This window comes from Rana temporaria, chromosome 6 (assembly GCF_905171775.1).
Source record: "Rana temporaria chromosome 6, aRanTem1.1, whole genome shotgun sequence".
Classification (NCBI taxonomy): Eukaryota; Metazoa; Chordata; class Amphibia; order Anura; family Ranidae; genus Rana; species Rana temporaria.
Genome location: NC_053494.1, coordinates 126,763,948 through 126,883,106, shown reverse-complemented (window position 1 = coordinate 126,883,106; position 119,159 = coordinate 126,763,948). Strand labels below are relative to the sequence as shown.

Genomic DNA, 119,159 nt, shown 5'->3' with positions numbered 1-119,159 from the left:
AGTGGCTGTACTTATACACCTTGGGGTAGATCCACGTACCTGGGCGCATCTTCCCGCCGGGCGTAGCGTATCTAAGATACACTACGCCGCCGCCACTTTTTTTTTCGAATCCACAAAGAATTTGCGCCATAAGTTACGGCAGCGTAGTGTATCTCTGGCGACGTAAGGGCGCGGAATTCAAATGGATGTAATGGGGGCGTGTTTTATGTTAATACGTCGTGACCCGACGTAAACGACGTTTTTTTTAACTGCGCATGCGCCGTCCTTGGTGGTATCCCAGTGCGCATGCTCGAAATGTACCCGGAACAAGCCAATGCTTACGACGGTGACGTCATTCTACGCAAATCCCTATTCGCGAACGACTTACGCAAACGACGTTCAAAATTGTACGCGGGAACGACGGCCATACTTAACATTGAGTACGCCACCATATAGCAGCTTTAACTATACGCCGGAAAAAGCCGAACGAAAACGACATAAATAGTTAATTTGCATACTCAACGCGGATTTTGACGGAAACGCCACCTATCGGCCGCCGAAAAATTGCATCTAAGATCTGACGGCGTACTAAGACGTACGCCTGTCGGATCGATCCCAGATGCCGTTGTATCTTGTTTTGTGGATACAAAACAAAGATACGACGCAGGAAATTTAAAATTACGCCGGCGTATCAATAGATACGCCGGCGTAATCCTTTTGTGGATCTGCCCCATAGTATACACCTGTAGTTATTCCCAGCCAGTTTCTTCCTTCCTTGGACTGTGGAAAGGGCATGCATATCCTTTGAAATTTATATGCATGTTTGCTCGTCTTTCACCCTTCAGGTCTACAGTACTGATCAAACATGAACTTTCAAAAGCTCTTCGGACATTTGCAAATTGCACACAAACAGTGTGGTGCAGAGTTCTGTTTGCTTTAGATATACAGAAGAAAAGGAGCTTGGTTCTGTAGATTGAGGTTTTATGCCATTAGCAAATATAGATTTGGTCAATGGTTTCTAATGTGGATTTCTCTTTTCTACAGATCCCCTCAAGCCCCTCAAGCCGCTGCCTCAGTGGCCTGATCACCCAGAAGTTGGAGCAGGTACATACCTGTCAAAAACAGGTACCTGCTCCCCCCCCAAAAAAATTGCTAAATGTGGGACCGGAGAGGGGAAGGAGGTACATAAGCAGATCATTCATTTTTGAGTAGAACTCCGCTTTAAGAAGTGGGGCAGCTATATAAACACAATCCAAAGCACGCTAGCATTTTTTTTCTATTGAAAAGCCTGTGGTGTGCATAACACAGCCCAAAAACTTCACCCGGTGCAGGAAAAAATGTGCACACACATAAAGAGTGAAACACAAAAAACTGTGACGGGTGCATCGTCGAATGGTCCTCCGAAGAGGACCCAACCCTGATCCCCCGGAGCGTTAGGCTCCTGGCAGGGACTGAGGTAATCTGTGGTCCGTGCAGCCGAAGCCGACACAGACCCAACTTCCTTGGAGGGTCTGCCGAAACAGAACCCTCTTCGGTGAGGCTCCCCCGAAGGGAGACCCCATGAGAGCAGGCGAACTAAGCCAGAGGGCCATGTCCACCTACTCCCAAGATGTTCAGGGCAGGCCCGAGGACCAGCATCCTACTAATTACACACAAAGGTGTACAAAAAGTGCACCAACAGAAAAAGACATAAAAGTGACAAAGAAGGGGGTAAAATAAAAAAGAAAGTGGGGGAGAAGGAAGGTGAGAGAAGTGAGTGGAAAGTGACCATCGTGCAATACGATGGCCAGCCCTCCGGCCAGGAAACAAAAATTCCCCTGGTCCTAGCCAAAAGGCTCGGCCCTAGAGGCAGGTGTTAAAAACTGTGTTGTGGAGATCGTGACTAAAGTGCCATATGGTAAGTGCCCCTCAAACACTTGTGCAATGTAAACAGACCCTGACCCCCGGCCTGAACCAGCAGCACCCTTCCCAGCCAGGAAGGTAAGAGTTCAGAGAGATCGGGGAGAGCCCACCTCAGCAGGCTACTCCCACAACCCCCATCGCTCCCACCTAATCACGTTCGACGAAAAGAGGAGCAAGGGTTCTCTCCCAAACAACTGACTGGGGTAGGCACCACCAAATCCAGGCCAGAGGCCAGGGCCCCAGCCCTCCAGCTTCAACCTCATGCCTCTCGGTCCAAATCAGAAGGCTTCCACCTCCACGCCAACAGGTTTAGCATCCACTGACTGCCATCCCTTTCCACCTCGCGGTGTACTGGAGACTGTCAGCATAGCACCACCTACTGGCAACTGATAAGAACAGATACTACACTTGATCTTAGCCAAACGGGCGGGAAGCGAGTGTGTTAAATGGACTCTTCAAAGCACGCTAGCATTAATGCAGGCTATAGTATAGTTATTCTGCACTCACAGCTATTACCATCTGCACTCCCCGCCGTTACACTGGGAACCAGCTGCCTTGTGGAGATGTTGCTTACAGGGTTACCATGACAAAGCATTTAACACAAGGAAATATGATATACTTTCCTATCTATTTACTAATGCTAGCTGTATAAGGATTCAAATTACTCAATATTGCTTGGGACAGTAATGTTCCACTTTAATGTCAGGATCCATCCAGATGCCTGACCAGCTAATTTAGCTTGTCAGCACGCTGCTGAGAGCCTGAACCAGCCACTCCCAACCTCTCCACAACTCGCCGCTCCAGTGAGCACTGGAGAGGCAGAGCAGATAGCCAGTGACTTACAGTCACCATACTCTGATCAGCGAAAACCGAGAACTGAGTGATCAGTGGTCAAGTAATCACTCGGGTATAGGTCTTAGTGCTGGCAGGGGACAGCTGCAGCATTAGATCAATGCTGCATCCACATACTGTAGGTGAGTAAATGTGTTTGTTTTTTCTCTTTTAAGCATACTACAACTTAAGCCTTTGTCAAGGCCTATTTGTTGCAACGTGGGTCAACGGTAGCTGGTAAGAGTATTTTATTCATCTATTTGCCAAGGAAGGTCCATCTGGAGATGTGTTATTACCAACAGAAGGGACTATTTGTATACATTCATGAGATCTAAAGAACCACCCTTATATGTGCATGGGACTATTCACGTGTTCTTATTTTTTGCTTTGTTGATATCTGTAGCCATACAGATTCACCTGAATTGGTTGTTTGTTTTGCAACGATATTTCAAGTTTATTCATATGTAACCTTGAGTGGCTTATCAGTATAACTCTAGGCATATATGATCTTTTTCACTGTGTAGTAAGGTTAGGGAATCAGTGCCTTATCACTCCCTAGCGTGATCACTATTCACTCACAGGTTCACCTGGTGGGTGATATTCTTTAATGGTTGTGGACACAAAAGTGTAGCGCTCTGATACAAAAACAGGTGTGAAAGTGAAAATCCAAACCATATGTAGTTAATATGCAGTAGTGTGGACTGCACATATATATAAGGACACAATTAGCAATAACAAAAAAAAGTCCAAGACTGAACAAAAAAATAAAAAATTAAATGAAGCAATGTTCAAAAATTGAAGAAAGAGATTGAATCTTCCAAAGATGAGTGAATAAATGTGAATCTCCAAAAGAAGAAATATCCCATCACCAGTGTGAATGCAGGCTTACCGGAACGTATGGACTCTGTGAAATGTATATTTCCAGAGCCAATCAGGTTTGGTATAACTGGAAACCACGGTGTGGAGTTACTTCAGGCAGGGCTCAGCGAATGATCTTAAAGCGATAACCTAGGGAGAACTGGAAGGTCTCTCACTCGGGGAATGCAGGAGATGGTCATCCGTGTTTAAAATTCACATAAAAACGTGGAAAAAGAAAAGAGGGGACGCCATAGTGTAATACCGTCAAAAAATCAGTTTTAGGTTTAATTAAAAGTTGCACTTACATGTCATATGAGAATATAGCGCACTTCAATAAAATGATGGCAACATTGGAGTCTTCCCTGACGCGTTTCGTGTAAGTACACGTTGTCAAAAGGGTATCATACCCTTTTGACAACGTGTACTTACACGAAACGCGTCAGGGAAGACTCCAATGTTGCCATCATTTTATTGAAGTGCGCTATATTCTCATATGACATGTAAGTGCAACTTTTAATTAAACCTAAAACTGATTTTTTGACGGTATTACACTATGGCGTCCCCTCTTTTCTTTTTCCACGTTTTTATGTGAATTTTAAACACGGATGACCATCTCCTGCATTCCCCGAGTGAGAGACCTTCCAGTTCTCCCTAGGTTATCGCTTTAAGATCATTCGCTGAGCCCTGCCTGAAGTAACTCCACACCGTGGTTTCCAGTTATACCAAACCTGATTGGCTCTGGAAATATACATTTCACAGAGTCCATACGTTCCGGTAAGCCTGCATTCACACTGGTGATGGGATATTTCTTCTTTTGGAGATTCACATTTATTCACTCATCTTTGGAAGATTCAATCTCTTTCTTCAATTTTTGAACATTGCTTCATTTAATTTTTTATTTTTTTGTTCAGTCTTGGACTTTTTTTTGTTATTGCTAATTGTGTCCTTATATATATGTGCAGTCCACACTACTGCATATTAACTACATATGGTTTGGATTTTCACTTTCACACCTGTTTTTGTATCAGAGCGCTACACTTTTGTGTCCACATTTTGTTTTTTGCTTCTTGTTTTTCAGTAGCTGTGTTTAGCAGCTTGATACATGTATACCTAGCAGCGCAGTAATTCACACTTTATGATATTCTTTAATGGTTGGCGCTACATTTTTTCTTTCACTTTTCTAACGCTGTGATAAAGCTGGGCACATAGGGACCCATATGTTTCTTTCAGTAAAAAAAATATATAACTCAACCAGACTTGTATCTCCATCCCAAGTCCCACTGAAGATGGAATAGAGGGTACCCAGGGACAGGAGAAACGTGAGTGTGGGTTTATAGTAATGCTTGCAGCAGGAGATGCAGACATTGGCATGGTGGCAGAACATCAAATCAGGAACAGTAGCTGTGCATGAGATCCAACCAAAGTTAAAGGGGCACTCCACACAGGCTGCGGGTTACAGATGCCAGGCTTATCAGAGCTCCCAGCAGGCTTGGAAACATGAACTCACTGTGATGAGCAGAGCTGATACAGAGCTGATACAGATGACAGCCGGATTGGCACTTGGCAGCATGATCACAGGAAAAGCCAAGGTCAGCAGCAGGCAGGCAACGAGGTACTGAGTCATAAGACAAATAAATTCACTTACCAAAAAACAAACAAAAAGTAACAATTTCTGCACTACATGCTAGATTAAAGCAAGACCACTAGCAGTGTGACAAAAAATGGAGCCATTGATGGCTGATATGTATCTGAATATAGTCCGAAGTCTTTGTCAAGGACTGAAGCTGTTCCTAAACTCACCATGCACAAGAATATGATCTGAGCAAAAGACAAAGAAGAGAAAAACAGGGATGCACACACCTTTCGCAGTTAAACCTTTAATGATCAAAGTATTAAATTCAACAATGATTGCACTCACATATTTTATGAACTAAAAGCACCTTGAATGGAGCCTCATCTTGCTAAAGTTGTAGAACCGCTCCTATCATGGCCAGTTATTTTCAGTTGTTACTCAGCAAGAAGTCTGAATATCTCACTGGAGGCATAGAGGCTGAAGGAAGGCAAACATTCACACTGGGCTCAGATGCACGGCAGATCCTACTAAAAAAATATGTGTAGCACTACCCCAGAAGGAGCTGCTGGTTTGTTTTGGGTGGCATGTTACCTCATGGCTCCTCCGCCATCTAAGGGTGTATGGTGGATGTAGCATTAACGGAATGTCCACGACAGGTGTCTTTTTCTGTGCTCTTTATTACCCAGCCGGGTAAAAACAAAACTTTGTGGTGATAGAAGAGTTGAAGGAGAAATAGCAGATTCAGGCGTATCAAAAGGGAAACAGTCCTGCTTCCAACAACACTTAGTCTTCTTCGCCACTCCAGCCGGAGTGGATATAGCGTACCTGGACAGGCCTCTCTCACTGACCTGGCAGCCAGAGTATCACTCGGAAATTAGAGGAAAAATCTCTGCCACAGACCCTCCTTAGGATTGAGGTAGCGGAGGTAATCCTCCTTGAAAGACTTTGGCCCGAATCTCCTTCAGGTAGTTTACAGGTGACCGACTGACAGGTGACCAACGTCCATCCTTTCAGAATTCGGTTCCCTTGATCCCCAGTGGATTGTCGAGACCCTATTGGATTGCCAGCCTCTCTTGGCTCTCCTCAGATGGACTCCCCACCGAACAGCTATCTCGCTTGGGATCTTCTCAGGATTGGGGACCCAGTCGATTACTGGGGCCCCACCACAGCTTTAAATGTTCCGGGCCAACATGGTCCTGGAACCAGGAACACCCCGTGGCACGCGCACCACGGCATGGTAGGCAATTTCGCTGGGGCGCCGTGATGCAGTCACCCTAAAGGTGGGTGCCGCACTCGAAGAAGAACCCAGACCAATGGTGTCTGTCTCATAAATACACTCCTCCAGCATGCACACCGAGGAGAAACCCTCCTGATAGGCTGCTGTGGAAAAAAACTCCAAACCTTGGCTCAACTGCCGCCACCTATCGTGATAGCTGAGATAGAGACCCAATTTGAATAGATTAACTGGATCAGAGCTACCTAACTCTCTGATCCCCCTCTAAATTTAACAAAGCATCGGTACTTGGAAGTAACCAGGCGCTACATATGTACTGTATCAAATAAATAATATAAATTGCCTACAAAGTATATATAGTATATATATATACATATATAATGGTTTGATTTGCATGGTTTTGATACACAAAATAAAAAACACAGTATTGAATATTTATGTTAATTGATATACATGTGATGGTTCATTTAATTGTGAATAGTCATGGGACACTTCCTTACATTGTATAGACTTTAAATGTGACTGACAACACATGTTCATAACATGCTCTATCTCAAAAAAGTGAGTACACCCCTCACATTTTTGTATATATTTTACTAGGGCTGTGGAAATTAACTATTAATTCATCGATTAATCTTAAAATTTTTTGATCCATCAAATTTTTTTTGATCGATCAAAATTATTTTGATTGGTACTCACCTCTCCGCAGGCTTTTTTGGTCTTCAGGGAGTTCCGTCGGAGATCCAGTGACGTCACGGACACTGGCGGGGCTTGCCCATCTGAAGGGTTCCTTTGCTGTGCCTTCATATCTGCATGCCGGTGGGACCTTACTACAGTATCTGCACAAGCAAGGGCTGTTGCTCTTCCCTCTATCAACCTGGGATCTACAACCATACACTGGGAGTCTACATGCCAACGGACTGATGTTAACCTCTCCTCATCTGGATTCAGCAGTGGCTACGTTGTACACATTTTTATACCAGTATCATACTTAGCTACATGTTTTTATGACTGCTTTTGCTACCACTTGGTATTACTCGCACCATTTTTACAGTTTATGTAGCTACATCGATTTTATCTCCAGTAAAATATTTATTGTGTTACCTACTTGAAGACAATAAAAGTTTTAATGCTATTCCCATCGAGCGCTGCCTTTGTGTGTTTTTTGTATCCTGCTATCCATTTTTCCAGTGGTTGGTAGCTGCACTGGGAATCAGCCTGCAAGGAGGAGATCAGCTAAAAGTAGTTGGATCTGTAGGTGCGTTATAATTTATCGAAATTAGTCGATTAATCGATTTAAAAAAATTTTGATCAGTAACAGCCCTATATTTTACTATATCTTTTCATGTGACCACACTGAAGAAATGACACATTGCTACAATGTAAAGTAGCGAGTGTAAAGCTTGTATAAATTTGCTGTCCCCTCAAAATAACTCAACACACAGCCATTAATCTCTAAGCCACTAGCAATAAAAGTGAGTACACCCCTGAGTGAAAATGTCCAAATTAGGACCAATCAGCTATTTTCCCTCCCCGATGTCATGTGACTTGTTAGTGTTACAAGGTCTGAGGTGTGAATGATGAGCAATTGTTTTAGATTTGTTTGATTTTTTTTACATAAAGATGGCCTAGGCTATAAGAAGATTGCCAGGACCCTGAAATTAAACTGCAGCATTGTGGCCAAGACCATACGGCAGTTTAACAAGACAGGTTTCACTCAGAACAGGCCTTGCCATGCTCAACCAAAGGAATTGAGTGCACATGCTCAGCGTCATATCCAAAGGTTGTCCTTGGGAAATAGATGTAAAAGTGCGGCCAGCATTGCTGCAGAGGTTGAAGGGGTGGGGGATCAGCTCATCAGTGCTCACACCATATGCTGCACACTGCATTAAATTGGTCTGCATGGCTGTCGTCCCAGAAGTAAGCCTCATCTAAAGATGATCACATGAAAGCCCGCAAACAGTTTGCTGAAGACAAGCAGACTAAGAACATGGAATACTGGAACCATGCCCTGTTGTCTGATGAGACCAAGGTAAACTTATTTGGTTTAGATGGTGTCAACCATGGGTGGTGACAATCAGGTGAGGAGTATAAAGACAAGGGTGTCTTGCTTACAGTCAATCATGGTGGTGGGAGTGTCATGGTCTGGGGCTGCATGAGTGCTGCCGGCACTGGGGAACTACAGTTTATTGAGGGAACCATGAATTCCAACATGTACTGTGACATACTGAATCAGAGCATGATCCCCTCCCTTTGGAGACTGGGCCGCAGGGTAGTATTTGAACATGATAACAACCCAACACACATCTCCAAGGCGACCACTGCCTTGTTAAAGAAGCTGAGGGTAAAGGTGGTGGGCTGGCCAAGCATGTCTCCAGACCTAAACCCTATTAAGAATCTGTTGGTCATCCTCAAATGGAAGATGAAGGAGCGCAAGGTCTCTAACATCCACCAACTCCGTGATGGTCATCATAGAGGAGTGGAAGAGGACTCCAGTGGCAACCTGTGAAGCTCTGGTGAACTCCATGCCCAAGAGGGTTAAGTCAGTGCTGTAAAATAATGGTGGCCACACACAATTCTGACACTTTAGGCCCAATTTGGACATTTTAGGGGTGTACTAATTTTTGTTGCCAGCGGTTTAGACTGTGTGTTAAGTTAATTGAGGGGACAGCAAATTTACACTGTTATACAAGCTGTACACTCACTACTTTACATTGTAGCAAAGTATAATTTCTTTAGTGTTGTTACATGAAAGGATATAATATTTACAAATACGTGAGGGGTGTACTCACTTTTGTGAGATACTGTATATATATATATATACTGAGTGTAATTCAAGATTTTCCTAGCTTGTGACGGAAAATATTAATTATATGAAGACAGGAGGCGAGTATCTTATGCATTATCTTTCTTTAATAATGCCCATAGCAGAAATACAGTAAACATTTATTGTAACTTAAAAAATTCAAAGAACTACCCTTCCCAGCAGTCCCTGGGCCAGTGTAGCCCCTCCCAGACCGTAGCCTATATAAGGGACTGTCTGAGGTAACCTATTCCTCTTTCTTCATGCGAATTAGTGTAAACAGGAACCGAAAGTCCAATTAGACATCTCCGCGGCTGCCGGGAACCTTCCGACCGGAACACAACATCCGAATCTGGAGGAAACGAAAGGACAAGGCCAACACGGACCAACTTCATCCGGACCAACTTCATCCCAACGGGGACTATAGGAAACCCAAACCATTCGGAGCCGACCAGTCAGTTGTCCTCAGGAACATGGACCAACGGATTCAGTCAACGGCATCCCGACTCCGGATCTGGAACGCAGTAGGAACCTCCATCTGCGGTGAACTAAACCCATGGATCGAAACGGACAGCAATCCCAACGGGGATAGTGAAAACGAACTCCCGGGGCGTACCAGCCTCCGACTTGCAGGGTGCGTGGTTCATCAGTCTAGAACGAGAGAGAGACAACCTCGTGACAGGGTTGGGTTGGGAGGGAAGATACTCACCTCCTGTCTTCATATAATTAATATTTTCCGTCACAAGCTAGGAAAATCTCGAATTATACATCAAACAGGAGGCTCATATCTTATGCAAGTTCAAAGCTATAACAATGCATATGACCAATAACAATCAAAATAATCCACAACACTGACATAGATATGTGTACCTCCTGTTCAAAGCGGGATTGGCGGAAAAACGGTCGCTGACAACAGTCCACCGCTATAGTAAGTCACAGAGGAAACCGGGGAGAGAGGATTAACGTAGGAAACGAGGAGTTGAAAGATCGCAGCGAGGCTGTCAAGGACATATAAGTCTGTAGACAGCGGACCACATACAGTTGTGGATGTGCGGGGAAGAACGGGTAGAAAAACCGATCGAAGTACCGTCTGGTCCAACGCACGATGGAAAAAAACTTGAGTCTCTGAGGCGAGGAATGACGCCTGGATATGTCCAAAGCCTTGACGTCTGACCCACGATGATGGAAATCAGACACAAGAAGACAGTAAGCTCGAAAGACAGTAACCTCAAAACAGAGTGTCAACGTCCCCCAGCCCGAGAACATGATCATGACCTTGGAAAAATCCCAAGTGTGCTGGTACATTGGGCGATTTAAACTTAACGCCTTCAAAATTGACACACCAACGGATCCAAAGAGTCCGCCAGATAATTGGCTATTACAGACCCTGGCGCTTGAACGGGGTCGACCCGTCGTTGATCACACCAAGTAACCCAGAGTCCCCAGGTAGATCGAGATGCCGAGTCCAAGGCAGGGAATCCCTAGCTGTTCCCGAAAGGTCGTAGTCTGCGACCGGAACCCCGATACTAACCATGTGAGGAGAGGTAGGATGTGTTTCGTGAGTAGAGGGTGCAGATCCCCGTTCGGACCAGCGAGGAGGTGGGGGAATGAGGAAACAACCTGGGGAGTTCCACCGTCATCCTCAGAAGGAGGGGAAACCATGGCTGCATCGGCCACCACGGAGTGAACCGCACGACCGATGCCCTCCGGCTCGCTAAGTGAAGGAGGACCCTGAGGGTCACCGGGAACAGGGGAACGCGTAATGTGTCCCCTGTGACCACGTTTGGTGGAGGGCGTCCACATGGTGCGCCTCCGGATCCGGCCTCCGGTTGTAAGAGCGCGGAAACTGGTGGTTGATACGGGGAACGAACAGGTCCAAAGAGAAGGATCCGCGAAGTGAGCGAGGATCAGGGACCCTGACCGGTGCGGTCGCCAATCATTGGAATCGGTCAGGTAACGAGAATCCAATCTGCCACCCTATAGGGATAGTCTGTGGCATATCCCGCACTCGGGACGATGTTGCATTCCAGGCAGAAGTGCCCGAAGTCTTACTAGATCCGCTAGGATTCTGGATCAGGGGCCCACCAAGCGATCGACGTACCGGACTGCGGGTACGTTGTCCGAACGCAATAGCACACAGCAGATGGACGTGCGTGGCAACAGACTTCCGATGGCAAAAAAAAAGGCCGTCAGGGGTGTACGTGTTGATGTGCAGCCGAGGGTTCTCTGCGGACCACGTCCTACCGGAGGACGAGGGACTGCACCGAGCACCCCAGCCGAGGCGGCTGGTATCCGACCCTATGACGAAATCCGGTGAGGAGTTGAAAATGTCTCGCCGTTCCGTTTGACGGCATGACGTAACCACTACCGTAGGTCCACCATGGCTTCACTTAGTTTGTATAGCGAAGCCCCTAGCGAAGATGTAGAGTCTCGAGTCTCTGGAGGGTTCGACAGTGAAGAGGGGCTGGAGAGTGGCCTGGATTGACACCGGGAACAGGCCGACTAAGCGAGTCAGTCCGCGTAAGGACACCCGCTGCTGCCCAGAATGATACTGATGTCTTTGCGGATGGCGGCTGATTGGGTATGGGTAGCCGAAGGATCGCTCGGTTGGTGTCCACCAAGAACCCCAAAAACTCTATCTCCTGAAATGGGGAGATAATAGGTGTTCGTGATCTATGAGGAGTCCCAGATCGCGAAGCGATCCGACCATCCAGGAGGCGTGTTCGCTCGCTAGGCGAGGGGAACCAGCCATTAGAAGTAGGTCGTTCAAGTAGATGTTCAACCTCACCCTTGTTCCACAGGGCAGTAAGTTGGTGAGATTTCTCAAGCTCCCACCGGACGAAAAACCGCCTTTCTTCTTCCTGATCGGGAAGATGTTGTTGAGGAAGTTCAAAGAGAGCGGGTCCATCTCTACTATCGGCTGTTTGGTCCAAGGTCTAGCAACCTGTTGTCCATTAGGACGGTGTTTAGGTTTGAAAAACTGAATGGGATGGTGAACCAGGTATACGCCTGGTAATATAACTCCATTTGTCCTACCGTCCTAAAGATATCACCAATTAGCGTGATCCCATTGTGCTAGGTCAACCGGCTTACAGAGGCGGTAGCCTGCTCACTAAGGCGTAGGGTTAGGTGATAGGTCCAGAGATCTAAGACCCAGTACTGTGAGGTCCCAAAGGCCCTCTCTATTCCCTTCCTGGAATACTGAATGATTATGGGATCCACCTCTGGAGTGAGCACCACCGTATTTGGTAATGGAAGGGTGAGTATTCCACCCTCAACTTGTCCGGTTAGCGTACCGATCGATCTCCGGGTCCAGCATTCGATCTATTGGATCACCTCAGGTAGAGGTGCCCAGTCACCGGAGTGTGGGTGGCCAATCACCTCCTGATCGAAAAATGGTACTCCACAAGAGTCCAATAAGGTTTTACCCTGGGACCTAGGGTTGGCGTCGTCATGGAGCGCCATGTGCCCACTGCTCACATAATCATCATCATTATCATCATCATTTTCATCCTCAGACTCAAAGGTGTTAGCCGCCTCGTACTCCGCGGAAGACTCTGGAAGAGTCCACGAGGAGTCTGGCTCAGTCCGTCTAGCGGATCGCTGCCTCTGCATGTGCATCTCCCCGAGGCTCGGGGGTCGATTGGAGTCTGGGAAGGCAGTGGGTCGGCAGGCCCGGGAGGGTACTGCCTGGGGCATGTTATTTACTTCCCCTGCCGGGGAGTCCGTGGGTCGGCAGTCCTGGGAAGGTACTGCCTGGGGCATGTTATGTACTTCCCCTGCCGGGGAGTCAGAGGGTCGGCAGTCCTGGGAGGGTACTGCCTGGGGCATGTTATTTACTTGCCCTGTCGGGGAGTCAATGGGTCGGCAGTCCTGGGAGGGTACTGCCTGGGGCATGTTAATTACTTCCCCTGCCGGGGAGACGGAGGCCACATTAATGTGACGGCGCATACGGGACGCCATGCCCTACTCAGGGACGTTATATCCTTGCCGGGAGATCCAGACATAGGGGTGCATGTGGGTTGGAACAACCGATGCCCTGGTAGTCTGGACGGACCTACCGACTAGCTCAGGAACCAGTGCAGCACTGAGGTAGGTAGGGCCTTCCAGGGCTGCGTCCACCACTTCAGTGGCACCAGTAGGGAGTAAAGAATCTGTCGCCAGCCACAGAAGAGGAGTCAGCTGTCTGCGGACAGCACGGCCGTGCAGCACAGGAAGATACGGAAGTTATGTACTATAACTTGTATAGTAATTTCTATAATTCATTCAATTATTGTTATAATTTGTTTATTTATTTATATATATATATATATATATGTATTTATTTATTCAATTATATATAAAGTATAGTTTAATAGTTTATATTTTAAAATTTGTTTATTATATATATTTATATATTTATTTATTCAATCATATAGATTGTATAAATTATTTATTTATAGACATTTATGTTCATTGATTTATTTATATTTATTTAATAAGTCAATAATTTATTCATTCGTATAATTATTTAAATTTATTATTTATTTACATGTATTAATATATACATTATATGTAGAATAGACTACAGGGGAATAAATTCCCAGAACAAGAACTGATGTTAATGTAACTGAAGGTGAAGGAGTGACAGAAGCAGGGGAGGGGAGGAATTCCCCACCAGCTAAGTGTGAGTGACAGAAGTTAGATGAGGGGAGATATTCCCCACCACAAGGGGAGCTAGACGTGAGGCTCGGGGCCGTAGTCTCGCGAGACTACGGCCTAACGTGGTTCGCATAGATCAGTGAGATCTACACAGAGTTCCAACCATACAGCTGCCCGCACCCTGGCGTGGCGGCGATGGGGAGAGACGGCCTAGCACACGGAGGATGGGGTCCCCAGGACAGGTCCGCAACAATGGCGCCGTCGATTCGCGACAATAGCGCGATTGGTGCAGGGAGATCCTCACCGCCACGCCCCCCTCAGAGATGAGACGCTCTGAGGAGAAGGAGAAGAAGGAAGGTAGGAAAAAGGGCGCCGAGATGTTAAAATGGCGCCGTCCTACCTCCAGTCAGAAAACGAGCAGTGTGCAGAGCGCACCGGGGGGAAACAAAAGAAGCAAAGCAGCGGTATATTGTAAAATAAACAAATAAAGAAGCCCAATGCCTGTAAGATGTACACATCAGAGGAAACCGCGTTCTCTACAAAACGGGTGGCACAGATAGCAAAGTGGGAAAAGCATACAGCAAAAACTAAATGTTTATCATTTTTAGAAATATCAGTTGTGCTTCATAAGACAGAAGGTTGATAGAACAACACACAGATGAAGGTCTGAGGGGATCAGAGGGTATATACAGATACAGGTGGAAGTTGAAGGGAATAGCGGAGGAGGGAAAAACCTCCGTAGCTGTAATAAAAGCCGGGGTGGGAGGGGGGGGGATCCCCAGCACCCTGTGGAAAGACGATGTGACATTAGGATCTACACAAATTAAAAAGGCTGCTGATAACAAGCAAGCCTACATAAAAATTATAAACATAGAGTAATGTACTTATCTGAGTTCTGGCTATGAGCAGAAAGAAAGAGGAATAGGTTACCTCAGACAGTCCCTTATATAGGCTACGGTCTGGGAGGGGCACACTGGCCCAGGGACTGCTGGGAAGGGTAGTTCTTTGAATTTTTTAAGTTACAATAAATGTTTACTGTATTTCTGCAATGGGCATTATTAAAGAAAGATAATGCATAAGATATGAGCCTCCTGTCTGATGTATAATCAGTGGTTGCCACTGCACATACAGTATATCAGAGAGAAAATGGGCCTGGGTGTCCAGCTCTCCTAGAGTAACTGCCTGTCTCCTCGAATCTCCTCCATGCTCTTGAGACTGTGCTGGGAGACAAGGAAAACCTTCTGGCAATGACACGTATTGATGTGCCATCCTGGAGCAGTTGGACTGCCTTTGCAACCTTTATAGGGTCCAAGTATCGCCTTGTGCTACCAGCAGTGACACTGACTTTAGCCAAATGCAAAACTAGTGAAAAACAGTCAGAAAAGATGAGTAGGGAAAAAAAATGTCAGACACCTCCACCTGAAAAAACATTCCTGTTTTGGAGGTCGTCTCATTGTTGCCCATCTAGTGCACCTGTTGTTAATATCAACTTCAAAGCAGCTGAAACTGATTAACAACCCCCTCTGTATACACCCCTCCCCCTCTGCTACTTGACTGACCAGATCAATATCCCAGGAGTTCTGATTCAAAAGTGTTCTTTTTTTTGAGCAGTGTATACAGGGGGAGAGAGAAGCACAACTTTTCTCAGTCTCTCTCCATCCTTCTTTGTTCTTATACAGCTACACAGCACACCCCTGCAGGAACGAAGCAGTTCTTCCAGAGTTAGATTAGAAATCCATTGTATAGCACTCTGGGCGACCCGGACCATCTAGCGCCTGATTTTATATTGATCTACATTGTTTCATATTGTTTTATATTGTTCTACACTGTTTCTATTTCAATGTTTGTTTTTTTGTTTTTACCTTGTCCACCAGGGCATTTACGTTTTTAGGGGGCATATTCAGTTTATACCTATATAATCCCTATAACCTTTTTGGTTTCCTTATCAACCAGACCACTGCAAATGGGGTTGATGCACTTTGATCATTAACACTCTTCATCTTCCTTATCAATAACTATTGAATTGGAATAATTATAATAGCATAAACGTAATAATATAGATTACATACGTAAGTATATAAAATTGATAGTATATTACTTTGTAGCTTACACATTGATACATTTAAAAGTAAATGTAAAATGCAAGAAAAGAAACAGAACATTTATAACAGAAAACAACTAAACTACTAAATAACCCTATAGAATTACATAGTATGCTGCCTAATTCTAAATCTTCATTTAGACCCCCTGGAGGGGTTGACGAGGTTGACCTCTCCAGCCCAGTCCCCACTGAAGGTGGAACAGATGGTGCCGAAGGACAGAAGTAACATGAGTGCTGGCAGGTGTTGGTAGTAGACGTGCAAAATGGAAAGATTTGCTTTGTTTTGTTTTTTTAAGCCCCGGTCGATGATGTCACAAGAGGGCAGGGCTACCCAGTGCCATCATTGGGTCACTATGTCCCTTAGTTATTTAAGGCAGTGGAGCAGGCAGACTGCAAGAGCCTTCGACAAAACCAGAGTCTTTTTTTTTTCTTTTTCCGGTTCTGGCAGTGAAGCAGGAACATGTTTGTTTTATTTTTTAATAAGGGACTGGTCAAAAACTTGTGTTGTGTCTTTTCTCACTTTTTACTTTTTTTGATGAATGGGTAGGGGGGTGACTTTTTTTTTCTGAATTTTTCATTGCCAGCATTCTTTTGTTTGCCTTTCATTTGCCAGTGGGGACCACTTTTATCTGAAAACTGCCTGCTATTGAAGAGGATACCGGGGTTATGGCAGCTAGCTGATACCTGATATTGTAATGCCGCGTACAGACGGTCGTTTTTTGTGATGAAAAAAAAACGACGTTTTTCAAACTTCATTTTCAAAAACAACGTAGCATACACACCATCGTTTTTTCCAAAAGCTCTAGCAAAGCGCGGTTACGTTCAGCACGTACGACGGCACTCTGTTCCATTAAAACTTGCGTCCTAACTTGCTTCCGAGCATGCGCGGGTTTAAAAACGTTGTTTTAAACGTCGTTTTAGCTACACACGGTCATTTTTTGTGACACAATAAAAAAAAATGACATAAAAAATTGAAGCATGCTCGAATTTTTTTTTTTGTTGTTTTTCAGAAGACATAAAACAAAGTTTTCCCCACACACGGTCATTTTAAATGACGTTTTTAAAAAAAAACAAAAAACGACCGTCTGTACGCGGCATAAGGATTGGCATTGCAGTATGACACAAAATCAAATATACTTTCAATGGACCCAAAGCAAATCATATATAATGTTGTCAATGTAACAGCCATAAGAAATGGGATGTGCTGCAAATGGGTTGTTTGACCAAATGTACTGAACTTCCAAAAATTCTATAAATAAGCTTGCATAACTGAGCACAATATTGTGTACCCATAGCTGTGCCAACTCACTGGATGTAATAGTTGTCCAAGAACTGAAAATAACTATGTTCTGGTGCAAACTGGAAGTGCATTTTGATGGTAATGAGTTAATATTCTCATCATTAGACAGAAAATAATCAAGGGCGCTCAGTTTGGCTGCATGAGGGATGCAAATATATAATGAAGTCACATCTAGGGATAACCAAAAATAGCCCGGCTTCCAATAGTAGTTTTTAGATGGGTCTCTAAAATGTGTTGGTAGTTCAACCAATGGTCTTGAACTACCAACATAAAAAAAACTTTACTCACTAAAGGAGTCAAAAATAAAATCATAGCCCTGTTATGTCAGTCAATGCCTTTAATGGGATTCATGAGGTATGTCACAAACATTAGCCCTAGGAACCAATAGCAAAGCAAGAAAGAAGAGCTTGACTTATCATAAAGTAAACGCTAGTAAAGTTCAAACAGCTGCAAGGTAAATGGATGCAAAACAATCAAAATGAAGCATCCAAAAAATAATGATAGTGTCCACATAGCTCCCAGTCATTAGAAAATGCTATATGAATTTAAAATGAGTACCCCTGGTTGTTGTGGCACCCCCTAATGATGTCACTGCTCCAGCACATGCTCACATTCAACCAAGACGATAGGTGCCCTCTTTGAAAAGGCAAACCAGCTGCCTTTTCCCAGAGAACACAGGAGACAGAACGGAAACAAGCCACAGAGTGTTGGCAGTGAACAAATGACTTCCAGCAGACAGAGATACCATAGACAATGCTGCAATATGTACACAGGATTATTCAAAGCCTTTCTTGAGAACAGAATGCTCCACAGAGCACCAGAATGGGGCTCCCCTCATAAAGCTATGTTAGAGGCTGTACAAAGAGGACATCCACCCAGGAGAGGCTGAACCTGGCTGGGACTATGCAGTTGTAAGGAAGTTTACATGCTGATCTATTGATGGGGACAGAGAAAAGAATGGTGTGCGTTCTTTGTGTCTCTTAATGTATAGATAGCTGGTCCTATGGGGTTATGGGGGTGGATCCTTAACCCATCAGAATTTATTTGATTCGGGCAAGAATCTATCGGGTGTTTCCCTCCTATTCTTAAAATGTATAGAGAAGTTCTGTTTCCTCAGCAAATTTATTTCATGTATTTTGGACTGGTCACAAAAGTCTGGATTATTGTAATTATGTTACAGATTTCTTAACAGAAATTACTTTTATTGCACTGCAACCCATGCCATACTTAATCATTAACCCTCTCGATGGTAGCTTGTACATTATTAGGTCTTCTACTTTATTACGTTTGTAAAGCCATAATACTACACTGGACAAACTTTATCCTCCTACATTGCATTTTTATTAAAAAAAACATATTAAACTCCATGCTGGGATTTTACAAAACAAATTATAGGGTATGTCTTAAGAAAGTTCAAAAAGTTTGGTAATTGTAAACTGAATGATCCTGAGACTACCACATCTTTATTAGCACTGTACATATTTCATCTAATACTAGAGGACTCTGAAGAAGAGCGTAAGCCTTTGAATGCATTTGAGACAACAATTACATTCTATTTCAAGGGTTCGATAGTTTGAATTCTGTGCCAGTTGCTTTGAGAGAGCTTGTGTTTTAATATATTTCATGTTATACGTGCTTACATCGAATCTTTGTGAGTACGAGATATCTTTTTTTTTTATTAAAAATATATTCAGGATTTTTCATAATGCCAGGTCACTTTCTGTCTGTTTTCTAGCATTGGTCAATGATTGTATTCAGCAATTTTATCAGAGATATTGAGTGAACTTTGGATGGAATTTATACAACTAAGTTTGTATCCTTTCAACACTTGCGTGCTGATGCTGAAGGTTGTGTTCTACATTTCATCTGATAATACATATGCATAGCTGTTTTGAACCTGGGTTGCTGGGAGGGGTTTTGCTCTGTGTAACTTCATTTTTTTATATTTTTATTTTTCATTTTCTAAATGGTACAATATCACGAAATATCCGCAACTTACATTCCAATTGCTCTTGCATTATGATAGTTAACCATTCTAGAAAAACGATGATTAGAATACACTTAGTATCTTACAGATATCAAAAATTATAATTTCAACAAAAAAATCTACTAAAAAATGTAACCAATAATCTTTATCCACATCTGACAGCAACCCTCAATAATCCCATTACGGTATATATTAAAGCAGACCTAAACCCAACAATTCCACAGTTTGAAAAGAGACACATTTCTGGCATGCCCACGCTCTTAACCAAACTGTCAAACCATCAAATTGCTGGTGCCACAACTGACCACACATGCAGCACCACAGGAGCCACGGGCCAAGCAGAGGCCGAGATGGTAGCCTCCCTGGCTGAACTGGAGGGTCCAGCTCCACTTCAAATAATAAGGTAATAAACAATTAATAAATAAATAAAAGTATATTTTTACTATGAGCTACGTTTAAGATTACCCAAACTATTAATACTATAAGCTTTGCTATACCATTCTGTATATTTTAATGTGATCATAAATTGTTGTATCTCCACCAGTTCTAGAGTGCAGTATATAAATTGTTTCCACCTCTTAAGAATTTTTTAACTTGGGTCTGATTTGAGAGTGCCACACTTAATTTTTCAATATATAGCAGTTTTTCATATCTGTTATTAATTCTCCTATTAACACTATAGGAGAGGCACTAGTTATCCAGTGACTCATAATTGCTCTCCGAGTCTATGTCCACCTATTTATTATACATAAATGTCCACCTATTTATTATACATATTGCCTCAGCCTGATCACAGCTAAACAGTAACATCAAAGGATCTTTGTGAATAGTGATACCTGTAACCAAATGTATATATCCCATCACCTGCTCCCAAAAATAGTGATACCTGTAACCAAATTTATATATCCCATCACCTGCTCCCAAAAATAGTGATACCTGTAACCAAATTAATATATACCATCACCTGCTCCCAAAAATAGTGATACCTGTAACCAAATTTATATATCCCATCACCCGCTCCCACCAGTGTCAAAAACAATGTGCCAACATGGTTCTATATAGATTACATTTTGAACATATTCCTGCAGTGATGAGACATTTACTATAAATGTGATGTATACTCCGAACCTTGTTGTATCCCTCCACTAATTTTTCCACCAGATTTTTATGGGAAAAATGAGCTCGCCAATTGTTTACTATTGTATTTTTCACTGATTTGGAGAAGATATAATTCGAAGGATGGTATAGATTAGATATAGTGTAGATACATTTTCCTATTAAACCTTTTCAAGAAGGCTGACTTGCATGCGCAGAGCTTATCATTGCACCAGGCCCCTAGGTTAACTAGATATTTGCAATGCTGACTGAATATTACATTCCATAGAGATTGTTTAAAAAGACTTAAATGAGTAAGAATTAGTATGGTTCAATTGGTATGCTATAATCAACCCATTCTACCTCCAGGTTTGAAAAGCTGCATAATCTCTAGTCCGTGGAAACAATAGATTACCATGAATTAGCAGGAACTTTGATACATTGGGAGATATTCCTTGTTTTTTCATAAATTTTCTTAAAGCTGCCATTGTATCCCTGTAAAGTAAGTTGGTCTGCAAACTTAGAGGGAGACTTTCTCATCTTAGGGGCAGATCCACGTACCTGCGCGTAAGAATCCGCCGGGCGCAGCGTATCTAAGATACACTACGCCGCCGCAACTTATTTATTTTATTTAGAATCCTGAAAGAATTTGCGCCGTAAGTTACTGCGGCGTAGTGTATCTCTGGTGGCGTAAGGGCGCGGAATTCAAATGGATGTAATGGGGGCGTGTTTTATGTTAATACGTTGTGACCCAACGTAAACGATGTTTTTTTTGCACTGTGCATGCGTCGTCCATGGGGGTATCCCAGTGTGCATGCTCAAAATTAACCCGGAACAAGCCAATGCTTCCGACGGTGACGTCATTCTACGCACATCCCTATTCGCGAACGACTTACGCAAACAACGTAAAAATTACAAATTTCTACGCGGGAAGGACGGCCATACTTAACATTGAGTACGCCACCATATAGCAGCTTTAACTATACGCCGGAAAAAGCGGAACGAAAACAACGTAAAAAAATGCGCCGGCCAGACGTACGTTCGTGGATCGCCGTAAATAGCTCATTTGCATACTCGACGTAGAATTCTACGGGAATGCCACCTAGCGGCCACCAAAATATTGCACCTTAAGATCCGACAGCGTACGAAGACGTACGCCTGTCGGATCCCTCCGAGATGCCGTCGTATCTTGTTTTGTAGATACAAAACAAAGATACGACGCGGCAATTTTTAAATGACGCCGGCGTATCAATAGATAATTCTTTTGTGGATCTGCCCCAAAGTGTGTAATAAATTAGAGAGAACCCAGGAAAAGGCCTGTTCAATCTTTGTATAAAAGTTTGAATACCTGTTAGCCAGTCAAAGGTATGTCTCCATAAACAAGCTAAATAGTAAATTCTAAAGCTGGGAAGACCAAGATCACTTTTATTTTTAGGCAGGGAAAGAGTACATGTTGATACTCTTTGGTACATTGTACCCCTATCATTTCACAACAAAAAGAGTTAAATTGTTAAAAACCACACAGACACAGCTTTATAAGTCCTTTATTAAAAATAAAAAAATAAAAAATAAAAAAAAGATTCCAGCGAACCCTCAATCACCACTCCAGCGATGGAATCCATTCTTGGTATCCAGCGATGGGTGATCTCCACGCTCCAGCAATGATATCCAGCGAGGAACACACACACGATCCTTACTCCCCCGGAGACACCCCGGGAATGACCGTGGCCAGCCTGACAGCTCTTATGTAGCCACCCATCACATGACCCTACCCCCTCTGACGCAAGGGGAAACGCCAGGCTTTCCCATTGACATTGGTGAGTTGTTTCCGTTGCATTAGAGGGGGCGGGGTCACCCATCCACATCACTGGGAAAGCCTGGCGTTTCCCCTTGCGTCAGAGGGGGCGGGGTCACGTGACGGGCCATTTTTAAAACTTTTTTTTGCGTTGATACATGTCCCCTGGGGCAGGACCCAGGTCCCCAAACACTTTTTAGAACAATAACTTGCATATTAACCTTTAACCACTTAAGCCCCGGACCAAAATTCAGCTAAAGGACCAGGCCCCTTTTTGCAAATCGGGACTGCGTCGCTTTAACTGACAATTGCGCAGTCGTGCGACATGGCTCTCAAACAAAATTGGCGTCCTTTTTTTCCCACAAATAGAGCTTTCTTTTGGTGGTATTTGATCACCTCTGCGGTTTTTATTTTTTGCGCTATAAACAAAAATAGAGCAACAATTTAGAAAAAAAATCAATATTTTTTACTTTTTGCTATAATAAATATCCCCCAAAAATACATAAAAAACTTTTTTTTCCTCAGTTTAGGCCGATACGTATTCTTCTACCTATTTTTGAAAAAAAAAATCGCAATAAGCGTTTATCGATTGGTTTGCACAAAATGTATAGCGTTTACAAAATAGGGGATAGTTTTATTGCATTTTTATAAAAAAAAAATTTTTACTACTAATGGCGGCGATCAGTGATTTTTTCGTGACTGCGACATTATGGCGGACACTTCGGACAATTTTGACACATTTTTGGGACCATTGTCATTTTCACAGCAAAAAATGCATTTAAAATGCACTGTTTACTGTGGAAATGACAGTTGCCGTTTGGGAGTTAACCACAGGGGGCGCTGATGGGGTTATGTGTGACCTGAAGTGTGTTTACAACTGTAGGGGGGTGTGGCTGTAGGTGTGACGTCATTGATTGTGTCCCCCTATAAAAAGGGATCACACGATCGATGACACCGCCACAGTGAAGAGCTGTGTTTATATACAGCTCTCCCCGTTATTCAGCTCCGGGGACCGATCGCGGGACAACAGCGGCGATCGGGTCCGCAGGTCCCACGGTCACGGAGCTTCGGACCGGACCCCACGCCATTCTGTCGTTGTATATCGTCGTGCAGCGGCCCTTAAGTGGTTAAAATTAGCACTTTTGATTTTTCATGTTCGTGTCCCATAGACTTTAACGGTGTTCGCGTGTTCAAACACATTTTTTGCCTGTTCGCATTGTTTTGGTGTGACCCGAACTGGGGGCTGTTCGGCTCATCCCTACTTTTAATCTCTCCTGCTGTTATTTTACTATTTAAAGCGTTACTAATGGATTTTTTTTTGTTCAAATAACAAACATGTCATACTTACCTCTACTGTGCAGTTCGTTTTGCACAGAGTGGCCCCTATCCATGTCTTCTGGGGTCCCTCGGCGGCTGTCTCTGGTCCTCCCCGCAATTAGTCACCACAGTCATGCGAGAGCTCGTATGGTGGTCACTAATTGCGGGCGCGCTCCCGTGATACAACGAGCAGCCATAGCCGCTCACTGTATCACTCGGCCCCGCCTCAAAGGCGCGCCGTGTCACTGGATGTAATTGATAGCAGCACCAGCCAATGGCTGCGCTGCTCTCAATCCATCCACTCTAGCCAATCAGCAGCCAGGCTGAGCGGCGAAGAGGATCACGGGACCGCGTGTAGGACTTTCGAGGGGTCAGGTAAGTGTAGGGGGGGTAAGGGGGGGCAGGAGTATCAGATGTTTTTTCACCTTAATGCATAGATTTCATGCATAGATTGTGAAAAAACATTTTCCTTTACAACTCCTTTAACCTTTGCAAGTTAGAGGGATGAACAGTCAACAATGGCATTTTTGTCAAAAATAGTTTCCCCATTTTATGTTCTAATCCACCTTCTGAAAATACACAATTAATCTTTGTGCAATGCTGGGGTCACCTACTCACTATTAATCACAAGCTGCTTTATTGAATTGGATCACATTGCCCTGAGAAGGGAAGTTGTTTAAGAAGATTTTATCTTTTTTTTGTAGAACCTGTTTCATGTCGGGATCTAAGGCAGGCCATAGATGGTGTGAATTGCAGAGAAAATACAGTGATTATTGCTAGTGGCTATAGAAGACGCTAATGATAATCATAGGTAAATCCGTCAGGCTGGTTGTACCCAAGTTGATCGAACGATCAACTTGGTACATTCAGCCTACCCGCGCATGACTCAAACCTTGGGGCGGTTCCTGCTGAACCGCCCAAAATTTTAACAGTCTATGGCCGGCCTTACTCATTGTGTATGGACATGCTAGTCATCTTGTGTAAACCATAGCCTGTTTAGTCATACACCTGTGTTTTTTTCCCTCTGCTTAATTTGCGTGCAGTGTTTATTAATAGAACTTGAGGACTCATGTTGCAAGAGTAACCAATCATTGGCGTCATATCTAGTGTTTTTGTGTCATCTCTATACATGGGCTTCTGAGATTAGTATACTGTAGGTTAGTATGAGATCAGTCTGTGCTTTGTTTACAGTGTATTCCACCATACAACTCAATGGGATCTCATGGTAAACACATGGTAAATTCATGACAAGCATGTGGAAAATAAATAATTAAGGCATTTCAAAAGCCTGTATACTCTATCTATAAACGTGATGCTGATAATAATTTCATTCGGGAGGCAGCAGTGTCAGCAGAATTGTCCAGGTTGCTTGCATGTCTAGATAAAATATATGACAGTGGTAAATATTTATAACGCCAGGGTTTGGGTGGAGCATATATAATTGTGTTGCCCGTATGCAATCCTCATTGCAGGGTGCTAAAGTAAACATCTATATGAAAGGGTTTAGCCAGGTCACAAATCTACCGTATGCAGATAACTAACAGAGGTTTAGTAAAGGCTTTCATCACACAACACAACAGCAATTACCGGAAAAAGATGAAGCTTATTTTCTGGATAGTGTGCCTGCTGGGAACCTTTTTATATGGGGGGTCATGTTTAAAGGTGCAATATAATGGGTGAGTATTGCAACAAATCATTTTTTTTTATCATATTTACAGAACATAAAAGAGTATTGTATGTGATATGTTCCAGCGTAAGAAAGCAATCAACCTAAAAAATATGAATAATATACTTTTGTTTAGTTTTGTTCTAAAGTAACCATATGATACAAAAAGCAGAAGACACACAGTTATATCTTTGGAGGAAAATTTTCACTGTTTGTGTTATCTATCAATGTCTTTCTACAGAATGAGCTCTACGTTTTACTTATTGGTATACACTTAGGCTGGATTCACACCTATGCATTTTTTGTGCTTTTTTGCATTTTGCAGATTTGCACTACAGTCCATTTAACATGGTTCCCTATGGTACACGTTCTGTAGAGCAAATAGGGATAATGCAAAAAGCACTAAAAATGCATAGGTGTGAATCCAGCCTTACAGCTTGCTATTAGATAGCTTTGCAGTGTTTGAAACATTTGCTTATTGATCATTTCCCCTTGGCTTAATCATTAAAGTTTGCTGCTAGTTAAAACAGTGTATGTTTCAGAAGTAATACTTTGTACCAGTCCCTAAAAAAATGACATTATACTGTATACAGTATGGTAAACAAATAGGAAGAAAGATGTACCCTAGCTGCAAACAATGAATTTAACTTTGAAACTGCAAGAGAAGCGTTTTAACCTTAAGCTGTGTAAGGGGTTTTTCACTGTCAGGGTGGTAGGGATGTGGAACGCTCTTCCACAATCGGTGGTGTCGGCAGGAAGTATAGATAGTTTTAAAAGACTCTTGGACATACATCTTAGAGAAACCAATATATGGACATATGGGAAATTATTTTTCTACACATACACACACCTAGACAGGTTGAACTGGATGGAATGTTGTCTTTATTCAACTTACCAACTATGTAACTATGTAACTATGAAAAAATGTGAATCTCGCGCCAACTGATTAGATTAACCACTTGCCGCCTGCCAATGACAGATTGACGTTGGCAAAGTGGTTTCAATATCCTGAGTGGACGTCATTTGACGTCCTCAGGATATTAAGGCGCTGCGCGCCCCGGCGATCGTTGTTGCAGGGTGTCAGTCTGACACCGATCTAGGTAAAGAGTCTCTCATGGAGAGTCTTTAGCACGTGATCAGCCATGTTCAATCAGCTGGTAATCAGCTTTTCCTCACTTGCGTCTGTCAGACGCGAGTAGAGGAGAGGCGATCGGCTGCTCCTCTGACAGGGGGGGTTTGTGCTGATCGATTATCAGCACAGCCCCCCCGAGGATGCCCACTGGACCACCAGGGATGCAAAACAAAAAACACAATTATGCCACCAGGGATGACAATGACACAAATAATGGATGCCAATCAGTGCTCGCAATGGATGCCAATCAGTGCCCACAATGGGCCTCACTGATTGGCAGGCATTGTTTGGCACTGATTGGCATCCATTACTACAACACATACGATAGTGCCACCTATCAGTGCCCATCTATGCCCATCCGTGCCACCTATCAGTGCCCATCCATGCCGCCTATCAGTGTCCATCCATGCCGCCTATCAGTGCCCATCCATGCCGCCTATCCGTGCCCATCCGTGCCGCCTATCCGTGCCCATCCGTGCCGCCTATTCGTGCCCATCTGTGCCACCTATCTGTGCCCATCCGTGCCGCCTATCCATGCCCATCCATGCCGCCTATCAGTGCTGCATATTAGTGCCCATCAATGCCACCACATCAGTGCCACCTCATTGGTACCCATCAGTGCTGCCTTATCAGTGCCCATCAGTGGAGTACCATCAGTGCCTATCAGTGAAGGAGAAAACATACTTATTTAAAATGTTTAATAACAGAAACAAAAAAAACGTTTTTTTTTCTAAACTTTCGGTCATTTTTTGGCAGAAAATAAAAATCCCAGAGGTGATCAAATACCACCAAAAGAAAGCTCTATTTGTGGGTACAAAATGAGAAAAATTTAGTTTGAGTACAGTGTAGCATGACCGCGCAATTGTCATTCAAAGTGCAACAGCACTGAAAGCTAAAAATTGGTCTGGGCGGGAAGGTGTATAAGTGCCCGGTATGGAAGTGGTTAATATAGTGTGAACCATATAATTATTGATTAATTAATAAGCTGCTCCCCAGTGAACTGAATCAGATAATGTGAACAAAGTGAAAGGTAGGGGGCGCTAGAATGTGACATTAGAATAATAATAAATTGATAGATATAAAAATATAAATAATAAATGATAAACCAACATTAAGTGAACAAATGATTGTAGAATCAATTAATAAAGTACAATTACGATGATAGACCAGTGATAGAGGTAGTGGATATCACTACCAATAGACAAATAAGTAAATAAATAAAATAAAGTCCATTCACATATATCCGTGTTCAATAGTGCTTGAGCTCAAAAGAAGTGCTTGAGGTTCAATAATAGGGGTTTCCACCTCCACCAAGACCAGAATTCACCCCAAATGTGCACAAATAGGATGGCTCCTTACCACAAGATGTTGACCTTTTTTAGTTAAAAAGAGGTCAAAAGAGCTTTAGGTCATAAGACCGGTATTTCAGAATTCCATGAGCGGCTCTGATTCCCTTGATACAGCCAGACTCCAAATGTCACAAAATGTTGTTGGTGCCGGCACTGAGGCTAAAGAGCGTTGCAATGTTGCAGAGAGTATTCCACGCTGGGGAGGCTGGCGTGCGTTCCAACTCTCGGATCCAGAGAGCCAGCGAGACCGGAAGTGCGTGATTGTGCGTAACCAGGCACCTTGACGTACGTTTCGTGTTGCCACGTCATCAGGAAGCGTGGAAGCGTGGATGCTGGAACGAGGTCGCAATTCCATTAAGTAGGCCTAGTTGTGCTGGCTGGGGCCTCCGATGCAAAAGGGGATCCCAAGCTGTCCATCCAAGTGGGGGAAGCTGCTTAGCAGAGGAAACCAGGGGAGGACTTGCCCTGGAGGAGACCAAGCAAAGCAGGCTGATGTCTCAGGATAGGCCTGGTGACTTTGTTATAGAGGGATCCACTACTCTATTTGTCTTGCAGTTCGCGGGTTTGGCTGGAAGGCTCTTTTACTGCAAGGCTGGAAGTTCGGGACTTAAATCCTGTGGCAGAGGATCCCTGACTATCCATCTTTTGTTCTCAGACGGTCTGTGGCAGAGGCTGTTCTCATACTGTTCGTGCATCGTCCCGGCTGCTAGGCCATGTGGGGGGGGTCTATCTGGGTGAGCAATACCCACTCAAGAGAAAGTGTTGAATACTGGAACTTTAGACATTTTTCTGCATGCTCTGTACCGTGTACCTGAACCTTCCCCTTCTCTCCTTCTACCTTCTACTTTCTCCATGAGTTTTATGCAGCAAAAAATAAAACCTAACAGTTGAAGATTTTACATCTTGTGTGGACATTGCAATTTCTATAGACTTTCTTCCCTGGACAACGAACTTACAGGTATCGTGCAAAACCCAAAATCTAACCAGCAGCTACTACGGGGGTAGTGCTACACTTGTTTTATTGCAGAAGAGACATAGAAGGCCTACCTGCTCACAATTTTTTTTTTGCAAGTTCTGCTTTAACACAAAGTATGTCTAAATCCAGGATAAGTATCAGGAGAGCTGTTAGCATAGCCAATACACTACAAGGTATCAGAGATGTGGAAAGAAGTTGTCAGGGGAGAAGGAGCATCATTGCATCACTATTTGATTTTACATGTATAATCTCTGGATTATGCTGCAATGAACTATAGTGTGTGTGTTTTTTTTTTAAATGAAAAGGCTAAATACACCGCTACTGTGTGGTCATGTGATTCCCCCTCTGTTTGTCTTCCCCAATCTATGGAGGGAAGCGGGAGGAGCCAAGATTCCCCTGTGAAGTCAGCCGGCCAGCACAAGGTGATTAGCTTCTTCATTTTAAATACACAATGGCAGATGGCATCTGGTGGCAGGCAAGCAACATTCCGCAACTTTTGGCAAGTGACAATCCGCAACATGTGGCAGGTGATGTGACAATCCGCAACTTGTAGCAGGTGACGTGGCAAGTGACAATCTGCAACATGTGTCAGGTGATGTGGCAAGTGACAATCGGCAACTTGTGGCAGGTGACGTGGCAAGTGACAATCTGTATCTGGTGGCAGGCAATTGACAATCCGCAACATGTGGCAGGTGATGTGGCAAGTGACAATCCGCAACTTGTGGCAGGTGACACGGCAAATGACAATCTGCAACATGTGGCAGGTGATGTGGCAAGTGACAATCTGCATCTGGTGGCAGGCAAGCGACATTCCGCAACTTGTGGCAAGTGACAATCCGCAACATGTGGCAGGTTATGTGACAATCCGCAACTTGTGGCAGGTGACGTGGCAAGTGACAATCTGCATCTGGTGGCAGGCAAGTGACATTCCGCAACTTGTGGCAGGTGATGTGGCAAGTGACAATCTGCAACGTGTGGCAGGTGACGTGGCAAGTGACAAGCTGCATCTGGCGGCAGGTGACGTGGCAAGTGACACACTCGGGGCTCCCACTGATATTGCATTATGGTGAGTTGAACCATTTAATTTTATATTACTATGTAATAATATAAATAATGCGATTTAATCATCCTGACACCATAACAACCATGTTGCCGTGATCATTGAAGTGCTAACATTAGTAATTTCCCTGATAAATTGCCCCCCCAAAAAAATTCTGGTAGACTAGACTCTGCATCCGCCCCTGCATTGATGGCATGTCACTGCTGGTCCAACCTCTGCATCATGGCCAAAGTTGAGTTCCAGTACATTCAGATGTCACATATGAGGCGGTTGGCAGGCAGGACAACTCAGGAGCAGGTTTGACAAACATCACAGACTGGCTGAGCAAGGAAGCCTGGATCATAGTGTCCCATGACATTTAAATTTATAACATAAATCATCAACAGAGGTCCTTAGTGTCAGTTCACACCAGACGCAGTTCTGTTCAGTGCCTAAAAATGCATGCACAGTGTTTTCCATGTATTCCAATGGCTCTAGTTCACGCCAGTGCAGTCACTTCCAGTCAGTTTCTGGTGCAGAAACTGACCGAAAATGACTGTATTGGTGCAGAAAAAACAGAACTGCACGGAACTCCATCTGGTGTGAACTGACCCTTAAAGTCTGCATCAATCTGTTCCCCCTTTGTAGCTTGGCAAGCAGAGAGAGAAAATTATTTAATGATGGTTTCTATGATTTTTACATGTATTGATATTTCCTACATGTTTGATATGTTTCTATTTTGTGTATTTTTGTACACCTTTTTTCTTAATATGTGCTGAAAATAGACATACAATTTTCTATTAATAATCAATATTTTTTTTTACAAAGGTTAGTGACAGTTTTGCCTTCTTTTGACAAACATATAACCATTGCTTTAGCTGTTATGAGTCTTCACATTGGTAATTGTTACTTTATCAAATACAAAAAAAAAATTGTTACGTTGTATATATATCTACAACGTAGTACCAAACACTGTTAGGTAGATTCAGAGAGATGGGATTAAATTTAGGACGGCGCAGCCTAGCCTGTTTAGGCTACACCGCCGTAAATTAACTAGGCTAGTAGTGATTCACAATCTACTTACCTGCTAATTTACGGCGGTGTAGCCTCAAACGAGCGGGCGTAAGGGCGCCTAATTCAAATTGGTTGTGGGGGGGCGTGTTGTATGGAAATGAGGCTTGACCTCACGTTTTTTGACATTTTTTGACACTGCGCATGCGCCGGGCGACTACATTTCCCAGTGCGCATTGTGGCTAAGTACGCCGTACGGGCCTATTGATTTCGACGTGGACATAAACGACGTAAATCCTGATTCGCGGACGACTTACGCAAACAACGTTTAAATTTCGAATTTCGTGGCGGGAACGGCGGCCATACTTAACATTGGCTAGGCCACTAGAGCATAGCTCTAACTTTAGGCGGCCTATCCCTTACGGAAACGACGTAATTCGACGGCGTAGGCCTGTCGTACGTTCGTGAATCAGCTATCCCCTCATTTACATAATCTACGCCGGCCGCAATGGAAGCGCCATCTAGCGGCCATCAGAAACATTGCAAGCTAAGATAGAACGCGCAAGCCGGCCTATCTTAGCTTTGTTTAAGCGTATCTCTGTTTAAGCATACGCTTAAACAAACGCCGGCGTAGACTCAGAGTTAGGTCGGCTTATCTACTGATAAGCCGGCCTAATTCTTTTTGAATCTACCTATGTGTTCCTATTATCCTCTGCTGGCCATTTATACACACTACAAGGTTTAGGCCCCGTACACACGGACGGACAATCCGCTGAAAACGGTTCGCCGGACTGTTTTCAGCGGACATGCCGCCCGGAGATTTCTGTCTGATGGTTGTACACACCATCAGACAGAAATCCGCGCGTAAACAATACGCGGGGCGTGGCCGCGCCGTCGCCGCGATGAGTACGAATCAGTACGACGCATGCGAGGGATGGCGGTCGGTCGCACGTGTCCGGTGAGTCTGTACAGACGACCGAACACGTCCGACGGACAGGTTTCCAGTGGATAGATTTCTTAGCATGCTAAGAAATTTTGATCCGCTGGAAACTGTCCGATCCGCTGGACAATTGTCTGCTCGGGCCTACACACGACCGGATCTGTTCGCTGAAACTGGTCCGTCGGACCAGTTTCAGCGGATAGATCCGGTCGTGTGTACGGGGCCCTAGACTTTTTTTTCATTTATAATGTAATATGAACTGTTTTTTTTTGTATTATTATTATTATTATTATTATAGATTAATCGCATCATTTAAGGATTTTTTATATCATTTTTATTTTTGTGTAATTTTCAATTCTGAGATTCTGTATTTTTCTTTTACTATTTTCTGAGTTTAAATACATTTTATTAAAGATACTTTACTCCCACCAATCCACTTTATGATATCTATGTATATATACTGTATATACAGTACTGTGAAAAACTTTTAGGCAGGTGTGCTGTAAATTAAGAATACTTTAAAAAATGGAAGTGTTCATTTTTTTTTTTTTTTGTCAATTAACAAAGTGGAAAGTAAATACAAATGTCATTAAGAACTATCTTCGGTGTAAAGAAGAACAAGGAGTGATGAAAATGATGGTTTGGCCCCCACAGAGCCCTGATCTCAACATTATGGAGTCTGTCTGTGATTATATGAAGAGACGGAAGGATTTGAGGTGGCCTTCACCTACACAAGATATGTGGTTAATTCTTAACTGCTTGCTGACCAGCCGTCCCTGACGAGCCAGGTCGGCTCTGCTGGGCGAGATCACCTAGCTATACGTTATCTCGCCGAGCAGCCAATAGGGGCGTGCGCGCACCCCCCGCTCGCCCCTGACGCCGACGCGCGTGCCCGGCAGGCGCAATCATCGCCGGGCACCTGCGATCGCTCGTTACAGAGCGAGAACCGGGAGCTGTGTGTGTAAACACACAGCTCCCGATCCTGTCAGGGGGAGAAATGCCTGATTGTCTGTTCATACAATGTATGAACAGCGATCAGTAATTTCCCCAAGTCAGTTCACCCCCCCTTCAGTTAGAACACACCCAGGGAACATACTTAACCCCTTCCTCGCCCCCTAGTGTTAACCCCTTCCCTGCCAGTGGCATTTTTATAGTAATCAATGCATTTTTATAGCCCTGATCGCTATAAAAATGCCAATGGTCCCAAAAATGTGTCAAAAGTGTCTAAAGTGTCCGCCATAATGTCGCAGTACCAATAAAAATATTTATAAAAATGCCATAAAACTATCCCCTATTTTGTAAATGCTATAACTTTTGCGCAAACCAACCAACGCTTATTGCGATTTTTTTTTTACGAAAAATATGTAGAAGTATACGTATCGGCCTAGACTGAGGGAAAACATTTTTTTTACATATTTTTGGGGGATATTTATTATAGCAAAAAGTAAAAAATATTGTTTTTTTTCAAAACTGTTGCTCTATTTTTGTTTATAGCGGAAAAACTAAAAACCGCAGAGTTGATCCAATACCACCAAAAGAAAGCTCTATTTGTGGGGAAAAACGCACGCCAATTTTGTTTGGGAGCCACGTCGCATGACCGTGCAATTGTTAGTTAAAGCGAAACACAGTGCCGAATCGCAAAAAGTGGCCTGGTCTTTGACCAGCAATATGGTCCGGGGCTTAAGTGGTTAAAGATGTTTGGAACAACCTACCTATAGCGCAACACTATTTCTTTATCTGTTTAGAACAACCTACCTGCCGAGTTCCTTCAAAAACTGAGTGCAAGTATAACTAGAAGAATTGATGCTGTTTTGAATTCAATGGGTGGTTACAATAAATAAATAAATACATATATATATATATATATATATTGACATGGAAATTTATAGATAGGTAACTCCTATCCTCATATTGATTAGTGGTTCCAATTTAATAATAACTACTGCAGTAGGGAACAGACACTCTGCATCTTATCATATAACTTTTCTGCTTTATTATGACGCAATTGAAGGTTTTTATACACATGATTACATAGGTATCACATTATTATTACAATTGTACGTTTATGGTAACAAGGGGTATAACATAGGCAGACTGATTCTAATCGATGGACTCGAAAGAATGCAAACATGTAATGAAAGCATTATTAGTGCCGTGTGTACAGTGTATAAATAAATATATATATGTATATATATATATATATATATATATATATATATATATATATATATATATACACAGGGGCGGACTGACAACTCATGGGGCCCCCTGGGCAACAAGAGATCATGGGGCCCCCTGTATCCCTGCCCACACTCAAGCTACACCCACACACATCATGGGGGCACACAGCAGGGCCTAGGGGCATGTAGCAGGGCCTAGGGGCAGATAGCTGGGCATGGGGCACAGAGCAGGGTGTGGGGCCGACATCAGGACATGGGGGCACAGAGCAGTGCATAGGGTAGACAGCAGGACATGGGGGCAAAGAGCAGGGCATGGGGCAGACATAAGGGCATGGGGGCTCAGGACACATCACAGGGCCAAAAGGAGGGAATGCGGCACACAGTTGGACATATAGTAGGGCATTGGGCACACAGTAGGACACATCATGGGGCACACCATAGAGCATATCATGGGGCACACAGGGCATATCACGGGGTACACAGTAGGGCATATCACGGGGCACATCATGAGGGCACGCATCAGGGCATGGGGGCACACATCAGGGCATGGGGCACAGAGCAGGGCATGGGGCACAGAGCAGGGCAAGGGGCACAGAGCAGGGCAAGGGGGCACAGAGCAGGGCATGGGGGCACACATCAGAGTATGAGGCAAAGAGCAGGGCATGGGGGCACAGAGCAGGGCATGGGGCATATATCAGGGCATGTGGCAGAGAGCAAGGTATTGACAGATATGAGGGCATGGGACAGACCGAGAGCAGGGTATGGGGCAGAGAGAGAGAGCAGGGTATGGGCAGATAGCAGGGCATGGGGCAGAGAGAGAGCAGGGTATAGGGCAGAGAGAGAGCAGGGTATGGGGCAGAGAGAGAGAGAGAGAGAGCAGGGTATGGGGCAGAGAGAGAGAGAGCAGGGTATGGGGCAGAGAGAGAGAGAGCAGGGTATGGGGGCAGAGAGAGAGCAGGGTATGGGGGCAGAGAGAAAGCAGGGTATGGGGGCAGAGAGAGAGATCAGGGTATGGGGGCAGAGAGAAAGCAGGGTATGGGGGCAGAGAGAGAGATCAGGGTATGGGGGCAGAGAGAGAGATCAGGGTATGGGGGCAGAGAGAGAGAGATCAGGGTATGGGGGCAGAGAGAGAGAGAGAGCAGGGTATGGGGGCAGAGAGAGAGCAGGGTATGGACGCAGAGAGAGAGAGCAGGGTATGGGGGCAGAGAGAGAGTGCAGGGTATGGGGCAGAGAGAGTGAAGGGTATGGGGCAGTGAGAGTGCAGGGTATGGGGCAGTGAGAGTGCAGGGTATGGGGCAGAGAGAGTGTAGGGTATGGGGCAGAGACAGAGCAGGGTATGGGGCAGAGAGAGTGCAGGGTATGGTGCAGAGAGAGTGCAGGGTATGGGGCAGAGAGAGTGCAGGGTATGGGGCAGAGAAAGTGCAGGGTATGGGGCAGAGAAAGTGCAGGGTATGGGGCAGAGAGAGAGCAGGGTATGGGGCAGAGAGAGTGCAGGGTATGGGGCAGAGAGAGAGCAGGGTATGGGGCAGAGAGAGAGCAGGGTATGGGGCAGAGAGAAAGCAGGGTATGGGGCAGAGAGAGAGTGCAGGGTATGGGCAGAGAGAGTGCAGGGTATGGTGCAGAGAGTGCAGGGTATGGGCAGAGAGAGTGCAGGGTATGGGCAGAGAGAGTGCAGGTATGGGCAGAGAGAGTGCAGGGTATGGTGCAGAGAGAGTGCAGGGTATGGTGCAGAGAGATTGCAGGGTATGGGCAGAGAGAGTGCAGGGTATGGGCAGAGAGAGTGCAGGGTATGGTGCAGAGAGAGTGCAGGGTATGGGCAGAGAGAGTGCAGGGTATGGGCAGACTCTAGGGCATACTGGGCATGGAGCAGTGTTCAATATGCTAGGCAGGGATACTGTAGAGGGACACAAGACAGCCTTCCTTCCTAGATGCAGAGTAGCGCGGGAAGCGGCTGTAAACATACCTCTTGTGATGCGCTCCTCCGGCCGGCCCCCCCTCTCTTCTCGTCCGTCCGAGGTGATGGCAAATAGAAGCACCTGGGGTGGACACGCATCACAAGAGGTCTGTTTACACTTAGCAGGAAGCAGTGATACGGGACCCAATCTACCCGTCAGCTAGTTGTGATTGATGGGTAGATCGAAGGGGACGCTGTCATGGGGCCCCCTACTGGTCACGGGCCCTCGGTCCGTGCTCGAACTGCCCTATGGTCAGTCCACCCCTGTATATATATATATATATATATATATATATATATATATATATATATATATACTGTCACAGTACAGTTCCCTGTCCTGGTAATTGTCGCCCAGGATTCTCAAATAGACAGGTTGAGGGGCTCCAGGGTTATTTAATGTGTAGGAATCGATTTGTTCAGTTTCCCCCAAAGTTTGTAAAATCCACTTGGGGACCTGGAGCCCGGAGATTCCATAGCGATATGGGTGGAATGGAATCTCTAATCCTGGGACTGGGTTTTGGAAACTGCCAGGAGTCTGGCTGGTTGATTGAGCAGGTGGGTTCTGGGCTTATAGCAGAGTCAGGACTAGGGTTCTGGGCTCCACCCTCCTGAGGAGTGCAAGGGAGAAGCATGCATGTCTGTATGCTATAGTCTGAAGGCCCAAAGCTGTGGGCTGAGCAGCACGGAATCTGAGAGAAGGTACAGTGATTGTATGGGAACTTTGGTACATGGCCAAGAGGGCTGAAGCGTAAAGCCTAGGCGGCAGTATTGCTGAAGAGAGCCAGGTGACTTGGTATTTTCCCTTGATTATTATTTTACTGCTGTAGCAACTTGAAACCCCCTGAGTGGGAATTCTGGATTGACATTTTTGTTTTTTTAATAAAAGTGGGCCAACAAGCCCTTAAAAAGCACAACTGGCATGGACTCTGCTCACTGGTATGCTCTACACAGAAGCTAAATAACCCCCAATGCCACAATATACATCCATTACACTGACATGTGTGGTTTGAAAAAATGCATTGTGGGTTACCCACACATTAAGAAATCTAAACCTGAAGATTTCTAAGCTGTGCAAGATGTTTTAGCTAGTAAGTGCCACCTTTATGACAGGTGAATAAAGCAACAATCTGTCCCAGAACTCTCTCTTATGCTGCACTTTGGACACTCCACATAAGTCCATCATTTTACACTTTACTGCAAGTGAGCGACAATTTTTTTCCTCAATAAATTATACTTTTTAACATAACCTTTGTACCCTCATAGTTACATAGTAGGTGAGGTTGAAAAAAAACACAAGTCCATGAAGTCCAACCTATGTGTGTGATTATATGTCAGTATTACATTGTATATCCCTGTATGTTGTGGTCATTCAGGTGCTTATCTAATCGTTTTTTGAGCCTATCGATGCCCCCTGCTGATACCACCACTTGTGGAAGGGAGTTCCATATCCTTGCTGCCCTTGCCGCTCTCCTTGTCTACCTTTTCTCTGTATCAGTTTGGATCACCCTGGATTCTGGAGGAGCTACAAGGGCATCAGGGCATCTTTTTCCACTGTACATTAACTCTCATGGACTGAATGGGATTACTGGGCTTTAAAAGTTATGAGCGCTGCTTATTGTTCTTTAATTGTCACACACAACTTTACCTGTCTGAAAATAGTGCAGTGTCAGCCACTTCTCAGCCTGGACCTTAAGAGCTCCCTGAAGCTTTGACCCTGTGTGGCTCTTGTCTTCCAGCATAGAAGCTGCACCCCTTAGCCTAGGATGATGCATATGCTCTGGAGTGGTTAGGGGAACTGCTGGTTCTAGAGAGAGTGAGTGTGAGCCCAGTTAGGAAGATGTGGTTGGTTGGGTGTGGGAGCATTCAGTAGAGGAGTGTAATGCCGCGTACAGACGGTCGTTTTTTGTGATAGAAAAAAACTACGTTTTATGTGATGGAAAAAAAATGACGTTTTTCAAACCTCATTTTCAAAAACGATGTAGCATACACACCATCGTTTTTTCCAAAAGCTCTAGCAAAGCGTGGTTACGTTCAGCACGTACGACGGCACTCTGTTCCATTCAAACTCGCGTCCTAACTTGCTTCTGAGCATGCCCGGGTTTAAAAACGTTGTTTTAAACGTCGTTTTAGCCTACACACAGTCATTTTTTATGACACAAAAAACGACGTTTGGGAAAAACGACACAAAAAATTGAAGCATGCTTCAAATTTTTTTTGTCGTTTTTCAGAAGACATAAAACAACGTTTTCCCCAAACATGGTCATTTAAAATGACTTTTTTTAAAAAAAACTTTGTTTTTTTACATCACATAAAGCGACCATGTGTACGGGGCATAAGATAATTCAGCAGTGGCTCAGTCCTTCACTTGACCCTTCTTGGCATGGCCCCATGAGTCTCTTTCCTGCTTGATGTGGCATATCCTAAACCTCTGAAACCCCTTGAGAGTCTTCCACACCTGTCTCTAGATGTCACAGATGTTTCAACGGATGCAGAAAGGGAATCTGACACATGACTGCTGGGCATCCACCCTTTTATTCTGAGGTAGCTGGCACATAACAAATGCCCCATTATTAGCTCTTCTAAACCAGACAACCTAACTTCAAGGGCCATGCAGTGCATCATGGCTACAAAGAATTCAGCCCAACAAAATTCATAATTATTTTTCCACACTGGATCTGCCATGAACCAATGGTAATGGTGAATCCAAACCTTATAACCACATCTTATGCCATTTGAGAAGAGAGAATGGTTGGGACTTTTAAATAAGACCATGGCTTGTGTAGCATACAGGTCTCCATCCCCGACATTATGGACAAAAGGGGCAAACTGGGGACAAGGGGACAGGGGTTGGATGAGACAATCAATATACAGTAAACAGGTCGTTTATTCATACCAGACGAGAGCATGTTGCATATAATGACATTCCTGTTACATCAATAAATAAGTACAAAATAAGATAAAAACATGATTGGTAAATCACAATGGAAAATCATAGAATTTAAAACATTGTAGACACTGTAGCATATGGTTAACGTAAATGTCAGCAGAATACCCAGGAATGTATGAAGTGGTAGCATAGCATGATAAATTGATAATTCAACCAATTAAATAAAACCCACGAGGACCACATGTTTGCTGTAGCGAAACATTGAATAAAAGGCTCTACGTGTTTCGTGGAGTGATATCCACTCATCAGGAGCTAATTGGGGACACCTATAATATAAAATAATTAATTAATGGTAATTAATTAATGGTAATTAATTAAAGCAGGAAGAGAGGGAACAATAACTGTAATCCTATCACTCTTACCTTAAGGTAAATTAAAATGTTGAATAGAAGAGCTACTGCTAATGTTGAGAATTAAAAATGCCTAGGGGCGGATGAGAGAACGACCCCCCCCCCCCCCGGGAGCTGAGGCGGAAATGATGAGGCGGCGGAACAGTCCAGTGAGGGATGAAGAAACGCTGCATGGAAAGGAACCCCCTTCCAATGCTGTGGTGATAAATGAGAGTCTTAGGGCATCTATAAACCAAATAATAAAGAATTCAGCATAGAGATAGTGGGCCAGATTCACAAAAGAGATACGACGGCGTATCTCCTGATACGCCGTCGTATCTCTGAGATACGATTGTCGTATCTATGCGCCTGATTCATAGAATCAGGTTACGCATAGATAGCCCTAAGATCCGACAGGTGTAAGTGACTTACACCATCGGATCTTAGGCTGCAATTCTAGGCCGGCCGCTAGGTGGCGATTCCATTGCGGTCGGCGTAGAATATGCAAATGACTAGTTACGCCGATTCATGAACGTCCGCTTTGCCCGTCGCTCTAAATTTACGTTGTTTCCGTGAGATATGTCGCGTAAAACTAAGCATGCCCTCTAGGTGGTCTAACCAATGTTACGTATGGCCGTCGTTCCCGCGTCAAATTTTAAAATTTTACGTTGTTTGCGTAAGTCGTCCGTGAATGGCACTGGACGCCATTTATGTTAACGTCGAAACCAATGACGTCCTTGCGACATCATTTAGCGCAATGCACGTCGGGAATTTTTAGGGACGGAGCATGCGCAGTACGTTTGGCGCGGGAACGCGCCTAATTTAAATGGTCCCCGCCCCTTTTGAATTAGGCGGGCTTGCGCCGGGCGGATTTACGTTACACCGCCGCAAGTTTACAGGCAAGTGCTTTGTGAATCAAGCACTTACGCTGAAAACTTGCGGCGGTGTAACGTAAATGGGATACGTTACGCCGCCGCAGCGTAGCCCATTTCTACGTGAATCTGGCCCTGTGTGTTTAAGGTGAGAGAGGAATTGGATAGGGAAGTGGGGGGTGATGGGTAAGAGGATATGTGGGAGAATGCCCTAATAGATTATGATGGGAAAGCCAAAAAAGAGAAAAAAACACACAACAGTGCAATGTGAATGTGCAGGAACATAGACTAAAAGGACACCATGTGAAGATGACATAGTGAAGTGAAATCGTGATTACCGTAAAGATATGGACGGGCGGCCAAGCAACATAGTCCGCCAACGTCACGCTGAAAACGTGCCATGAGAGAGGAGGGGAGCAGCCACACGGACCAACGCCTAGATGTGTGTGCTCGATCCCCCCCATCATAGTGTGTGCCGATGGAAATAGCCAACGCCATCACGTGACGTCATGATGACGCTGATCACACTGTCACCTTGTCCCCAGTTTGCCCCTTTTGTCCACATCTTATGCCAGCTAATTGTTTTTGTAAATTAAACTAGAAGTAATGTAGAAATGTAACACAGAAGAAATACTGGTGCAGCATAGATAATTTAGTCACATTGTTACTGAATTGATACTGAGATATAAAAACAACATAGGCTTCAAGTAAACCTGCTATGTGTGTAATGTAGGACCGAAATGTGTCTACTGGGCAGCCCAGGAATGATCTGACTACCAAATAATTTTTTTACGGATTTTATCACGCACATTTTGCACATCTCTTTTCTTATATGCATGCTTATGTACATAGCAGGCATCTCCCATGTTAGACTTGTCTTGGCTAAAAATCATCTAGAAAAATCCTTTTCTTCTAAGATCAAAGTCCAGAAGTATCTGTGGATGGATCCAAGTGCCTTTAGAAGTCTTATGCCGCCGACACACGATCGTAAATTCCAACAGGAAAAGTCCGATGTGAGCTTTTGGTCGGAAATTCCGGCCGTGTGTATGCTCCATCAGACTTTTGCTGTCGAAATCAAAAGATTTTTTTAGACGGATGCTCAGAATCAAGCAGAAAAGCCGAACTGCCTATTAAACTTCATTAATCTCGGCTCGTCATACGTCTTGTACGTCACTGCGTTCTTGACGGATGGAATTTTCAACAAGATTTGTGTGACCGTGTGTATGCAACACAAGTTTGAGCCAACATTCCATCAGAAAAAATCCACGGTTTTCTTGACGGAATTTTCGATTGTGTGTACGCAGCATTAGCCATTGTTCAGTCTTCCAAAATTGGCAATGTTGTCTTTGTAGGCATCTTTATTAATATTACATCTCAAATAAACACAAAGGCCCGGATTCACATACATCGGCGCATATTTATGTCATTGTAGCGTATCTTTTTTACGCTACGCCGGCGCAGCGCACAGAGGCAAGCACTGGATTCACAAAGCACTTGCTAACACTCGCTGTTAAAGATACGCTGGGTTTCCTCGGCGTAAGCCAGCGTAGGTGGAAGTGGGTGTGAGCCATGTTAATGAAGCGTGACCCCATGCAAATTATGGGCCAAGCGTCATAGAAGTACTTAAAATTAACGGCCGCATCCCAGTGCGCATGCTCAGAATCACATCGAAACAACTGCCTAAGATACGTCGAATCACTGCCTACGACGTGAACGTAACCTACGCCTAGTCATATTCACGTACAAACGACAAAAGATACGATGGTTTGTGTTTCCTGGTCCATACCTTTGCATGAGTTGCGCCTCCTATATGGGGAATAATTTTACGCCGGACGTATATTATGCGCCGGGCGCAACTACGTTTGTGAATTGGCTTATCTCCCTCATTTGCATATGTGCATAGAAAATAAATGGGAGCGGCAAATGCGCCCAGCGTAAATATGCGCCCACGATACGCCGGCATAGGAAAGTTACGTCGGTCGGATGAAGCCTATTTTCAGGCGTATCTCAGTTTATGGGCACGGCGCACAGATACGACGGCGCATACTTACACTTACCCGGCGTATCTGGAGATACGTTGGCGTAAGTGCTTTGTGAATCCGGGCCTATGTGTCCATGCTCAGATAACTTAAGCATAAAACTCATTAACCCGAGCAATAAGCATTTAATCATTACACATTTCCACTGATCATTTATGGATCTGTAGTGCTGAATGTGCAAAGTCAATATAACTTTGCAAACCTCCACATAATTTGAGCTGTAAATGATAAAGCTAAGGTCCTTGAACATGATAAAGCTAAACAGAGAGTGTGATGGTTCAAGATTTGAATCCCAGATAAGAAAACATAAATTAAAAGTAATAATGAAGGTTAGGAGAATGGAAGAAAGGAAAACAATGAGCAACGTAATTGATATAGAAAATTTAGAATGCCTAAAAGCTAACTACAGTTTTTAGACCATGTTACGGCTGGTACAGAGAGGCTGAATATAAGCTGGTTCAACAAACGGTTTGAAGGAAAAAAAAAAATGTAAGAGTTAAGATTGCTTTTTAGGATCCATTCCAGGTCTTCTGTTGTCCTATGCCTCACATTAACATGCCTTGTCAGGGATAAGCAGCAACACAACACACAATAGTGCCTTAGCATGCATTGTGGTGGTTCTGCAACACATATGCATTGTCTTATGCCGCGTACACATGATCGGTTCGTCTGATGAAAACGGTCTGATGGACCGTTTTCATCAGACGAACCAATCCTGTGTGGGTCCCATCGTTTTTTTATCCATCGGTGAAAAAACTAGGAACTTGTTTTAAAATTATCTGATGGTTAAAAAACCGATAGAAAAAAACGATCATCTGTGGGCACGTCCATCGGTTAAAAATCCATGCATGCTCAGAATCAAGTCGACGCATGCTTGGAAGCATTGAACTTAATTTTTCTCAGCACGTCGTTGTGTTTTACGTCACCGCGTTCTGACACGATCGTTTTTTTAATTGATGGTGTGTAGGCAAGACTGATGAAAGTCAGCTTCATCGGATATCTGATGAGAAGATCCATCCAACCTTTTTCATCGGATGAACCGATCGTGTGTACAGGGCATCAGTGTGTTGGGGTACCATTTAAAGTGAATGACATCACAACATACTAACACACAATATGTGTGTTGCAGTAATGTACATTTTCCCAACGCATTGAATTGTAAAGGTGTGTTTCATCCCTGAAATTAACCTGTGAGAATAGTTAACAGGAATTTTAGAGCATACTGCAGCTTTGCCTAACACCCATTAATTGTAGATATTATAATAAATAAAAAATGATATTAAAAAAAAAAAAAAAACTTGGTTTGCCTAGCATGCTTGACACCCAGAGCTATAACCCCCCCCCCCCCATGCTCTATGTGACAGAATAATTTTCAGTTATAATTACAATATTAGGCACATAATAATAGACAACCAAGATGTATCAGTGATAATTATAGTGTTTCTTACACTGATGGTCACTGGTGAAGGATCCCCTTATATTGTGGATAGGTGGAAGAAGTGTTCTCTTTGACTGGTGGCCAAAGAGAGAATTACTGGCTTTCATTGGAGGTGAGTGAGAGAAGAGCCTTTTTACATTAGTGGTTAATGGGAAGAATGCCATTTACATTGGTGCTCATTGGTATGTCCCTTTACATTGATGGTCAATTTTAAGAATGTCCTAATTCATTAAAAGTCAATTTGAAGAATGCATCTTACACTAGTAGTAAGTGGGAAGGATTCCAAACTTGCAAACAGCTAAAAAGATCATTGGTATTAGTAACGACTTACCTTACACAAGATAGGTTCCCCTGGTACAATGTCTTGGAGTCTGCTGGAACCACTGGCGTGGCTTCAGGGGTTAAAGGGGCCGCATAGGGGGGTTTGTGTAACCTCCTGTCACATTTAGTTTTACACCTGGACAGGAGGGGCGGCAGGGTTGGTATTCAGTGGGTAAAATAATTACTTGATCCCCTGCAGATTTTGTAAGTTTTCCCACTTACAAAGAAATGAAGGGTCTATAATTTTTTATCATAGGTGTAATTTAAATGAGAGACAGAATATCAACCAAAAATTCAGAAAAAACACATGATTCAAATGTTATAAATTGAGTTGCAGTTTAGTGAGTAAAATAAGTATTTGATCCCCAAGCAAAACATGACTTAGTACTTGTTGGAGAAACCCTTGTTGGCAAGCACAGAGGTAAGATCTTTCTTGTAGTTGGTTACCAGGTTTGCGCGAATCTAAGGAGGGATTTTGGTCCACTCTTTTTTACAGAACCTCTCTAAATCCTCAAGGTTTCTTGGCTGTCTCTTGGCAACTCGAAGTTTCAGCTCCCTCCATACATTTTCTATAGGATTAAGTCTGGAGACTGGCTAGGCCACTCAATGACCTTAATGTGCTTCTTCTTGAGCCACTCCTTTGTTGCCTTGGCAGTATGTTTTGGGTGATTGTCTTGCTGGAAGACCCATCCATGACCCATCTTCAGTGTTCTGGCTGAGCGAGGAAGGTTCTCATCCAAGATTTTACAATACATGGCCCTGTCCATTGGCTCCTCAATGTGGAAAGGTTGGCCTGTACCTTTAGCATAGAAACAGCCCCAAAGCATAATGTTTCCACTTGTGTGCTTGACTGTAGGGATGGTGTTCTTAGGGTCATACTCAGCATTTTTCTTCCTCCAAACATGGCGAGTCAAGTTAAAGCCAAAGAGCTCAATTTTGGTCTCATCTGACCACAGCACTTTCTCCCAATCCTTCTCTGAATCATTTAAATGTTTATTGGCAAACTCCAGATGACCCTGTACATGTGCCTTCTTGAGAAGGAGGACCTTATGGGCACTGCAGGATTACAATCCATGACAGAGTATTGTGTTATCAATGGTTTGCTTGGTGTAATCAAATTATACAAAAAATATGTATAAATAACACCACGCTACCTATATCAGCATATATATGGCAGCGAACACCACAGAATATGACCAATTCTGCAAATAAACAAACTAGTAAACAAAAAAATGTGTAGCGCTAAATATATGTGGAATATTAGATAAGAGTATATGGCAAATCTAATGACGTGTAAACATATTATGCAAAATATTTAAAAGTCCACAGATGAAAATGGAAAAAGGCCTTAGTGATAAAGTCTCTTAAAGCGGATGTGCCATGGGAACAAAATATTAAAAGTCAGCAGCTACAAATACTGCAGCTGCTGACTTTTAATAATAGGACACTTACCTGTCCTGGAGTCCAGCGCCGATCGCAGCAGAGCACGAGCGATCGCTCGTCACTCTGCTGCTCCCCCCGCCATCCACGCTGAGGGAACCAGGAAGTGAAGCGCTGCGGCTTCACTGCCCGGTTCCCTACGGCGCATGCGCGAGTCGCGCTGCGCCCGCCGATTGGCTCACACGCTGTGTGCTGGGAGCCGAGTGTTCCCAGCACACAACGGGCGACAGACGGGATGTGACGGAATGCCCGTCTTTCGCCCGTATCGTGTGGCCGGAAGTGGGTGCAAATACCTGTCTTTAGACAGGTGTCTGCACCCCCCTCCCCCCTGAAAGGTGTCAAAAGTGACACCGGAGGGGGGGAGGGTTCCGATCAGCGGGACTCCACTTTAGGGTGGAGGACCGCTTTAAGTAATATAAAACAAATCCAAAAACGGTGAATTGATCCAACAGAAAAGTGACTTGTCTTTGCAAACATGAAGTGAAGATCAGAAGGGAATCCACCACCAAATTAAATGGAGGCTTACCAGAATTAGTGGACCCAATTAGGCTTATACCTAGTGGGTCATACAGGCTTATAGAGTGATGGTATCCTACTTCATGGGGTATCATAGATGACATGCAGGAAGGAGAAGTCCAATGCGATGCAGTAAATGTACCAGGAGAAGGATTATCCCAATATCAGCCTTTGATGATATGGGCTAGAGCCCATGTGAATAACTCAAAAACTCAGCACGTGGAGAGGAATAAAAGAGAAAGCAAAGATGCACATAGTGTAAATATGTATGTAAAATTTACTTGACAGTAAAAAACGAGAAATTTACACTCACATTTCAGCAGTAAAATCAGGCATAAAATCAAATAGCAGTAGGGTCAGCGGGTTCCCGACGCATTTTGATCAAGTAGATCGTCAGTAGATAGACCCCAGATGACGATCTACTTGATTGAAACGCGTCGGGAACCCGCTGACCCTACTGCTATTTGATTTTATGCCTGATTTTACTGCTGAAATGTGAGTGTAAATTTCTCGTTTTTTACTGTCAAGTAAATTTTACATACAGATTTACACTATGTGCATCTTTGCTTTCTCTTTTATTCCTCTCCACGTGCTGAGTTTTTGAGTTATTCACATGGGCTCTAGCCCATATCATCAAAGGCTGAAATTGGGGTAATCCTTCTCCTGATACATTTACTGCATCGCATTGGACTTCTCCTTCCTGCCTGTCATCTATGATACCCCTTGAAGTAGGATACCATCACTCTATAAGCCTGTATGACCCACTAGGTGTAAGCCTAATTGGGTCCACTAATTCTGGTAAGCCTCCATTTATTTTGGTGGTGGATTCACTTCTGATCTTCACTTCATGTTTGCAAAGACAAGTCACTTTTCTGTTGGATCAATTCACCGTTTTTGGATTTGTTTTATATTACTTAAGAGACTTTGGGCCAGATCTACAAAGCAGATGCGCCGACTTAACTCGAGATACGTGGCGTAATTAAAATTTACACCGCGTGTATCTTTGCGCCTGATCCTCAAAACGAGATACGCCTTAAAATCAGATTTTTCCGTCCTACCTAAAATAATTACACCGGCGCTTCTTCGCACGCAAATTACACTAGACACGCCGCTGTTTTGATAGGCAAAGATTCAAATGAGGGAGATTACGCCCTGTGCGCTTCTGTTAGTTTCATGGTGTAAAATTACACTTTATAAAAGCAGCCCTAATTTTACACATGCTGTGTAAAGGTCAGCTAAAGCAATACCATTAAGGAAGAGCTGAGCACACACACTTGCTGGACTACAATCTGTATGCCAACATGCCAGGGGCATCCATGCGCATAGCTAGACTAGTGACTTTAGTAACCGAGGGTACCCCCTCTTCTGAGGGAACAGCAGTCATCTTTGCACAATAAACACACACATTAATTATGTCACAATTAATTATGTCACAATGAGAATGCATGAATGCACACCCACTGTGGTCCCTAGCACAGACACATCACATGCACATCTAATTGGATTAGATCCAAGTACCCCCCAATGGTACTTGGGAGCAGTAACGCCCCGCCACGGCTCCAATTATGTCACTGTGCATTCATACACCATTCATGGACCTGGGATCACTTCTCCCTGGTCCTGGGGATCCCTAATCCACCAAAACTGAAGGTGACACCCTTATTTAATCAGGAATGCCACCCCCCCACATTCACACATCATTCACACACATAAAACAAATCATAATTACAGTATACTAAACAAAATCATAAAAATAAAAAAACAAAAGTACCCCTGCAAAATTAATTGCGGCGGCGATTGCTACGCCTGGGCCGCCCACGGGCACGGCCACGGCCAACCGGAGGATCTTCATGGGGGGGTGTGAGCAGGGGAAGGAGGATCATCCTGGGGGGGGGGTGTGAGCAGGGGAGGGAGTATCTTCATGGGGGGGTGGGTGAGCACGGGAAGGAGGAGCCTCCCCTGGTGACTGTCCTCCTGCTGGCCTGCCCTCCAAGGCCATGGCTATCCTTGTGAGACAGACAGTGAGGCCAGCCGTATTGGCCTGGTCAGCCCGGTTATTGTCCTGCACAGCCTGGGTCAGGGCAGTCACCTCCTGGGCCACGCCTGTCGTGGCGGTCTGCAGGTCACACAAGCATGTGATGACCGCCAATGAGTTTGTGGCCCCATCACTGATTGCCTCCTTCATTGCACCCAGGCTGTGCTCCATCTGGGTCAGAGTCTCTTTTATCTGACCCAGATGGCGGGTCTGCCGGGCATTGTCCTTCTGCAGACTGACCGGCAGACGCTCGGTCACCCCCCTGGTCTCCTGGGTCGCCATCCTGCCTGCCGCTGAGGCTTGTGGCCCTGGAGGAGGGGAGAGAGTGACCCTTGTGGGTTGAGGCCTGTTGGGGGAGGAGTGGGAGGGGCTACCCCTGATGGTGGCCTGACTGCTGCCAGCCTCAGGGGTAGCCTCAGGGGTAGCCTCAAGGGTCAACAAATCTGAGGCCAAAAGGAATTCCCTGTCAATCTGCATATCTTCTTCCTCCACCCCCTCATCCTCCTCCCCCTCATCCTCCTCCCCCTCAACCTCCTCATGAGGGGAGGTTTGGCCACTCCCCTCCCCTGGGGAATCCTGCCCTTCTTGGGACTCATCAGCAGCCTCTTGTCCTTGGGGTGGTGCAGCAGCCTGGCCTGATGCCCAGCAACCTCCTGGTCATCTGTGGAGGACACAAAACAATCACAGGTTTGAGGATCCACACACTTGGCACATCTTCCCTTCCACCACCCACACATGCTAATCGCCAGATAGAAAAACCAAAAACGTACCTGTCCTCACAGGAACATCTGATTGATATCCACGCAGGCCCACCACCTGCTCTGGGTGGAAACACCGGGCCACTGCCCATTCCTCCTCACTCAGCCTGATGGGGCAGGGTCCCCCTCCTCCAGTGCCCGTGGTATGGGCATTGATTCTGGCCACCTTGTTACGGACCACGCTCTTAAGATCGTTGATCTTCTTTTGTATGCCAGCGGGGGTCCTCGTCTCCCCCCCCCTGCCGCATTTATCTGATCCGTAATTTTTTTAATCATCGCCTTCCTTTGGGCCGGGGAGGTGTTCCAGCTATCAGGGCCATGCAAATAACGCCCATATAGGACGATGGCCCGAGCAAGTATTTGCTTCTCTACCAGAGTAAAATTGAGCTTCCTGCGCTTGGGTGCCATCACAGACACCACTCAGCAACAAGAATAAACTCACAGGACAAACAAACAAAAATAATCACACAACAAACAAACAAAAAAACTCACAGAAGAAACACACACAAAAATCTAAACACACAAGCAGACAGCTACTACAAAGTCAAAAACAAACACGCAAAAAACAAACACAAAATACAATCAGAAAAAAACAAACAGAAAATACACTCAGAAAAAAACAAACAGAAAATACACTTAGCAGAAACAAACACCAACTACAATCTACTACTCCTCCAAAACTTTTCTATCACACACAACTCACCAACACACACCAACAAACGATCAGAGCAGAAGAAACTTGCTCTAGGAAGGGGAACACAGGGATATACTTTTGCAAGGGAAGTGTGTTTGTCTGGGGCTATTTATACACAGGGCGATCCTCAAACTAAGTACGCTTGGCCTTTTACCTATCTCACTGATTGCGCCAAGCCAAGTTCTGCACATGCCCAGTGAGCAGCAGATTCGTGCGCGCATGCGCAGTACGGCCGGCCCTTCATTTGCATGGGGTCACGGCTCATTACAATGAAGCACGCCCACTTCATTCCCACTTGCAATAACCCCGCCTTACGCCTCGGAATTTAAGTTACACTTGCGCAATTTTGGACGCAAATGCGCTGTGGATACGGCACTTACGACACAAAATTAGGGCGCCTTAACTTAAATGACATAAGTTTTGACTAACTTAATTTGTGCCGCTGTTTGTGGATCTGGCCCTTTATCACTAAGACCTTTTTCCATTTTCATCTGTGGACTTTTAAATATTTTGCATAATATGTTTACACGTCATTAGATTTGCCATATACTCTTATGTAATATTCCACATATATTTAGCGCTACACATTTTTTTGTTTACTAATGGTTTGCTTGGTGACTGTGGTCCCAACTGCCTTGAGATCATTCACAAGCTACTCCCGTTTAGTTCTGAGCTGACCCCTCACCTTTTTAATGATCATCCTTACCCCATGAAGCAAAATCTTCCATGGAGCTCCAGACCGAGGGCGATTTATGGTTATTTTGTATTTCTTCTATTTGCGAATAATAGCTCCAACAGTTGTCTATTTCTTATTAAGCTCATGGTATTGTAGCCCGTTCCAGCCTTGTGCAGGTCTACAATCTTGTCCCTGACATCCTTTGAGGTTACAGCGTCTGTTGGGTGGGTGCGGCCTGATGAAGAACTAAAACTAGTTTCCTATCAGGTTTGCCTTGATTTTGATTGACAGTGGTTGGCAGTGGGACAATGTGAAATCCACAATTGGACCGAATAGGGGCCACCCACTGTTTTGTGCTGTCAATCAAAAGCAAGAAAGATCTGATAGGGAACTAGTCTCTAAGTTCCCCATCAGGCTATACCCACTTCACTACAAAACCCCAGTGGCCATGCATGTGTCTGTATGATGGGCAGAGTGGCTGGGGGGGGGGGCACTGAGGAATGAGGAAGCAATTTCCAGTATATGACTTTAGCACTGGCCTCTGACACAGTCATGTACATGTCTCTGTTAGGTACACAAATCTAGTGCCGTTGAGTCGAAGTTGAGTGAATCGAGTGACAGACTGACAATTTCAGTGCCTGACAGAATGACGAATGACTGAAACTTTTCACTGCAGTAATGTAAACACAACATAGAGGATGGAAAAGTCTACCCCCTCCTGCCAGCAGGCTGCTAAAAAGCATGTAGAAGTTTCTCTGCAGAGGTCTCACCAGTGGCGGTGTCAGAAACCATGAATCAGATCGAGACAGAAGTACAGTTAAACCACACTTGTTTAATAATAATAATAAAAAGGTAAACAGAGTAAGAATAGTCAAACAAGCCAGAGTTCAGTAACCGGATCGGGTAGTTGGCCAGGCCAATGTCAGAGAGTCAGAGATAAACGTAGTAGTCCAACAAGCAGGATCAGGAGCCAGAAGAAACGCCAGCCAAGAGGAATGCAAGAGAAAGTCTCTGTGATGTTGACAAACGCGAAGGCAGAGATGAAGTGAGCTAGAAGGCTTGAAGTAGGCAGGACTGACGAGCAGATCATCAACAGGTGAGTCACTGTGGAGAGAGAGGATTTGGCAATTAGCCGACAGCTGAGAGGCCAGCTCAGAAAAGGAAGGGCTGAGCCCAGCACTGACAGGCGGCCACCCATAGAGGGCTCACGAGCACCACCTCCCCTATCCTTGCATCCAGCTCCCTCATCTACATATTAGAGTGCCGAACCATGACTTACAATGCAGGGAGGGTGTTTTTTTTAAGCACCTGATTAGAATCAGAGGCTCTAATAGGCTTCAAAAAAGGTGTGATTAAAGCAAATACATTTTCACTATTTTCACACCAAAGTTTCTCCCCGCCAATCAGGAGGCAGGTCATGAAACCTGTTTCCCGAATTTGCCAAAGCGTCAGGTGTTCCTATTGGATGTCTAGTGCTTTGGTGGAAGAGGAAGCTTGAGGAGCGGATTGCCCACACTGCAGTAGAGGAGAGGACACCACAGCCCAGCCACATGAGTGGGTAAGTGCCGGACTGCCTGGGGGGGTGCTGTTAGTGCCGTTCCGAAGGGGGTGTTTTGTATGTTTGCCGCCCCCCCAAAAGGAGAAGCCGCCACTTTGTCTCACACACCCCCTACTCAATCATAACTAGTGCTCTCCAATCAGCAAGGAGCATGAGTATTGTTGATTTAAGCTATAGGTCTAACTTAGGTGGTGACATGTTGGACCTTTGCAGAGGGACCAGAGCTTCCACACAGTAAAGAACAACTTTAGTTTTGATGCATCTGGAATGTATTTATGTAGCTGATTTTAACTGAAAATTTAGGGCCAGATTCACAAAAGGGATACGATGGCGTATCTGCTGATACGCCGTCGTATCCCTGTTTCTATCTATGCGACTGATTCATAGAATCAGTTATGCATAGATATCCCTAAGATCCGACAGGTGTAATAGTTTTACACTGTCGGATCTTAGGATGCAGTACCGCTGCCGCCTCTGGGGGGAGTTTGCGTCGTAAACCAGCGTCGGGTATGCAAATTAGCAGTTACGGCGATCCACAAAACTTTTTCCCGTTGTTACGTCGCCGCAAGTGTTAGTTTGCCGTCGCAAAGATAGGGCACCTTTTACAAAGTGTAAACTTACTACACCGTGTAAAAGTATACCCGTCTTTCCCGCGTCGCTTTTGAATTTTTAAAAAAAAAAAAAAAATTCCCGGCGCAAGTCTTTTTTTCACGTCGCGATTCACAAAACGTTGGCGCGTCGTAATTTCGCGCAAAGCACGTCGGGAAATTTGCATCGGGAGCATGCGCAGTACGTCCGGCGCGGGAGCACGCCTAATTTAAATGGTACCCGCCCCATTTGAATTGGCCCGCCTTGCGCCAGACGGATTTAGGATACACCGCCGCAAATTTCCAGGTAAGTGCTTTGTGGATCGGGCACTTAGACAGAAAATTTGCAGCGGTGTAACCTAAATCGGTTACGTTACGCTGCGCCCGGGCTATGTGAATCTGGCCCTTAAGCCCCTTGCACACTGGGGCGTTTTTCATGCGGTACAGCGCTAAAAATAGCGCTGCTATACCGCATGAAAAATCATGCCCTGCAGTGTTCAATGTGAAAGCCCGAAGGCTTTCACATTGAAGCGGTGTGCTAGCAGGAGCGCACCAAAAGTCCTGCTAGCCGCATCTTTATCGCGGTATAGGAGCGGTGTGTTCACCGCTCCTATACCGCGCCTTCCCATTGAAATCAATGGGAAAGCGCGGTAATACCGCCCGCAACGCGGGCGGTATTAACCCTTTTTCGGCCGCTAGCAGGGGTTAAAACCTCACCGCTGGCGCCCGAATATCGCGGTAAATACGACGGTATAGCCGCGCTACAAATAGCGCGGCTATACCGTCACCGCAGCTCCACGCTGCAATGTGAAAGCAGCATTAGTTGGGCTTTAACGTGAACCTTTCCCAACAGTACATGCTCATCTTTTCTTCACTACTCCATTGCTATGTTTAGGAAGTAGGAGCCAACCTGTGCAATGTAAAATTGTTGTTTTTTTACAAGAACTAGTTTGTTTGGAAATACTATTTACTACTACCTAGTTACTACTGAAATCCTTTGTTTTTCGAGAATCCTTATTATATATATATTTTTTTTTTAAATCTCCACTTCAAATAAATTATTTTCTGCTCTCTTTCAAAGAAAGCCTTGCAAATCATATAAGTCAAATGCTGGCCTGCTAGCCATGGTTTAAGAAAAGGAAACTATACATTTGTTTTTGTGAATAAATTGCTATGTAAAACATACTATAAAACTATTAAATTGATTTTATAATGTAGACGATTCAACTAATCCATGAATAACGTTGTTTTCATCTGTAAGAAATAGTACACTACACATGGTAATGAAAACAACACATGTATTAAATGGACCTTTTTGTCTGGTAAAACGATATTATTTATTTTCTGTCACTGAATGACAAAATGCATGCCGAGTTCAATCCATATTTTCATTAAAATACCATGTATTACAGGGATCAAGTGCTTCAAATCATCCCACAGACAGCAAAGCATGCTGAGTATCTGCAAGAATTAGCCAATAACTGGCCGGTAAGTAAATGTCTTATTAGTGGTTGCAGAAAAAATCATATCAATTTAAATGTTCATCTTTCTGTAATCAGGAAATTCTTAGAATGCTTTTTCAGTTCAAGCAACTAGAAAATTGTGGTAGATTAAGAAAAAAAAATCACCTATAATATATCATGACTGTCCTGGACTCGCTTCCCGTACTCCCAGAGTCTATGGGTAGCTATCTAGGCAGATGACCTTTTTCTGCGCACACAATAATAGACTGCTGTTTTATGTCTTATTGGCACGTTGCAGATTTCAATATACATGTGAATGACACACGTGATATGCGGTAAAACTGGAAATAACAAGAATAGTATAACATTACCATACGATAATAAACAACACCATACGAATACTAACTGAGATGACTAACTGCTTCCCTAATAGCCTGTGGAGGAGGAAGAGGAAGATTGCTTACCTCCAATGCCATGGATGGGGAGAGATAACATCTAGGCCTGTTGCCATAATCTTGAAAATGGAGATCTCTGAGGGGAATTCACTTCCTGACTAAAGAGGATATGATGATTTTGATGTCACATCCTATAAGGGCTAAATAGGAATATTTACACTCATATTAATGTTTGGCCAGTAGATGGTGCAAGCGTAACAGCTAACCTGAGACAAACATAATTATGGTTTACTAATGCAGTAACACATTAAACGACACAGTGAATTGTCTTTTTGAACCTGAAGAGAGAGAAAGGTATCCTGGAGACATAGCAATGACTGCTACACATCCCAAAGGTATCAAAGCATTTGGCTATTATCAGTTTTTGGGGGTGGACATAATAGCCCTTCAAGAAACCCAGAACATTCTCTGAGATAAACAAAATGGGCAATATTTCTCCTACTACAAATAAAGGTGCTACACAAAACCACTGTACAACACTTTTTGATTCATCTTTCCTTTAAGATTGAATAAAAGGCCTCAAAAAGACTACAAAAACCAAATCCTATATTTGCTAAAAAAAAATCTGATTCTTTCTATGTCCCTGTGTTTTGCTGTCTGGTAAAATCATTGTCAGCCGAACAGGGCAAATCTGAAAATGTAGACCCAGATAGTTTTGATACTTTCCCACTTGATCCAAGAATAGGAAAATGATTTTGGCAACACTTTAACCGATTGCCGACCAGCTCATGCCGATATACTTCGGAAGCATGACTCTGCTGGGCGAAGCGTTGTACCCTTTAAGATCCTCCAGAGGGTGCGCACATGACCCAATGCACATGGCCACCTGACGTGATCGCCGCGGGCCACGAGTGATCACGGGCATGAACGTCAGCACTGGGATTCCTGTTCTGTCGGGGGAGAAGAGACATATTGTTTGTTCCTACTAAGTAGAGACAATGATGTGTCTCCTCCCCCAGTCAGTCACATCCCCATTCAGTTGGAACACATCTAGTGAACACACATTTAACCCCTTAATTGCTCGGTAGTGTTAACCCTTTCCCTACCAGTGACATTTACATAGTAATCAGTGCATTTTAATAGCACTGATCGCTGTATAAATGTCAATGGTCCCAAAAATGTGTCAAAAGTGCCTGCTCTGTCCACCACAATGTTGCAGTACCGCTAAAAATCACAGATTACCGCCTTTACTAGTAAAAAAAAATGCCATAGAAATGGCATAAATCTTTCCCATTGTTTGTAGACGCTATAACTTTTGCGCAAACCAATCAATATACGCTTATTGCGATTATTTTTTTTACCAAAATTTTTTAGAAGAATATATATTGGCCTAAACTAATGAAGAAATGTGTTTTGAGGATATTTATTATAGCAAAAAGTAAAAAATAGATTTTTTTTTCAAAATTGTCGCTCTTTTTTGTTTATAGCGCAAAAAATAAAAGCCGCAGAGGTGATCAAATACCACAAAAAAAAAGCTCTATTTGTGGGGGGAAAAAGGACGCATATTTTGTTTGGGTGCAGAATTACATGACCGTGCAAATGTCAGTTAAAGCGGCACAGAGTCAAATTGTAAAAAGTGTTCTGGTCAGAAAGGGGGTAAAATCTTCTGAGGCTGAAGTGGTTAAAGTGGAGGTTCACCCTAAAAACAATTTTTTAACACTAGAGGCAGCATAGTAAAGGCATATACTTTTGGCAAGTTTTTTTTTTCTTCTCCGTACTTACCTTTATATTCTGATTTGGTCCAGGGCTTCCGCGTTCTGATGACTCCGGGACTGGGCGTTCCTATCCCTGCCTCAGGCTTCCGATGCTTGTGAAACAGGTGACCTGTCACACAACGCGTGTCACCAGATTTCCGGAAATACCCGAGCTAAGAGTCGGCACTATACAGCGCCTGCGCCCGCCGTGTAGAGCTGTCTGTGCAGGCGCCGTATAGTCCCGACTCGCAGCTATTTCCCGACATCTGGTGACGCGCGTTGTGCGACAGGTCACCTGTTTCACAAGCCGTCAATCATCCAACGAAAGGATAGGAACGCCCAGTCCTGCAGTCATCGGAACCCGGAAGCCCTGGAGAAAAACAGATTATAAAGGTATGTACAGAGCAAAAAAAATAAAATATGCAGAAAGTAAATGCCCTTACTATGCTAGATCTAATGTGTGTAAAATTATTATTATTTTTTTTTTTTGGGTGAACCCCCGCTTTAAGAGGTGGGTGCCGCAGAGAAGTAATGTGAGGTCTTAGATCTGCTTGTTTTTCATATTATGGGACTCATATTTACCTTGAATTTTACTTTTTTGTGTTAAACTGTGGATCTTTGGATGCAGCATGCTCAAATTAGCTTTTTCTTTACAAGAATGACAAGAATTCCCATCTACATGGGCCCTTACTGTCATAATGGCACTGACAAGCCTGTGTACAATAGTATGCACAAGGAGATGATAGCAGATGGAGATAACAGGAGCCTAAACAGATCCCTGATAACTCCCTTGTACTTGTAAAAACAAAGGGGGAGATTTCCTAAAACTGGTGCACACAATCTGGTGCAGCTGTGCATAGTATCAGCTTCTAACATCAGCATGTTCAATAAAGCTTTGACAATAATAGCTAGAAGCTAATTGGTTACTATGCACAGATGCACCAGATTCTTCTGTGTGTACCAGTTGTAGTAAATCAATCCCGAAAGAATACTTAATATTTTTCTCTTCTGGTAGTTAGCCCCCTACTGAACCCACAAGTGCTCAGAACTGAAAACTTCCAGGTTCATTCAGAACCACAAGAAGGTCAGTGAACATAAGTTTGCCATTTTGGAATAGTGGATAGAACTCGGCATATAAAGTATTTTCATTTTGTAAAACTGTGTAGTCACCCAAATCATTTCTACAAACAGAGATAGTTCATGGGTAAAAGTGAAAACAAGATAAATTAGTATTGAGTATTTTTTTTTCAACATAACCATAAACGTCAATTTAGCCAAAATGCTGACTTATCTGTGGCATGTGTATTTCTTCTATTTCCAGCTGGATTTGTGGAGGCCAAACATCCCTGAAGGAATACAGGCTGGAAGAGAGGTTCATATCCATATTCCATCTTCTCATGTTAATGAAATGAAAAATGTACTTCTCCAATATGACATCCCATACAGGTATGTTCTTGTATTTAAAACAAGTTTGGAGAATAGAGAAATAAGTCTGCATGTATACAGGCAGAGATCTTTCTCAGGACAAGTTATAAAATATCAGTCCAATCTCAAACCTGTTGCACTGTTGCTGAAGCCAGACATGATCCTAATTACACTGGGCCAGATTCCCGTACATCCTGCGGCGGCATCGCGTAAGCTATTTACACTACGCCGCCACTACTTACAGGAGCAAGTGCCGTATTCTCCAAGCACTTGCTCCGTAATTTGCGGCAGCATAGTGTAAATGGCCCGGCGTATGGCTGCGTAATTCAAAGGGGGCGGCCTGTATTTAAATTAAGCGCGCCCCCGCGCCGATCGAACTGCGCATGCACCGGGCGGAAAAATAGCCCATTGCACATGCTTCAGCTCACGATGGAAAACGTCAATGACGCCGATGTGAGCATCATTGACGTAAAGTCGTATTCGCAGATGACTTAGTAAAACGACGTAACCGACGGAAAAGGACGACGCTGACCCGACGCCATACTTAACATGGCATACGGCGGACTGGCGTAAGGTTACCCCTCATATAGCAGGGGTAACCTTACGCTTACGGAAACGACGTAAACGACGACTACGCGGCGCAAATTTGTTCGGGAATCGGCGTATCAGGCTCATTTGCATAGTCAAATGAGAACTGAACGTAAACGCCACCTAGCGGCCAGCGTGGAATTACATCTAAGATCCGACGGTGTAAGTGACTAACACCTGTCGGATCTAGGCCGTATCTATGCGAAAATGATTCTAGGAATCACTTGCATAGATACCCGGGGCCAAAAACAGAGATACAACGGTGTTTCCTGAGATACACCGTCGTAACTCTTTTGAGAATCTGGCCCACTGTAGTTAATTTGAAAGTGAAAAACATGCATAATAAAATATCTTGTTTTGGGAAACTGAAGCGTTTTTATTTTCTCTTCTCTTTCTCATCTTTGTTATAATCTTATCACAGCGAAGAATGAGGACTGTAATGCCCCATACACACGAGCGAAATATCCGCCAGCAAAAGTCTGATGTGAGCTTTTCATCGGAAATTCAGACCGTGTATGCTCCATCAGACTTTTGCGGCAAGAAGTTAGGTTTGGGACTTTAAATGAGGCGTGTGATAAAACCAACACGCCTCATTGGGACTTTGAGTGAGATGTGTGTTTGTACAATTAAAAATTGTTTCACAATAATATATAAAAAATATAAAAGTTTATTCATATATTGCACATGAGACATGGTATATTGCAAATATGACAAGCTGATGTACATAGTAAACAACCATTAGAATTCCATTGTTGCACACAAAAAGTGAATTTCCTATAAGATGGAATATAGACGCATAAAAAAAAACTGCATTTCAAAGCTTGACGCGTTTCATGGATATAGTTCCACTTCTTCAGAAGCAAATGCAGAATGCATATCTACAAAAAATATGAAAAATATTCCAGATTACTTAAATAGATAAAAGTAAGGACACGGGGGAAGGAAAACATACACCCCAAAATTACTTACATATCAGCCCTATAATGGGTCATGAAGTGCAGAAAACTGAAAGTTTGAGGAAGGAAGAAGATTGTCCCTGTTGGGAGCTGAGGGCATGTGAATCCACGGGCAGCCAGAGCGGACAACACCACACTCGAGGGGAGGAGAGGAGAAATGAAGGTTGATCATGGGAAATGACGTGGTAGTGCCTGGAAGCAGCTCCAATATTTAAATAAGTAAACAATTCATTCATTAACTGATCAATGAAGTGTGACTTAATATAGACACCAGGCCTATGTACTGGGAAATAGGTGTGAAGGAAGGAAGTGAGGGAAGGGCAGAAAAAGTTGTGTTTGCAAGCCTCCTGCCAAAAAAGAGTGCTAATATCCTGGGATCGCAACAGACCGATCCTGTCCAGAGAATAGGAAATTGCCTACAGTGACCAAGAGAAAGAAACCAATGGGGAGAAAAGGGAACAGAAAGAACCCAAAAGGAAAGTGAAAGGTAAAGTACCTAACACACCTGATGGTGTCCTTACTTTTATCTTTTATCTATTTAAGTAATCATGAATATTTTTTGTAGATGTGCATTCTGCATTTGCTTCTGAAGAAGTGGAACTATATCCACGAAACGCGTCAAGCTTTGAAATGCAGTTTTTTATGCGTCTATATTCCATCTTATAGGAAGTTCACTTTTGTGTGCAACAATGGAATTCTAATGGTTGTTTACTATGTAAATCAGCTCGTCATATTTGCAATATACCATGTCTCATGTGCAATATATGAATAAACTTTTATATTTTTTTATATATTATTGTGGAACAATTTTCAATTGTACAAGCACACATCTCACTAAAATGCCATAGGATCTTTCAATACAAATTCAATCTTTGTATGTTCCAGAATTTTTTTTTTTTATTCCTTTACATGTACTAGGTTGACCTTAATCTTTAATGTTCATTTTACACTATATACAGTATTATTTATGTACCTATACCCATGTATTTATTTAAAGCCCAACTCCAAGAATTGGAAGAAAAAAATCTTCCCTTGCAGTTTGGCTTCCTTGCACCAAAGAGGTTAAGGCCCAGATTCACGTACATCGGTGTATCTTTGTGTGGGCGTAACGTATCCTATTTACGTTACCCCTTCCGCAACTTTTACAGGCAAGTGCCGTATTCTCAAACGAAAGTTGCGGCGGCGTAGCGTATATAGGCCGGCGTAAGCCCGCCTAATTCAAATGTGGTAGATGTGGGCGTGTGTTATGTTAATTTGATGTGACCGCACGTAAATTAAGTTTTTTACGAACGTCGCATGCGCCGTCCGTGAAAGTATCCCAGTGCGCATGCTCCGAATTAACCCGCAAGAAGCCAATGCTTTAGACGTGAATGTAAATGACGCCCGCATGTAAATGCATCCAAAGTCGGGTGTCGTCTTATACGCCGGGTACGGTCTCTGCCATCACTCACTTTTTTCCTGAATAGGCGGTGCGGTGTGGTGACAGTCTCCGTGCTGCGAGCGTCATGTTTTAAAAGACGCTCCTTCTCTTCAGAGTGTTCTGTGATAGGTGGAACACAAATCTTCCCAGCAGCGCCTCTGTTCTGTGTTCCTCCTATCACACATGCCTTCTCATCCTCGGACGAGATGAGAAGACGTCCCTGATAGGGGACTCTAAAGATTTGACAGCTGAGAATAAGGAAGAGGGACCCAATGAGTAGTACAGCTTTAATGCAAAGCCACGCTACCACCTGCTGTTACTGATTACATATTTGGCTTGCATCCAAGTTTTTTTAGAAGCATACTATAGCTTTATGGCTTATGCTTTTTTTACCATTTGATTTGAAATAATATAAGTTATTGTGCATCTTGAGAACCACAAGTTTACAATGAATAACTCCTTCAGGAAAGCTAAATAAAAACAAACATCCCATCTGTATTTAAGTTTCTCATAGTTCATGATGTGAAATAAATGGGAACTTTAGCACTCAGGATTATTTGGGAATTACTGTCTGTAGATTGTATACATAAAAATGCCATCAATAACCAGGCACAGAGAGGAGGCAAGTGATGGCACAGAGAGGGGGCAGGTGATGGCACAGAGAGGGGCATGTAATGTAATGGCATAGTGAGATTTGAAAAAGCCTGTTTCTGTCAGCGGTTCTGGCTACCCCTCAGCTTCCAGAAAGACAGTAAGAAGGGGGTAGTCTTATACAGTGAGTACATCCCAAAACCACCATTTTTCCTGGAAAATTAGGGGGTCGTCTTATACGCCCAGTCGTCTTATACACCGGAAAATATGGTAATTTATTCATAAATTATAAAGAGGAAGGGATAAATAGCTCAGTCTCAGTTTTTGCTGATGACCCAAAGCTAAACAGGGCAATAACTTCATCACATCAGGATATATACATTTTACAGAATGACCTGAACAGAATAATGGAGTGGGCAGACAAATGGCAAATGAGGTTTAATGTGGAGAAATGTAAAGTAATGCACTTATGGGCAAAAAAAAAAATATGCAAACTACTCACTAGGGGGAGAACCTCTGGGGGGAATCAAGGATGGAGAAGGATCTGGGGGTCCTGATAGATGACAGATTGAGCAATAGCTTACAATGTCAAGCTGCAGCTACCCAAGCCAGCAGAATATTAGTATGCATAAAAAGGGATATACTTCAGGAATAAACCTATAATCCTGCCACTTTATAAAACTCTGGTTAGGCCACATCTGGAGTATTCTGTCCAGTCCAAAGAAGTGCAACAAAACTAATAAGGGGACTGGAGGACCTCAATTACGAGGAACGACTGAAAACACTAAATGTATTCTTGCTGGAGAAGCGATGCTTTAGAGGGGACATGACATCGATTTACAAATACCTCAATGGGAATCCCAACATAGGGAAAAAAAATATTCAGTCTCAGGGAGTGTAAGAGGACACGGGGCCACACAATGAGAGTGAAGGAAAAGCAGTTTAACCTTAAACTGCACAGGGGTTTTTCACTGTCAGGGCAATAAGGATGTGGAACTCTCTTTCACAATTGGTGGTGGCTGCAGGTAGTATTGATATTTTTAAAAGACTCTTGGATGTATATCTTAAAGAACACAACATACAAGTATATGGGAAATAATTATAGACACTGACACATGTACACCAACACCGGTTGAACTGGATACACTATTGTCTTTTTTCAGCCTTACCTGCTATGTAACTATGTAACATAAATATGGTTCTTTTTCCATTGTAGTGTACTAATTGAGGATGTACAACAAAGCATAGACATGAACATGGTCCATAATAAAAATATGAAGGCTGTGTCTTTGAACACTTATGACTATACACAGTATCACCCAATGCATGAGGTAAGAATTCAAATGTAATTAAAGTGGAACCTTAACCATATCAACTTGATAAAATGAATGTCCTTAAACAAGAAACATACATTCTACATTAATAATTACGCTTCCAAAATTAGTGTGTACTCTAAATTGCCTCCAGCGTTGTTCAAGTTTTCTCTTGCTGAAGCCCAGAGCCATTGAACAGCAGTACATCCTTAGGCTGCCAGCAGATCAGCTTCTACAAATGTGGCATATTGCCTAAAAATAGAGAGCAAATAAGCATGTACAGAGTAGGATGAGACAGTGTATTACTGGATTTTAAACAGAATAGGCAATACCTGCTATACCTGTAAAAGGGACCAGCATGAAGTGATCTAGCAGGACTTAATTTTCTGACTAAAGATCCATTTTACCCTCTTAGCATCGTTGCATCCCGGCCCTTTAAGAGGTTTACGATGCCAGGCGGCAGGCGGGGCTTAAAACCATGTGACCGCCGTGATTGACTGTCATGGCGGTCGTGTGATCCGAAAACTACCGATCACAAGGAGTGATCAGGAGCTTTTGGTTAGACGGCGGTAACTGTGCCAGGAGCACACAGCATGCACGCTCTTAGCACAGGTGTATTGGCAGCAATTCACACAATTATGCGGCCCCTCTGTACTAAGTGTTCTGTCCCTAGGGCAGATAGCTGAACCTTCTTGTCCCATAAACTTCAGATACCATATTTATTTGATCTCAGTTTTATTAGAACAAGCCAGATGAAACTACAAAATAACAGAAATAGACCTCAATAAGTACAATATTTCATACATTACAGCATACATTACAGAAGCAACGATCTACAATATAGAATGAGATAGTAAAAACATACTTTTTAAGTTCTCTAAGGGGTGATAGCGATAGATTGAGAAATACATGTCTTGCTTCCTGCAGTATCTTCTCAAAGAATGGTGGCTGTTTCACTTCCTGTGAATAATCTACCCAAAATTCCCTACTTATTAACAACTTCCTTAAATACAGTAAATCAAATTAACAGAACTGCAGCAATACCAAAAAAGAACACTAGATGGAGCCTGCACTCCACATACGATTGTCTTATGTAAATTACAAACCTTGCATGTAATTTTAACAACACAGATACAGATAATCAACACAGACATCTGGTGGACAGAACACTAAGGACCATGTGCCAAAAGGCCGCATATTTGCATACAGCCGGTGCCAAGGGGTTAAGTAAGCTAATTCCATGACCGCAGCTTTTGCTATGACATTTTTAGTATTTGATGGGGAGATTTCCTCTCAACCATTCTATCAGTGGCGGTTCGTCCATAGAGGGCGCTGGAGCGCCGCCCCCTCTGGCTCTCACCGCCACTGAGTGAAATAACATAGATTCATGCATTGCACAAATCTATGTTATTTTCGCCGCTGCCGCTGTTATTCAGATGGTCGGCGCTCAATGTCCGGCCATCTGAATAACGCCAGCTGGTTGGCTGTAGGGAAATGTCTATCAAAGCCAACGGCTCTGATAGGCTTTCCCAATACAGCCCTCGGGTCCCGGAAGCTTATTCTCGGAGCGCACAGACTGTACGCCCCTTGAATAAGATGACAGGCGTCTCAGCCAATCACGTTGGCCGGTTCTGGCTACCTGTAACCTGATTGGCTGAGACGCCTGTCAGTCATCGAGGGCGGGAGAAGACATCGTGGGACGTGGATGCCTGACTCCAGTAAAGGTAAGTGCCGGGCGGGGGGGGGGGGGGAGAACGCAATTTACAGGGCACAGTGGGGACAATTGGCACAGCGGCGACCATTAAAGGGCACAGTGGCTGCGTTTAATGGCATGGCACAGTGGTGACAATGGATAGCACAGTGGCTGCGTTTAATGGCATGGCACAGTGGTGACAATGGATGGCACAGTGGTGACAATGGATGGCACAGTGGCTGCGTTTAATGGCATGGCACAGTGGTGACAATGTATGGCACAGGGGCTGCGTTTAATGGCATGGCACAGTGGTGACAATGTATGGCACAGGGGCTGCGTTTAATGGCATGGCACAGTGGTGACAATGTATGGCACAGTGGCTGCGTTTAATGGCATGGCACAGTGGTGACAATGGATGGCACAGTGACTGCGTTTAATGGCATGGCACAGTGGTGACAATGTATGGCACAGTGGCTGCGTTTAATGGCATGGCACAGTGGTGACAATGTATGGCACAGTGGTGACAATGGATGGCACAGTGGTGACAATGGATAGCACAGTGGCTGCGTTTAATGGCATGGCACAGTGGTGACAATGTATGGCACAGTGGCTGCGTTTAATGGCATGGCACAGTGGTGACAATGGATGGCACAGTGACTGTGTTTAATGGCATGGCACAGTGGTGCGAATTGATGGCACAGTGGTGCGAATTGATGGCACAGTGACTGCATTTCATGGCATGGCACAGTGACTGCGTTTAATGGCATGGCACAGTGGTGCGAATTGATGGCACAGTGGTGCGAATTGATGGCACAGTGACTGCATTTGATGGCATGGCACAGTGACTGCGTTTAATGGCATGGCACAGTGGTGCGAATTGTTGGCACAGTGGCTGCATTTGATGGCATGTAACAGTGGCTGCGTTTGGGCACAGTGAGACTGCAATTTTTTTTTTCCTTTGCGCCCCCCCAAAAATTTTGAGCACCAGCCGCCACTGCATTCTATTGGCGATGCAACAGAAAGTATAAGGCAATCTCACCACAGTGAGCAGAAACTCTCTTAATTTGTCATGTATTGGAACAGGTGCCTTCTTTGTATGATTGATTTCCACTCATCTCCACTTTAGGGGACAACCGTAAAATTATACATTTCCCATCACAGTGGTTACAGTGTCCCACAGTACAAAAATAAACTGTCAATCTTCCCATTGAGGGAAGGGAAGGCCAGCACTCCAAGATGTGTAATAAAGCTCTTTTAATCCATCAAAAAGCAAAACAAAGTGACATTCTTTCCCAAACTATTGCATTTGACAAGTTGCCTTAAAAATAACTTATGTACAATCAGAATAGTGCAATCCAACGCCTGCAGTGGGAAGATGCAAAATCACTGCATAACCTGTAGTTTCAGGCAATAAACACCTCTGCCCTGATCCACAGCTGTCCCACACCCCTTGGAAATCACCAGGTGAAGACTATCATATATGGCATGTGAAATCATCACATTGATTCACTCTTAAAGCGGAACTTCACCCTTAAGGGGAAGTTCCGCTTTTTTTTCCTCCTCACCACCTCTCTTTAACTTTTGCACACTTTCTTTTTGGGGGGGTTCCTGATTTTGGCAGGTACCCACTCCCACTTCTGCCTGTATTGCCCAGGCCCTAGGAAATCACAGTAGTCACAGCCATCTTTCCACAGTTAGGCTCCATGCACACTGAAGCTCATAAACTGCAGTTTTAGTGTTTAGGTGTTCTTTTTAAAAGCCCATAAACTGCTCTCTATGTTAGCCTATGTGTCCATGCACACATGGATGTTTTTTAGTGTGAATGAGCAATGGAGATTATTGGCTTTTTCTGAACGCAAGAAATTCTCGTTCAAAGTGCCATTTTTCGGGGGGAAATAACGCAAAAAAATGCAAAATGCAGAAAAACGTTAATAAACGCTCAAACTCAGCTCGCCAGCATTTTTTGGCGTTTTTTGATCCATTGAAAAAAAAAAGCTGAAAACCGATAACACTGAAAAACGCTAATAAGCGCTATTGCAAAAACTTTGAAAGGCTCCCTGCAAAGCTACTGGCGGTTTTTTATAGCTTTTTTTTAGCGTCCAGTGTGCATGGAGCCTTAGCATGGAGATGCCTGGGACCTGAACACCAAGTAAGAACAGACCCAGGTGAGGACAGCGCAGGATCCCTGGACAGGCAAATGTTCATTTATTGAAAGCCAACAGCTACAGTATTTATAGATGCCGACTTTCAATTTTTGGAGAGGGGGGTCTGGGGAAAGGATGATATTTTTATGGCTAAAAGATGATTTATTTTATTGATGAAAACTAACAAAAACATGTATACTAAAAAAAGAAAAGGGAATAGACTAAAGCCCAGTACACACGATCGGATATCTGATGGAATCTAATCCGATTTTTTTCATCGGATATCCGATGAATCTGACTTTAATCAGTCTTGCCTACACACCTACACACCATCGGTCAAAAACACTACGACATGCTGAGAAAAAGAAGTTCAATGTTTCCGAGCATGCGTCGACTTGATTCTGAGCATGCATAGATTTTTGACCGATGGACTTCCACACAGACGATCGTTTTTTTCTATCGGTTTTTTATCCATAAGAAAATTTTAAATGTGTCCTTTTTTTTTTTTTTACATTGGACAGAGTAGGAAAGGGTTATGAACCATGTCATTTTTTAATTATTTCTGTGTCCTATCAAGAAGATGCATCCTCTATATTTACCCTGTTGACTGCTGTCACAAAGTCGGGAGGTAGAAAAAAAAATCAAACTTTACATAGTATGAAGTGCCACAATATTATGTGGCCCATGAATACTGTAATCATACTGTTTATGAAAGAAAAATTATTCATTGGAGTAGGAGTTTCAGAAAATAAGATACCTAGGTTAATACCACATTAACACTACTTTCTTCGTGGTTCCAACAGTTGTTTTTCTTACAAAACTTTTATTAGTCTAATAGGTATTAGACTGCAGAGTATGTTCATATTATACAGTAATGTTGGGAGAACAGTTCGAGCTGAGTAAAAGTTTGGCCCGAACGTTGGCTGTTCGCCCATTTGGAAAACACCAAAATTGGCAGGGAATTTGACCGTTTGTTCGGATGACAAATGTCCAACAATGCACTGTGCCCAACTATGCACTAATGATAAGGATGGAAGAGATTAGAAAGATGAGATCACTGACATGACTTGGGTGCCAGATAGAGCAGAGGAGGAAACTAAGGGTGAGGCACAACCCCAATGAGGCAGGATGTCCTCCAGAGACAGCCATCAGGGAAGAGTAGAGAGCAGCCACCCTATGCCATCACATTGTGGAGCTGTTATCTCCTGTCCCACTTCCCACAGCTCAGCTGTGTAGGCCTTTTTTTAGCACACGTGCAACTGATCCCACTGTTGCAATTTGCAAACTTTGCCTGAAGCAGATCAAGCATGGCAAAACACCAGCCATTTGGGAACCACATGCTTGACAAAGCATTTAACCTCCCAGCCTTTTGGCAAGAGCACCTGAAAGCCACACAAAAGGGACTAAATTCTTCTCCTCGCTCTTCACCGTTCAGGTCTACCCTTTTATTTACCATGACCTCTCAACAGCCTCCACTGACAGGGATGATGGTATAGCGAAGGATGTCACAGGTCCTTGCAGCATGACGACTGCCTGCAGCACATCCCCAGCTGTAAAAAATAGCAGGCACATTTCTCTGCCCCAGCTGCTGCAGCAAAAAAATAAAAAAATACAGTCCCTGCCACATACATGACCAGTGTCTAAATTCCAGCTTGCCCAAGCTACTGGCTTTACAACTCCTTTCCGTCTGGTGGCTTTTGCCTTCTTTCGTGAATTTGAAGAATTTGCTATACCACAATGGCAGGTTCCCAGTTACTATTTCTTCGCACGTAGGGCCATTCCAGCTCTGTACCATCACGTGGAAGGCAACATTGTGGCATCGTTGAGCAAAGCAGTCAGCAGAAAGATCCACGTATCTGCTGGCTCATGGTCCAGCAAGCATGGTCAGGGATGCTATATTTTATTCACAGCACACTAGGTAATTCTGCTTGCAACTAGGATGGATGCAGGACATGGCTCAGTGCTGGAGCTTGTTTCGCCTCCACATCTCCATACAGCTGGTGTTGATGATGCAAGATTTTTCAGCTCCGCCCCCTCCTCCTCCATGCCCTCCTCCGCTGAATTGTCCTATGAACCACCAGTACCCCCTAAGCGTTCAAGGGGCTATTAAACAAGTCAGGCTAAAAGATGCCATGCAGTGCTTCAGCTGGTCTATCTAGGGGACAAGAGCCACATTGGAGCAGAGATTCTTTCAGCTCTGCAGGGGCAGGCCCAGAGGTGGTTCACGCCATGCCAGCTTGAGCCAGGAATGGTGGTATGCGATAATGGCACTAACCTCCTGTCTGCCTTTTGACAGGGAAAGTTGACATGTGTCATGCCTGGCAGCTGTAATCTGTGTGAGGCTGCAGGCGTCACTGAGTAAAGAGAGACCAAGGATGACAGGGAGACAGCCAGCTCAAAATACGGATATTGGAGAAGGCGTTCTAGGCTGCACATGATGATGACAGCTGCCAAAATGCCTGGTGGATGTCGGGAGAGGGAGTGTGCATGACGCGTTTTCAGGGGCTTTGCCCTCTTCTTCTAATGCATTTGAAGAAGTCACAAACTCATCCTGTCCCCACAGAGGGAGCAGAGGATGAAATATCTTGAGGACACCTTAAAGAGGAGTTTATATAATGCCTTTCCAGACTCTGGTAGGCTACAGTATCATGAAAAAGCTAGTTTCTTTATCGTACACCATGGGACACAGAGCTTTCATTCATTACATAGTGGGTTGTATGGTCACCAGAGGTAGTTGGACACTGGCACAACCTATGAGAACAAGTTTCCCTCCATATAACCCCCTCCCATACAGGAAGTACCTCAGTTTTTTCGCCAGTGTCTAAGAAGATTGGATGCAATGAGGATAAGTGCTAAAGGAAACTCTGCCATGGAGGCCCTTTGGGCAAAAGAGCTATACTTCGGGTCCATCCATGATGCTTAGTTTATTACGCCCCAATTGGATGGTATCCAGGCCTCGCTCATGATGTATCGCCTGTAATGTCTCTCTTCGGCGGACTGGGCTCTAGGGTCCAGCACTTTCGCCTTTTGCAAACGCTAAAAGTCCTGGCAGAGTCTTTTACAAGGCCCAGGGGAGAGGCATTCTTTAAGTAGGAACCCATATCCCTGAAGGTTGGCACACAATGCCCGCCATGAGGGGCGAAGATTGGTACTGTCTGATCTCAGCAGAAACCTGCAGCGTGGATAAGGTAAGAGGTCAGAGTCCTAAAAAATTATTTTTAAGGACCTTTCCTATATTTTAAGTGAAGTGTCTTCTCTAAATGCCGCCACTGGGGGGAGTAAAGAGTTGTAAACTCACCACGTGTGTTATGTGGCACAAAGGTTAGTAATGGGGAACAAACTATACAGGTTTAAACAGCCATTACTATGCTAAGCTAAGGGCTTCTACCTAACAGCTTGAAGGGACAGGGGAGAAAAACCTTCCCTTTACGATCACCGCCATTGCTGGGTCAATCGCCATGAAGGAACTACAGATGCCATCAGGATTTCTCCATAAATGGATACAGCAGCACTACAAGGGACACGTGAGACTCCATGTGGTTGGGCTGGTACACACCAAGAGAGACACTCACTTGGGCATTGAAACTGTGTGTTTGAAGTTGCATACTTTATGTAGATTGTTAAACTAAGCACAGTAGTATATGCTCTGACAGGGCCGCCATCAGGAATTATGGGGCCCCTTACACAGCTTCAGGCATGGGCCCCCTGGAGTAGAGAACTGGGGGGGGGTGCTGCCGCCTGAAATAAAAAGAAGAAATAAAGAAAAATATATATAAAAAAAGGGGGGTAGCCATCCAAGGCCCTGGGGACTTCTGAGTCCTTTAATAATAAAAAAATAAAAAAAATATATGTTTATTTATTTTTTAAAAGGGGGGTTGCCATCTGGGGCCCTGGGGGCGTCTGGGCCCTTTAATAATAATAATAATAATAATATGTATGTATGTATGTATGTATGTGTGTGTGTGTATATGTATGTATATGTGTATATATATATATATATATATATATATATATATATATATATATATATATATATATATATATATATATATATATAATGTATGTGTGTGTGTGTGTGTGTGTGTGTGTGTGTGTATATATATATATTATGTATATGTTACAAAAAAAGCCTATGGGCCCTTTAATAAAGAAAAACATATAGAAAAATAGAAAAAATAAACATTTATAAAAAAAAGGGGGGGGGGTTGCCATCCAGGGCCCTGGGGACCTCTGGGCCCTTTAATAAAAAAATAAATAAAAAATATATATATAAAAAAAATATGTTTTTTTTTTAAATAAAAAAAAGGGGGGTTGTCATCCAGGGATCTCCGGGCCCCAGGGGACCTCTGGACCCCTAAAAAGAAATAAAAATTGTCCCTTTAACCACTTGCCTACTTTGCAAATTGACGCCCTTTTTCCCCACAAATAGAGCTTTCTTTTGGTGGTATTTGATCGCCTGTGCGGTTTTTATTTTTTGGGCTATAAACAAAAAAAGAGCTTAAAATTTGAAAAAAAAAAAAACACAATATGTTTTACTTTTTGCTATAAAGCCCCCTAGCGGCTTTAAATGACAGGACGTCATATGACTACCTGTCAGAACAATCGGGAAAAAAAAAAAAAAATATATATATATATATATATATATATATATATATATATTAAAAAAACATTTTTTTATAAAAAATAATAAGGGGGGGGGGGGTTGCCACCCGGGGCCCTGGGGGCCTCCGGGCCCCTGGGGACCTCTGGACCTCAAACAAAAAAAAATTGGCCCTTTAATATAAAATAAAATAAAAATATATTAAAATATATATATATTTTTTTTATAATAAATAAATAAAAAGGGGGGTTTCCATCTGGGGGCCTCCGGACCCCTAAAAAAAATTGTCCCTTTAATAAAAAATAAAATAAAAATATATTAAATATATATATTTTTTTAATAAAAAAAGGGGGGGTTTCCATCTGGGTCCCTGGGGACCTCCCGACCCCTAAGAAAAAAACCTTTTAACCCCTTCCATACAGGGCATTTTCACCCACTTCCTGCCCAGACCAATTTTTAGTTTTCAGCGCTGTTGCACTTTGAATGACAATTGCGTGGTCATGCAACACTGTACCCAAACTAAATCTCCCCCCCCCCACAAATAGAGCTTTAGTTTGGTAGTATTTGATCATCTCTGCAGTTTTTATTTTTTGCGCTATAAACAGAAGAGTGACAATATTTTTTACTTTTTTATTTAATAAATATCACAAATATTTTTTCATCAGTTTAGGCCGATACGTATTCTTCTACATATTTTTGGTTAAAAAAACCGCAATAATCGGATATAAATTGGTTTGCCAAAAGTTATAGCGTCTACAAAATAGGTGATAGATTTATGGCATTTTTATTTTATTATTTTTTTTTTACTAGTGTTAGCGGCGATCTGCGATTTTTTTGCGGCGAACACATCGGACATTTGGGACCATTCACATTTATACAGCGATTAGTGCTATAAATATGCACTAATTACTGTGTAAATGTGACTGCCAGGGAAGGGGTTAACCACTAGGGGGCGCTGAAGGGGTTAAAATGTTCCCTAAAGTGTGTTCTAACTGTAGGGGGGAGGGGACTCACAAGGGAAGGAGACCGATGTGTGTTCCTCTGTACTGGGGACACAGCATTGGTCTCCTCACCTGACAGGAACAGGGCAGGACTTAGGGTGGTGGGGGCCCCTGGGCTTGAGTGTTGAAGGGGCCCCCTGGAGCAGAGTATTGGGGGATCATAGTTGTTAAGTGGGGGGGGGTGCGCATTAAAGTTGTTGAGCGGGGGGCGAATTGAAGTTGTTGAGCAGGGAGGGGTGCCTCTCACCTGTGCATGGAATCTGTCGGCTCCCGGGTCCTCCACATACCGCTCCGGTTCCTCCTGCTTCCTTGCTGCCTCCTCTTGCAGTGCGGGAAAATTAACCCTTTTGCGGGACTGCGGGAAGAAGCTGTCTGTGCGGGAAAGTCCCACAGAATCCGTGCGCGTTGGGAGGTATGCGCAGGGCCGCCATCAGGAATTTTGGAGCCCCTTACACAGCTTAAGGCATGGGCCCCCTGGAGCAGTGAAACGGGGGGGGGGGGGTGCTGCCGAAATTGAGAAAAAAAATATATAAATATAAATATATATATATATATATATATATATATATATAAAAAGGGGTAGCCCTCCGGGGCCCTGGGGATCTCTGGTCCCTTTAATAAAAAGAAAAGAGAAACCTCTGGGCCCTTTAATAAAAAAAAATAAACATTTATAAAAAATCCTTTGTTAAAGGGGTCTTCCAGATTCTGATAAACCTCCCGCCCGCATACCCCCACAACCACCGGGCAAGGGTTGTGGGGATGAGACCCTTGTCCCCATCAACATGGGGACATCCTCCCCATGTTGAGGGCATGTGGCCTGGTGCGGTTCAGGAGAGGGGGTGCGCACTCTGTCCCCCCTCTTTTCTGCGGCCGGCCAGGTCAACGTGCTCGGATAACGGGTCTAGTTATGGATATTTAGGGGAACCGCACGTCATTTTTGTTTTAAATTAACAGCGGGGTTCCCCTGAATATCCATACCAGACCTGAAGGGTCTGGTTATGGATATTTAGGGGGAACCGCACGTCATTTTTGTTTTAAATTGACGGCGGGGTTCCCCTGAATATTCATACCAGACCTAAAGGGTCTGGTTATTGAATTTGCGGGGACCTCCGCACATTTTTTTTTCTAAAAGTCCGTGTCCCATTGACTACAATGGGGTTCGGAGTTCGGGTTCGGGTTCCCGAACCCAAACTTTTTTTTTTAAAGTTCGGGTTCGGACCCGAACCCGAACATCCAGGTGTCCGCTCAACTCTACTCACTACGGTAAATAACCTGGAGCATTTAGGATGGATTGTAAACCTACAAAAATCCTCTCTACAACCCCAAAGAAGGGTAGAGTATGTGGCCATGATCATAGACACAGCCCAAAGCAGGGTATTCCTGCCAGAGCCAAAGATACAGTCTCTGAGGCCTCAAACACACGACCAGACATGTCCGATGAAAACGGTCCGCGGACCGTTTTCATCGGACATGTCTGCTGGCAGAATTTGGTCTGATGTGTGTACACACCATCAGACCAAATTCCCCATGGACAGAAAATGCGGTGACGTGGCGGCGACGTAGTGGCGATGATGACGCGGCGACATGCGCGAACCTGGAAGTTCAATGCTTCCACGCATGCGTCTAATCACTTTGACGCATGCACAGGATTTCGGGCCAGCGGACATGTCCGATGAATCGTACTGACCAGCGGACATGTTTCTTAGCATGCTAAGAAACTTTTGTCCGCTGGAAAACTGTCCGCTAGGCCGGAAAATTTTCCAGTCGGCCCTACACACAGTCGGACATGTCCGCGGAAACTGGTCCGACGGACCAGTTTCAGCGGACATGTTCGGTCGTGTGTACAAGGCCTCAAAGACCTGATCCACAAGGTCAGGGCAAAGAGGGGGGCCGTCTATTCGCCTTTGCATGAGGCTATTAGAAAAGAGGGTAGCCTCTTCGATGCTGTCCCTTACGCCCAGTTGCATTTGAGACTACTTCAAAGCAGTATCCTTACTGACTGGAACAAAGAGATCCAAGCTCCACATTTACCCATGCATCTGTCTCCACAAGTACGCCAAAGCTTCAACTGGTGGCTAAAGACCAAAAACTTGCAGAGAGAAAGAGCCTTTCTCCCAGTCACCTGGAAGGTGGTGTCAATGGATGTCAGCCTATTGGGCTGGGGAGCAGTTTTTAAAGAAGCCTCAGCCCAGGGAACCTGGGCCAAGAAGAAGAGAGTCTTCCCATCAACAGCTGGAGATCCGGGCAATATATCTAGCCCTCAGAACCTGGAAACACAGGTTACAGGGCTACCCGGTTCGGATTCAATCCGACAATGCTACTGCAGTAGCTTACATCAATCACCAAGGAGGCACCCACAGTCAGGGTGCTCAGAAGGAGGTGATTTGAAATGTGCCATACGCAGAAGATCATGTTCCTGGCAAGCGGACTATATGAGTCGCCAGCAGCTATCACCAGGAGAGTGGTCTCTCCACCCGATGTCTTTCAGGCCAGATGCCAGAAATGGGGCACCCCGGATGTAGACCTGCTTACTTCCAAGTTTAACAAGAAGTTGAACAACTTTGTGTCCAGGACGAGAGATCCTCTAGCCTACAGAACGGATGCTCTAATTCCCTGGAATCAGTTCTCACTGATCTATACATTCCCTCCGATCCATCTCTTACAAAGACTACTGTGCAGGATCAAAGAAGAGGAAATACCAGTAATCCTAGTGGCCCCAAAATGGCCCAGGAGGCCTTGGTACGCCGAAATTGTAAAGATGGCGGTAGGAAGGCCCTGGAAGCTTCTGCTTCAACACGACCTGCTGTCGCAAGTTTCCAGTGTTCCATCCTTCCTTACAAAAGCTAGATTTGACGGTCTGGCTGCTGAGACCCACATTTTGAAAAGATGAGGGGTCTCTGGTCCAGCTTTTTCTACACTCATTAATGCTAGAAAGTCTCCAGGCTTATCTATTATAGAGTCTGGAAAGCAGCGGTTTCCTGGTGTGAATCCAGAGTATGGAATCCTCAAGAAGAGGATATAAGCAGAATTATTGCTTTCTGCCAGTTAGGAGTGGTTATGAAACTAAGCCTTAGTACCATCAAGGGTCAAATATCAGCTCTATCAGTCTTCTTTCAAAGACCACTGGCATCTCATTTCAATCTCTAGTGCGGGCATTCATTTAAGAGGTACTGTGGATTCATCCGCCAGTCAAACCTCCCTTTTGCCCATGGGATTTGAATTTAGTATTGTCAGTGTTGCAGAAGCAACCTTTTGAACCATACTCGCCAGATCCTTTTAAGCAGGAAATTGGCCTTTTTGGTAACGATCTCTTCGACTAGAAGAGTATCTGAAAAAGCAGCTCTTTCTTCCAAAGAGCCTTATTTAATTTGTCACAAAGACAAAATTGTACTACGACAAGCCTGCCTGTTTACCAATAAGGTGGTGTTGATTTTTTTTCAACATTGTTCTGCCTTCTTTTTTTCTTGATCCGCGGACAGTGGAGGAAAAATGATTGCACTCTCTGGATCTAGTGAGAGCAGTAAAGGTGTATCTGCAAGCAACGCTCAGATACGTAAAACAAATGTCTTGTTTATTTTGCCAGATGGACCCTGGAAGGGCCAAGCGGCATCGAGATCCACCTTTTCCAAGTGGATTCGACAAGTAATTATTCAAGCTTATGGTTTAAAGAACAGGTCTCCTCCTTTTTCTGTTAAGACACACTCTACCAGAGCGATAAGTGCTTCATGGGCAGTGCATCACTAGGCTTCGATGACTCAGTTCTGTAAAGCTGCAACTTGGTCTTCAGTCCACACATTTTCCAGATTCTATCAAATAGATCACATGAGGACATGAGGATACCGCAAGCGGTCTGTTTGATCTATGTCTCCCACCCCTCATATTGAGCATTGCTCTGGGACATCCTACTATGTAATGAATGAAGGCTCTGTGTCCCGTGGTGTACGATAAAGAAAGTAGGAACAGCTTACCTTTAAAATCCTTTTCTTTGAGAAAACCATGGGACACAGAGCCCCCCCCCCCCCTTCTATGGGATACTTACTGCTTTGCTACAAAACAGAGGTACTTCCTGTATGGGAGGGGTTATATGGAGAGAAACTTGTTATCATAGGTTGTGCCAGTGTCCAATCACCTCTGGTGACCATACAACCTACTATGTAATAAATGAAGGCTCTGTGTCCCGTGGTGTACTCAAAGAAAAGGATTTTACAGGTAAGCTGTTATTTAAAAATCCTACTCTTGAAGCTTCTGTTGGTCAAAGGAGAGCGGTGGAGTAGGGGGCCGCCTCAGATTTTTTACATATTTTTTTTTTTTTAGCCCAGAGCTGTCAACTTCCACATCCCATTAGCAACGTCTGCATCATATGGTGGAAGATTATCTAGGGGCAAAAACAGACATGGAGAGCTTTCCAGTCGACGATCCACTGGGTTACTGGGTCATGAGAATAGACCACTGGCCAGAACTTGCCCAGTATGCAGTTGAGTTACTGGGCTGCCCTGCATCCAGCATGCTTTCCGAATGGGCATTCAGTACTGCCGTAGGTTTTATGACAGATAAAAGAGTGCGTCTGCCCACAGACTGTTGGCAGTCTGAAATTGATCAAAATGAATCATTCCTGGATTAGCAGCAGCTATCAAGCCCTTGATACCGATGTCGCCGATTAAGTATTTTTGGGATGTGGAATCTCTGCAAGACAGCTTAGGCTGCCAGTACCTAGCTTTGTGGGTGTTGATTTCATCTGGAAGAAATTTTTTGGTATAGATTTCATGGGCACAATTAACACTCAAGGACCATTTTTTCCTCACCTGTTTGACAGGTATATATAATTTACATGTTTTACAGTAAGCTAATCCTTCCTTCCATCAAGAGTACCTCTATAGGGTTATGGTGTGAAGGCACCACTAACACCCAAAGCGCAATTTTTCCGCCTCTTTTTGACCGGGGAATATAATTTCAAATGTTTACAGCAAGACCAATTTTCACTTTGATCAACAGTCCCTCAATAGGATTACGGTGTGAAGGCACCACCAACACCCAAAGCCCAATTTTTCCACACCTGCTACTTTTATCCAAAGTCTGCAAGACAGACACCAGAATTTATCCAAAGAATCTCTAATCTTGTTCACCAACTTGTGGCCTCATCATACAGACTGGCTCCCCCAAGCCATTGTTTATAAAAAAAAAGAAAGCTTGCAAGGAAATTTGTATTTATTTTTTATTTATAAATGTAAATTTTGCTGCAGCAGGTTCTATAAATGGTACAGATGTGCCACTTTACAGGCAGACTAAGGGCCCAATGCCCTATGTTTGGAGGAGTTTTTCATTTTTCTTGTTTCACTTTAAGCATCAATAATTTCAGCCCATCTCTATTATACAGGATCATCAGATGACCTGTTTGTGGCGTTTCAACATTGTGTTGTATCTGCTAGAAATGATGTGGCAAATACTGTAGAATTATATTTCGTACACTCGTAGAACATGAGGGTTCTTTGTTTAATTGGGTTTGGTAGTCAATAATCCTACCCTAATTTTTTTTTATTAATTTTGTTCATTATTTTTTAGTTTTGCATAAAAAATTGCCAAAATCCAAAAATAGTTATTTCATTTGTAATTAGCAGTGCAAACAGAATTATAATTTTAGTGTCATTATAAAAGGGGACAAAATATAGAATATAATAAAGAATTTTTTAGCATACCGTATATACTCAAGTTTAAGCAGAGTTTTTCAGCCCTTTTTTTTTGGGCTGAAAATGACCCACTCGGCTTATACTCGAGTCAGTACCTTGCCCATTGCAGAATCCGATCTGTGTACCGAGTCTGTGACATAGACGGCGGCCACGCAGTTTTAAAATATCGCGCTCCACCATGTGCTGTTCCGTCATAGGCGGAACACTCGGTTTCCCAGTGTCCGGTCACCTGTGGCCAGATGACAGATGCACCCCGTTGGAGACAGGAGTGCACCACAAGGTAGTGAACCCTATGGCAGACTGCTGCGGATAGACCACAGAGTGTATATGGAAGACAGGTCCACTGGAGCTCAAACAAGGATCCCACAGGAAGCTTGAGCCCAAAATTCCCCAGGGTGTGGAGTCTAAGATCCAGCTGGTATTCACCAGAGCCTCTAGTGGTGAGGATGGCCTTAGCTGCAACTGAATCCAGGTCGCGGCCCCCAGGGTCCCCTAGGTCACGCTCCGTAGGGAGAGAGGGGAAGCAGCCACTCAGGACACAAGAGATAGTGAAGGGTTAAACTAAGGTCGGGGCGACAAGCAGACTAGGATAAACAAGGCACAGGCCAAGGGTCAGGGTCACAGACAAACAAGAGTAGTCTGGGACAAGCCAAGATCGTTACACAGAGATAAACGTAGCACACGGCAAGCAGGAACCCAAACACACAATGCTTAATAAACATTGATCAGCACGGCTGGCTTGCAGTGCACAGGTTAATATAAAGTTCCCTGATAGGGCCTGGGGTGGAGTATTGCTAAAGGAGAGATTATCTAGGCAACCAGGTGAGAGTGACTGGCCTCTAATGCCGGGTACACACGAGAGGATTGATCCGCGGATACGGTCCGCCGGACCGTATCCGCGGATAAATCCTCTCGAGGATTTCCGCGGATTTTGATCCGATGGAGTGTACTCACCATCGGATCGAAATCCGCGCCGAAATCCCATCGCGATGATGTGTCGCGCCGTCGCCGTGATGATGACGTGCGCGACGCTGTCATATAAGGATATCCACGCATGCGTCGAATCATTACGACGCATGCGAGGGAGGGAATCGGACGGATCGATCCGGTGAGTCTGTACAGACCACCGGATCGATCCGCTGAAGCCGATTCCAGCAGATAGATTTCTTAGCATGCTAAGAAATTTTTATCTGCTGGAAATCGGTCGGCCTGAAAAAAAATCCGCGGAAAAAGATCCGCTGGGTTGTACACACCAGTGGATCTATGCGCTGGAACTGATCCGCAGATCAATTCCAGCGGATAGATCCTCTCGTGTGTACGGGGCCTTAGGTGAACACATGGAGGAGGTAAGCTGACACACAAACATTACTGCATATCCATGACACCCAGCAAACACTGTGTTCAGTGTTCCGCCTATCACGATCGCCCTCTCGTATATCACGAACGAGAGGGCGATCAAGATAGGCGGAACACTGAACACAGTGTTTTCTGGGTGTTCCGCCTATCACGGAACAGCACAAGGAGGAGCGCGATTTTTTAAAACTGCATGTCCGCCGTCTATGTCACAGACTCGGGTACACAGATCGGATTCTGCAATGGGCACAGTGAGGTCAGGCTGCCATGGGCACAGTGAGGTCAGGCTGCCATGGGCACAGTGAGGTCAGGCTGCAAATGGGCACAGTGAGGTCAGGCTGCAAATGGGCATTGTTGACCCTTATTTCCGCTTACAGTAGCTGCTGCATTCTCACCCTCGGCTTATACTCCCAGTTTTTTTGTGGTAAAATTAGGTCCTCGGCTTATACTCGGGTCGGCTTATACACGAGTATATACGTTAATTAAAAAAAAATAACACTTATGAAATATGAAAAAAATGCATGTTTTTAGTTTTGTTATATCTACTTTGTCTTTAGATTGCATAGATAATAAAAATAGTTTAGCTATAGATGCAGATTATAAAAAACACTCCTGTGTGACTCGAGTATAATTTGCTGGCAGAGTTCACACAAGGATGACCTCCTAAGCAGTCTACTGAGTTCAGAGAGATTTACCTGATTAACATTACTTGTTAGTACATTTGATTGAAATTACTTGTCAGTTTCTCTTACCTGCCTCGACCCACAATCTCCCCGCCCAATCCACCCACCCAACAAATGCACACACACATACAGCATTTTGGCAAATCTCCTGGTAATACTTTGATATTCTATGGAGAAGACTTCTGGATCCATCATTAAGCTTGGGAGTACAGCAGAGAAAACTGCTGTTTAGAATTTTTGGCAGTGGAACTGAACCTCAAAATTGGGTCACTCCCATAAGTCAATCATACTTTTCCCATTATAGGTTGTGTCTTGGGGTGGAAGGGAGCGGTAGTTGTTATCCAGGGGACACGTATCAAAGCACCTCCATTTCTTTGGGAGCAGTGATTTTAAAAATACTTAAATTGAAACAATAAAAAATAAATATTCCTTTAAATGTCGTGCCTGGGGGGTGCCTATAGTATGCCTGTAAAGTGGCACATTTTTCCCATGTTTAGAACATTCCCTGCAACAAAATGACATTTCTGAAGGAAACAAAGTAATTTAAAACTGATCGTGGCTGTAATGAATTGTCGGGTCCCTGCAATACAGATAAAATTCATTGAAAAAACGGCACGGGTTCCTCCCCCAGTCCATTACCAGGCCCTTTGGGCCTTTACCAGGCTTTCCCAGGCTTTAGTCCACTGTTGGCTAAAAACAGGTACAGGAGTCCAGAACAAACTGCTCCTGTGATCCCCAGGCAAAGTACAGTCAACATTGCTTAAGAGATGTGATATATATATATATATATATATATATATATATATATATATATATATATATATATATATATATATATATAATCTCCCATTTGCCATAATGTAAAAAAAAAGTATTATAACACCATATTTTGGGCATTCAGCACCAATTTCCAATTTATTGTTTAGAACATGCCCTTAGTTAGGCAAAACAAATTACCCTTTTCATGCATACTGATATAAAATATAGTTTATGAAAAAGAAAATGGACCAATATAGAATCCTTACTGCCAGCTTATATTTTAAATAACTTTCACCTGTAATAAAATAGTCCAACATGTATGGCCCATTTACACTTATCATAACTTTATTGCAGTGTGGTAATGCACGTGCATTACCAAGCGTTACAGCATGAGATAGCATGCATTGGGTTAAGTAAAGTACAATGGATTAGGGTGGCATTCACATTGAATGGCACTGCAAAACACCTCACACAGAGAAGTCCATATTGCTGCAACACACAAGTGTGATTAGGAATTTAATTGTACTGCTGTTAATATATTTAAAGTTAACTTTAGCTAAACTATAGTTGTACAAATTGTAATGCTAGTATATTTTTATTACAGATCTATGACTGGATGGAACAGATTAAAGAGAACCACAATGACTTGGTAACTAAACTGTATTTAGGAGAAACCTATGAAAAGCGACCAATATACTATTTTAGGGTAAGTTAAAAAAAAAGTATTAATATTACTATTCTGATAGAATATTCTAGCTATTTTGGAGAACCTCTGATGACCTCATAGGAAAATCTAGCGGCCCATCCATATGTCCATCTTAAAAGCAATCTATTTAAAGTGTCTTAGCCAGGAAATTGTGGCATTCAGAATGCCAATCTGATGTTTAATATTACTCCATCTTCGTAAATGTAGGTTGTGTGTGTTTGTGCGCATGTATTAAAGGCTGTATTTTTTTTCACAGGTTGGATGGCCATCTGAAAAGAAGAAAAAAATCATGTTTATTGATTGTGGATTTCATGCAAGAGAATGGGTCTCTGTAGCTTTCTGTCAGTGGTTCGTAAAAGAGGTGAAGAGTAAATAAAATAATTAAATTACAATAAATTGTTATTAATGAGATTCTGTTAGCATACAAAAAGGAAGGAAACAAGAAGAGGAGAAAGGGAGGGCTTTCCTGCTCTAAATAAATATTCTTAGAGAGAGAAATATTCTTCTTAAAATCATGTCCCATCTTCTAAAAAAAATTATCCCACTCAAAAAAAAATATTATTTATTTATTTGATTATTTATTATTTTTATATATAACATATGGAAAAAATAAACATAGTTTATATCAAGACAATAAAGTGCAGATGACAACCAGAGCTGTATAAGTGTCCATCATGGTAATCAAATCCCCACGTTCATATTATATACATTCCCTTGCCCTCTTTTTATATGTGCAAAGTCCAAATTAAGTGTCCTCATATGTTTTTTAAATGGTGTTCCACAAAGACAATTAAAGGTGTCAGAGTGTCAATCCAAGTGCCACTTAGTGTCCCAGCACACCCTTTCTGTTTAAAAAATTTGAAAAAAATGTATATATTTTTTTATACTTCCCAGAAGTGGCTGTTACTAGGCAGGTCTCTTAATCTGCCTTTTCCTTGTCCGCTGTGGGTCTTCTTTCTTCTCCTTGTCGCACTGCCTCCTGGCAAATGAAGAGCGGTGTCTTCTGGGAGTGACGGACCTTGTGTGTGTCCCAGGAGACATCCGCCCATTCACATAGTGTCGCGCGACTCGCGCATGCGCAGTAGGGAATCGGGCAGTGAAGCCGCAACGCTTCACTTCCTGATTCCCTCACCGAGGATGGTGGCGGGGCAGCCGAGACTCGGAAAATTGCTTGGCTTCGACTGCCGACATCGCAGGCTCCCTGGACAGGTAAATGACCTTATTAAAAGTCAGCAGATACAGTGTTTGTAGCTGCTGACTTTTAATTTTTTTTTTTAAGCTGGACCTCCACTTTAAGCAACTTAAATTATAAAAAAATATATGTAAAACAAGACTCACATAAAAAGCTGCCCATCCTGTGCCTGACAGCTCCTTCCAGCATGCTTGCATTACATATACATTGAGATTCTGGCCACTTAGTTAAGAAAGGGGGTGAGAGCACAGAATTTTTTTCGCTATTACTGTGATTATTAAAGATTGTACTCTCTTTTAGCCATCGTATCTCTGAGTCTGAGCGGTCGTATCTATGCGCCTGATTGTTAGAATCAGTTACGCATTGATTTGTATTAGATCCGACCAGCGTAAGTCTCTTACGCCGTCGGATCTTAACTGCATATTTACTCTGGCCACTAGGGGCGTGTACGCTGATTTACGCCTAGAAATATGTAAATCAGCTAGATACACAAATTCACGAACGTACCCCCGGCCGACGCAGTACAGATACGCTGTTTACGTTAGGCTTTTCCCGGCGTAAAGTTACCCCTGCTATATGAGGCGTACATGCGGCATATCAATGTTAAGTATGGACGTCGTTCCCGCGTCAAATTTTACAAATTTTACGTTGTTTGCGTAAGTCGTCCGTGAATGGGGCTGGATGTAATTTACCTTTACGTCAAATCCAATACGTCCTTGCGGCGTACTTTGGAGCAATGCACACTGGGATATTTCAAGGACGGCGCATGCGCCGTTCGTGAAAAACATCAATCATGTCGGGTCACAAGTTATTTACATAAAACACGCCCCCCTGTGCCACATTTGAATTAGGCGGGCTTACGCCAGCCTATTTACGATACGCCGCCGCAACTTACGGAGCAAGTGCTTTGAGAATACTGCACTTGCCCGTCTAAGTTGCGGAGGCGTAACGTAAATAGGATACGTTACGCCTGCACAAAGATACGCCGATCTACGTGAATCTGGGCCAAAGTTTCAAAGGCAGACAGTCTGCCTGAAAATATCATTTTATTGCTATGCTTTTTTTTAGCTAACTAATAGTGCTCTGGGAATCCTTTGTCTTGTAATAAATATTTATGTGTAAAATAAAGATTATATGGATTTAGTAAAGAAATGAATAAACAGTTTTGTAAACTGAAAAAATAAAACTAGAAGTAATTGAAATAAGACCAGATAAAACTGTTAAAAAAAAGACCTGAAAACATTATAGTTTCCCTTCAAAGGTCGAAACCTCCTAACATTTGGCTTCCACCCAACTAATCAGAGTTGTTTAAAAAAAGACCTGTGATAAAACAGTTTGAACATTCACACAACTCCTTTCTAACCTCCTTACTAAAACAGCCTTACCATATCCAAAAATAATTCAATGAACCTTAACACCTCATGCACACAGGATGCTTTGCCATCTCTCCTGGATGCATTTCCTCCTGGCATCAGCGTTTTGGTAGGAAAAACATTTGATACTTGTAAACATGCATAATGCGTTTAGGTGTGTTTAGGCACATAAAGTTCTTGGGAGTTAATTCAAGTTAGGTGCGTTTAGTCGCATCAAGTCCTTGGGGGTCAATTAATTTCGTTGGCCAGAATAATAATTTCGGCCAAAACACTGTTGATCCTGGATGCCCTGGTAGTGGGTTTTTTCCAGCCTCTAAACTCCTCTAAACACCTATATGTACATTGACACATAGGCTAACATCCAGGAGAAATTTACAGGCAGAAATAAAACTTCAGATGCTCCTAACAGCCATGTTAAAAAAACGTCCAGTGTGCATGAGGCCTTATTGCCAAGTGGACTTTAAAGCAGAGTTCCACCCAAGAGGGGAATCTACGCTTGTCTGTCTGCTCACCCTCCTGCTGCCACATTAGGCAAATTTTGGGGGAGCCGGTACCTGGTTTTGACAGGTACCCCCCCCTCCTTTTGGCTCAGTTTGCTGTGGCACACTGACCCAGAAGTTTGGCCCCCATTCTTCCAGGCTGCAGATAAGGGTCTGGTATGGATTTTGGGGGGACTTCACACTTTTTTTTTTCCAGGAACTCCTTGTTTTTTTACATTCAGCTGTCAGTGGGTAACCCAGCTAACTTCTGATGACTAATTTGTGGTTAAGAGTGCAGTGGCCACCCACTTCTTAACAACTGGCTATTCACAGTTTGTTAAGGAGGAAAAAACGCATGTTAAAAAACGCAACACTTTTTAGGTGCAGGTCCATTGAAATCTATTACATGCAAAACACAATCTGCTGCGGGAAAAAAGTCCCTGGCCCTTTTCAAAAATACATAGATGTGTACGTGCCCCAAAGGAAATCATGTTAACCACTTAAGGACCGCCTAACGCCGATATACGTCGGCAGAATGGCACCGCTGGACATAATCACATACCTGTACGTGATTGTATAAAGCCCGCGGCGCGCTCCCGCGACCCGGTCTGAAGCTCCGTGACCTCGGCCGTGGGACTCGCGGACCCGATCGCCGCTAAAGTCCCACGATCGGTCCCCGGAGCTGAAGAACGGGGAGAGCCGTGTGTAAACACTGCTTCCCCGTTCTTCACTGTGGCGCTGTCATCGATTGTGCGTCCCTATATTAGGGAACACACAATCAATGACGTCAGACCTACAGCCACACCCCCCCACAGTTGTAAACACACTTCAGGGAACACATAACCCCTTCAGCGCCCCCTTGTGGTTAACTCCCAAACTGCAACTGTCATTTTCACAATAAACAATGCATTTTAAATGCATTTTTTGCTGTGAAAATGACAATGGTCCCAAAAATGTGTCAAAATTGTCCGAAGTGTCCGCCATAATGTTGCAGTCACAAAAAAAAAATCGCTGATCGCCGTCATTAGTAGTAAAAAAAAAATGCAATAAAACTATCCCCTATTTTGTAAACGCTATAAATTTTGCGCAAACCAATCGATAAACGCTTATTGCGATTTTTTTTTACCAAAAATAGGTAGAAGAATACATATCGGCTTAAACTGAGGGAAAAAAAGTTATATGTTTTTGGGGGATATTTGTTATAGCAAAAAGTAAAAAATATTGAATTTTTTTCAAAATTGTCGCTCTAATTTTGTTTATAGCGCAAAAAATAAAAACTGCAGGTGATCAAATACTACCAAAAGAAAGCTCTGTTTGTGGAAAAAAAATGATGCCAATTTTATTTGGGAGCCACGTCGCACGACTGCACAATTGTCAGTTAAAGCGACGCAGTGCCGAATAGCAAAAAGGGGCCTGGTCTTTTACCTGCATTTTGGTCCGGGTCTTAAGTGGTTAAATAGATTGTAGTGCAATTCTGCAAAACGCATTAAAAAACACAGGTGTGAAGCTAGCCTAAGTATGTACTGATCTTTGAATAAGTTCTATCTAACATTTATGAAAACTTGCAAACTTGCAGAGAGCATAAATTAGAGATGCTCCAAACAACTATTACTCACATACCTGTTGCTAATGTTTTGTTAGTTAAAAATTAAAAGGTATTATTCAAGTGATTGTTTTCATACCCATCAAGGGTCACATTTACAGTAACATCCACACTAGCATATGCATTACATAAAGGCAACCAACAAAATATAATGTCATTATTTTAACCTGGTATGAATCACCGCACGCAGAAATACTGTGGCAGGGCATCCCTCCGACGCAAAATCACTTACCTGTATGTGATTTTGTGCACTGAGTCTGGGGCGCGCACGCCGCCGCCAGTGACCCACTCCCACTATGATTGGACATGCCGATCGTTCTCAGGAGAGGCAGAACGGCAGTCTGCCTATGTAAACAAGGCAGACCACCGTTCTGTGAGAGGGGAAGATGGAGATCTTGTTTTTTCCCCCCTTAATCAGAAAAATAGATCTCTGTCTTCCCCAAGTCAAAGCACCCCCCACACAGTTAGCAAACACTCCTAGGAAATACATTTAACTCTTTGATTTCCCCTGATGTTAACCCCTTTCCTGGCAGTGTCATTAGTACAGTGAGGCCCCGTACACACGGCCGAGGAACTCGACGTGCCAAGCACGTCGAGTTCCTCGTCGAGTTCTGGGATGAAGCCGCCGAGGAGCTCGGCGGGCCGCCTTCTCCCATAGAACAACGAGAAAATAGAGAACATGTTCTCTATTTTCTCGACGAGCTCCTCGGCGGCTCCATCGAGCCAAAACTGTACAGACGACAGAGTTTCTCGGCAGAATCCGGGTTTTGACCGAGTTTCTCGGTGAATTCTGCCGAGAAACTCTGTCGTGTGTACGGGGCCTGACAGTGCATTTTTTTTTAGCACTGATCATTGTATTAGTGTCACTGGTCCCCAAAAAGTGGCTCTCAGGCCCCATACTCACGAGCAAACATGTCTGCTGAAACTGGCCCGCAGGCCAGTTTCAGCAGACATGTTTGGTCGTGTGTGGGCGCGAGCGGGCCGAATTCCAGCAAACATTTGCCCGCCGGGCCTTTTCCCAGCGGACAAATATTCCTGGACTTGTTTTAAAACAGTCCGCTGGAATCCTGCCCGCTCGGACATGTACGGTCGTCAGTACAGACCTACCGTACATGTCCAGGCGCCCGCCGTCCCTCGCATGCGTCGAATGACTTCGACGCATGCGTGGAAGCATTTTAAAGGCGGGCCGCCCACGTCGCCGCGTCATTGTCGCGGCGACACCGCGTCATCGACGCGGCGACACCGCGGACACGCCCCGCGTATTGTTTACGCGCGGACTTCTGTACGATGGTGTGTACAACCATCGTACAGAAGCCCTCTGGCAGACATGTATGGTGAAAACGGTCCGACGGACCGCTTTCACCATACATGTTTGGTCGTGAGTACCCGGCCTAAGTGTCAGATTTGTATACCGCAAGTTCTCAGTCCCGCTAAAAATCACTGATCCCCGCCATTCCTAGTAATAAATAAACATTTCCCATAGTTTGTAGACGGTATAACTTTTGCACAAACCAAGCAATATACGCTTAGTGTGATTTTTTTTTTTACCAAAATATTTATATTTGGGTACAGCTTTGCACAACTGTGCAATTGTAAGTTAAAGGGTTTGTAAACCCTTGTGTTTTTTTACCTTAATGCATCCTATACATTAAGGTGAAAAAACACCTGGCAGTCATCGGCCCCCCCAGCCCCCCGTTTTACTTACCCAAGCCCCGAATTTCCCTCGACGGGGACGCACTGTCCCTCTCTCCACGGGCCATTGGCTCCTGCTGCTGTCAATCAAATCCAATGACACAGGCACCGGGGGTATTCTGGTATTAATGTCTATGGATGCAAATGCAAGGTAACCAGGCGGGAGAGCGCTTCTCCTAGGGGGTTATCTGATGTGGGGAAGAGCCGCAAGAGCCACCGGGGGACCCCAGAAGAGGAGGTTCGGGGCCACTCTGTGCAAAACGAGCTACACAGTGGAGGTAAGTATGATATGTTTAATATTTTAAAAAATATATTTAATTTTCATTTATGCAATATTCCATTTCACAGCTTGTTTCATCTCACAAATCTGATGCTATTCTTGCCAAAGTCCTAAAAGAAGTTGATTTCTACATTGTGCCTGTGTTTAACATTGATGGATATATTTACACGTGGACAACGGTAAGCTGAAAAAATAATAATAATAATTAAAAAAAAACATTGTAAATTTAAGTGGACCTGACTAAGTAAACTGCATTTATAGCAGAACTCCAGGCAAACAGGATAAAGTGTGCTGTGTGAAAAAGTTAACTCTCATGAGGTTTATGCCACCTCCTGGATTGCTACTCTTGTTTTATTTATTATTTACAGTTTCATTCATGCCAGGATGTGTGCAATAGCTATCTCTTTTCTCCTTGTCCACTGCAGCTATGAGAACTGTGGCTCTCCTACACAGGAATGAAAAGCGGTGGATAAACAGCATTACGGTCTCTGTATATTAGAGTAGCAAGTCTCATAGCCATGGTGGCACAGAGAGATAGCTAATGCTTTACTCACTAGTATGAATGAAACTGTAGATCAAATATGGTCTTAATGGAAGCATGGGCACAAAATTACCAGTACTGCATGCTAAGGTTATATAAAATACCTGAAAGAACAAAGTTAACAGCCTGTTAGGGACGTGCTGGCCATAGCACAGCTGAAGCTCCTGAGGCAAAAGCAAATGCTCAGGGGCAGACTCATGCTCACAAGTGTTCACTGTTAACGCTGGTGCCAAAAGGCCTATATGAGTGCAGCATCTGCACTAGTCCATTACTGTCTGATCTGCAGCTGTACCCGTGTTCCTGAATCTGGTTCTGCCTACTTCTCTGTTTGACTGCTCTTGACTTCCCTTGAACGCTACCTGCCCTGACCTTGGCCTGTATCTGGACTTTGCCTCTGCCTTCTGCCCATCTGTCTGATTTCATGTTGACAACCTCTGCCTGTACCTTGACCATTCCTTGCCTGCTGTTTATCCCTGCATCTGACTGTCTAGTGCTGATCTGGTTTGTCTGACCACGCATCCAGTCTCTCACCTGTGCTGCATGCACCTGCCTGGTTCCCGCTGGAACTTCCTCTACTGTGGCCCACCAGTCTTTCTGCACCAGCTATCAGCAGCTGCCTACTGCTACCTGCTGCCCACCAGTCCAGGGTTTGCAGTTCTTGCTGACATCTGCTGTTCCAGCTATCCTGTCCATTCTGGTGATGCACCCGCTATGCATCACTTCTACCAGCGGAAGACTACACAGGCACTTAAACCTCACGCAGTCACTTTCACAACACCAGTGGTCTCTGAGCCAGGGCTGTATTAGAGGCCTTCCCTCTGCATATCAGGCTCAGCCGCAAAATTTGTGACACAGACTTTTGAGGTACCCAAGAATAATAGCCAAATTCATATATATATTTTTTATTAAAGTCACTTTAAAAAAAAAAAAAAAACGGTACAGTCATTAGAATGCCTCCCTCATATAAGTATTCCTGTCCAAAAGGCATTAGCATTTAGTAAGTCAGTTTAATAGGTAATCTACAACTATGAACTTTACACCTACATAATAATAGATTGTTGATAAAGTGGAAAGTGGACCGTGGGACCCTTATTCCTTTACTTTACATGTTTCTCCGATTTGCATCGCTTCTCAGAATAATGAAGGCTACTTTTGTATTAAATTTAAAAATAATAGTTCATATACCAATATATCTGTACATAAATTCTATTTATCTGACGTTTAATGTCTACTACAGCCTTTATCAACCAGGGTGCCAAAGCACCCTTGGGTGCCTTGAGGTTTCTTTAGGGGTGCCTTGGCAAAATGCCCGAAAAATTGCCCAAAATTGTAAACAGGCGGCGGGTGGATGAAACCTGCCTTTCAGTTACACAAAGCCACCGGTTTTCATTGTGCACCATTATGACCTTCTAGCCCCTGTCCTTCTAGACCAATGACATCATCAGTTGATAGGAGGATGTCAGTCGCTTGCATAGCATCCTTGTTTGACTTTGCCCTGCCTCCCTCTATCAGCTTTGGGGTCACATTAGCTGAGTGAGTAAAACTGATGAAGAAACATTGGAATGTTGGTCAGTATTAGTTTGCACCTCTAAGGTTGGAAGTTCCTACATGTGTGGATGTTGCTGCATTATGTAAAATTATTGGAATAGTTTTTACATTTTAGAATGGGGTACCTCAAGACTGTCCATCGTTTTAAAGGATGCCTCTAGACCGTCCATAATTTTTGAGGGTGCTTTGAGATTGTCCATAATTTTAAAGGGTTACATTTTACATTTTAACGGTTACATTTTAAAGACTTGACTGAAAAAAGGTTGAGAAACACTGGTCTACTACATACTCAAGGATTTTCGGTTCCAAAGCGCATGATCGTTAGGCATAATAGAGAACAGCTCCAGGGAGTCGCGGGAATATGTAGGCTGTACAAATTAAGCATATCTATAGGGGTATAAGTAAATAAAAAATATTGTTTCCAGTTCTGTATTCAGATCACAAAGCATCCAGCAAAGACTACTAGAAATAAAAATGTATATAAAAAAACTGTCTACTTTTGTTTTAGCATATACAGAAAATTTAGGATTCACTATTCATATCTACCATCCTTGAGGCAACTAGACTATATGTCAGGGAAATCAGTAAAAGCAAGAAAAAACAATATGGTTCACAAAAGAGATAAGTAGTATGGTAAACAAGCAAAAATTTTTATATAAGAGATTCACAGAAACAGGAAGATATATGAAACCAGACAAAGGGAAGCCAAATATATTATCAGTGCTGCAAAGGCACAAAAAGAGGAGTTAATGAATGAATCGAATGTGAAAGGAGACATAACCTTTTTTAGGTACATCAGTGATAGAAAGAAAAAAATACCAGGGGATCACCAACATGAACAATGTGTACAGTTCTTATGTTGAGAGAGACCTGGATGTAGCAAACCATTTAAACAAAATTGTACCTATCCACAGGGTAGCAAGGTAGAAGCTGGCAACTGCACATCTGTGGGTTTAACATCTGTTGTTATCAAATTAAAGGGACACTAAAGGTTCATGTTTTTTCACCTTAATGCATCCTTTGCATTAAGGTGAAAAAACATCTCACAATACCTGCCCCCCCAACCCCCCCTGTTTTACTCACTTGAGTCCGTTCACCTGCTGCACTCGCCCCAACATCGTCTTCGCCGCTCAGCCAGGACGTTGATTGGCTAGAGTGGATGGATTGAAAGCAGCACAGCCATTGGCTTGCGCTGCTGTCAATCACATCCAATGATGCGGCATGCCAGGGGGTGGGGCCGAGTGATACAGTGAGTGGCTATAGCGGTAGCACGCCCGCAAGAACTAACCACCATGCGAGAGAGCTCGCATGAAGGTGGTTAGTTCTTGTGGGGAGGAGTCAAGACAGACGCAGACTCTGTGAAAAACGAGCTGTACAGTGGAGGTAAGTATAACATGTTTGTTTGAAAAAAAATTGCCTTTACAACCCCTTTAATGGAATCAGTCCTACAAAAAGGACCCTTGATCACTTAAAAACACACACAGTTTGTTGGACTCAAAGCAGCATGACTTTACTGAGGGCATATCATGTCAGACTAATTTGATTGAATTTTTTAGTTATAGCACAAATGTGTTGGCGCATCTTGATTTCACCAAAGCATTTGATACAATTCCACATTCCACATTGTACAAGACTTACCCTTAGGTGGTTCAGTGGATATGCAGTTGGCTAAAGCAGAAATATGTGGTTGTAAATGGGGTTCATTCGGAAAAGAGATTAGTCAACAGTGGTGCAACAATAGGCTCTGTACAAGGTCTTGTTTCTATTTAATCAGTTTTTCTGTGACATATTTAAAGGTTTGGGTAAGGTAAGTCTATTTGCTGATGACACAAAGGTGTGTAATATGGTTGAGGTGTCTATGACTTGACATTGGTAGATTGATCAAAGCAGTGGAAACTGCAGTTCAATGTATCTGTTTAAGTGTAAAATAATGCACACGGGAAAACTTGATAGAGTACATTGTTGTGAAAAACTACAAAAATACATTTTAGGAGTATTTATTTCAGATAATTAAAACAATTAGCAAACAGTGTGGCTAAGCAGTGGGAAGAGCAAAAATAAATCTATTACTAGAGGGATCACATTTAGGAGGAAGAAGGTCCCAATTCCACTACATTATTACATTACCTTTATATAGACCTTCATTTAGAATGCTGTGTCCAGAGACAGGCAACAAAAATGGTGAAAGGCAGGGGTTAAAACATATCAGGAGAGACTTCAGGAACCTTATTTGTATAGTCTTTTGGAAAGAAGAGCGAGGGGACACATGCCTGGAAAAGATTAAATACATAAAGGGAGGGAACAAGATTCAGGACAGTATTTTCAATATGAAGCTGACATCAAGAACACAGGGACATGACCTCAAACTAGCAAGAGTTAAGTTCAAAACTAGTATTGCTTTAAGGGTGATAACTCAGTCCTCTTAGTAGGTTCTTTCCATGGCCTATAGCTCTGACCAACTTCCCCCTTCCCCGGTGGGGTGCTGTCTAAATTAATTTATTTATGTTGTAATAGTTTTTATTTTTTTAACAAAAGTGAAGTTACACTATAAATGTTGATATACTGTATATTATTATACATTTAAGTAACACTTTATATTACCACAAAGTAGATTACATAAAAAATAATATCATAATGCAAGTGTCATGTTTCATCATCAGGAACGTCTTTGGAGAAAAAATCGTGCGCCTTTCAATAATGGAACATGCTATGGAGTGGACCTAAACCGCAATTTTGATGCCCAGTGGTGCAGTAAGTAGTTTAATTCCTGGCTAGATTAAAAGGATTGTAAAGTCAAAAGGTCTTTTTTTATCTTAATGCCTTCTATGCATTAAGGTAAGAAAACATTCTGTGTGCAGCAGCCCCCCTAACACATACCTGAGGTCCCTCTCTGTCCAGAGACATCCATGAGTGTCTTAGCCGTCTGAGATTCTCTCCCCCAATTGGCTGTGACACAGCAGCAGCGCCAATGGCTCCCGCTTCTTTCAATCAAAGTTATCTAGCCAATCAGGAGAGAAAGGGGCCGGGTCGGGGCTCTGTGTCTGAATGGACACAGGGAGCTGTGACTTGGCTCGGGTGCCCCCATACCAAGCTGCTTGCTGTGGGGGTACTCAACGGGAGGGAGGGGGCAGGTGCACAGAAGAGGGATCCCAGGAAGAAGAGGATCTGGGCTGCTCTGTGCAAAACCACTATACAGAGCAGGTAAGCATAACATGTTTGTAAAATCTTGTTTTGTTTCCTATAAAAATAACAATCACTTTAATGAGAAGGTCCCCCCACCCCTGCAAAAAATAAAAGCCAGAAGCTACTCATATTGCAGCTGCTGACTTTATCTGGAGTCCAGGTAAAGCATTTCTACTTTACAGCATTTCTTTACACCGGTCTAAACATTTTACACAGTACTGTAGGTTCTCTAGGTATAATGGTAGATCCTAAAAGAGGTGGATTTTCTCACCTTAAGCAATACAAGTCCACAATGCCCCTAAGCCTTAAAATGGTTCTAAAGCCTTAAGGTTTTTTACCCTAAAGGGGTTGTAAAGGAAAAAAAATGTTTTCATAATAAGCATCCTTTACCTGCAGACATTCCTCTTTTGACTTCCTCATTGTTCGTTTTTGCTCAGAAGTTGCTCTTTTTCTTCTCTGTTCTGTTCACTTCCTGCTTGTCTGATGTTACTGACCACAGTGAAGGGAGGCTTTACTGCGGTGGTCAGTAACGTGCTCGCCCCCTCCTGGGAACTACATTTGTGCGGCAGGACGCTCTCTACATGTTAGAGACCTCAAGGAGGTGTGAATTACTGGGCGTGCCACAGTTCATACTGGGAAATTTAGTTCTTACATGAACGAGCGCCGCAAACCAGGAACTGAATGAGAGAACAGAAACTAGAACGCCGGAGGTGATATAGATGAAGGAATTTAATAGGTATTTACTCGTTTTTTAACAGAATCATTACACTATTCTGTCTGTCTACCTTGCAGACATTAATTTTAGGCAAAAAAATGTTTTCCTTTACAACTCCTTTAAAGCGCTAGTAAACTCAAAAAATGTAAATCAATTATAATGTACTAGTATGCTAGTAGGTCATCCAGGTATCTTATGACCTGGATGCCATGAGATCTGAGTAGAGAATGTGAAAATTTGCATTTTGACTGTCCACTAACTCAAGATATTCCATTGGGCTGAGAGAAGCAGATCTTGGAGACTCCACATAAACCCTTTGAACCCTTCCTCTGCAGGAACTGAGATAACCATTCTGTGGCTTTAGTTGACAGTCCATAAATCTTCCTATATTTAGGGTAAAGCTGGCAGACTGGAGGGTAGGAATTGAGAAAGGGCAGGGGCAGAATACAATTTTGCAGCCCCTGGAATTAAAAGATTGGACACAAGTCTGGGATGTCTCTGATCCAGTCTGATGAAAATGCCAACAGACATCCCCCACTCCAGAAAGTGAGGGCATCCCTTCATTGTGAGGAGGGCTTCTGGGAAGGCTTGGTATGCACAGAAAACAATGTCAATCCAGAGCCTTAGCAAAATATATTTTCTAAGACATCAACACAAAATAGCAGCGCCAAGGGCATAAGCTGCAATTGTTCTAGCTAAACAGAGTCCTCAAAAACAGCAGCATGTTCTCTATTTATTTTTTCCAGTACAGTTAGCAATAGTCAATTAAATGGGCATAGCTGCAATGACTGGTTGTAAGGCAGGACCAACAAGAGCAAAGGTTGTCTTCAAAAGGTTTTAAAATGTCTATCAACAGAATCCTTAAAGAAGGAAACACCCTCAACAGCAACAGTGACATGCTTGTTGAGAAGCATAGGTGTGCGCACAGGGTGTGCTGGGTGTGCCTGGGCACACCCTAATCGCCCCATGTGCACTAGCATTATCAAGAAGTGGCACCAGTGGTCAGTGTAAATGCTCCCATTATATTAAAGGCTAGGTTCAACTAGAGGAACACACTACACACTACACTTGTATTTAGAGTGTAGAATAATATGTCCCAATCAACTGTCTCCCACCATCGGAGCCTCCTCCATGTGGCAGCAGGTGGCGTTTTATGTGTGTTTGATTGCCTAACGCAATCGTTGAGAACAGAAATAACAGGATCCACCACCAGGACAGACACATTTTTTCATTAATTCCTTTTCCCTATTATTAAACTCGGCAAAAGGTTTGGGAGGAATTCTCATGCAAAGCACAATTAATTTGTGTGTGAAAGGGAAAGGTCTTTCTAGATTTTGCCAGCCATTTATTGTCCATAAAATCTTGTTTTGACTTGTGAGATTTCTGGTGCTGTTAGGCAATGGCTAGTACACGTCCTATCAATAAATGGTTTTGTGTAGAGGCCTTATCTTATGCCTCATAAATTGATGGATGTGAAAACTCCTCTGCAGGATCATTTTCTACATCTACCTCACCATCCTCCATATCATCTGCAAATAGGTTAGGAGGTTCAAGGTCATACTTCTGCATGCATTCAGGTGTTCCAGAAGCATAAGAGTGCTTTTTTTGCCCTGAGACCAAAAGTTCTAGAAGAGCATGCAGTTTTCCAAGGAATTAGACATAGTTGCAGTGGTGTGTGGGAAAGCCTGAATTTCTTTTTTAAAAGTAAGTGTTATAATAGCTTTATCTAGAGACCGTAACAGAGGGAGATAACACACTAGAGTGGATACCACCACACATGTAATACATGATTCATTCACAATTTTATGTCTTAGCTTATCCAGTCTGCAGGTTCTTGGATGGAACCATCCATTGCAGGGGGCATACCCCCAATGGGGTCTTCAGGGGCTGGGTGTAATAGGAATGGACCAAAGTCTTGGACTTGTATATCACCCTGTGGCTAACAACACTCATTGCAGCCACGTGTTAAGGTGAGCCTGAATGCATGATCCAGTTCTCAATGCAAACATTACAGGCTGGGTCCAGGTATGGTTCCCAAGATGTACATTAGGAGTAACTGATTCAGAAACCACCAGTGATTCTTGAGCCAATCAGCAGCTTGCTTTTTGTAGAAGTTTCAGTCAAAGTAGTGAAAAAAATTAAATAAAAAAATAATGGATTCAAAGACCTTGCCATGGAAGAAAAGATCTCACAAGGTGGGTTGGGTTATACAAGGATGCAGTGGGGACACTCCCAAGATAGCTTTTGAAAATGTCAAATCACTTATCCTTTACTATATGATTAGTATATTAACTTTGCAAATAATGTTTAATCATGTGCTTCAACCCCACTGTATTTGATATTATATTATTTTTACCTTTGTCCAGCTATTGGTGCTTCAAAAAACTGTAGCAGCAATACCTTTTGTGGGCCATCGGCAGCCTCAGAACCTGAAACAAAAGCATTGGCAGGTCTTATAGAACGCATCAAATCTGATATTTTGTTTTACCTTACCATACATTCTTATGGCAAAATGATCCTTCTACCGTATGGCTACAAAGATGAGGTTTCCAAAGACCATGATTTGATGGTAAGTAACACCACTTTTTTAAGTAAGCTTCTTTAGTATTAATTTTATACTAGAAGAAAATGGAGACACAGCTATCTGGTAAAGTAACAAAATTACAGCATACTGCATATTTTGTAGAAGTTTTATAACTAAAAGCAGACTATTTTCTGACATTTGATATTTAAATTACAGTGATTCATTCACCATCAGTGAATGTTTTCTGAAAGTTACATTCATTGCATTATGAATATGCCCCTATGAGTTGATGTCATTTGGAGGACAATAGCAGGGCTCAGAAAAGCAAAGTATGCTCCTGTGTTGACTTTCTCCACCAATACTAATCGTGAATAGCGCACTAGCAAAATAATGTAAATTTTTGTCTGTGGACTCCAAGTCTAAAACAAGTGAAGTGGCATAAGTCTTCTCTAATTACTACTTCAAAGTGCAAACATGTATACAGAGCGAGAGCTACCCAAGAGCCAAGTTGAATTTGTTCAAGTATTCTATATTTCTCGTCAGCAATAATGTAAAGTGGTTACTGTAATTTCTATTCACTGAAAACCTTCTAGAAAGTCAATAAATCATTTAAGCTGGAAAAGAGCAAACTCCACATCCTTTATGGAACTTGTTTTCTGTGTTACATATGAAATGTCCATTGTACCAAAATGTTAAAGCTGAACTCTGGGAAAGGTTACATACCTTTTAAGTTTAGGGGTAGTAAAATAAGCTGTAATGTTTACTTTGTTCCTTGCTTCGGCAGTCTTTTACCATGCTGTCTGACTGGTCATCCAAAGTCTCTTCTCTAAGGCGATCTGGATAGTGGTCATAATCTGATGACATTACATACTATGCAGGACCAGAAGTCCTGCACTGTAATGCCTTGAACACACGAGCGGAATTTCCTACAGAAAAAGTCAGACGGGAGCTTTTCATTGGATATTCCGTCCATGTCTATGCCCCATCAGACTTTTTCCGTTGGAGATTCCGACAGAATTAGATAGAGAACATGTTCCCAATTTTCCCGTTGGAAATAAATTCTGATCGTCTGTATGCATTTCTGATGGAATAAACACCACGCATGTTCGGAAACAATTCGACGCATGCTCGGAAGCATAGAACTTTTTTCTCGGCCCATCGTAGTGTTTTACGTCACTGCGTTCTTGACGGTCGGAATTTAGTGTGACCGTGTGTATGCAAGACACACGGAACTCCATCGGAAAAGCCTTCGGACTTTAGTCCGACGGAAAAAAACAGTTGTGTGTACAAGGCATAGGTCAGGGATATGCAATTAGTGGACCTCCAGCTGTTGCAGAACTACAAATCCCATGAGGCATAGCAAGGCTCTGACAGCCACGAGCATGACACCCAGAGGCAGAGGCATGATGGGATTTGTAGTTTTGCAACATCTGGAGGTCCGCTAATTGCATATCCCTGGCATAGGTGATGATGGCCCACAACTTGGAGTGTGGGACAGAAAGGAGAGGACAAGAGTCTGCTGTAGCTAGGTATTACAGCTCATTCCTCTACCCCTAGATTTAACACACTTCAATGCAAGGGTATTTCTTTCTTTTTTTAAAACCGTGTTCAGCTTTAAATATTTGATGGTTGTAGTGCAAAACAAATGCAACACATCCAAAATCAAGTATGCTGGCATTTCCTCTGATGAAATGTGATAGGGTTATTAATGGAGAAAGATGCCAAGTGGTATGACCAGTGTCTCTATAGACACATGATGAATGTATGACCTCTCCAGATTTATATGTCAGCTTCAAAGCCTGTGAAAGTAACCACACAACAGTGTCTCATGTCTGATCAACATCTCCCATTATGGTAGAGCACTGGAACCCTGTGAAAAAGTTGCCTACCAACTTTGACATTTTATCAATTGGTATCCATGTAGAACAGGGATATGCAATTAGCGGACCTCCAGCTGTTGCAAAACTACAAGTCCCATCATGCCTCTGCCTCTGGGTGTCATGCTTGTGATTGTCAGAGTCATGCTATGCCTCATGGGAATTGTAGTTCTGCAACAGCTGGAGGTCCGCTAATTGCATATCCCTGATGTAGAAGATAGGCTGCGTGCTTGGTAGCCTTTTTGTAAAGCATCAGGATGATATTACAGGTGGGTAGCTGGCCCTCATTATTGACTTAAAAATAATTAAGAAAAAGGTAAAAAGAAGAAAGTCCAAAGTTTACAGGTTACCATTATTATTAAGTCAAATTTTCAAATTTTGTTTAGTCTTTGAGTCACCTTCTCAGTCTATTCTCTGTAAAATGTAATCATACTAGTGCAGGCTCTCATGGGATTTAAACAGACATGGGACAGGAAAAACATTTCATGCCTCGTACACCCGACCGGTTTTCCTGTCGGGAAAACTTCCATGACAGCTTTTGGCCGAGAAAACCGACCGTGTGTATGCTCCATTGCAGTTTTCTCATGTTCTTTTTTTTCCTGCCGGGATTCCCGGCGGTTTTTAAGCCGGCAGTTTACCTATGGGGAAAACCTGCTGTGGAGCATACACGTGGCCGGGTTTCCCGACCAAAGCTCTCATGGCAGTTTTCCTGCCGGGAAACCCAACCATGTGTAGGGGGAAAAAGCTACCGAGCAGGTTCTTGGTTTTCCCCTCAGTTTTCCCGGCGGACTTTTTAACGCCAGGAAAACCGATAGTTTGTCACTGTGTATTTCTCTTTTTGACATGAACAAATTTAGAATAGTATTGAGATGAAACACACACAACCACACACCAAATGCCCATAAAATTTTATAAAATGTGATGTCTAAAATTTGCCAATTTTTTAGGACAAATATTTGTAATTGTTTACCATTTTTGGGTTTTTAAACTTTTTGGTTTGTGATGGAGGAAATTTTATTTTTGTTAGCAATGAGCTGCAGCATATGTTAAAAACACAGAGAAACGCGAGATCTGTTATAATTTCACCTCTCAAATACATATACTGTATTGTATGCTACAAAATGTATAAGTGATTGCTCCAATAAATTCACCAAGAAGGATTTATTTTATCCACTATATGGTTTAAGTAGCATATGATTTCTATAATTTTGTTTTGCCTTCTTTTTGATCAATCATGTCAGAATAGTTCGCACTTGATGGACCTTGGTCATTTTTCATCCTTACTTATTACGTTTCTATGATGAACCTAAGGTTAAAAGGCTTGTGCTTCTATGATTAACCTAAGGTTATAGGGATTTTATGCTTTTATGATGAACTTAAGGTGATAAGATTTTATTTGAATGTATTGTGTTTCTGGGCAATACATTCAAATAAAATAATTCAACTGACCATAAAATAAAATATTAAATATCACAATGCGTTATTTATTCTGATGAGTAAAACAGCAACCATTTACTGGCACTACATACAGTATCTCACTTTTTAATAATATTTTAACATGATTGATACAAACCTATATTGTAAGATAATGGGTTTCCAAACCTATTTAAAAAACTAATTTACAGCACTCTTTAAAGAATAAAAAAATCTTCCTCTGTAGTTACGGTATGTGTACAGTAAGAACATTACTTTACTTTTCAAAAATGTTTAAAAAACTCAATTGTTTTACAAGATAAAAATCTGTGAAATCTGTAATTATCTTTGTAGATGAAAGTTGCAACAAAAGCTAATGAACAAATGAAGGTAAAAAACAATAATGAATATGCAGCTGGAGCTTCAGCGTCTGTAATTGGTAAGTAAATAGCATATTAATTTTAGCAGGTTTTAACCTTTTTTTATATAGCCAACACGTAGTCTAGAATGATCAAGGAGACAGTTGTGGTGGCCATACTACTTTGAGTTTAAGCACTTTTAAGCCCTGTACACACGATCGGTTTGTCCAATGAAAACAGACCGATGGACTGTTTTCATCGGTCAAACCGATCGTCTGTGGGCCCCATCAGTTTGTTTTCCATCGGTTAAAAAAAATATCGTCTGTGTGGAAGTCCATCAGTCAAAAATCCATGCATGCTCAGAATCAAGTCAACGCATGCTCGGAAGCATTGAACTTCATTTTTCTCAGCACGTCGTAGTGTTTTACATCACCGCATTTGGACACGATCGGATTTTTGACCGATGGTGTGTAGGCAAGACTGATGAAAGTCAGCTTCATCGGATATCCAATGAAAAAATCCATCGGATTAGATTTCATCAGATATCCAATCGTGTGTACAGGGCTTAACTAATTTGGTTCAATGTACTAAAGAAAACCTTTTCAATACGTTTTTATTACAGAACCGGAAGTTACAATTAACTGCAGGAAATATAAAGTGCAGAATGAAGAGTTGTCATGTCAAACACAATGGGGCTGATTTACCAAGCCTTTACTCCATGACTCATGGAGTAAAAGCAGGAGTAGCAGCCGTTTTGCCATTTACTAAAGAAATACGCTGCTAGTGCAGTGTATTTCCCTAGTTACTAATGTGCTCCGTGCGCCCAGGAGAGGGTGCATTGTGCACCAGTACAGACCTGGCGCACGGCACATTAAACTGTAAATTGCGGGGGTTTGGGCGGGAGTTTATTAGGGGGGGGGGGGGGGGGATGCAGGGGAAGTGAAGTGACATGTGTTTTGAAGTGTTTGGCGGGCCGAATTGAAAGGGAAAGTGTTTTTTGAAAACAGATCCCCGTACGCTTGCACAGTGCGCCTGAACCTCGGGAGGTTCATTTGCATACTGGGCATGCGCAGAGAGAAAAGTCAGGGATTCCCGTGCGCCTTGTCAGTACGCCGTGAAAATCTTGGTAAATACCAAGCGGCGTACCCGTGAATGCGCTGCGTGACGCGGCGCACGGGAATCTCCGAGCTGTTTTCAGCCCTGAAGGGGAACTCCGCGCCAAATTTCAAACTTGAAATCGGCGCGGGTCCCCCTCCAGGGCTACATTAGGCTCTTAGGCTTGGTCCGGAACGTGAGGGGTTAAACCCGCGCCGATTCGGCCCGGGGGTCCCCCCCAGATCCAAACCAAGCCCTCATCCCAAGCATGCAGTCTGGCCCGGACAGGAATGGGGGCGGGGACGAGCGAGCGCCCCCCCCCCTCCTGAGCCGTACCAGACCGCATGCCCTCAACATGGGGGAGTGTGTGCTGTGGGGGAGGGGGGCACTGCCCCCCCACCCCACAGCACTCTTGCCCCCATGTCGATAGGGACAAGAGCCTCTTCCCGACAACCCTTGCCATTGGTTGTCGGGGTATGCGGGCGGGGCTAATCGGAATCTGCGAGCTCCCTTTAATAAGGGGGCCCCCAGATGCCGGACCCCCACCCTATGTGAATGAGTATGGGGTACATCGTACCTCTACCCATTCACATGGGGGAAATGTAAAGTAAAATAAAACACCACACACAATAAAATATTTTATTAATCAGCTCCGGAGCCCCCCCTTTCTTCTTTAGCTCTCTTAGAAGGGGGGGTTTCTTCTCTCCCGATCTTCTGCCGGGACCCTGGGCTTCGGTGATTTCTGCCGGGGGAGGGCGCCATCCCTCGGTCCTCTCCGGAGCCTTCCGCCGGATGCCCCCACCCCATTTAAGCTCTTTTTCATTAGGGAGGGGCATCCGGACTTCGGGGTCTTCTGCCGGGGGATGGCGCCTATCCCCCGGTCTTTCCGGTGCCTTCCGCCAGGGTTCCGGTCTTCCTGGTCTTCTGCCGGGGGTGCGCCAACTCCCAGGTCTTTTCTCTGCTCCCTCTTCTGCCTGGCTCCCCCGCGGAGCCAGGGCTTTCTTCCGTCTTCTTTCTTCTCTCTTCCTTCTTCTGCCTGTCTCCTCCGGGAGCACAGGGCTTGTCTGCGCTGTCCTCTCCCTTCTCTTCCATTGGATGTTGACACGACGAGGTTCCGCGCTGACATGCCGTGTCAGCGGCGGGCATGGACTTATATAGGGCAATGCCACCATGTGACCTCAACCCATGTGACATCACATTCCCTGGGCATGATGGGAATGTGATGTCACATGGGTTGAGGTCACATGGTGGCATTGCCCTATATAAGTCCATGCCCACTGCTCAGACGGCATTCCAGCGCCGGACCTCGTCGTGTCAACATCGAATGGAAGAGAAGGGAGAAGACAGCGGAGACAAGCCCTGTGCTCCGCGGAGGAGACAGGCAGAAGCGGAAGGCATCGCAGAAGCCCGGAGAGTGGCGCCCTCCGGCGGAAGACACCGTACAAGCCCGGGACCCTCCCCCAAAGGCAGGAGCCTCCCTGGTGAAGGGGGTCCCGGTGAATTACGTCGCTGAAGACGGGGGTGGGGTGCCAGTGCACCCCCCCCCGCAGAAACCGTCGTGGAAGCCCGGGACCCTCCCCCAAAGGCAGGAGCCTCCCTGGTGAAGGGGGTCCCGGTGAATTACGTCGCTGAAGACGGGGGTGGGGTGCCAGTGCACCCCCCCCCGCAGAAACCGTCGTGGAAGCCCGGGACCCTCCCCCAAAGGCAGGAGCCTCCCTGGTGAAGGGGGTCCCGGTGAATTACGTCGCTGAAGACGGGGGTGGGGTGCCAGTGCACCCCCCCCCCGCAGAAACCGTCGTAGTAGCCCGGGACCCTCCCCCAAAGGCAGGAGCCTCACTGGTGAAGGGGGTTCCGGCAGAAGATGGCGAAGCCCGGGGCCTAATGGGGTGGTGGTGGGGGGCCCCGGCAGAAGACCCCCGGCTGACTAATAAATTAATTTATTCATGTGTGGTGTATTATTTTTTTCCATTTTTTTCCCCAGGTGAATGGGTAGGGGTACAATGTACCCCCATACTCATTCACATAGGGTGGGGGGCCGGAATCTGGGGACCCCTTTATTAAAGGGGTCTCTCAGATTCTGATAAGCCCTCCGCCCGCATACCCCGACAACCAACGGCCAGGGTTGTCGGGAAGAGGCTCTTGTCCCTATCGACATGGGGACAAGAGTGCTTTGGGTTGGGGGGGCAGTGCCCCCCTCCCCCACAGCACACACTCCCCCATGTTGAGGGCATGTGGTCTGGTATGGCTCAGGAGGGAGGGGGGCGCTCGCTCGTCCCCACCCCCATTCCTGTCTGACCAGACTGCGTGCCTGGGATAATGGCTTGGTTTGGATCTTGGGGGGGACCCCACGCTATTTTTTTTGCGCGGGTTTAACCCCTTATGTTCCAGACCAAGCCTAAGAGCCTGGTATGCACCTGGAGGGAACCCACCTTATTTTTTTTCCGGGGGTCTGGAGTTCCCCTTCATGAACAGCGATCTGTCATTTACACATGTCAGTCCCCCCCCCCCTACAGTTAGAACACACCCAGGGAACATATTTAACCCCTCCCTCGCACCTAGTGTTAACCCCTTCCCTGCCAGTGGCATTTTTTGAGTAAGCAATGCATTTTTTACAGCACTGATCGCTAGAAAAATGCCAATGGTTCCAAAAAACTGTTCGATGTGTCCGCCATAATGTCGCAGTACCGATAAAAATCGCTGATCGCCCCAATAACTAGTTAAAACAACAACAAAAAAAAATTTGTAGACGCTATAACTTTTGCAAAAACCAAACACTAAACGCTATTTGCGATTTTTTGGAACCAAAAAGATGTAGAATACGTATCGGCCTAAACTGAGTTTTTTTTTAGTTTTTTGAATATATATTTTTGGGGATATTTATTATAGCAAAAAGTAAAAATAATTTTTACATATGTGGGCGGGACTTACGCAAGTCCCGCCCACATATATAAACATCGTTCAAACCACACATGTGAGGTATTGACGCGTGCGTTAGAGCGAGAGCAATACTTTTACCACTAGACCTTCTTTGTAACTATAAACTGGTAACCTGGAAAAAAAAGAAAAAGGTCACCTATGGGGATATTCACGGAATTCATTTTGGCCCCATTGCAGGAGTGTTTCCAATAGTAAAGCGTGACATGTAAGGTATCTATTTACTCAGTGTAACATCATCTTTCACATTATCCCCAAAAATTGGGCTCACTTTTGTGTTTTGTTAATTTTTAACCACTTGAGCCCGGACCATATTTCTGGTCAATGACCGGGCAAGTTTTTGTGATTCGGCGCGGCGTCGCTTTAACTGACAATTGCGCAGTCGTGCGACGTGGCTCCCAAACAAAATTGGCAACCTTTTTTTTCACACAAATAGATTATTAAATGTGCGTGTTTACTTCTGTCTTTAACACCTCCCCTTCAGGCTGGAAAGCATCAGATCAGGGGAAACCAAAAAAAAAAAGCTCTCATTCCATTGCAGCTTGGTTCCTACATGTGTGATGAACTGAGCATGCTCAAACACTTAGAAAAAAAATATCCTTTCTTTTTAAAAGGTGAAAAACACTCATTGGATGCTCATAGAGCGTGGTTTGGGTTAATTGCAGGTGTGCCCAATTACAAGCTCACCCAAACTAGAGACTGCAATTTGGTCATGTGATTTCAATTGCTTCATTACTAGCACTGTTATAAAAAGCTTGGATCGATCAGTCCTCAGCTGCCCTCAGAAGGGGCAGGCTGGCAGAAATGCTGTTGCTAAACACAAATGTGGTTTGTTGCATGGGTTTTGTTTTATTTTGCCAATGGTTTTGGTTTATTTTTAAATGATGTTCACTTTGATGTATTTGTCTATGTGGCCTTATTTTCTGAAAAATGTGTAAAGCTATGGTTAATTAGAATTTTGAAATGTATTTTTGTTTGTTTGTCTTTTTTTGCTTTCCTTGTTTTGTTGACCAATAAAAATTACTTTAAAATTGTTAAGTTTGTCTTTTGTTACTTTTTCATGCTACATATGTTGACAGCTGCAGCTGAACTAGGTTAGGGCCTAACAAATTATGTGTGATTTTTGTCTAAGCTTCTTTCCTGGTGTGTAATCATGAAATGTTTGCCATGTTTATTCTCCCTGACTTTAAAGACAAAAACTGGTAAGTATTTTATTTATTCTGCAGTGGTCCTCAGCCCTCAAGTACCCCCGACAGGACATGTTTTGGGGATTTCTCTTATCAAGAATTGCTGTCCAGACTATTTTAAAGCACATGTGCAAGATGAAGGAAAACCTGCAAACATGGCCTGTGGGGGGGGGGGGGTTGCTATTGGTGGACAGGCTTGACGTGCTGATTTACAGCACTGTGCTTAAATCTAGCGCAAGGCAATCCTATTCAAATTGTGGGTGTTTGAGGGAAGCCAAGTGAGTGTTAGAACCCCTGCTTTGTGTTTTTTTATTTTTGTGTTGAGCTTTGTGTCCCTTTTCTTAAAATTGGCTTCACTTCCTGTCACACAGCTGAACAGGAAGTGAGGTTAAAACCCTACCAGTGTCATTTCTTGGGGACACCGGTCAATCTAACTAGTGTCCCCATTAAGCAAATTGCACTCCAGCACTGCTGTGTACACCCCAAATCATGGGTCTTCAAACTACGGCCCTCCAGTTGTTCAGGAACTACAATTCCCATCATGCCTAGTCATGTCTGTGAATGTCAGTGCATTACAAGGCCTCATGGGATGTGTAGTTCTACAACAGCTGGAGGGCCGTAGTTTGAGGATCCCTGCCCCAAATGATTATTTAGTTTGGGGTTTAGTAAAGGCAAAGCCACTCTGCAGTACAAGCATAGTTGCTGAAAATCAGAGAGGAAGCACTGATGGTTTTAACATCCAATCCTGTAGAAGCAAAGTTGTTTTGTTTTCTTCCTTGCTTTGCACTTGTAGGAGTGGATTTGCCTTTAGTAAATGGACCCCAAAGTCCAAGATCCCTAATAATTTGGGGTGTACACAGCAAAATGCTAGAGTGCAATTTACATAATGGGAAACTATTTAGATTGATCTCTGTGTCCCCAAGAAAATATATTAGTAAGGTTTTACCCTCACTTCCTGTTTGGCTATGTGACAGGAAGTGAATGAATTAGAAAGGGTGAAGACACCTCACAAATGTTGTCACTATCAGGGGTGCAGACATCCCCAAAAAAATGAGCAGATAATACTTATTTGCAAATTAATAATTTTTTAGTTAACATTGGGTGGGGTGCTCTAACACACACATTCCTACATATTAGCAACGCTCTATCCTGGCCTATTGGCATGGTTATATTTTCTTAGGGCTCTCAATAAAACTCTATGAAATTTGTGCTTAAACTAGAACCAGGGGCGGACTGACAACTCATGGGGCCCCTGGGCAATAGAAGATTATGGGGCCCCTGGGCTTACAGATGACCACCACGCCAGGAGGTAGTGCAGAGGCGGGCAGCTAAAATCTTGGGATATTCACATTAAAAGCATGTCATTTTCGGACATATCAGGGACAGATCTAAAAAAAACACAGATTTTTACATACTGTCCCTGGTTTTACTGAGCCTGGCAACCCGGATGGGGCCCCCTAGTGGCATGGGGCCCTCGGGCAGTGCCCGAGTGACTCAATGGTCAGTCCGCCCCTGACAAGAACTATAATCAACAAGTTTTATTTTCTTTCATTTTGGATAGAGTGAGGGAGGGTTATAGGCCCTGTCAGTTTATTTTGTATTATCTGTGTCCAATTGGGGAGATTTGCCTTCACTTCCTGCCCCATAGCCAAACAGGAAGTGAGAGAAAAACTATGCAAATTAACCACTTCCCGCCCAGCCTATGGCCGATTTACGTCCGGGAAGTGGTTACACAATCCTGACAGGACGTCCTGCAGGATTTCATGCCGCACGCGCCTGTGGGGGCACGCAGCGCCGCGATCGGTGATGCGGGGTGTCAGTCTGACACCCTGCATCTCCGATCTCGGTAAAGAGTCTCTCACGGAGACGGAGACTCTTTACCACGTGATCAGCCGTGTCCAATCACGGCTGATCACGATGTAAACAGGAAGAGCCATCGATGGCTCTTCCTCACTCGCGTCTTACAGACGCGAGTATAGGAGAGCCGATCGGCGGCTCTCCTGACAGGGGGCGTTCGCGCTGATTGTTTATCAGCGCAGCCCCCCCTCGGATCACCACACTGGACTACCAGGGATGCCCACCCTGGACCACCAGGGTGTGCAAAAACAAAAAAAATATAGAACAAAAAAACAAAAAGCATTAAAAAATAAGAAAAAAGATGCCAATCAGTGCCCACAAATGGGCACTGACTGGGAAAATCAGTGCCACCCCACAGTGCCCATCCATGCACAGTGCCCACCTGTGCCACCCATAAGTATCCATCAGTGCCACCCATAAGTGCCGCCCATAAGTATCCATCAGTGCCACCCATAAGTGCCGCCCATCTGTGCCGCCCATGAGTGCCCATCAGTGCCGCCTATGAGTGCCCATCAGTGCCGCATAGCAGCGCCGCCAATCAATGCCACCTCATCTGTGCCGTCAGTACTACCTCATCGATGTCCATCAGTGCCATCTCATCGGGGCCCATCAGTGCCGCCATATCAGTGCCCGTAATTGAAAGAGAAAAACTTATTTACAAAAAAATTAACCTAAAAAAAGAAAAAGGTTTTTTTGTTTCAAAATTTGCAGTCTTTTTTTAGTTGTTGCGCAAAAAAAAAAAAGCAGAGGTGATCAAATAACAACAAAAGAAAGCTCTATTTGTGGGGAAAAAAGGACGCCAAGTTTGTTTGGGTACAGTGTTGTATGACCGCGCAATTGCCATTCAAAGTGCGACAGTGTTGAAAGCTGAAAATTGGCTTGGGCGGGAAGGTGCGTAAGTGCCTGGTATGGAAGTGGTTAAGGGAATCCAGTGCCCCCCCAGAACTAGTGTGTGGGTCCCCTGAAAATTACTGGGCGGGGTTATACAAAAACAGGGTGTGACCTTGACAGGAAGGGGTGGGTCATTTTTCTATTAGGAGGTGCAGATATGTAGTCAGGCCTTGGGCAGAACCAAACCTTAATATACTACTGCATATTAGGGCTTATTTAGACCGGAACCGATTTACAGCGTGTTTTTATATTGTGGGAGGAAACCCACGCAGGCACAGGGAGAACATGCAAACTCCATGCAGATGCTGTCACGGGCGGGATTCGAACCAACGACTCTTTTGCTGCTAGGTCAAAGTGCTATACACTACACCACTGTGGTGAACGAACATGATTGCAGCTGAAAGCATGAGATCTTTTTTTTTTTTTTTGCAATACCATGCTTTCCAGCCTTATTGACCCCGCCTCTCTCCATAAAGAGGACCTGTCACACACTAGTCCTATTACAAGGGATGTTTACATTCCTTGTAATAGGAAGAAAACTGATCATTTTTTTTTTTTTTTTTATTTCAGTGTAAAACATTATAAAACTAAATAAAAATAAATAAGAAAACCCCAAAAAAAAATTTTAAAGCGCCCCGTCGCGACGAGCTCGCGCACAGAAGCAAACGCATACGCGAGTAGCGCCCGCATATGAAAACAGTATTCAAACCACACAAGTGAGGTATCGCCGCGATCGTTAGAGTGAGAGCAATAATTCTAGCCCTAGACCTACTCTGCAACTCAAAAAATGCAACCTGTAGAATTTTTTAAACGTCGCCTATCGAGTTTTTTAAAGGGTAAAAGTTTGACGCCATGCCACGAGCGGGCGCAATTTTTAAGCGTGACATGTTGGGTATCATTTTACTCGGCGTAACATTATCTTTCACAATATAGAAAAAAATTGGGCAAAATGTATTGTTGTCTTATTTTTTAATTCAAAAAAGTGATTTTTATCCAAAAAAAGTGCGCTTGTAAGACCGCTGCGCAAATACGGTGTGACAAAAAGTATTGCAATGACTGCCATTTTATTCCCTAGGATGTCTGCTAAAAAAAAATATATAATGTTTGGGGGTTCTGATTAATTTTCTAGCCAAAAAATTGTGATTTTCACATGAAGGAGAGAAGTGCCAGAATTAACCCGGTGGGCAAGTGGTTAAAGTACTCATGGCTATAAAGAATAGAGTCATTGCTCATTAAAAAAAAAAAAAAAAAAAGGGGGTCCCTCCAAATTTAATTACCAGGCCCTTCAGGTCTGGAATGGATATTAAGGGGAACCCCGCCGTAAAAACCCCAAAAAAAAAAGACGTGCGGTTCCCGGCAAATATCCATTCCAGACCCTTCAGGTCTGGTGTGGATTTTAAGGGGAACTCCACCCCAAATTGAAAAAAAAAATGGCGTGGAGTCCCCCTAAAAATCCACACCAGACCCTTATCCGAGCACGTTGACCTGGCCGGCCGCAGAAAAGAGGGGGGGACAGAGTGCGGCCCCCCCCCCTCTCCTGAACCGCACCAGGCCACATGCCCTCAACATGGGGAGGATGTCCCCATGTTGATGGGGACAAGGGTCTCATCCCCACAACCCTTGCCCGGTGGTTGTGGGGGTATGCGGGCGGGAGGTTTATCAGAATCTGGAAGACCCCTTTAACAAAGGGGACCCCCAGATCCTGACCCCCCCCCCTGTGTGAAATGGTAATGGGGTACATTGTACCTCTACCATTTCACCCCAAAAAAAATGTCAAAGTGATAAAAATGACAGTAGCCGGTTTTTGACAAATCTTTTAATAAAATCTTCTTTTCTTCTTTCCTTCGGGGTTCTTCCGCTGCTTCTTTCTTCTCGTCCACATCTTGCCCGACGTCTTCTTCTATCTTCTCCGTCCGTCCTTCCGCCTTCTGGTCCCGCATCTTGCCCGTTGTCTTCTCCGTCCGCCTCCTCGTCCGCATCTTGGGTCTTCTGCGGTCTTCTTCTCGGTCCGCCGCCTTCTCGTCCCCTGCGTTTGAATTGTAATTGGCCGCCGTTTTCCCGCTCCTGGGACCCGCCCCCCTCTGACGCCACAAGTAAACTCCTTAGAAGGTCATGTGCGTCAGAGGGGGGCGGGGTCGCAGAGCGTCACACAGCGGGGGAATTCAATTTCAATCGCGCCGCCCGGAGAAGAAGTTCCCGCCGTGTCACACTCATGTGACCCCGCCCCCCTCTGACGCACATGACCTTCTAAGGAGTTTACTTGTGGCGTCAGAGGGGGGCGGGGTCACATGAGTGTGACACGGCGTGAACTTCTTCTCCGGGCGGCGCGATTGAAATTGAATTCCCCCGCTGTGTGACGCTCTGCGACCCCGCCCCCCTCTGACGCACATGACCTTCTAAGGAGTTTACTTGTGGCGTCAGAGGGGGGCGGGTCCCAGGAGCGGGAAAACGGCGGCCAATTACAATTCAAACGCAGGGGACGAGAAGGCGGCGGACCGAGAAGAAGACCGCAGAAGACCCAAGATGCGGACGAGGAGGCGGACGGAGAAGACAACGGGCAAGATGCGGGACCAGAAGGCGGAAGGACGGACGGAGAAGATAGAAGAAGACGTCGGGCAAGATGTGGACGAGAAGAAAGAAGCAGCGGAAGAACCCCGAAGGAAAGAAGAAAAGAAGATTTTATTAAAAGATTTGTCAAAAACCGGCTACTGTCATTTTTATCACTTTGACATTTTTTTTGGGGTGAAATGGTAGAGGTACAATGTACCCCATTACCATTTCACACAGGGGGGGGGTCAGGATCTGGGGGTCCCCTTTGTTAAAGGGGTCTTCCAGATTCTGATAAACCTCCCGCCCGCATACCCCCACAACCACCGGGCAAGGGTTGTGGGGATGAGACCCTTGTCCCCATCAACATGGGGACATCCTCCCCATGTTGAGGGCATGTGGCCTGGTGCGGTTCAGGAGAGGGGGGGGGCCGCACTCTGTCCCCCCCTCTTTTCTGCGGCCGGCCAGGTCAACGTGCTCGGATAAGGGTCTGGTGTGGATTTTTAGGGGGACTCCACGCCATTTTTTTTTTTCAATTTGGGGTGGAGTTCCCCTTAAAATCCACACCAGACCTGAAGGGTCTGGAATGGATATTTGCCGGGAACCGCACGTCTTTTTTTTTTTTGGTTTTTACGGCGGGGTTCCCCTTAATATCCATTCCAGACCTGAAGGGCCTGGTAATTTAATTTGGGGGAACCCCTACACATTTTTTTGTTTGTTTTATGAATGAATCCCTTTAGAATTGTCAGAGCCGACAATTCATTATAGCCGCGTGTGAAATTTTAAATGACTTTTTTCCTTCAGAATGTCACTTTGTGCAGGGGGAGTTCTAAGTGCGGGAAAAATGCGCTATTTCACATGCTGACATTACACCCCCCCTAGGTACGAAATTTAAAGGAATATTTCACTTTTATTGTTTCACTTTAAGAATTATTAATTTCACTGCTCCCGAAAAAACGGCCGTTTTAAAAAATAAAAAAAGCATTGATACATGTTCCCTGGGGCAGGACTGAGGTCCCCAAACACTTTTTAGGACTAAACTTGCAGATTAGCCTTTAAAATGAACACTTTTGATTTCTCCCATAGACTTCTATAGGGAGTTCGGCGCGGCTTTACATATTAGTTTCAATGCGCCGGCTGCTACGCTGGTTCATGCGCCTGATTAAGCCTCCACCCGGAGTACTAATTAATGCATGAACCAGCGCAGCGCACATAGCTTAGTAAATCAGGCCCACTATGTTTGTTTCATAGGGAAATGCATGTGTACCAGTGACTTCCCCTGTTCTAATGGAAAGAACTCGAGATAAATGTACAATGTCTTGGACATTCAGAAACAGTCAGTTATCAATAAATACAAGGCTTTCTCTGACTACCTGAGGTGGACATTGAGATCTGACCATCATGCCTGGGAGGTCTATAGGAAGAGGCAGAGGTTGTTCCCATGCAGCCACTGGGGGCATGCAAGTTATGTATTATAGGCCCAAGTTGTAGTCAGGGCACAGGACCAAGAAGCAGGGCAGGTAGGTCTTTCCTCCTGACAATGGGAATGCTATACAACCAAAAAGAACATGAAGGAGATAGGTAGAGTAGCTAACCAAGCCTTCCCTGTCCCTTTAATCCCAGGCACAGACTAGTGTAATGTCATCTACAGCTGCAAAAGTGCCTGTTCTTCCTTCTCATCCACAGCTAGGAAGAAGATTCAAATTGCCCCCAAAGTCAGCAAAAGTAGTACGGAAACTACTTTTAGGAATCGGTGCGGCGCCGCAAAGTCGGTGTTGCACTAATTCGGGTGGGGCCATAGCCAGCAATAGCCGCCGATTTGGCATGCAATTTGACATATCAAATCGCATGCCAAAACGACACAATGTGAAGGTTGGCTAAGGGGTGGTTTCCCAATGACTACCATTGTAAAAAGTGTTTTCCCGCTTATACTACTGTCATGGGGTATTTTTCCCACTGACCAGGTAAGCCTGCAGCTTACTGCCAAGCTGGTTAGCATCTAAATGTCAGCTTGGCAAATCACTGGTTTTACATCTGCCTCCTCCCATGACTTTGAGGCCTGAGCTGTACCACAGTGGCATTCCCAGTCACCATTTGTTTTACTTGACTGGCCATACTTTCCCATTACCATCAGCATAATTCGCAAAAATATAAACAAAACCAGCTGCTGGGGCAATATATGGTTTTCCATATATGATTTTGCAAAAAGTATTTAATAAATACATTTTCGTTTTGGGAGTCATAGTCAGTTAGAGTGGGTTACTGCTGTTCTATGCAGGCCAAGTAATAATATATGAATAATCAATAGTATTACACATATAACCTCTGTGATGCCAGATTATGAAGATGTCCCAGAAAATGTGTATGTTTTGTAAAACCATGCGGCTTACTGCCAAACTGGTTGACATCTAAATTTCAGCTTGGCAAAATCACTGGTTTTACATCTGCCTCCTCCCATGACTTTGAGGCTTGAGTTGTACCACAGTGGCATTCCCAGCCACCATTTTTTTCACCTAGGCTGGCCATCCTTTCCCATTACCATCAGCATAATTTGCAAAAATATAAACAAAAACAGCTGCTGGGGGCAAAATATGTTTTTCCTGATTTTGCAAAGAGTATTTAATAAATACGTTTATTTTTTTGGGAGTCATAATCAGTTAGAGTGGGTTGCTGCTGCTCTATGCAGGCCAAGTAATAATATATGAATAAACAATAGTATTACACATATAACCTCTGTGATGCCAGATTATGAAGATGTCCCAGAAAATTTGTATGTTTTGTAAAACCATGTAGGCATCACCCAAGCATGTTATTTGAACATTTATATTGTTGTCATTTAAGCGCCCTGAAAATACCCTCTCCCTGATGAATACTAATTTAAAAAAAAATTCACATTGGTATATGCCGCTCCAGGGCAGTTTTCCACTTCCCATGCCATTTGTTTGACAATCCCTTGCCCATTAGCCCTAAAAATTGCCAGAACTCTATGTTAAAGGGGTTGTAAAGTTTCGTGTTTTTTCACCTTAATGCATCCTATGACTTATGCCGCGTACACACGATCAGTCCATCTGATGAGAACGGACCGATAGACCGTTTTCATCGGTTAACCGATGAAGCTGACTGATGGTCCGTCGTGCCTACACACCATCGGTTAAAAAAACGATCGTGTCAGAACGCGGTGACGTAAAACACAACGCAGTGCTGAAAAACGAAGTTCAATGCTTCCAAGCATGCGTTAACTTGATTCTGAGCATGCATGGATTTTTAACCGATGGTTGTGCCTACTAACGATAATTTTTTTCCCATCAGTTAGGAATCCATCGGTTAAATTTAAAACAAGATTGCTTTTTTTTAACCGATGGTTAAATAACCGATGGTGCCCACACACAATCGGTTTGGACCGATGAAAACGGTCCATCAGACCATTCTCATGGGTTTAACCGATCGTGTGTATGTGGCATTAGATGAGAGCTGGATGGGGGAAATACAGATTCACTTGCAGTCTGTTTGGATTAAAGCATTATTGTTAGTAGATACTGTACAGTACTTCTGCCATAAATTGCCATGTTAAACTGCCTTGCCATTTATATTGAAATGATCACTTTGATAGAAAGTACCCAAGTCCCCTTGGAAGAGTGCCTTTACCCAAAAGAGTTGTTACTAATTTATAGGAATGGGAATGTTGGTTAATTAATGAATTAAGAACTTATAAGAGCTACATAGATGAAAGCGGAAACATTCACACTAATTGTATTGGTAAAAGCAAATATTTGAACAGAAAAACAGCTTTTCCTCAACAAGCAAAAGTAGTCCATCACTATGGTACAAAAATAAAAGGGTCGGCTCACCGCCAGTCATACTCGTCCCTTAACAGGGTTTTTGAAAATTCCTGTCAGCCTCAGGGGTCCCAAAAAAGAGGTCTCCACAGTTCAGCAACTCTGTCCACCTCACGGACAGTTACTGACTGCTTCCTCTTCCTTTTCTGGACTCTGATGCAAACGGGTTAACCCTTTCAGAACCAAAGTCTCTGCAGTCATGGTTTGGAGGTATTTTCCCATACAAAGGTCTCTTAGAACCTCCAAATTCCAGTTCCCAAATTAGGACTTTCCAATTCAGAGAGTACTTGTTACGTACCTGCCGGATGAGCCTGACGTGCAGTGGGAAGGCTTTGTCGTACAACCCCGGCTCAAGAGCCACTGGTGTTGCAACAGTGGCCACAAGAGCCTGGCGTGTATGGGTGCCTGTTTCGTCTTTGATCTTGTCAGTTCAGCTGGTGCAACAGGAAGCAGGCTGGTAGGTGCAGGGCTGGGGAAACACTGAATACGTAGTCAGACAAGCCAGGTTTGGTAACAGCGATCAGATGTAGGTATAGATGACAGGCAGAGAGTAGTCAGGATACAGGCAAAGTTTGGCAACAGGATATCAAGCAGTGTAGAGCTGAGCGTGGTTACAAGGTAGGCCGGGGGAAGGGTAACAGAGATTAATCCTAGTCAAACAAGCTGGGTCAAACACAGGAAACAGATCGGATTACAGGAATAGGAAGTCACGGTATGAACTGCAGATCAGACAGCAAAGACACAGTGCTGCTGAGGTGTTTAAATAAGGCAGCCTGTTGCCAATAACTGAAATCACTCTGCACTATTAACCTTTAGGTGGCAGATCCATGACAGTACGGAAAATAAGCCCTCATCTTTTTGAGTGTAATAATCTAGAACCCCTCTCCCTGTATGGGTGAGAACTCCTGATTATTAGCAATGTCTCTTGAGTTATCCCTTAAAGAGGCCACAACCTGAATAGTGGGGAAATATATCTCCCATCCAGTACCCATCCATGGTATCCTGTACATTCAATATAACTTGTAGTTTAAGTTTTACAGTTGTAGGTTAAAATGAATGTACCATGTTCCAGAGGGTTTCAGAATGGGTTTCACACAGACAAGACAGTAAGGTAGTGATTAAAAATCACTGTACCACAATACAGAGGAATGTAGGATGAGTTTCATAAAGACAACCAGCAAGGTAGCTGTTAACAATCAATGCACCTGTAAAAGAGCAAAGAAAGGATAATGAGAAGATGATTGCATAATTTGTTGCCGCGTTAAACTGTCATTTTATTTATGTAGAAACTATCGCTTAGGCAAAAAGTATCATGGCAGAGTGTCAATTATTAAATCAAATAAACAATCCAAACTCATCCTGGTTTTCACTATGTAAGAAGTGTAATTTATATTATTCCTAAAAAAAATGCAATCACTTGTTGCTTTATTTCAGAGTTTCTTAAACTTTTTAAACAAAGGATCAGTTCACTGTGCTTCAGACTGTTGGGGGATAATAAGTAAGCCCTGATATGGCTTTGCAGAATTTTAGGCCAGATAAACAAGCACAGACTTTTCAGAGTTCCTGGCTTACGTATTGTTTGTCTACAAAAGCTGCAGTTTTCCCTGTTTTATATGTCCAGCTTACTTTTTCTTATACACTCACTGGCCACTTTATTAGGTACACCTTGCTAGTACCGGGTTGGACACACTTTTGCCTTCAAAACTGTCCTCATTCTTCCTGGTATAGATTCAACAGGGTGTTGGAAACATTACTCAGAGATTTTAGTCCAAATTGACATGATAGCATCAGGCAGTTGCTGCAGATTTGTCGACTGCACATCCTTGATGTGAATCTCCCATTACACCACATCCCAAAGGTTCTCTATTGGATTGAGATCTGGTGAGTGTGGAGGCCATTGGAGTACAGTGACCTCATTGTGATGTTCAAGAAACCAGTTTGAGATGATTTGAGCTTTGTGACATGGTGCTTTATTCTGCTGGAAGTAGCCATCAGAAGATGGGTACACTGTAGTCATAAAGGGATGGACATGGTCAGCAACAATACTCAGGTAGTCCATGGCATTTAAATGATGCTCATTTGGTATGAAGGGGCCCAAAATGTACTGTGTGGCCCCATAATCTCCTATTGCCTGGGGGGCTCCATAATCCCCTATTGCCCGGGGGTCCAATAATCTCCTATTGCCCAAGGGCCCCATGAGTTGTCAGTCCGCCCCTGAATACAAGTAAAACGTATGTAGGAGGATTTGTTTCATCTCTGTGTATTATCTGAGGCTGTTCACAATACTGTGTTTATATGAGGGTTTACATCCAATTTAAGGGCCCCTGGCGTACAGCGCACACGTCACAGTTGTGTCTACTGTGAACCTCAATGGTCTGCTGTCAATGCTCAACACTAGAATAAAAGAATGAGTAGCAGAACACCAGCAGGACCAGTTAGCAGTAATAGTGTTGGGTCGTAGCTGTTATTTTTCTGGAAGCCATCTGAATGAATGAGTACTGGGACAGCATCAGTAATGGTAAGATCTGCTATTACTGCAGCTCATTAATTTACTTGCAGTTCGGAAAAGGTATTGAAGACATCGGGGCCAGATCCACATAGCGAGTACGCCGGCGTATCTACTGATACGCTGGCTTACTTTCAAATTACCCGCGTCGTATCTTTAGTTTGAATCCTCAAACCAAGATACGATGGCTTCTGGGTTCGATCCGACAGGCGTACGGCTTCGTACGCCTTCGGATCGTAGGTGCAATACTTTGGTGCCCGCTGGGTGGAGTTCGCTTCGTTTTCCGCGTCGGGTATGCAAATTAGCTTTTTCCAACGATCCACGAACGTACGCGCGGCCGTCGCATTCTCTTACGTCGTCTCTGGTCGGCTTTTTCCGGCGAATAGTTAAAGCTGCTATTTTGCGGCGTATAGATAGACTTGCCATGTTAAAGTATGGCCGTCGTTCCCGCGTCAACATTTGAATTATTATTTTTTTTGCCTTAGTCGCCCGTGAATAGGGATGGACGTAAGTCACGTCTAAGTTAAAAAAAATGACGTTGTTGCGACATCATTTTGCGCAAAGCACGGCGGGAAATTTCGAAACGGAGCATGCGCAGTTCAATCGGCGCGGGGACGCGCTTCATTTAAATGAATCACGCCCCCTACCCGCCGATTTGAATTCCGCCGCCAGAAATACACTACGCTGCCGTAACTTACGGCGTGAAATCTTCCTGGATTTGACTTAAAGCCAGGTAAGATACGGCGGCGTAGCGTATCTCTGATACACTGCGCCTATCCAATTATATGTGGATCTGGCCCATCATATCCAAACTGTGGACTGAGGATGGTTGCTGTAGAGTATGGTCACACACTATTTAATACATATGTTTTTTGCTGTATTCCTATAGGCTACTATGATTCTGGTTCATCCGGTGATTGGGCAACTGATATTGGAATCAAATTTTCATATACCTTTGAACTAAGAGACAATGGTACCCATGGATTCCAACTTCCACAGGATCAAATTAAACCTACATGTGAAGAAGTCACCACTGCCATATTGTCAATGGTTGAATATGTTCATGACAACTATCTTGAAAACAGTGGTGTAGCTTTGACTGCTGTCTGGATCAATATGTTTATTTCAGTCATTTGCTTATACTATACAATAAATCTTTAAATGCCTTAGGCGTAGTACACACTACTCACTCAATCACTTCTCAGAAATGGAGTGCCTTTATGCAGGGTGAGGCGTCACTGATGCCTATCCTGGTTGCAACTAACCGTGAGAATTGAACACTGGGCATCTGCTCAATGAATCTCAAATGTCACCTGGATAAACATGAATGTGTTCAGCAAATTTACAACAACTAGTGTGTACTGGTGCCTGCAAATACAGAATTAATTACCAATGTATACCCCAAACCACTAAAGGTCTGAGTCTAGCATGCATTGAATGTGATTCATTGAAATCATTATCAATGTGTCTAATTATTTAGTGATGCCTAAATGAAACATTAAATTGTGACTTAAATTCATGATATACCTGTGAAAAAAAATACACTGAGCTATTGTTTAACATTTTTATAATAAATTATACATTTCAGTTCTACTCTGCTACATCATCTGGGAATGTAATGTAGAAAACAATCCTTCATAGTCTTGTCAGTTGTCATTTGTCAAATTCAATAAGTCAGAAGTCTAATTTCATAAATCAAATTTCAGACACAGCTGTGTAAAACATTACAGTGACAGTACAATCAACGACACAAGGCACAGGCAGATGTTTTCATAAATCAATAAAGAGTGTCAGCCCACAGAGGACACATTGGTAAAAAAAAAAATTCCAGTGGCCAGGGCTGGATTTAGACCTTGCTGGGGCTCTTCAACTTGTTTGGGCCTCTGAGGCCGCGTACACACTGTCGGACAAAACCGATGAGAATGGACCGAGGTTTAGTTTCATTGGTCCAAACCGACCATGTGTACGGCCCATCGGTCTGTTTTCCTTCGGTCCAAAATGTTAAAACATGCTTTAAAATCGAACCCATGGACCGCTGCCCTATCAGTCCAAACCGATGGTTAGTACAGAAAGCATTGGTTCAAAACCCGCGCATGCTCAGACTTAATTTGACGCATGCTTGGAAGCATTGAACTTCGTTTTATTCAGCACGTTGTGTGTTTGACGTCACCGCGTTCTGACCCGATCGTTTTTTGGAACGATGGTGTGTACGCACATCAGACCATCAGGCCACTTCAGCGGTGAACCGATGGAAATGGCGCGTCGGACCATTCTCATCGGTTTGGAATGACCGTGTGTACGCGGCCTAATACACAAGAACTAATGTACACAGCAAATCCCCAAATCTACATATCAAAGCCTGTTTATTTGCATTTTATTGGAACTGAGAAATTATAGATACACATACAAGTAAAATTAGTTATATAGCTGAAATAAATACATGTATTCATGAAAATATGAATAAAAAAACTCCAAGTAGATTTTTAGGTAAGATATATTACTGTTAAATCCGATTTAGAGGTATCAAATAAGACATTCAGATGAGATAGTGAGTCCAAATGTTTTTATTCACTGCAGTAGAGAAATACAACACAGTTCTCAGCTACTATAAGCGAGTAAAAGTGAAGGTGTTCCTGAGCTTAAAACTATGGGTTTATACAATTTATACGTATGAATATGCATGATATGAGTGTGTATCAAGTGTATTCTAGGCCTGTTAAAGGTGTGATCGTATAGTTTGGTCCAATCAATGTCCATATCTTCTTAGTAGCAAGGGAACAGTTAAATGGGTGGTTACATCATGTGACTGGCAAAAAAAAAACAGTTTCCAACAGTATCTGGTCAGTCCAAACTGGTTTTAGTAGAAAGTCTATTCTGAGCAGGCCTTATTAGAAGTCTGTCGTCACATATCTAACTGTTTCCATTCCCAAGGACAAAAACAAAGGAGAAGAGAACATCTGTGGAAAGCAAACAAAAGATGCATTATCAATCCTTAAAGTGAACGTCATATATATATATATATATATATATATATATATATATATATATATATATATATATATGTATATCTCAATATTATCAGACCCCTAAAATTCAACTCATTACAAAGAACATAGCTATGTT

At 43.7% G+C, this 119,159-nt stretch overlaps 1 protein-coding gene across 1 annotated transcript; it reads left to right on the top strand.

The window, feature by feature from the left end:
• Positions 1-24,775: 24,775 nt before the first annotated feature.
• On the top strand, positions 24,776-117,669 carry LOC120943783 (carboxypeptidase O-like). Its single transcript, XM_040357330.1, has 11 exons — positions 24,776-25,092; positions 53,289-53,364; positions 56,810-56,934; positions 61,685-61,799; positions 80,303-80,404; positions 80,661-80,765; positions 87,092-87,202; positions 91,773-91,863; positions 95,377-95,579; positions 99,179-99,263; positions 116,926-117,669. The coding sequence occupies exons 1-11, from the start codon at positions 24,944-24,946 to the stop codon at positions 117,195-117,197; spliced, it is 1,434 nt and encodes a 477-aa protein (XP_040213264.1). The 5' UTR covers positions 24,776-24,943; the 3' UTR covers positions 117,198-117,669.
• Positions 117,670-119,159: the final 1,490 nt, after the last annotated feature.

Bases quoted from the DNA above. Each gene is read 5' to 3' on its own strand.
- LOC120943783 (XM_040357330.1), top strand. From the start codon at position 24,944: ATGCAGATAACTAACAGAGGTTTAGTAAAGGCTTTCATCACACAACAC. The intron at 56,935-61,684 runs GTATGTTCTTGT...TTTCCATTGTAG, and splicing joins CAATATGACATCCCATACAG to TGTACTAATTGAGGATGTAC. The intron at 61,800-80,302 runs GTAAGAATTCAA...TTTTTATTACAG, and splicing joins AGTATCACCCAATGCATGAG to ATCTATGACTGGATGGAACA.